The sequence below is a fragment of the Pseudophryne corroboree genome, chromosome 7, assembly GCF_028390025.1.
Source record: "Pseudophryne corroboree isolate aPseCor3 chromosome 7, aPseCor3.hap2, whole genome shotgun sequence".
NCBI lineage: Eukaryota > Metazoa > Chordata > Amphibia > Anura > Myobatrachidae > Pseudophryne > Pseudophryne corroboree.
The window spans coordinates 24,899,696-25,043,874 of record NC_086450.1 but is presented as its reverse complement, the minus strand read 5'-3'; the positions used below and the strand labels follow the sequence as shown (position 1 = coordinate 25,043,874).

The window sequence follows — 144,179 nt, the reverse complement described above, 5'->3', positions numbered from 1 at the left end:
CCTCCAACACAATGCCGCTTGTTAGGGCCGGTAATGATGCCGGTAGCATTTGGGACGGTTTAGAGATTTGCTGGCCAGAGAAGTAAGAGATTTGTGCAATTGTTTGATGGCTATTAGAGGCAGCTGATAACAATGGAAATGTGAAGCTATGGCAGTTATATGCTGAGTATAATCCTTGGATGTTATTACATTGAAGATGCAAAGCTACAAAAGTGTATTCACCGGGTGGTGATAATAACAGTGAAAAAGTTTTACTCTTACGTCCTAGAGGATGCTGGGGACTCCGTAAGGACCATGGGGTATAGACGGGCTCCGCAGGAGACATGGGCACTCTAAAGACTTTAGAATGGGTGTGCACTGGCTCCTCCCTCTATGCCCCTCCTCCAGACCTCTGTTAGATCCTGTGCCCAGAGGAGACTGGGTGCACTACAGGGAGCTCTACTGAGTTTCTCTGAAAAATAATTTTGTTAGGTTTTTTATTTTCAGGGAGCAACTGCTGGCAACAGGCTCCCTGCATCGTGGGACTGAGGAGAGAGAAGCAGACCTACTTAACTGATAGGCTCTGCTTCTTAGGCTACTGGACACCATTAGCTCCAGAGGGATTGGAACGCAGGTCTCCCCTCGCCGTTCGTCCCGGAGCCGCGCCGCCATCCTCCTCGCAGAGCCGGAAGATAGAAGCCGGGTGAGTATAAGACGAAAGAAGACATCAAAGGCGGCAGAAGACTTCAGATCTTCTCTGAGGTACCACACACACACACTGCAGGCACGGATGGGTGCAGGGCGCAGGGGGGGCGCCCTGGGCAGCAATAAAAGACCTCTAGGAGTGGCTAAAAGGCATATATAAGCTGAGGTGGCAACATATATTAAATCCCCCGCCAGTATTAAACAAATTGAGCGGGACCGAAGCCTGCCGCTGAGGGGACGGAGCTTGATCCCACAGCACTAACCAGCGCCATTTTCTCCACAGCACATGCAGAGAAGCTGGCTCCCCGGACTCTTCCCTGCTGAACACGGTGACACAGGGCAAAAAAGAGGGGGGGGGGGACTTGTAAGGCGCAGTGAGTGTATAGATATATACAGCTAGTCATTGATAATGTCGATTATCTTACAGGAAAGAAAGCTATACCTTATACGCACTTAGAATACACTTTCCCATGGAGCCGCTGCGGCCGCTAAACTTAGTACACGGACTTTATACACTGTTTGCATACGGAGTCCCGTATCACTGTACGGACTTAGCGTACAAACGCCGCGCTGGGGGTACAAAGTACACAGAGCGCGCACACACCCAGAGATACACTTTAAACCTTCACAGTAATGCAATACAATGATAAAACACTTTAAACCTTAGCAGGGCAATGAAGACACGACACCAATTGTGATTTAACCGCTGGGTTCCGACACCACAGTGGATTATTGCTGAAAAGGGGTTACAGTACAAATAATACAATACAATATAACAGAGTAAATGGCTACATTCAATGGTACATACTTGAGTAGATTCGCTTGTGCTTCCCGGCCCGGTCCTCGGTCATCAAATAGATAACTTTGTGAGTCTTGTGATTTACCAGGCCAGAAGCAGGCTCTCTTTATACACTTCTTCCAAAAGCAATACAATAGATACTGTAATCCCTTTGTCCATTGGACACAGGGATGCACTTTTACAGTACAGGAGAGGTCATAGGTCGGTTTGAATAGGTAGGCGATGTCTTTCCCAACTGCTCTTGTGGGTGGTCTCCTTTGGATTCCCGCCGCATACATAATGTACAGTAAATACAGTTTATATCTATACAGGTTGAGTATCCCTTATCCAAAATGCTTGGGACCAGACATATTTTGGATATGGGATTTTTACGTATTTTGGAATAATTGCATAACATAATGAGATATCATGGTGATGGGACCTAAATATAAGCACAGAATGCATTTATGTAACATATACACCTTATACACACAGCCTGAAGGTAATTTTAGCCAATATGTTTTATAACTTTGTGCATTAAACAAATTGAGTATACATTCACACAATTCATTTATGTTTCATATACACCTTATACACACAGCCTGAAGGTCATTTAATACGATATTTTTAATAACTTTGTGTATTAAACAAACTTTGTGTACATTGAGTCATAAAAAAACAAAGGTTTCACTATCTCACACTCACTCAAAAAAGTCCGTATTTCGGAATATTCCGTATTTCGGAATATTTGGATATGGGATACTCAACCTGTATTCTGCTTCTGCACATAACTATCCGCAGGAACATGTGATCTTCCTCAAACCAACACCGGAATGTTACTCTTAAAATACCCTACAGCTGGATACCAAACACCACCTTATAACCTTGTTCTGTCCCCTCCTATTCTGTAAAGGTGAATCCCTTTTTTCTGAAACCATTTAAACTGTTGTTTCTTTCATATGTGGTGCAGGGGGATTATGTGTACATTGTGCACTATTTGGATTAAATATGTAATGTGTTTTGATAGCTCTCCATGCGTTCACAAACTCTACCGTAAATACCCATACCACGCGCTGATGCGCAGGACCACGGGAGCAACCATACGCAAATTGCGGATATGTGCACGCACGGCAGAACAAGTACACGCGCAGAGGCCATCTGTGTGTGGTTTGTACGTGATGTGTGTACTGCAATATTTTTCGACTTTGACATCATATAAAAGCGCTGTTATCTGGGACTTTGGTTTCCAGTGTCAGTTGGCGCTGGGTGTGTGCTGGCATACACTCTCTCTCTGGTTTCCAGTGTCAGTTGGCGCTGGGTGTGTGCTGGCATACTCTCTCTCTGTCTCTCCAAAGGGCCTTATTGGGGAACTGTCTCCATATAAATATATCCCTGTGTGTGTGTGGGTGTCGGTTACGCGTGTGTTGGCATGTCTGAAGCGGAAGGCTCATCTAAGGAGGAGGTGGAGCAGATGATTGTGGTGTCTCCGTCGGCAACGCCGACACCTGATTGGTTGGACATGTGGAATGTTTTAAATGCAAATGTGACTTTGTTACATAAGAGATTAGACCACAGGTTCTCAAACTTGGTCCTCAGGACCCCACACGGTGCATGTTTTGCAGGTCTCCTCACAAAATCACAAGTGAAATAATTAGCTCCACCTGTGGACCTTTTAAAATGTGTCAGTGAGTAATTAATACACCTGTCCACCTGCTGGGTTACCTGCAAAACATGCACTGTGTGGGGTCCTGAGGACCGAGTTTGAGAACCACTGGATTAGACAAAGCAGAGTCTAGGGATAATACAGGGAGTCAATCAATGGCTTTGACTGTGTCACAGGGCCCTTCAGGGTCTCAAAAACGTCCCCTATCCCAAATAGCAAACACTGATACCTACATGGATTCTGACTCCAGTGTCGACTACGATGATGCGAGGTTACACCCAAGGATGGCCAAAAGCATTCATTATATGATTATTGCAATAAAAGATGTTTTGCATATCACAAAAGACCCCTCTGTCCCTGACACGAGGGTACACATGTATAAGGAGAAGAAACCTGAGGTAACCTTTCCCCCATCTCATGAGCTGATTGCGTTATTTGAAAAGGCTTGGGAATCTCCAGACAAGAAACTGCAGATTCACAAGAGGATTCTTATGGCGCATCCTTTCCCTGTACAGGACAGGTTACGGTGGGAATCCTCGCCCAGGGTGGACAAGGCTTTAATGCGCTTATCCAAGAAGGTGGCGCTACCGTCTCCAGACACGGCAGCCCTCGAGGATCCTGCTGATCGCAGACAGGAAAAGACTTTAAAATCAATATATACACATACGGGTGCTTTACTCAGACCGGCAATAGCATCAGCTTGGGTTTGTAGCGCTGTAGCAGCTTGGACAGATACCTTGTCAGCTGATATTAATACCCTAGATAGGGATGCCATTTTATTGACCTTAGGTCACATTAAAGAAGCAGTCTTATATATGAGAGATGCTCAGAGAGACGTTGGCCTGCTAGGTTCGAGAGCCAATGCCATGGCCGTTTCTGCTAGGCGAGTACTGTGGACCCGCTAATGGACGGGTGATGCCGACTCAAAAAGGCATATGGAAGTTTTGCCTTACAAGGGTGAAGTTTTATTTGGGGAAGGTCTCACGGACCTGGTTTCCACAGCTACTGCGGGAAAATCTACCTTTTTGCCTTATGTTCCACTACAGCAAAAGGAAACACGACAGTATCAAATGCAGTCCTTTCGGTCGCATAAGTCCAGAAGAGGTCGGGGATCTTCCTTCCTCGCCAGAGGTAAGGGTAGAGGGAAAAGAGCTCCAGCTACGGCTAGTTCCCAGGAGCAGAAGTCCTCACCATCTTCTTCTAAATCCACCGCATGACGCTGGGGCTCCACTAAGGGAGTCCGCGCCAGTGGGGGCACGTCTTCGACTTTTCAGCCACGTCTGGGTTCAGTCGGACGTGGATACTTGGGTGTTGGAAATTGTATCCCAAGGCTACAAGCTGGAATTCGAAGACGTGCCTCCTCGCCGATTCTTCAAATCGGCTTTACCAGCTTCTCCCCCAGAGAGGTAGATAGTTTTAGCTGCAATTCAAAAGCTGTGTCAACAGCAAGTGATTATCAAGGTTCCCCTAATTCAACAGGGAAAAGGGTACTATTCAACCCTGTTTGTGGTCCCGAAACCGGATGGCTCGGTCAGACCCATTCTAAACTTAAAATCCCTAAACCTGTACTTAAGACGGTTCAAATTCAAGATGGAATCGCTCAGGGTGGTTATCTCAAGCCTGGAAGGGGGGGATTTTATGGTGTCACTAGACATAAAGGATGCATACCTTCACGTCCCCATATATCCTCCTCATCAGGCATACCTGAGATTCGCTGTACAGGACTGTCATTACCAGTTTCAGATGTTGCCGTTTGGGCTGTCCACGGCCCCGAGGGTTTTCACCAAGGTGATGGCGGAAATGATGGTGCTCCTGCGCAGGCAAGGAGTCACAATTATCCCGTACTTGGACGATCTCCTGATAAAAGTGAGATCAAAGGAACAGTTGCAGAAAAGTGTGTTGCTCTTCCTGAGAGTGCTACAACAACATGGCTGGATTCTAAATCTACCAAAGTCACAGTTGGTTCCTACGACTCGGCTGTCGTTCTTAGGCATGATTCTGGACACATAACAAAAGAGGGTTTTTCTCCCGATGGAAAAAGCCCAGGAACTCCAGAACATGGTCAGAGACCTGTTAAAACCGACGGTGGCGACTTACGAGGCCATCCCCTTCGGCAGGTTTCATGCGAGGACTTTTCAGTGGGACCTTCTGGACAATTCGTCCGGGTCCCATCTTCAAATACATCAGAAAATAACCTTGTCCCCCAGGGCCAGGGTGTCTCTCCTGTGGTGGCTGCAGAGTGCTCACCTTCTAGAGGGTCGCAGGTTCGGCATTCAAGACTGGGTTATGGTGACCACGGACGCGAGCCTCAGAGGATGGGGAGCAGTCACACAGGGAAGGAATTTTCAGGGACCATGGTCAAGCCAGGAGGCTTGTCTACACATCAACATACTGGAATTAAGGGCCATATACAACGGCCTTCGACAAGCGGAATATCTTCTTCGCGACCTACCGGTTCTGATTCAATCAGACAACGTCACAGCTGTGGCTCATGTAAACCGCCAAGGCGAGACAAGGAGCAGAGTGGCAATGGCGGAAGCCACCAGGATTCTGCGCTGGGCAGAAAATCACATAAGCACTCTGTCAGCGGGATTCATTCCGGGAGTGGACAACTGGGAAGCAGACTTCCTCAGCAGACACGATCTCCATCCAGGAGAGTGGGGACTTCATCAAGAAGTTTTTGCAGAGATAACAAGTCTTTGGGGACTTCCTCAAATAGACATGATGGCGTCACGCCTCAACAAGAAGCTTCGGAGGTATTGTGCCAGGTCAAGGGACCCTCAGGCAGTAGCGGTGGACGCCTTGGTGACACCATGAGTGTTTCAGTTGGTCTATGTGTTCCCTCCTCTTCCTCTCATCTCAAAAATATTGAGAATCATAAGACGAAAAAGAGTGCAGACAATATTCATTGTTCCAGATTGGCCTCGAAGGGCCTGGTATTCAGATCTTCAGGAGATGCTTACAGAAGATCCATGGCCTCTTCCTCTCAGGGAGGACCTGTTGCAGCAGGGGCCCTGCGTGTTCTAAGACTTACCGCGGTTACGTTTGACAGCATGGCAGTTGAACACCGAATCCTAGCTGGGAAAGATATTATGGAGGAAGTCATCCCTACTCTGATAAAGGCTAGGAAGGAGGTGACGGCAAAACATTATCACCGTATTTGGAGGAAGTATGTATCTTGGTGTAAAGCCAAGAATGCTCCTACGGAAGATTTCCACTTGGGCCGTTTTCTCCACTTTCTGCAGACAGGAGTGGATATGGGCCTAAAGTTAGGCTCCATTAAGGTACAGATTTCGGCCCTGTCTATATTCTTCCAGAAGGAATTGGCATCTCTCCCAGAAGTCCAGACTTTTGTAAAGGGAGTGCTGCACATCCAGCCTCCTTTTGTGCCCCCAGTGGCACCATGGGACCTTAACGTAGTGTTACAGTTCCTAAAATGTCACTGGTTTGAGCCTCTTAAAACAGTTGAATTAAAATTTCTCACTTAGAAGGTGGTCATGTTATTGGCCTTGGCATCTGCAAGGCGAGTGTCCGAATTGGCGGCCTTGTCTCAAAGAGGCCCTATCTTATTTTCCATGTGGATAGAGCTGAGTTGAGGACTCGTCCTCATTTTTTTGCCTAAGGTGGTGTCGTCATTTCATATGAACCAACCTATAGTGGTGCCTGTGGCTACGGGAGACTTGGAGGATTGCAAGTCCCTTGATGTGGTCAGGGCCTTAAAAATGTACGTAGCCAGGACGGCTCGGATTAGGAAAACAGAGGCACTGTTTGTCCTGTATGCAGCCAACAAAGTTGGCGTTCCTGCTTCTAAGCAGACTATTGCTCGCTGGATCTGTAACACGATTCAGCAGGCTCATTCTATGGCTGGATTGCCGTTACCAAATTCGGTAAAGGCCCATTCCACTAGGAAGGTGGGCTCTTCTTGGGCGGCTGGCCAAGGGGTCTCTGCATTACAGCTTTGCCGAGCGGCTACTTGGTCGGGTTCAAACACTTTTGCTAAATTCTACAAGTTTGATACCCTGGCTCATGAGGACCTCATGTTTGCTCAATCGGTGCTGCAGAGTCAGCCGCACTCTCCCGCCCGTTTTGGAGCTTTGGTATAATCCCCATGGTCCTTTACGGAGTACCCAGCATCCTCTAGGACAGGGGTTCTCAAACTCGGTCCTCAAGGGCACACACAGTGCATGTTTTGCAGGTCTCCTCACAGAATCACAAGTGAAATAATTTGCTCCACCTGAGGACCTTTTACAATGTATCAGTGAGTAATTAATACACCTGTGCACCTGCTGGGTTACCTGCAAAACATGCATTGTGTGTGCCCTTGAGGACCGAGTTTGAGAACCCCTGCTCTAGGACGTAAGAGAAAATAAGATTTTAAACCTACCGGTAAATCTTTTTCTCCTAGTCCGTAGAGGATGCTGGGTGCCCGTCCCAGTGCAGACATATTTCTGCATGACTTGCATGTAGTTGTTGCTTACATAAGGGTTATGTTACAGTTAAGATCAGTCGTTGACTGATACTGTTTTCTTCATGCTGTTAACTGGTTGCGTATATTCCATGTTGTACGGTGTGGATGGTGTGGGCTGGTATGAATCTTGCCCTTAGCTTAACAAAAATCCTTTCCTCGTACTGTCCGTCTCCTCTGGGCACAGTTCTTTAACTGGGGTCTAGAGGAGGGGCATAGAGGGAGGAGCCAGTGCACACCCATCTAAAGTTCTTTATAGTGCCCATGTCTCCTGCGGAGCCCGTCTATACCCCATGGTCCTTACGGAGTCCCCAGCATCCTCTACGGACTAGGAGAAAAAGATTTACCGGTAGGTTTAAAATCTTATTTTCTGCAATTTGTCAATTTTGTGATATAATATTTAACACTAAAAGTGTGGTTAGTCTTTAATCCTGTGCAGTTAATATTCAGTGTTGTTAATTGCTTTATTATACTGGTCTTTGTTCTTCCTTCCCGGTAGGCCATCCTCTCCCTCGTTATAATGTTTGTGATTCAGTGGATCTACGCATTGGTAAATATCGGTGTAGCCGTAATTCTGTATATCTACATTGGAAGGGTGAGCCCGGGCTTAAACCCAGGTATGTACCCGAGACTTGTAGCCCAGAATGCGTCCGGTGATTACCCGGATTTACATACTTTGTTATCCTCAGGCTGCGTGGTTGTGTCCTGGATAATAAGTATACTATACGGCCAATGGTAAATAATTTGTAGCAAATGTTGTTTAAAGTATCATTTCAATGAAAAACTTATTTTTAGCTAATATTTCCCCAAATTGAAGGAACTCTGGGGCCCCATGTTTAGGGCGATATAACGCCTTACGTTTCTCACATAATCCAGTTTCATCTCCAGCCACTCTGATTGGACAGCTCTGACAGAGCACTGCGACCCCGGGGTCCGGTGACAGATCCGCCCGCTAGGAGTACAGTGAGCATGAAAGATCATGCAAATAGGGAGAATAAGCTTATTTTGCTCTCAATCATTAACCCATCCCTCAGGTGTAGGTGTTCTTCTATTTTCCACTTGGCGAGCCACAAGTTACTAATTAGCAATGAGCAATGGTGTATGGGGTTAATTCAGACCTGATCGCTAGGCTGCGTTTTCGTACAGCGGGCCTAAACTGCGCATGCGTATGCACCGCAATGCGTCGGCGCGTCACATGGGTACAAAGCGGATCGCCGCTCAGTGATGGGGTGTGCGAAGAATCCATTCACACGGGCGTTCGCAAGGAGATTGACAGGAAGAGGGCGTTTGTGATCAGGTCTGAATAACCCCCTATGTGCAATGGGGATCAGTGTGTGTGTGTGTGTGTGTGTGTGTGTGTGTTGGCGGGGGCAGGGGCGGCACAATGTGGCTCCTTTAGCAAACACAAAGACCCTCTAGACCAGTGTTTCCCAACCGCGGTCCTCAAGGCACACTAACAGTCCTTGTTTTAGTGATATCCAGGCTTGAACACAGGTGACTTAATTAGTACCTCAGTTATGTTGATTTAACCGTCTGTGCTGAAGCCTGGATATCACTAAAACCTGCACTGTTGGTGTGCCTTGAGGACCGTGGTTGGGATTGCCTGCTCTAGACACCTTCTTCGGCCGTGAGCAGAAACCCAGCTACAGACGCACATCCCGCGGAGCCATTCTCACAGCTTCTCACTGTTAATTGTATCATCCCTTTGTTTGTATCTCTGTTCCTCCGTTACTGCCCTTGTCTACCATTAATTAATTAGTGGTGGGAGGAGAGCAGCTGTCTGACACATGATGATTAAACTTCATTATTTCTAATTGACACATAGGGGGGTATTCAATTGTTTGAAAAGTCAGTTGGGTGTCTATCTAATAGACAGGAAAAAACAGACACCAAACCGACTTTTCAAACAATTGAATATCCCCCCCATAATAATTTATATAAGCTGCTTTTTACTTCATTTCATTATTACATCCTTTAATGTGTGCCTCAGACTCTCTCCAGGGCTACTGACAGGTGAATTACTGTCTTTACCTGGACTCAGGTGTGTGATCTGTGAGCTATGCATTGGCGCGGCCGCTCCTGGCATTACCTGTCTCCTTGCTGGCCGGTGTCACCCGGATTTGGTGCTTCCTTCTCTGTGGCGTCTCTCTCACAATGTATCACTCTCGCCATTGTAGGGGCTGCTGCCAACTTCAGCTTCTTTGCGTGGATACAGTTATTGGCCACAACAATCTGCAGGTTTGTGTCATTCTTACATCACTGTGTCGCACTGTAGCGAACGTCATCCGTAATCTAGGAATTAAAACCGAACCGTGGTGTTAATCAGATCCACCCAGAATGATATTACCTCGGCATCACTACTTCTGCTGTGTGCGCCACATACAATATAGCGGCCTTATCACACGTTTACCTGACGCCTCTCTCTCCGCAGAAGGAAGCCTTCACACGAGGAGCGGTTTGTGGTGACACCAACCTTTGGTTGCGTTGGGATGGAGACTATGCAGCTAACGGAAGAGAACGCCGACTTTGCATCGCGGGGACGGTTCCACCATTCCTCTGTCATTAGTAAGGGGCACTTTGTTAACCAGTTTCACTAGAACAGGCTTTTCTGGGAGCAGAGCCGCGCTGAGCGAATAGCATGCGCCAAAGGAGGAGCCAGGGCGCTGCACCGGGGTAAGGAAAGTCACGGAAATTGTTGGCGAGAGGGGACAGAGACCGGCCTCCGTATCTGCTGCTTCGGGAATTGATAATGATGGTGAATATTGAGACTGCACATGCTAATTTAGGGTTACCCCCTATAAATGCCCACACGCTGAAGGGGGTGGTGGATATAAACTCTGCTGTAGACTGGACATTAGCCACCCCCTCCGCCCACCAGGAGTGAAATGTCAGATGTGTCGCTGGAGGACTCATTTCCGGAGACACTCAAAAGAAAATCTATTTAACCTGAACAAAGGAACCTGATGTATATGGCAGTGTGCACTGTGTCACTCACATATAAAGTGTTTTCAGGTGTTTTACAGATACAGGAGTATACAGGATTTATCCACATTGGTCGTCTGTTATGTGTCTTCAGACAGTGGCAGCAACTGGGAATTATAATCTCCTGGGTGAATTTGTCAAAATCAACCATCAGTCTGTTCATTAAACACTTCTCGCGTGACGCTGACATAGAATACGTCTCTCTGATACAGTCTCACGTGACGCTGACATAGGCCCTCATTCCGAGTTGTTCGCTCGCAAGCTGCTTTTAGCAGCTTTGCACACGCTAAGCCGCCGCCTACTGGGAGTGAATCTTAGCATAGTAGATTTGCGAACGAAAGATTAGCAGATTTGCAAATAGAAATTTCTTAGCAGTTTCTGAGTAGCTCAAGACTTACTCTGCCACTGCGATCAGTTCAGTCAGTTTAGTTCCTGGTTTGACGTCACAAACACACCCAGCGTTCACCCAGACACTCCCCCGTTTTTCCAGCCACTCCCGCGTTTTTCCCAGAAACGGCAGCGTTTTTTCGCACACACCCATAAAACGGCCAGTTTCCGCCCAGAAACACCCACTTCCTGTCAATCACACTCCGATCACCAGAACGAAGAAAAAACCTCGTAATGCCGTGAGTAAAATACCTAACTTAATAGCAAATTTACTTGGCGCAGTCGCACTGCGGACGTTGCGCATGCGCATTAGCGACTAATCGCTCCATTGCGAATAAAAAATAACGAGCGATCAACTCGGAATGACCACCATAGAATACGTCTCTCTGATACAGTCTCACGTGACGCTGACATAGAATACGTCTCTCTGATACAGTCTCGCGTGACGCTGACATAGAATACGTCTCTCTGATACAGTCTCACGTGACGCTGACATAGAATACGTCTCTCTGATACAGTCTCACGTGACGCTGACATAGAATACGTCTCTCTGATACAGTCTCACGTGACGCTGACATAGAATACGTCTCTCTGATAGTCTCACGTGACGCTGACATAGAATACGTCTCTCTGATAGTCTCACGTGACGCTGACATAGAATACGTCTCTCTGATACAGTATCACGTGATGCTGGCATAGAATACGTCTCTCTCTTGCAGTCACGTGACGCTGGCATAGAATACGTCTCTCTTGCAGTCACGTGACGCTGACATAGAATACATCTCTCTGATACAGTATCACGTGACGCTGACATAGAATACGTCTCTCTGATACAGTATCACGTGATGCTGACATAGAATACGTCTCTGATACAGTCTCACGTGACGCTGACATAGAATACGTCTCTCTCTTGCAGTCACGTGACGCTGACATAGAATACGTCTCTGATACAGTATCACGTGACGCTGACATAGAATACGTCTCTCTGTTGCAGTCACGTGACGCTGGCATAGAATACGTCTCTCTGATACAGTCTCACGTGACGCTGACATAGAATACGTCTCTCTGATAGTCTCACGTGACGCTGACATAGAATACGTCTCTCTGATACAGTCTCACGTGTCGCTGACATAGAATACATCTCTCTGATACAGTCTCACGTGACGCTGACCTAGAATACGTCTCTGATACAGTCTCACGTGACGCTGACATAGAATACGTCTCTCTGATAGTCTCACATGACGCTGACATAGAATACGTCTCTCTGATACAGTCTCACGTGTCGCTGACATAGAATACGTCTCTCTGATACAGTCTCACGTGACGCTGACATAGAATACATCTCTCTGATACAGTCTCACGTGACGCTGACATAGAATACGTCTCTCTGATACAGTCTCACGTGACGCTGACATAGAATACGTCTCTGATACAGTCTCACGTGACGCTGACATAGAATACGTCTCTGATAGTCTCACGTGACGCTGACATAGAATACGTCTCTCTGATACAGTCTCACGTGACGCTGACATAGGATACGTCTCTGATACAGTCTCACGTGACGCTGACATAGAATACATCTCTCTGATACAGTCTCACGTGACGCTGACATAGAATATGTCTCTGATAGTCTCACGTGACGCTGACATAGAATACATCTCTCTGATACAGTCTCACGTGACGCTGACATAGAATACGTCTCTCTGATACAGTCTCACGTGACGCTGGCATAGAATACGTCTCTCTCTTGCAGTCACGTGACGCTGGCATAGAATACGTCTCTCTTGCAGTCACGTGACGCTGACATAGAATACATCTCTCTGATACAGTATCACGTGACGCTGACATAGAATACGTCTCTCTGATACAGTATCACGTGATGCTGACATAGAATACGTCTCTGATACAGTCTCACGTGACGCTGACATAGAATACGTCTCTCTCTTGCAGTCACGTGACGCTGACATAGAATACGTCTCTGATACAGTATCACGTGACGCTGACATAGAATACGTCTCTCTGATACAGTATCGCGTCACGCTGACATAGAATACGTCTCTCTCTTGCAGTCACGTGACGCTGACATTAGTACACTGGTGATTGATGAGATACATCTGCTGCACATAAAATATGTATCTGCTGAAAACAATCAGACTGGCTGATATTTGGTAAATGAATGACGGTTGTTATATACGCATTGGTGCTTTATCACTCGCACTCACTTTCTCACACTCACATTCTCACTCCCTGTCTTGCTCACACTCACTGTCTGGCTCACACTCGCTCTCATTTACAGTCTCACTCTGTATCACTCACAAATCTCTAGCACTCACACTCACTTGGTCACAGTCTAGCTCTTACACACGCTCACTCTCGCTCGTTCCCTCCATCACACTCTCGCTCCTTCTCTTGGTCGCACTCTCCCACGTGATCGCACTATTGCTTGCTGTCTCACCTACACGTCTCGATCACTTTCAAGCTCTCTGTCAATCGCACTCTTGAACACACGGTCACTCAATCTACGCTCACACTCATGTTCTCTCGCTCCAAGCTCGCCGTCTCACACTCACTCTTTCACTCCAGACTTTCCTTCCAGATTTAGCAATGGGTGATATCCTTGTAATCACTCGTTACCAATGGTAAATGGTTCTCCAGCCAATCGGCTGCTGTCATTTTTCAAACACATGACAGGATTTGATTGGCTGGAGCACTATTTAACATTCGTAACGAGTGATAACAAGAATATCTCTGGTTAAATCTGCCCCTTACACCCTTGCTGGCACTCACTCACTCACTCACTCACTCACTCACTCACTCACTCACAGGAGTCTATTCATGAAGCAGTGAAAAGAGTGGAGAAGTTGTCCATGGCAACCAATCAATGTTGAGGTAACATTTATAAATTGCATTCTATAAACTTATACAGAGCAGCTGAGTGGTTGCTATGGGCAACTTCTCCAGACTTTTCACTGCTTCATGAATAGGCCCCACCACAGCCTCACTCTCTCCGTTGCTGGTGAACCATGAGTAAAATTCCTAACTGCATAGCAAATTTACTTGGCGCAGTCGCACTGCGGACATTGCGCATGCGCATTCGTGACTAATCGCTCCGTTGCGAGAAAAAAATAACGAGCGAACAACTCGGAATGACCCCCCATGTGCACTGCAGGGGTGGCAGATGTAACATGTGCAGAGAGAGTTAGATTTGGGTGTGGTGTGTTCAATCTGCAATCTAATTTGCAGTGTAAAAATAAAGCAGCCAGTATTTACCCTGTACAGAAACAAAATAACCCACCCAAATCTAACTCTCTCTGCACATGTTACATCTGCCTCCCCTGCAGTGCACATGGTTTTGCCCAACTGCTATCAAACTTGCTGCTGCGATCAACTCAGAATTACCCCCATACTTAATAAGAAGATAATTGCACAGTGAAGTCGTTAAGGAAAACGTACAGTGCTAAGAACTGCAGTACCATAAGTAACATACGCCGCACATAGGAGTAAATTTACTAAGGTGGGAGATTTTTAGAACTGGTGATGTTGCCCATAGCAACCAATCAGATTATATCTTTTATCTGCTAGAAGCAGCTAGATAAATAAGTAGAATCTGATTGGTTGCCATGGGCAACATCACCAATTCTAAACATCTCCCACCTTAGTAAATTTACCCCATAGAGTCTGATGCTCTGTACCCAGGGCTGAGAATGAGACTTTATTCCGCCCTGTTCTCAGTGCTTTGAGCGCCTGAGAGTCTGATTGTTAATTTGATTGTTTTGTTAATTCCTCCCTTCCTGGGCTACGATTTCCCACCCAGTAGCTGAATGTCAGGAAAAGACCTTTTACACAGTTTCTGTCCCGCGTCTGATGTCTGCTCCGTTACTGTGCGCTGCGCAGACGTTGGGTTATCTTACAGTCCGCAGTTGGCACGCTTTATACAAGTGCCCCAGAACCTTCCAGACATTTCACAGACTATTTGTTTTGTTCTTGTAGACGTCATCAATGTACACGATATGACAATGACTTTATAAATTAGTGTAAACTAACAAACCTTTGTATGGAATTGAACTGTGTTAGAGACCAGCTGAATGCAGAACACTGGTTTACAGATGTGTCCTCCTCTACGTATCCTTATTGCGCCATATTGACGCTCCGCCACGGGTACCGATTCCCCACTATTCTGCTTTTTCCTAAATGTCGCATTGTAGCGGCATACCAAGGGGTCTATTCATGAAGCAGTGATAACAGTGGAGAAGTGAGCCAGTGGAGAAGTTGCCCATGGCAACCAATCAGCATTGAAGTAGCATTTATAATTTGCATACTGTACAATTGTACGGAGCAGCTGATTGGTTGCCATGGGCAATTCTCCACAGGCTCACTTCTCCACACTTTTCACTGCTTCATGAATAGGTCCCTGGTCACTTATGGCATAGTAGGTACAAGGAATAGTATGTTTGTCGCAAAGCCATTGGTACAAAGTCGCAGGTTAAGCACCATGATGTGCGGCGTAAAACGTGGCGCGGCTTTTCCATATCTGTCCTCCATCTTTTCGCCTTATGACTGAGGTTAGCGTCTGAGTCGCACACACGCTGCGCCAGCACCATTGTCACGTGTATTGTAATTATGTCGCATTTGCAATGTGACACATTGTGTGGATAAAGCCTGAGGTGAGATGCATGACGGTAGTCACAGAGGCCGCGGCGCACCAAACCGGGCTGTTTGGTGTGATTTGAAGATAGGTGCATGTGGACTCAACTGCGTATTCACACCACCTACTAGCCAGAGCCAGCAAACGTACTATGGGGCTAATTCAGACCTGATTGCTAGCAAGTGATTTTTGCAGCGCGGTGTAGAGAAGAGTGGAGCGCGGTGTAGAGAAGAGTGGAGCGCGGTGTAGAGAAGAGTGGAGCGCGGTGTAGAGAAGAGTGGAGCGCGGTATGGAGAAGAGCGGAGCGCGGTATGGAGAAGAGCGGAGCGCGGTATAGAGAAGAGCGGAGGACCTAGGACTGTGGTCTCCATCTGATAGAGAAAGCGGAGAGGCATTGGATCCAGAGAACTGAGCACTGGACCAGATGTAGGAGAAGTAGGATTTGAACCAGGATAGGACGGTGGGGGTCATTCTGAGTTCATCGCTAGCGAAAAATGTTCGCTGCACTGCGATTGAGGAAAAAAACGGCACTTCTGTGTATGCGGCGCAGTGCGCACACGCAACGTACTTTCACAATGGCCAATGTAGTTTCACACAGGGTCTAGCGAAGCTTTTCAGTCGCACTGCTGCCCGCAGAGGGATTGACAGGAAGACGGCGTTTCTGGGTGTCAACTGACCGTTTTCAGGGAGTGTTCGAAAAAACGCAGGCGTGCCAGGAAAAACGCAGGCGTGGCTGGGTGAACGCAGGGCGTGTTCGTGACGTCAAATCCGGAACTGAACAGTCTGAAGTGATCGCAAGCGCTGAGTAGGTCTGGAGCTACACAGAAACTGCACAATATTTTTTTTGTAGCCGCTCTGCGATCCTTTCGTTCGCACTTCTGCTAATCTAAAATACACTCCCAGTGGGCGGCGGCATAGCGTTTGCACGGCTGCTAAAAACTGCTAGCGAGCGATCAACTCGGAATCACCCCGGTGTCCTGAGGATCTAGGGCTTGTAGCGTATGTGTAAGAGCTGTGTAGCAGCGCAGTGTCACGTGCAGGAGAGAGCCAGGAGAATTAGAAGTGAGTGATGGTGTCAGTGATAAGGCCAGTGATGATGCCTGTGGGGTGGGCAGTGATGGTGCCGGTAGGGTTGGCAGTGATGGTGGGGTGGGCAATGATGTCGGTAAGTTGGGCACTGATGGTGCCGGTAGGGTTGGCAGTGATGGTGCCGGTAGGGTTGGCAGTGATGGTGAGGTGGGCACTGATGGTGCCGGTAGGGTTGGCAGTGATGGTGGGGTGGGCACTGATGGTGCCGGTAGGGTTGGCAGTGATGGTAGGGTGGGCACTGATGGTGCCGGTAGGGTGGGCACTGATGGTGCCGGTAGGGTTGGCAGTGATGGTGGGGTGGGCCTGATGTCGGTAAGTTGGGCACTGATGGTGCCGGTAGGGTGGGTAGTGATGGTGCCGGTAGGGTTGGCAGTGATGGTGGGGTGGGCAATGATGTCAGTAAGTTGGGCACTGATGGTGCCGGTAGGGTTGGCAGTGATGGTGGGGTGGGCACTGATGTCTGTAAGTTGGGCACAGATGGTGCCGGTAGGGTTGGCAGTGATGGTGAGGTGGGCACTGATGGTGCCGGTAGGGTTGGCAGTGATGGTAGGGTGGGCACTGATGGTGCCGGTAGGGTTGGCAGTGATGGTGCCGGTAGGGTTGGCAGTGATGGTGGGGTGGGCCTGATGTCGGTAAGTTGGGCACTGATGGTGCCGGTAGGGTGGGTAGTGATGGTGCCGGTAGGGTTGGCAGTGATGGTGGGGTGGGCAATGATGTCAGTAAGTTGGGCACTGATGGTGCCGGTAGGGTTGGCAGTGATGGTGGGGTGGGCACTGATGTCGGTAAGTTGGGCACAGATAGTGCCGGTAGGGTTGGCAGTGATGGTGGCGGTAGGGTTGGCAGTGATGGTGGGATGGGCAATGATTGAGCTGTAAAGGCAGAGAGCTACCCTTGTCTTGAATTTGCGATCGCAGCGCTGGCGGCCATTATTATTCTGAGAGGGCCTTGCCCTGTGTTGGGTGGCACCCAGCATGCCATTCTAGTTCGCTACAGTTTTGCTAAGTTAGCGAAACTGCAACTGAAGCTGAATAAGGTCGGCAGCCCGTTACCCGGCGGCCCTGAGCAGACTGCCCCAGATGGAAGACTTTCTATTACCCCCATCCGCCGCTATCGGTAACCACACGTACTGTCACGCCGCGTCCACCATCTGTCAGGAGGTTTACTGCTTCATAAATGACCTCTACAGCGGCCAGCTACGCTGGGCCGGGATCTTTTTGGCTTTGCCTGAGCTCTCAGTGAAGTGGGACCAGTATCACTAGTTATTAGGAATTGCATCAAGTATACACAACATGAGAACAGCGAGTGCTCCAGAAGTGTGACATCTGCTACACAGGACACGAGAGGAAGAGCAGGTGCTGAGAATTGCATCTAATACACACAGTATGAGAAGTGGGACTGTGCTGTAACTACAGCAAGAAATACAGAGAATGATGTCATATACAGAATAAGGGGAGTGGTACTGTGCAGTAACTAGTGACAGATACTGAGAATGAAAAGTAATATACAAACTAAGGGGAGTGAGACTGTGCAGTAACTATAGTGACAGACACTGAGAATGACATGTTATATACAGAATAAGGGAAGTGGGACTGTACGGTAACTATAGTGACAGATACTGAGAATGACATGTAATATACAGAATAAGGGGAGTGGTACTGTGCAGTAACTATAGTGACAGACACTGAGAATGACATGTTATATACAGAATAAGGGGAGTGGGACTGTACGGTAACTATAGTGACAGATACTGAGAATGACATGTAATATACAGAATGAGGGGAGTGGTACTGTGCAGTAACTATAGTGACAGACACTAAGAATGACATGTTATATACAGAATAAGGGAAGTGGGACTGTACAGTAACTATAGTGACAGATACTGGAAGGACATGTTATATATAGAATACGGGAAGTGGGACTGTACGGTAACTATAGTGACAGATACTGAGAATGACATGTAATATACAGAATAAGGGGAGTGGTACTGTGCAGTAACTATAGTGACAGACACTGAGAATGACATGTTATATACAGAATAAGGGGAGTGGGACTGTACGGTAACTATAGTGACAGATACTGAGAATGACATGTAATATACAGAATAAGGGGAGTGGGACTGTGCAGTAACTATAGTGACAGACACTAAGAATGACATGTTATATACAGAATAAGGGAAGTGGGACTGTACAGTAACTATAGTGACAGATACTGGAAGGACATGTTATATATAGAATACGGGAAGTGGGACTGTACGGTAACTATAGTGACAGATACTGAGAATGACATGTAATATACAGAATAAGGGGAGTGGGACTGTGCAGTAACTATAGTGACAGATACTGAGAATGAAAAGTAATATACAAACTAAGGGGAGTGAGACTGTGCAGTAACTATAGTGACAGACACTGAGAATGACATGTTATATACAGAATAAGGGAAGTGGGACTGTACGGTAACTATAGTGACAGATACTGAGAATGACATGTAATATACAGAATAAGGGGAGTGGTACTGTGCAGTAACTATAGTGACAGACACTGAGAATGACATGTTATATACAGAATAAGGGGAGTGGGACTGTACGGTAACTATAGTGACAGATACTGAGAATGACATGTAATATACAGAATAAGGGGAGTGGTACTGTGCAGTAACTATAGTGACAGATACTGAGAATGAAAAGTAATATACAAACTAAGGGGAGTGGGACTGTGCAGTAACTATAGTGACAGACACTAAGAATGACATGTTATATACAGAATAAGGGAAGTGGGACTGTACAGTAACTATAGTGACAGATACTGGAAGGACATGTTATATATAGAATACGGGAAGTGGGACTGTACGGTAACTATAGTGACAGATACTGAGAATGACATGTAATATACAGAATAAGGGGAGTGGGACTGTGCAGTAACTATAGTGACAGATACTGAGAATGAAAAGTAATATACAAACTAAGGGGAGTGGGACTGTGCAGTAACTATAGTGACAGACACTAAGAATGACATGTTATATACAGAATAAGGTAAGTAGGACTGTACGGTAACTATAGTGACAGATACTGGAAGGACATGTTATATATAGAATACGGGAAGTGGGACTGTACGGTAACTATAGTGACAGATACTGAGAATGACATGTAATATACAGAATAAGGGGAGTGGGACTGTACGGTAACTATAGTGACAGATACTGAGAATGATGTAATGTACAGAATAAGGGAAGTGGGACTGTACGGTAACTATAGTGACAGACGCTGAGAATGACATGTTATATACAGAATAAGGGAAGTGGGACTGTACGGTAACTATAGTGACAGACGCTGAGAATGACATGTTATATACAGAATAAGGGAAGTGGGACTGTACGGTAACTATAGTGACAGATACTGAGAATGACATGTAATATACAGAATAAGGGAAGTGGGACTGTACGGTAACTATAGTGACAGATACTGAGAATGATGTAATGTACAGAATAAGGGAAGTGGGACTGTGAAACAGTAACTATAGATACTGAGAATTACAGGTTATGTAAGGGGAGTGGGACTGTGCAGCAGATATTGTGAATGACATGTAATGTACAGAATAAGGGGAGTGCAGCAGTAACTATAGTAGTATGTACTGATAATGACATGTAATATACGCAAAAAGGGGAGTGGGACTGTGCAGCATTAACTATATTGACAGACACCGAGAAGGACATTTAATACAAGGGGAAAGGGACGGTAGATACTGATGATGGCATACTATGTACAGAGTAAGCTACTGAGAATGACATGTAACATAAGGGGAGTGTTACTATGCATCAGATACTGAGAATTACATGTAATATAAGAGGAGTGTTACTGTGCAGCAGATACTGAGAATGACATGTAATATATGGGGAGTGTTACTATGCATCAGATACTGAGAATTACATGTAATAGGAGTGGTACTGTGCAGCAGATGCCGAGAATGACCTGTAATATAAGGAGAGTGGGGCTGTGCAGCGGTAACTATAGATACTGAGAATGACATGTAATATATGGGGAGTGTTACTGTGCAGCAGATACTGAGAATGACATGTAATATATGGGGAGTGTTACTGTGCATCAGATACTGAGAATTACATGTAATATATGGGGAGTGTTACTGTGCAGCAGATACTGAGAATGACATGTAATATATGGGGAGTGTTACTGTGCAGCAGATACTGAGAATGACATGTAATATATGGGGAGTGTTACTGTGCATCAGATACTGAGAATTACATGTAATATATGGGGAGTGTTACTGTGCAGCAGATACTGAGAATGACATGTAATATAAGCGGAGTGTTACTGTGCAGTGAGATACTGGGAGTGATATGGAGTATAAGGGCAGTGTTACTGTGCAGTCAGATACTGGGAATGACATGTAGTATAAGGGCAATGGTACTGTGCAGTCAGATACTGGGAGTGACATGTAGTATAAGGGCAGTGTTACTGTGCAGTGAGATACTGGGAATGACATGCAGTATAAGGGGAGTGTTACTGTGCAGTGAGATACTGGGAGTGACATGGAGTATAAGGGGAGTGGTACTGTGCAGTCAGATACTGGGAGTGACATGGAGTATAAGGGGAGTGGTACTGTGCAGTCAGATACTGGGAATGACATGCAGTATAAGGGGAGTGTTACTGTGCAGTGAGATACTGGGAATGACATGGAGTATAAGGGCAGTGTTACGGTGCAGCAGATACTGAGAATGACATGTAATATAAGGGCAGTGTTACTGTGCAGTGAGATACTGTGAATGACATGTAGTATAAGGGCAGTGTTACTATGCAGTGAGATACTGGGAATTACATGTAATATAAGGGCAGTGTTACTGTGCAGTGCGATACTGGGAAGACATATAATATAAAGGGGAGTGTTACTGTGCACTGAGATACTGGGAATGACATGTAGTGTTACTGTGCAGCAGATACTGGGAATGACGTGTACTATAAGGGGAGTGTTACTGTGCAGCAGATACTGGGAATGACGTAGTATAAGGGCAGTGTTACTGTGCAGTGAGATACTAGGAATGACATGTATAAGGGGAGTGGGACTGTGTGCAGTGACATACTGGAAATGACATGTAGTATAAGGGCAGTGTTACTGTGCAGTGAGATACTAGGAATGACATGTATAAGGGGAGTGGGACTGTGTGCAGTGAGATACTGGGAATGATATGTAGTATAAGGGCAGTGTTACTGTGCAGTTAGATACTGGGAATGATATGTAGTATAAGGGCAGTGTTACTGTGCAGTTAGATACTGGGAATGACATGTAGTATAAGGGGAGTGTTACTGTGCAGCAGATACTGGGAATGACATGTAGTATAAGGGCAGTGTTACTGTGCAGTGAGATACTAGGAATGACATGTATAAGGGGAGTGGGACTGTGTGCAGTGAGATACTGGGAATGACATGTAGTATAAGGGCAGTGTTACTGTGCAGTGGGATACAGGGAATGACATGTAATATAAGGGGAGTGTTACTGTGCAGTGAGATACTGGGAATGACATGTAATATAAGGGGAGTGGGACTGTGTGCAGTGAGTTACTGGGAATGACATGTAGTATAAGGGCAGTGTTACTGTGCAGTGAGATACTAGGAATGACATGTAGTATAAGGGCAGTGTTACTGTGCAGGAAGATACTGGGAATGACATGTAATGTAAAGGGGAGTGTTACTGTGCAGTGAGATACTGGGAATGACATGTAGTATAAGGGGAGTGGTACTGTGCAGTGAGATACTGGGAATGACATGGAGTATAAGGGCAGTGTTACTGTGCAGTGAGATACTGGGAATGACATGGATTATAAGGGCAGTGTTACTGTGCAGTGAGATACTGGGAATGACATGTAGTATAAGGGGAGTGGTACTGTGCAGTGAGATACTGGGAATGAGATGTAGTATAAGGGGAGTGGTACTGTGCAGTGAGATACTGGGAGTGACATGTAGTATAAGGGCAGTGTCACTGTGCAGTGAGATACTGGGAGTGACATGGGAGTATAAGGGCAGTGGTACTGTGCAGTCAGATACTGGAAGTGACATGGAGTATAAGGGGAGTGTTACTGTGCAGTGAGATACTGGGAGTGACATGTATAAGGGGAGTGGTACTGTGCAGTGAGATATTGGGAATGACATGGAGTATAAGGGCAGTGTTACTGTGCAGTGAGATACTGGGAGTGACATGTAGTATAAGGGCAGTGTTACTGTGCAGTGAGATACTGGGAGTGACATGTAGTATAAGGGGACTGGTACTGTGCAGTGAGATACTGGGAATGACCTGTAGTATAAGGGGAGTGGTACTGTGCAGTGAGATACTGGGAATGACATGGAGTATAAGGGCAGTGTTACTGTGCAGTGAGATACTGGGAATGACATGGAGTATAAGGGCAGTGTTGCTGTGCAGTGAGATACTGGGAGTGACATGTAGTATAAGGGGAGTGTTACTGTGCAGTGAGATACTGGGAATGACATGGAGTATAAGGGGAGTGGTACTGTGCAGTGAGATACTGGGAGTGACATGTAGTATAAGGGGAGTGGTACTGTGTAGTGAGATACTGGGAGTGACATGGAGTATAAGGGGAGTGGTACTGTGCAGTGAGATACTGGGAGTGACATGGAGTATAAGGGGAGTGGTACTGTGCAGTGAGATACTGGGAGTGACATGGAGTATAAGGGGACTGGTACTGTGCAGTGAGATACTGGGAGTGACATTGAGTATAAGGGGACTGGTACTGTGCAGTGAGATACTGGGAGTGACATGGAGTATAAGGGCAGTGTTACTGTGCAGTGAAATACTGGGAGTGACATGTAGTATAAGGGGAGTGGTACTGTGCAGTGAGATACTGGGAGTGACATGTAGTATAAGGGGAGTGGTACTGTGCAGTGAGATACTGGGAGTGACATGTAGTATAAGGGGAGTGGTGCTGTGCAGTGAGATACTGGGAGTGACATGTAGTATAAGGGGAGTGGTACTGTGCAGTGAGATACTGGGAGTGACATGTAGTATAAGGGGAGTGGTACTGTGCAGTGAGATGGGAGTGACATGTAGTATAAGGGCAGTGTTACTGTGCAGTGAGATACTGGGAGTGACATGTAGTATAAGGGGAGTGGTACTGTGCAGTGAGATATTGGGAGTGACATGTAGTATAAGGGGAGTGGTACTGTGCAGTGAGATACTGGGAGTGACATGTAGTATAAGGGCAGTGTTACTGTGCAGTGAGATACTGGGAGTGACATGTAGTATAAGGGCAGTGTTACTGTGCAGTGAGATACTGGGAGTGACATGTAGTATAAGGGGAGTGGTACTGTGCAGTGAGATACTGGGAATGACCTGTAGTATAAGGGGAGTGGTACTGTGCAGTGAGATACTGGGAGTGACATGTAGTATAAGGGGAGTGGTACTGTGCAGTGAGATACTGGGAGTGACATGGAGTATAAGGGGAGTGGTACTGTGCAGTGAGATACTGGGAGTGACATGGAGTGTAAGGGGAGTGGTACTGTGCAGTGAGATACTGGGAGTGACATGTAGTATAAGGGCAGTGTTACTGTGCAGTGAGATACTGGGAGTGACATGTAGTATAAGGGCAGTGTTACTGTGCAGTGAGATACTGGGAGTGACATGTAGTATAAGGGCAGTGTTACTGTGCAGTGAGATACTGGGAGTGACATGTAGTATAAGGGGAGTGGTACTGTGCAGTGAGATACTGGGAATGACCTGTAGTATAAGGGGAGTGGTACTGTGCAGTGAGATACTGGGAGTGACATGTAGTATAAGGGGAGTGGTACTGTGCAGTGAGATACTGGGAGTGACATGGAGTGTAAGGGGAGTGGTACTGTGCAGTGAGATACTGGGAGTGACATGGAGTGTAAGGGGAGTGGTACTGTGCAGTGAGATACTGGGAGTGACATGTAGTATAAGGGGAGTGGTACTGTGCAGTGAGATACTGGGAGTGACATGTAGTATAAGGGGAGTGGTACTGTGCAGTGAGATACTGGGAGTGACATGTAGTATAAGGGGAGTGGTACTGTGCAGTGAGATACTGGGAGTGACATGTAGTATAAGGGGAGTGGTACTGTGCAGTGAGATACTGGGAGTGACATGTAGTATAAGGGGAGTGGTACTGTGCAGTGAGATACTGGGAGTGACATGTAGTATAAGGGGAGTGGTACTGTGCAGTGAGATACTGGGAATAAGGCCAGTGCCGGTTTCCTGTCAGGGGGGGAATAGCAGCAGGGACAGCGGCGTGTGAAGGTCGGGACTGTGTGACTGCTGGGGGCTGTCCCTCTGTCTCCTCCCCGTCCTCCCCGGTCTCTCTGTGCTCAGTGACCGCTCCATGCTGCTCCGGGGGCCGCTCCCGCATGATGCTCCCCGGCTTCTGGCTGCTGCTCCGGGCTCTGCTGCTGCTGGCCGCCGCCCTTGGAGCCTCGGCTCTCCCAGACAAGCTCTGGTCCACACCGGGGACCCCATCTCCCAGCTACAGGGCAGCAGGACCTCCGGAGCCCGGGGGGACTGACTCTTCTTCTCCGCCAGGTGCAGGGGGGACTCTCCCGTCTGCTCCATCAGGATCTGGCTCCGAGGTATGGGGCAGGGACAGGTCAGTGCACGGAACCATGACCCGGGCTGGTCCAGCATGGAGAGCTGCCTATTCCTTACCGCACCGGGCAGGGACCGAACCTCCATCTGAACCACACAGGACTAAGACCAATCCAGAACCACACCGGACACAGACCGGCTCACCACCAGAACCACACCGGATACAGACCGGCTCACCACCAGAACCACACCGGACACTGGCCAACCCGCCACCAGAACCACACCGGACACTGGCCAGCCCGCCACCAGAACCACACCGGGCGCTGACCGGTCCGCCACCAGAACCACACCGGGCGCTGACCGGTCCGCCACCAGAACAACACCGTACACTGGCCGGCTCACCACCAGAATCACACCGTACACTGGCCAGCCCGCCACCAGAACCACACCGGGTGCTGACCGGTCCGCCACCAGAACCACACCGGGCGCTGACCGGTTCGCCACCAGAACCACACCGGACCCAGACCGGCTCGCCACCAGAACCACACCGGACACAGACCGGCTCACCACCAGAATCACACCGGATACTGGCCAGCCCGCCACCAGAACCACACCGGGCGCTGACTGGTCCACCACCAGAATCACACCGGACGCTGGTCAGACCGCCACCAGAACCACACCGGACACAGACCGGCTCACCACCAGAACCACACCGGACACAGACCGGCTCACCACCAGAATCACACCGGACGCTGGCCAGCCCGCCACCAGAACCACACCGGACGCTGGCCAGCCCGCCACCAGAACCACACCGGACACTGGCCAGCCCGCCACCAGAACCATTCCAGACCCAGACTGGCCCGCCACTAGAATCACACAGGTCAAAGACCAAGCCACACCGGACAAAGACCGATCCACCACCAGAACCACACCAGACCCAGACCGGCTCACCACCAGAACCACACCGGACCCAGACCAGCCCGCCACTAGAACCACACCGGACACAGACCAACTCACCACCAGAACCACACCGGACACAGACCGACTCACCACCAGAACCACACCGGACACAGACCGACTCGCCACCGGAACCACACCGGACACAGACAGACCTGCCAACAGTGCCCCACAGATCAAAGACAGATTCACCATCAGAACTAAACAGGACCGACACCATTCCATCACTCAGTGCCGACATAGAGAAATACCACACGGTGCCAGGGCACCGGGGAACACAGATTAATTTTAAGTCAGAACCTGGCTGGACAGAGTTGGATGTTACCTGGACAGACAACCAGACAAGTTCAGGTGAGTGACCCAGTATCCTGTATGACAGTGACATGTACACCCAGGGGGGAAGACATTAGGTTACTATCAGAGGAATGGAGACCCAGATAATGCTTCTTCAGTAGTGTGATGTGTCCATGTAGCCAAGTGCTTGTGTAATGAAGGTGTGTGTCCTGGTGTGACCATCATGTCCTGTACTTGTGCATCGGTGCAATCCTGTGTCCTGCAGGTGAGGATGGTGCAGGGGAGTCCTGTGTCCTGCAGGTGAGGATGGTGCAGGGGAGTCCTGTGTCCTGCAGGTGAGGATGGTGGAGGTGAGGCTGGTGCAGGGGAGTCCTGTGTCCTGCAGGTGAGGATGGTGCAGGGGAGTCCTGTGTCCTGCAGGTGAGGATGGTGCAGGGGAGTCCTGTGTCCTGCAGGTGAGGATGGTGCAGGGGAGTCCTGTGTCCTGCAGGTGAGGATGGTGCAGGGGAGTCCTGTGTCCTGCAGGTGAGGATGGTGCAGGGGAGTCCTGTATCCTGCAGGTGAGGATGGTGGAGGTGAGGCTGGTGCAGGGGAGTCCTGTGTCCTGCAGGTGAGGATGGTGCAGAGGAGTCCTGTGTCCTGCAGGTGAGGATGGTGCAGGGGAGTCCTGTGTCCTGCAGGTGAGGATGGTGCAGGGGAGTCCTGTATCCTGCAGGTGAGGATGGTGGAGGTGAGGCTGGTGCAGGGGAGTCCTGTGTCCTGCAGGTGAGGATGGTGCAGGGGAGTCCTGTGTCCTGCAGGTGAGGATGGTGCAGGGGAGTCCTGTATCCTGCAGGTGAGGATGGTGGAGTTGAGGATGGTGCAGAGGAGTCCTGTATACTGCAGGTGAGGATGGTGCAGGGGAGTCCTGTGTCCTGCAGGTGAGGATGGTGGAGGTGAGGCTGGTGCAGGGGAGTCCTGTGTCCTGCAGGTGAGGATGGTGCAGGGGAGTCCTGTGTCCTGCAGGTGAGGATGGTGGAGGTGAGGATGGTGCAGGGGAGTCCTGTGTCCTGCAGGTGAGGATGGTGGAGGTGAGGCTGGTGCAGGGGAGTCCTGTGTCCTGCAGGTGAGGATGGTGCAGAGGAGTCCTGTGTCCTGCAGGTGAGGATGGTGCAGGGGAGTCCTGTGTCCTGCAGGTGAGGATGGTGCAGGGGAGTCCTGTATCCTGCAGGTGAGGCTGGTGCAGGTGAGGCTGGTGCAGGGGAGTCCTGTATCCTGCAGGTGAGGATGGTGCAGGGGAGTCCTGTATCCTGCAGGTGAGGCTGCTGCAGGGGAGTCCTGTATCCTGCAGGTGAGGATGGTGCAGGGGAGTCCTGTGTCCTGCAGGTGAGGCTGGTGCAGGTGAGGCTGGTGCAGGGGAGTCCTGTATCCTGCAGGTGAGGATGGTGCAGGGGAGTTCTGTATGGTGCAGGGGAGTCCTGGATGGTGCAGGTGAGGATGGTGCAGGGGAGTTCTGTATCCTGCAGGTGAGGATAGTGCAGGGGAGTTCTATGTATGGTGCAGGGGAGTCCTGGATGGTGCAGGTGAGGATGGTGCAGGGGAGTCCTGGATGGTGCAGGTGAGGATAGTGCAGGGGAGTTCTATGTATGGTGCAGGGGAGTTCTATGTATGGTGCAGGTGAGGATGGTGCAGGGGAGTCCTGGATGGTGCAGGTGAGGATGGTACAGGGGAGTCCTGGATGGTGCAGGTGAGGATGGTACAGGGGAGTCCTGGATGGTGCAGGTGAGGATGGTGCCAAATATTCATTTACCAGAAATGAGGGCCTGGTGTGTTCTCTATCACACCGATCAGAACGCGCTGTGCAGTCACAGAACAGGAGACACAACGTAGATTGTGAGCAGTGCGCGCTTTTTTATTTACTGCGTGTAAAGTGCCGTGGAGTCTGCAGGCGCTATGTAAAGACACGTTACTAACAATAAGGCTTTGTCACAACAGGCTATAGAACGCTATACACAGTGGGTGGACACAGCACTGGGTATACTGACAGGATGAGGGCTACAGACTATAAATATGTACAATGCACTTTTCACAGCATAGTGCAAATCCTAACGCGGCACACCAGGAAATCTTCCGTCACTATTCACAGAAGATGTGTGGAACGAGCCACAGTGCTACGTAGTGAGGCCATCACCAGTCCCGACACAGTATGGAGTAACTGTCGGAATGCACTCCTACTCCCATGAGCTTACAATCTAAAAGAGGTGTGCCGCGCAGTAATATTGAGCTTTAATGAGAGTTACATAAATCTGCTACAGCCACCTTCTTCATAGTTGTTGATTTTGGGTAGATTTGCAGAGAGAGATAAAGTATCAGCCAATCAGCTCCTAGCTGCCGTGTTTGAAAAATGACAGGAGCTGATTGTCTGGTACCTCTGTCCACGTTATCTCTCTCCAAGCTTTGATACATCTCCCCCTTGTTGGAGTATTATCTTGACAGCTGAGGTAAAATTCCTCTGTTCTCCCCACCTGCTGCTGAACATATGTCTGTCTACAGCAGGGCTAATAAACACGATGCCGCCCCAGCTACTGTTGAACTACACATCCCAGCATGTCCTGCCACAGTTTTAGCATTCCCTGTAAGTCAGGCATGTCCAAACTGCGGCCCTCCAGCTGTTGTGAAACTACATATCCCAGCATGCCCTGACAGTGTTTTTTTGTCAGAGAATGCTAAAGTTGTGTCAGGGCATGCTGGGATGTGTAGTTTCTCAACAGCTGGAGGGCCGCAGTTTGGACATGCCTGCTGTAAGTAAAACGGCGACAGGGCATGCTGACATCTGTAGTTACACAGCAGCTGGAGGGCAGCATGTTCAATACCCATGGTCTATAACAGTGGTTCTCAAACTCGGTCCTCAGGACCCCACACAGTGCATGTTTTGCAGGTAACCCAGCAGGTGCACAGGTGTATTAATTACTCACAGACACATTTTAAAAGGTCTACAGGTGGAGCTAATTATTTCACTTGTGATTCTGTGAGGAGACCTGCAAAACATGCACTGTGTGGGGTCCTGAGGACCGAGTTTGAGAACCTGTGGTCTATAACATAGGTCTGCAAACTTGGTCCTCAGGACCCCACACGGTGCATGTTTTGCAGGTCTCCTCACAGAATCACAAGTGAAATAATTTGCTCCACCTGTGGACCTTTTAAAATGTGTCTGTGAGTAATTAATACACCTGTGCTCCTGCTGGGTTACCTGCAAAACATGCACTGTGTGGGGGTAATGAAGACCGAGTTTGAGAACCACTGGTCTATAGAATAATCATGTCAATAGTTTCCCATTTATGACATTGCTGTAATCAATTTCTATACACAGGAAATGATATCTCCGGACACTAGAAACTCAATATGTACTAATCACCGCCCAGGCATTTCACCTGGTATCCGGTCTCTAGGTCGACCACACTTAAGGGCCCTACTCATTGACCGATCCGCCGTCGAGCTGCCCGACGGCGGATACGGCCGACGGGCGACCCGGCGGCGGGGGGGGGGGGGGGGGGCAGTGACGGGGGGGAGTGAGGTTTCTTCACTCCCCCCTTCACACGGCTCCATAGAAGTGCAGGCAAATATGGATGAGATCGTCCATATTGGCCTGCATGCACAACATACTTGCCTACCTGACCCTCTCCATGAGGGAGAAAATGCTCTGTTCCTGGACTTTCCTGGTAATGTATGATTGCCATCACCTGTGGTGAAACACCTTTCTTATCCATTAACCAGCTCACCACAGGTGATGGCAATCATACATTACCAGGAAAGTCCAGGAACAGAGCATTTTCTCCCTCATGGAGAGGGTCAGGTAGGCAAGTATGATGCACAAGCGACGGGGCACCAGCGATGACCGAGCGCGGGGCCGCACATCGTTCATCGCTGGTGCCTCCACACTGAAAGATAAGAACCGTATCTCATTCATAAATGAACGAGATTGTTCATATCTTTGAGTGATATCACCCAGTGTGTAGGGCCTATAAGGTTAACACTGTCTAGGTTGACCACTATACATGGTTTCTAGGTCGACAGGGACTCTAGATCGACATGTTCTAAGTCGACATGACAAAAGGTCGACATGAGTTTTTCACATTTTTTTTCCTTAATTTTTTTGAACTTTTTTATACTCTACGATCCACGTGGAGTACAGTTGGGAACGGTAACCTGTGCCGAACGCAGCGAAGCACCTTGCCCGAATCATGGCGAGCGAAGTTAGGCGTTAATTGGGAGTCCCGGTTACTGTACGGAGAAAACGACACCAAAAAAGTGCAAAAACTCATGTCGACTTTCTGTCATGTCGACCTAGAGACCATGTCCATCTACTTACTGTCGGCCTTGCATACCACACCCATTTCACCCATATGTTATATTCACTGGGTATGAAATGTGCCAGGGCATCCTGTAATATCACCCATGAGAGTGTAAAAGTGACAATACAGCGTGCAGTATCACACATGACCATGTTAAAGTGACAACACACCATGCAGTATCACCTATGAGCGTGTAAAAGGGACAATACACCATGCAGTATCACACATGACCATGTAAAAGTGACAACACATCGTGCAGTATCACCTATGAGTGTGTAAAAGTGACAATACACCATGCAGTATCACCTATGAGCGTGTAAAAGGGACAATACACCATGCAGTATCACCCATGAGCGTATAAAAGTGACAATACACCATGCAGTATCACCTATGAGCGTGTAAAAGGGACAACACACCATGCAGTATCGCCTATGAGCGTGTAAAAGGGACAACACACCATGCAGTATCACCTATGACCGTGTAAAAGTGACAATACACCATGCAGTATCACCCATGACCATGTAAAAGTGACAACACATCGTGCAGTATCACCTATGAGTGTGTAAAAGTGACAATACACCATGCAGTATCACCTATGAGCGTGTAAAAGGGACAATACACCATGCAGTATCACCCATGAGCGTATAAAAGTGACAATACACCATGCAGTATCACATATGAGCGTGTAAAAGTGCCAGTACACTACAAGTGTGTAAAAGTGAGAATACACCATGCAGTATCACCCATGACCATGTAAAAGTGACAATACACCATGCAGTATCACCTATGAGCGTGTAAAAGTGACAATACACCATGCAGTATCACCTATGAGCGTGTAAAAGGGACAACACACCATGCAGTATCACCTATGAGCGTGTAAAAGGGACAATACACCATGCAGTATCACCTATGAGCGTGTAAAAGGGACAATTCACCGTGCAGTATCACCTATGAGCGTGTAAAAGGGACAATACACCGTGCAGTATCACCTATGAGCGTGTAAAAGGGACAATACACCATGCAGTATCACCTATGAGCGTGTAAAAGGGACAATACACCATGCAGTATCACCCATGACCATGTAAAAGTGACAATACACCATGCAGTATCACCTATGAGCGTGTAAAAGGGACAATACACCATGCAGTATCACCTATGAGCGTGTATAAGGGACAATACAATACACTGCAGTATCACATATGAGCGTGTAAAAGTGCCAGTACACTACGAGTGTGTAAAAGGGACAATACACCATGCAGTATCACCTACGAGCGTGTAGAAGTGACATTACACCATGCAGTATCACCTATGAGCGTGTAAAAGTGACAACACACCATGCAGTATCACACATGACCATGTAAAAGGGACAACACACCGTGCAGTATCACCTATGAGCGTATAAAAGTGACAATACACCATGCAGTATCACCTAGGAGCGTGTAAGAGTAACAGTGCACCATGCAGTATCACCTGTGAGCGTGTAAAAGTTCCAGTACACCCTGCAATATTGGCATGAGTGTGTAAAAGTGCCAGTACACTATGTAATATTGCTCATGAATGTAAGTGTGTATAAGTGGCAATACACCATGTAGTTATTACCTGCAAGTGTGTAAAAGTGACAATACACACTGGAGCACGCAAGTGTGTAAAATTCTATAGTGAGCCATACAACAGAAGTCGCATCACCACTCACCAAATATAAGTAATGACGTCACCACTCGCCAAATATAAGTAATGACGTCACCACTTGCCAAATATAAGTGATGACGTCACCACTCACCAAATATAAGTGATGACGTCACCACTCACTAAATATAAGTAATGACGTCACCACTCACCAAATATAAGTAATGACGTCACCACTCGACAAATATAAGCGATGACGTCACCACTCGACAAATATAAGTGATGACGTCACCACTCGCCAAATATAAGTGATGACGTCACCACTCGCCAAATATAAGTGAAGATGTCTCTTGTTGTCGCTTTAAATTTGACGGCTAAGCTGAAACCTCATCACTTTCAGAATCCCGCACACTATTACATTTGGTTGGTGCTTTCTCTCTCTCCACCCTTTGATACATATGCCCCAGTATGATACATCACTAACTGTTACAGAGTTTAGCCAGACAGAAACAAAGCTATTTCCATGACCGCGTTCCCTGCGCAGGTTCCGTGCACTGCTGCTGCTGCTGGACGGTGAAAGTGCTCTGTGCGTCCGATCACCGTCTCTGCACACACGGCTGTTCCCGAGCTGCAGTGCACGCGTCACATACATGATCCATGAGAACCTGTCACCCCGTTACACAGTCAGTCAGAGGGGGAGATGTACTAAGCAGTGATAAAAGTGGAGAAATGAGCCATGAGAACCTGTCATCCCGTTACACAATCAGTCAGAGGGGGAGATGTACTAAGCAGTGATAAAAGTGGAGAAGTGAGCCATGAGAACCTGTCATCCCATTACACAGTCAGTCAGAGGGGAGATGTACTAAGCAGTGATAAAAGTGGAGAAGTCAGCCATGAGAACCTGTCATCCCGTTACACAATCAGTCAGAGGGGAGATGTACTAAGCAGTGATAAAAGTGGAGAAGTGATCCATGAGAACCTGTCATCCCATTACACAGTCAGTCAGAGGGGATATGTACTAAGCAGTGATAAAAGTGGAGAAGTGATCCATGAGAACCTGTCACCCCGTTACACAGTCAGTCAGAGGGGGAGATGTACTAAGCAGTGATAAAAGTGGAGAAGTGATCCATGAGAACCTGTCATCCCGTTACACAGTCAGTCAGAGGGGAGATGTACTAAGCAGTGATAAAAGTGGAGAAGTGATCCATGAGAACCTGTCATCCTGTTACACAGTCAGTCAGAGGGGAGATGTACTAAGCAGTGATAAAAGTGGAGAAGTGATCCATGAGAACCTGTCACCCCGTTACACAGTCAGTCAGAGGGGGAGATGTACTAAGCAGTGATAAAAGTGGAGAAGTGATCCATGAGAACCTGTCATCCCATTACACAGTCAGTCAGAGGGGGAGATGTACTAAGCAGTGATAAAAGTGGAGAAGTGATCCATGAGAACCTGTCACCCCATTACACAGTCAGTCAGAGGGGGAGATGTACTAAGCAGTGATAAAAGTGGAGAAGTGATCCATGAGAACCTGTCATCCCGTTACACAGTCAGTCAGAGAAGAATGTGGTGGAGACAGAACGATGACACAAATCTGGTAGATTAAACAGACTGATTGGAATTCACTTGTGATAAACACTGGCATCCCGGCGGTCATGTGACCTTTGCCGGAATCCCAACACCCCTCATGTGACCGGCGTGGAACACCGACAGCCAACATCGGGGTTAGGGCCTAGGGTGGGGGGTTCAATTAAGGCACATGGTGGGGGGGGGGGGGGGGGGGGGGGGAGGTTAGTCGTAGCCAACACCCCCGGAGGGTCTGACACTCCCGGAGGGTCTGACACTACCGGAGGGTTAGGGGAGAGTAGAGGGGTAATATACTTACCCCCTCCGGGGATTCTTACTGTCGGTATGCCGCAGTCGGTCATGTGACCGTCGGCATTTCATACCCAGGCCCTATACGGGGGGGGGGGGGGCTTCTACAACCAATGCACCTGCCATGCTGATCATGGCGATGCAGTCAGTAGAAATCCCATGTTAGTAAGGGATCCCTGCGATGGGGAGCAGTGGGGCTGCGTCGTGAGTGAAAATGGGGACCGCAAACAGATGTCTCCGATATCCGCTCTGGTCCCCTGTACATACATTCGGGGGGATATTTAATATTTGGAAGCTCCTGATTAATGAGGAGAGCGTGGTGGCTCTCTGCCTCCCTGGAGACCCCATTTCCTGCTCCCTCCCTTCCTCTGTGTGAGTGTAGGTGGCCGGAGCGCAGAGTCTCCCCCTCACAATGGTCGCCTTCCTGTCATTTGTTCTGCAGCTCATTAAGTGTCTGGTTCCATGTGTGAGGCAGCGCTGTAAAGAGGCCGCCCCGCACCAGCAAAGTGCCGCCATACTATATACAGTGTACACTCTAGGTGTTCATTGTAGGTAAATGAGCCGATCCATATCTCAGGCGTCTGACGGAAACGGCTCTGTGCTTAGAAATCCAGACGCCGGGTCGCTTCTCCTCTAGTCGGGGAGAGGGATTTGGCAGCAGGCAGGGATTCTGCAGATGTTTATTACGGCCGGGCCATGACCTCAGTGGACCTGCACATACAGGGCCTCACATCGGCCGCTGTGGAGCCACTGTCTCAGTCTCACTACGCATGTGTCCCGATTGTGGGGGTCATTCCGAGTTGATCGCTCACTCGCTATTTTTTGCAGCCGTGCAAACGCATAGTCGCCGACCACGGGGGAGTGTATTTTAGCTGTGCAAGTGTGCGATCGCCTGTGCAGCCGAGTGGTACAAAAACAGTTTGTGCAGTTTCTGAGTAGCTCTGGACTTACTCAGCCGCTGCGATCACTTCAGCCTGTCCGGTCCCGGAATTGACGTCAGACACCCGCCCTGCAAACGCCTGGACACGCCTGCGTTTTTCCAACCACTCCAGGAAAACGGTCAGTTGCCACCCACAAACGGCTTCTTCCTGTCAATCTCCTTGCGATCGGCTGTGCGAATGTATTTTTCGTTAAATCCATCGCCCAGCAACGATCCGCTTTGTACCCGTACGACGCGCCTGCGCATTGCGGTGCATACACAGTAGTGACCTGATCGCTGCGCTGCGAAAAACGGCAGCGTGAGATCATGTCGGAATGACCCCCTGTGTCCGTACAGAGTCGCAGCTGCGATTTCAGGCGCACGTGGGGAGAAGTGTGGTGATGCTGCAATGGGTGGTGTCTTAGCGCACGTGCGGCGAAGGTCCGTGTTATGGGGGTGTCGCGGGCACACACAGACGCTCACCGTGTCACATAGGACGCCATACTCAGATGGCGTAACTGCACCTGTCGTAGGTTTTCGGCGGTGCAAAGTTTCAGTGGTGCGACTGATGGTGGCGTATAGGACGCACCAATCGGTAATACTTCATGTACGGACGCTGGCAGTGGGGGTCTCAGCCCTTGCGCAGTCGGGCATACAGATGTACACCAGGGAAGGGCTTCGTAGTAGCCTTTGCACAAAGCCGCAGATGGGCGACCGCCAATAGACGCTGCTGTGGGTGATTTGTGGCGCACTAATTTGGACGCAGCTGTGTGCGTTCAGTGTGTGACTCAGTGTCAAGCCCTGAGAGTCTCGCTCTCTGCGGGGGTCTCTCGTCGGCCAGAAATGAGGATTACAGATTAGATTTAGCGCAGTCTGTCTGAGAAGCTGCTTTATAATTGACTACAAAGAGGTGTCACCTCCCCCCACCATCCTCTAATCCGGGTCCACCTGTCCTCACCCGCTGAGGACCTCTCAACAGCCTCTTCCTGCCGCAGATGCCCACTTAATCCTGTTACATTATCCGGCAGGCGGGATTAACCTCTTTAGTGCTGGAACGGATGCCACGGACAGTCAGCACTTGTTGGTCAGCGTCAGCCACTGATCGCCCTGGCAGGCACCTGTCACAGCAGCAGGGGACGGGGGTAACGTGTGGGAGAGAGGAGTGTGACAATAACCAGGGCTGAGGCCTGTATACTGGGAGAAGCACTGGTCCCCCTCATTGGCCACTGGCCATCATATACACTCCGTCTGAGTACTTCTAGCAATGTCTGTAAATAGAGTTGTGTATAGAAGCAGGAGTGCAGCGGAAGGGAAGATGGAGCCAGCGGCGGGAAATATTTATTTCACCGTATAATATCCATTTGTCACAGATTTAACAGATTTACCACAGAGATACGTGAGCCAGGAAGAGAGTAGAGAGGACGAGACAGGGTACAAGGAGTGTTTCTTCTCCGGTACGTTGGGTACAGTGACCCAGACGCACAGTCTGTCTCATTATAGCACCTGACGCACAGTCTGTCTCATTATAGCACCTGACGCACAGTCTGTCTCATTATAGCAACTGACGCACAGTCTGTCTCATTATAGCACCTGATGCACAGTCTGTCACATTATAGCACTGGACGCACAGTCTGTCTCATTATAACACCTGACGCACAGTCTCTCATTATAGCACCTGACGCACAGTCTGTCTCATTATAACACCTCACGCACAGTCTGTCTCATTATAACACCTGACGCACAGTCTGTCTCATTATAACACCTGACGCACAGTCTGTCTCATTATAGCACCTGACGCACAGTCTGTCTCATTATAGCACCTGACGCACAGTCTGTCACATTATAGCACTTGATGCAGTCTGTCTCATTATAGCACCTGACGCACGGTCTGTCTCATTATAGCACCTGACGCGCAGTCTGTCACATTATAGCACCTGACACACAGGGGTAGATGTATTAACCTGGAGAAGGCATAAGGAAGTGATAAACCAGTGATATGTGCAAGGTGATAAAGGCACCAGCCAATCAGCTCCAATATGTAAATTAACAGTTAGGATCTGATTGGCTGGTGCCTTTATCACCTTGCACATATCACTGGTTTATCACTTCCTTATGCCTTCTAGAGGTTAATACATCTGCCCCTCAGTCTGTCTCATTATAGCACCTGACGCACGGTCTGTCTCATTATAGCACCTGACGCACAGTCTGTCTCATTATCGCACCTGTCTCATTATCGCACCTTATGCAGTGTCTGTTCTCATTATAGCACCTGACGCACAGTCTGTCTCATTATAGCACCTGACGCAGTCTGTCATATTATAGCACCTGACACACAGTCTGTCTCATTATAGCACTTGACGCACAGTCTGTCTCATTATAGCACCTGACGCACAGTCTGTCTCGTTATAGCACCTGACGCACAGTCTGTCTCATTATCTCACCTGATGCACAGTCTGTCTCATTATCTCACCTGACGCACAGTCTGTCTCATTATAGCACCTGACACACAGTCTGTCGCATTATAGCACCTGACGCACAGTCTGTCACATTATAGCACCTGACACACAGTCTGTCACATTATAGCACCTGACACACAGTCTGTCACATTATAGCGCCTGACGCACAGTCTGTCTCATTATAGCGCCTGACGCACAGTCTCTCATTATAGCACCTTACGCACAGTCGGTCTCATTATAGCGCCTGACGCACAGTCTGTCTCATTATAGCGCCTGACGCACAGTCTGTCACATTATAGCACCTGACGCACAGTCTGTCTCATTATAGCACCTAACACACAGTCTGTCTCATTATAGCATCTGACACACAGTCCGTCTCATTATAGCAGCTGTCGCACAATATGTTACAGTGCAGTCTGTCTCATTATAGCACCTGAAGTGCAGTCTGTCTCATTATAGCACCTGACGCACAGTCTGTCTCATTATAGCACCTGACGCACAGTCTGTCTCATTATAGCGCCTGACGCACAGTCTGTCACATTATAGCACCTGACACACAGTCCGTCTCATTATAGCAGCTGTCGCACAATATGTTACAGTTCAGTCTGTCTCATTATAGCACCTGAAGTGCAGTCTGTCTCATTATAGCACCCGGCGGGCAGTCTGTTTTATTATATTGCACCTGGCACACAATCTGTCTTCTCATAGCACCTGATACACAGTCTGTCTCATTCCAGCACCTGGCGTGCAGTCTGTCTCATTATAGCACCTGATGCACGGTCTGTCTCATTATAGCACTTGATGCAGTCTGTCTCATTATAGCACCTGACGCACAGTCTGTCTCATTCCAGCACCTGACGTGCAGTCTGTCTCATTATAGCACCTGACGCACAGCCTGTCTCATTGTAGCACCTGACGCACAGTCTGTCTCATTATAACACCTGACGCACAGTCTGTCTCATTATAGCACCTGACGCACAGTCTGTCTCTTTATAGCACCTGACGCACAGTCTGTCTCATTATAGCACCTGACGCACAGTCTGTCACATTATAGCACCTGACACACAGTCTGTCTCATTATAGCACCTGACGCACGGTCTGTCTCATTATAGCACCTGACGCGCAGTCTGTCACATTATAGCACTTGACACACAGTCTGTCTCATTATAGCACCTGACGCACGGTCTGTCTCATTATAGCACCTGACGCACAGTCTGTCTCATTATCGCACCTGTCTCATTATCGCACCTTATGCAGTGTCTGTTCTCATTATAGCACCTGACGCACAGTCTGTCTCATTATAGCACCTGACGCAGTCTGTCATATTATACCACCTGACACACAGTCTGTCTCATTATAGCACTTGACGCAGTCTGTCTCATTATAGCACCTGACGCACAGTCTGTCTCGTTATAGCACCTGACGCACAGTCTGTCTCATTATCTCACCTGATGCACAGTCTGTCTCATTATCTCACCTGATGCACAGTCTGTCACATTATAGCACCTGACACAGTCTGTCACATTATAGCACCTGACACACAGTCTGTCACATTATAGCACCTGACACACAGTCTGTCACATTATAGCGCCTGACGCACAGTCTGTCTCATTATAGCGCCCTGACGCACAGTCTCTCATTATAGCACCTGACGCACAGTCTGTCTCATTATAGCACCTGACGCACAGTCTGTCTCATTATAGCGCCTGACGCACAGTCTGTCACATTATAGCACCTGACGCACAGTCTGTCTCATTATAGCACCTGACGCACAGTCTGTCTCATTATAGCGCCTGACGCACAGTCTGTCACATTATAGCATCTGACACACAGTCCGTCTCATTATAGCAGCTGTCGCACAATATGCTACAGTGCAGTCTGTCTCATTATAGCACCTGAAGTGCAGTCTGTCTCATTATAGCACCTGACGCACAGTCTGTCTCATTATAGCACCTGACGCACAGTCTGTCTCATTATAGCGCCTGACGCACAGTCTGTCACATTATAGCACCTGACACACAGTCCGTCTCATTATAGCAGCTGTCGCACAATATGTTACAGTTCAGTCTGTCTCATTATAGCACCTGAAGTGCAGTCTGTCTCATTATAGCACCCGGCGGGCAGTCTGTTTTATTATATTGCACCTGGCACACAATCTGTCTTCTCATAGCACCTGATACACAGTGTGTCTCATTCCAGCACCTGGCGTGCAGTCTGTCTCATTATAGCACCTGATGCACGGTCTGTCTCATTATAGCACTTGATGCAGTCTGTCTCATTATAGCACCTGACGCACAGTCTGTCTCATTCCAGCACCTGACGTGCAGTCTGTCTCATTATAGCACCTGACGCACAGCCTGTCTCATTGTAGCACCTGGCGCACAGTCTGTCTCATTATAGCACCTGACGCACCGTCTGTCTCATTATAGCACCTGACGCACAGTCTGTCTCATTATAGCACCTGACGCACAGTCTGTCTCATTATAGCACCTGACGCGCAGTCTGTTGTATTATAGCACCTGACGCACAGTCTGTCTCATTATGCACCTGACGCACAGTCTGTCTCATTATACACCTGACGCGCAGTCTGTTGTATTATAGCACCTGACGCACAGTCTGTCTCATTCCAGCACCTGACGCACAGTCTGTCACATTATAGCACCTGACGCACAGTCTGTCTCATTATAGCGCCTGACTCACAGTCTCTCATTATAGCACCTGACGCACATTTTGTCTCATTATAGCACCTGTCGCACAGTCTGTCTCATTATCTCACCTGATGCACGGTCTGTCTCATTATAGCACCTGTAGCACAGTCTGTCTCATTATAGCACCTGACACACAGTCTGTCTCATTATAGCACCTGACACACAGTCTATCACATTATAGCACCTGACGCACAGTCTGTCTCATTATAGCGCCTGACGCACAGTCTGTCACATTATAGCACCTGACACACAGTCTGTCTCATTATAGCGCCTGACGCACAGTCTGTCACATTATAGCACCTGACACACAGTCCGTCTCATTATAGCAGCTGTCGCACAATATGTTACAGTGCAGTCTGTCTCATTATAGCACCTGACGCACAGTCTGTCTCATTATAGCACCTGACGCACAGTCTGTCACATTAGCGCTATCTTATTCGAATGTTTACTGTCACATTATAGCACCTGACACACAGTCCGTCTCATTATAGCAGCTGTTGTACAATATGTTACAGTGCAGTCTGTCTCATTATAGCACCTGAAGTGCAGTCTGTCTCATTATAGCACCCGTCGGGCAGTCTATTTTATTATATTGCACATGGCACACAATCTGTCTTATCATAGCACCTGATACACAGTCTGTCTCATTCCAGCACCTGACGTGCAGTCTGTCTCATTATAGCACCTGACGCACAGCCTGTCTCATTATAGCACCTGACGCACAGTCTGTCTCATTATAGCACCTGACGCGCAGTCTGTTGTATTATAGCAGCTGACGCACAGTCTGTCTCATTCCAGCACCTGACGCACAGTCTGTCTCATTATACACCTGATGCGCAGTCTGTTGTATTATAGCACCTGACGCACAGTCTGTCTCATTCCAGCACCTTACGCACAGTCTGTCTCATTCCAGCACCTGACGCATAGTCTGTCACATTATAGCACCTGACACACAGTCTGTCGCATTATAGCACCTGACGCACAGTCTGTCTCATTATAGCGCCTGACTCACAGTCTCTCATTATAGCACCTGACGCACATTTTGTCTCATTATAGCACCTGTCGCACAGTCTGTCTCATTATCTCACCTGATGCACGGTCTGTCTCATTATAGCACCTGACACACAGTCTATCACATTATTGCACCTGACGCACAGTCTGTCTCATTATAGCGCCTGACGCACAGTCTGTCACATTATAGCACCTGACACACAGTCTGTCTCATTATAGCGCCTGACGCACAGTCTGTCACATTATAGCACCTGACACACAGTCCGTCTCATTATAGCAGCTGTCGCACAATATGTTACAGTGCAGTCTGTCTCATTATAGCACCTGACGCACAGTCTGTCACATTAGCGCTATCTTATTCGAATGTTTACTGTCACATTATAGCACCTGACACACAGTCCGTCTCATTATTGCAGCTGTCACACAATATGTTACAGTGCAGTCTGTCTCATTATAGCACCTGACGCACAGTCTGTCTCATTATAGCACCTGACGCACAGTCTGTCACATTAGCGCTATCTTATTCGAATGTTTACTGTCGCATTATAGCACCTGACAGTGACACACAGTCCGTCTCATTATAGCAGCTGTCGTACAATATGTTACAGTGCAGTCTGTCTCATTATAGCACCTGAAGTGCAGTCTGTCTCATTATAGCACCCGGCGGGCAGTCTGTTTTATTATATTGCACCTGGCACACAATCTGTCTTATCATAGCACCTGATACACAGTCTGTCTCATTCCAGCACCTGGCATGCAGTCTGTCTCATTATAGCACCTGATACACAGTCTGTCTCATTCCAGCACCTGGCGTGCAGTCTGTCTCATTATAGCACCTGAAGCACAGTCTGTCTCATTATAGCACCTGAAGTGCAGTCTGTCTCATTATAGCACCTGAAGTGCAGTCTGTCTCATTATAGCACCCGGCGGGCAGTCTGTTTTATTATATTGCACCTGGCACACAATCTGTCTTATCATAGCACCTGATACACAGTCTGTCTCATTCCAGCACCTGGCGTGCAGTCTGTCTCATTATAGCACCTGAAGCACAGTCTGTCTCATTATAGCACCTGACGCACAGTCTATCTCATCTCACCTGACGCACAGTCTGTCTCATTCCAGCACCTGACGTGCAGTCTGTCTCATTATAGCACCTGACGCACAGTCTGTCTCATTATAGCACCTGACGCGCAGTCTGTTGTATTATAGCACCTGAAGCACAGTCTGTCTCATTATAGCACCTTACGCACAGTCTGTCTCATTCCAGCACCTAACGCACAGTCTGTCTCATTACAGCACCTGACGCACAGTCTGTCTCATTATAGCACCTGACGCACAGTATGTCTCATTATAGCACCTGACGCAAAGTCTGTCACATTATAGCACCTGACACACAGTCTGTCTCATTATCGCATCTGTCTCATTATCGCACCTTATGCGCAGTCTGTTCTCATTATAGCACCTGACGCACAGTCTGTCTCATTATAGCACCTGTCTCATTATCGCACCTTATGCAGTGTCTGTTCTCATTATAGCACCTGACGCACAGCCTGTCTCATTATAACACCTGACGCACAGTCTGTTCTCATTATAGCACCTGACGCACAGTCTGTCTCATTATAGCACCTGTCTCATTATCGCACCTTATGCACAGTCTGTCTCATTATAGCACCTGACGCACGGTCTGCCTCATTATAGCACCTGTCGCACAATCTGTTACATTATAGCACCTGTCGCACAATCTGTTACATTATAGCACCTGTCGCACAATCTGTTACATTATAGCACCTGTCGCACAATCTGTCTCATTATAGCACCTGACGGGCAGTCTGTTTTATTATATTGCACCTGGCACACAATATCTTATCATAGCACCTGTTGTGCAGCCTCTCTCATTCCAGCACCTGACGCACAGTCTATCTCATTATAGCACCTGACGCACAGTCTGTCTCATTCCAGCACCTGATACACAGTCTCTCATTATAGCACCAGACGAACAGTCTATCTCATTATAACACCTGACGCACAGTCTGTCTCATTATAGCACCTGACGCACAGTCTGTCTCATTATAGCACCTGACGCACAGTCTGTCTCATTATAGCTCCTGACGCACAGTCTGTCTCATTATAGCACCTGACGCACAGTCTGTCTCATTATAGCACCTGACGCACAGTCTGTCTCATTATAGCACCTGACGCACAGTCTGTCTCATTATAGCACCTGATGCACAGTCTGTCTCATTATAGCACCTGATGCACGGTCTGTCTCATTATCTCACCTGATGCAATCTGTCTCATTATAGCACCTGATGCACAGTCTGTCTCATCTCACCTGATGCAGTCTGTCTCATTATAGCACCTGACGCACAGTATGTCTCATTATCGCACCTGTCTCATTATCGCACCTTATGCAGTGTCTGTTCTCATTATAGCACCTGACACACAGTCTGTCTCATTATAGCACCTGACGCAAAGTCTGTCTCATAATCGCACCTGTCTCATTATCGCACCTTATGCAGTGTCTGTTCTCATTATAGCACCTGACGCACAGCCTGTCTCATAGCACCTGACGCATAGTCTGTCTCATTATAGCACCTGACGCACGGTCTGCCTCATTATAGTGCCTGTCGCACAGTCTGTTACATTATAGCACCTGACGCACAGTCTGTTACATTATAGCACCTGAAGTGCAGTCTGTCTCATCATAGCACCTGAAGTGCAGTCTGTTTTATTATATTGCACCTGGCACACAATATCTTATCATAGCACCTGTTGTGCAGTCTCTCTCATTCCAGCACCTGACGCACAGTCTGTCACATTATAGCACCTGACGCACAGTCTGTCACATTCCAGCACCTGACGCACAGTCTGTCACATTATAGCACCTGACGCACAGTCTATCTCATTCCAGCACCTGACGCACAGTCTATCTCATTATAGCACCTGACGCACAGTCTGTCACATTATAGCACCTGACGCACAGTCTGTCACATTCCAGCACCTGACGCACAGTCTGTCACATTATAGCACCTGACGCACAGTCTATCTCATTCCAGCACCTGACGCACAGTCTATCTCATTATAGCACCTGACGCACAGTCTGTCACAGTATAGCACCTGACGCACAGTCTGTCACAATCCAGCACCTGACGCACAGTCTGTCACATTATAGCACCTGACTCACAGTCTATCTCATTCCAGCACCTGACGCACAGTCTATCTCATTATAGCACCTGACGCACAGTCTGTCACATTATAGCACCTGACGCACAGACTGTCACATTCCAGCACCTGACGCACAGTCTGTCACATTATAGCACCTGACGCACAGTCTATCTCATTCCAGCCCCTGACGCACAGTCTATCTCATTATAGCACCTGACGCACAATCTGTCTCATTCCAGCACCTGACGCACAGTCTGTCTCATTATAGCACCTGACGCACAGTCTGTCTCATTATAGCACCTGACGCACAGTCTGTCTCATTATAGCACCTGACGCACAGTATGTCTCATTATAGCACCTGATGCACGGTCTGTCTCATTATCTCACCTGATGCAGTCTGTCTTATTATAGCACCTGATGCACAGTCTGTCTCATCTCACCTGATGCACAGTCTGTCTCATCTCACCTGATGCAGTCAGTCTCATTATAGCACCTGACACACAGTATGTCTCATTATCGCACCTGTCTCATTATCGCACCTTGGCGGTCATTCCGAGTTGTTCGCTCGTTATTTTTTTCTCGCAACGGAGCGATTAGTCGCTAATGCGCATGCGCAATGTCCGCAGTGCGACTGCGCCAAGTAAATTTGCTATGCAGTTAGGTATTTTACTCACGGCATTACACGGTTTTTTCTTCGTTCTGGTGATCGGAGTGTGATTGACAGGAAGTGGGTGTTTCTGGGCGGAAACTAGCCGTTTTATGGGAGTGTGTGAAAAAACGCTACCGTTTCTGGGAAAAACGCGGGAGTGGCTGGAAAAACGGAGGAGTGTCTGCGCGAACGCTGGGTGTGTTTGTGACGTCAAACCAGGAACGACAAGCACTGAACTGATCGCACTGGCAGAGTAAGTCTCGAGCTACTCAGAAACTGCACAGTTTCTTTTCGCAATTTTGCGAATCTTTCGTTCGCAATTTTGATAAGCTAAGATTTACTCCCAGTAGGCGGCGGCTTAGCGTGTGCAATACTGCTAAAAGCAGCTTGCGAGCGAACAACTCGGAATGACCCCCCTTATGCAGTGTCTGTTCTCATTATAGCACCTGACGCACAGTCTGTCTCATTATAGCACCTGACGCACAGTCTGTCTCATTATAGCACCTGACGCACAGTCTGTCTCATTATAGCTCCTGACACACAGTATGTCTCATTATAGCAACTGACGCAAAGTCTGTCTCATTATCGCACCTGTCTCATTATCGCACCTTATGCACAGTCTGTTCTCATTATAGCACCTGACACACAGTCTGTCTCATTATAGCACCTGACGCACAGTCTGTCTCATTATAGCACCTGACGCACTGTCTGTCTCATTATCGCACCTGTCTCATTATCGCACCTTATGCAGTGTCTGTTCTCATTATAGCACCTGACACACAGTCTGTTCTCATTATAGCACCTGACGCACAGTCTGTCTCATTATCGCACAGTCTGTCTCATTATCGCACCTTATGCAGTGTCTGTTCTCATTATAGCACCTGACGCACGGTCTGTCTCATTATAGCACCTGACGCACAGTCTGTTCTCATTATAGCACCTGATGCACAGTCTGTCTCATTATAGCACCTGACGCACAGTCTGTTCTCATTATAGCACCTGACGCACAGTCTGTCTCATTATAGCACCTGACGCACAGTCTGTTCTCATTATAGCACCTGACGCACAGTCTGTCTCATTATAGCACCTGACGCATAGTCTGTCTCATTATAGCAGCTGACGCAAAGTCTGTCTCATTATCGCACCTGTCTCATTATCGCACCTTATGCACAGTCTGTTCTCATTATAGCACCTGACACACAGTCTGTCTCATTATAGCACCTGACGCACAGTCTGTTCTCATTATAGCACCTGACGCGCAGTCTGTCTCATTATAGCACCTGACACACAGTCTGTTCTCATTATAGCACCTGACGCACAGTCTGTCTCATTATAGCACCTGACGCACAGTCTGTCTCATTATCGCACCTGTCTCATTATCGCACCTTATGCAGTGTCTGTTCTCATTATAGCACCTGACACACAGTCTGTTCTCATTATAGCACCTGACGCACAGTCTGTCTCATTATCGCACAGTCTGTCTCATTATCGCACCTTATGCAGTGTCTGTTCTCATTATAGCACCTGACGCACGGTCTGTCTCATTATAGCACCTGACGCACAGTCTGTTCTCATTATAGCACCTGACGCACAGTCTTTCTCATTATAGCACCTGACGCACAGTCTGTCTCATTATAGCACCTGACGCACAGTCTGTTCTCATTATAGCACCTGACGCACAGTCTGTTCTCATTATAGCACCTGACGCGCAGTCTGTCTCATTATAGCACCTGACACACAGTCTGTTCTCATTATAGCACCTGACGCACAGTCTGTCTCATTATAGCACCTGACGCACAGTCTGTCTCATTATCGCACCTGTCTCATTATCGCACCTTATGCAGTGTCTGTTCTCATTATAGCACCTGACACACAGTCTGTTCTCATTATAGCACCTGACGCACAGTCTGTCTCATTATCGCACAGTCTGTCTCATTATCGCACCTTATGCAGTGTCTGTTCTCATTATAGCACCTGACGCACGGTCTGTCTCATTATAGCACCTGACGCACAGTCTGTTCTCATTATAGCACCTGACGCACAGTCTTTCTCATTATAGCACCTGACGCACAGTCTGTCTCATTATAGCACCTGACGCACAGTCTGTTCTCATTATAGCACCTGACGCACAGTCTGTCTCATTTATAGCACCTGACACACAGTCTGTTCTCATTATAGCACCTGACGCACAGTCTGTCTCATTATAGCACCTGACGCACAGTCTGTCTCATTATAGCACCTGACACACAGTCTGTCTCATTATAGCACCTGACGCACAGTCTGTCTCATTATAGCACCTGATGCACAGTATGTCTCATTATCGCACCTGTCTCATTATAGCACCTTATGAACAGTCTGTCTCATTATAGCACCTGACGCACAGTCTGTTCTCATTATAGCACCTGACGCACAGTCTGTCTCATTATAGCACCTGACGCACAGTCTGTCTCATTATAGCACCTGACGCAGTCTGTCACATTATAGCACCTGACACACAGTCTGTCTCATTATAGCACCTGACGCAGTCTGTCACATTATAGCACCTGACACACAGTCTGTCTCATTATCGCACCTTATGCAGTGTCTGTTCTCATTATAGCTCCTGACACACAGTATGTCTCATTATAGCTCCTGTCTCATTATCGCACCTGACGCACAGTCTGTTCTCATTATAGCACCTGACGCGCAGTCTGTCTCATTATAGCACCTGACGCACAGTCTGTCTCATTATAGCACCTGACGCACAGTCTGTCTCATTATAGCACCTGACGCGCAGTCTGTCTCATTATAGCACCTGACGCACAGTCTGTCACATTATAGCACCTGACGCGCAGTCTGTCTCATTATAGCACCTGACGCACAGTCTGTCTCATTATAGCACCTGACGCGCAGTCTGTCTCATTATAGCACCTGATGCAGTGTCTGTCTCATTATAGCACCTGACGCACCTAGTGGAAGTGTGATTCGGCACATACACAGGATTCATATATGTATCTGCAGGTAGATCACACTCCGGTACAGATTTATCAAACTGTGGAGAGTGATAAATTGTACGGTGATTAAGTGGAAAGCCAATCAGCTCCTAGCTGCCATGTTACAGGCTGTGTTTGAAAAATGACAGTTAGGAGCTGATTGGCTGGTACTTTATCACCGTGCTATTTATCACTCTCCGAGCTTTGATAAATCTGGACCTCAGAACCGGACAGTGGATCACACAGGACCCTCGTTCTGCCAGGATCAAGTACAATCCGGACACAGCGGATCCCTCTTCTGCCTTTCAGCAAAATATTGATATCCTATAACTGCATGTCCTGTATATCATAGTATATGTCTACATATCACACCGTCCCGGTCAGTGCTGTACTGTCCCAGGTCCCCCCTCCCCTTGTCTCTGTCAGCTGGTTGCTAGTGACCCCCAGTGTCCGTTACTAATAACATCTGCTACAGAGGGGGGGTTATACATCAGACACCTGTCCTGTAACTGAGCCCTCAGATGGCTCATTATGTGCCCTGTGAGAGGCCGTAGCTGGCCTGGGAGCCCTGAGAATATGGCAGCCTCAGTGTACATGGGACAAAGTGGTCATTGTCCAAGTCAGTGCTTTGTGTGGTGGGAACGCCAGGTAACGTCTGGGAGATGAGAGGATCCTCTTGCTGGTCCTGACAATAGCGCCTCTCAGGGATCTATAACATAGGGACGGCTCTAAAAGCCGCTTTGTGTAACAGAATCGCTACTTTCCTCGTCCCTGAGCTCCAGGTATTGTCCGGAACCAGTTCCCTTACTGGCCCGATGGGTGCACAGCGAAACGGTGCAGGGATCACACAGATCTAAGATCCCATCACAGGGGTACAGTGTTACATCACTCACAGCGCTACTCCACAGGTATACACCGTGACATCACGCAGATACAGCGCTACTCCACAGGTATACACCGTGACATCACTCAGATACAGCGCTACTCCACAGGTATACACCGTGACATCACTCACAGCGCTACTCCACAGGTATACACCGTGACATCACTCACAGCGCTACTCCACAGGTATACACCGTGACATCACTCACAGCGCTACTCCACAGGTATACACCGTGACATCACTCACAGCGCTACTCCACAGGTATACACCGTGACATCACTCACAGCGCTACTCCACAGGTATACACCGTGACATCACTCACAGCGCTACTCCACAGGTATACACCGTGACATCACTCACAGCGCTACTCCACAGGTATACACCGTGACATCACTCAGATACAGCGCTACTCCACAGGTATACACCGTGACATCACTCAGATACAGCGCTACCCCACAGGTATACACCGTGACATCACTCACAGCGCTACTCCACAGGTATACACCGTGACATCACTCACAGCGCTACTCCACAGGTATACACCGTGACATCACTCAGATACAGCGCTACTCCACAGGTATACACCGTGACATCACTCACAGCGCTACTCCACAGGTATACACCGTGACATCACTCAGATACAGCGCTACTCCACAGGTATACACCGTGACATCACTCACAGCGCTACTCCACAGGTATACACCGTGACATCACTCACAGCGCTACTCCACAGGTATACACCGTGACATCACTCAGGTACAGCGCTACTCCACAGGTATACACCGTGACATCACTCAGATACAGCGCTACTCCACAGGTATACACCGTGACATCACACACAGCGCTACTCCACAGGTATACACCGTGACATCACTCAGATACAGCGCTACTCCACAGGTATACACCGTGACATCACTCAGATACAGCGCTACTCCACAGGTATACACCGTGACATCACTAAGATACAGCGCTACTCCACAGGTATACACCGTGACATCACTCAGATACAGCGCTACTCCACAGGTATACACCGTGACATCACTCAGATACAGCGCTACTCCACAGGTATACACCGTGACATCACTCAGATACAGCGCTACTCCACAGGTATACACCGTGACATCACTCAGATACAGCGCTACTCCACAGGTATACACCGTGACATCACTCACAGCGCTACTCCACAGGTATACACCATGACATCACTCAGATACAGCGCTACTCCACAGGTATACACCGTGACATCACTCACAGCGCTACTCCACAGGTATACACCGTGACATCACTCAGATACAGCGCTACCCCACAGGTATACACCGTGACATCGCTAAGATACAGCGCTACTCCACAGGTATACACCGTGACATCACTCAGATACAGCGCTACTCCACAGGTATACACCGTGACATCGCTAAGATACAGCGCTACTCCACAGGTATACACCGTGACATCACTCAGATACAGCGCTACTCCACAGGTATACACCGTGACATCACTAAGATACAGCGCTACTCCACAGGTATACATCGTGACATCACTCACAGCGCTACTCCACAGGTATACACCGTGACATCACTCAGATACAGCGCTACTCCACAGGTATACACTGTGACATCACTCAGATACAGCGCTACTCCACAGGTATACACTGTGACATCACTCAGATACAGCGCTACTCCACAGGTATACACCGTGACATCACTCAGATACAGCGCTACTCCACAGGTATACACCGTGACATCACTCAGATACAGCGCTACTCCACAGGTATACACCGTGACATCACTCACAGCGCTACTCCACAGGTATACACCGTGACATCACTCAGATACAGCGCTACCCCACAGGTATACACCGTGACATCACTCAGATACAGCGCTACTCCACAGGTATACACCGTGACATCACTCACAGCGCTACTCCACAGGTATACACCGTGACATCACACACAGCGCTACTCCACAGGTATACACCATGACATCACTCAGATACAGTGCTACTCCACAGGTATACACCGTGACATCACTCAGATACAGCGCTACTCCACAGGTATACACCGTGACATCACTCACAGCGCTACTCCACAGGTATACACCGTGACATCACTCAGATACAGCGCTACTCCACAGGTATACACCGTGACATCACTCAGATACAGCGCTACTCCACAGGTATACACCGTGACATCACTCAGATACAGCGCTACCCCACAGGTATACATCGTGACATCACTCACAGCGCTACTCCACAGGTATACACCGTGACATCACTCAGATACAGCGCTACCCCACAGGTATACACCGTGACATCACTCAGATACAGCGCTACTCCACAGGTATACACCGTGACATCACTCAGATACAGCGCTACTCCACAGGTATACACCGTGACATCACTCAGATACAGTGCTACTCCACAGGTATACACCGTGACATCACTCAGATACAGCGCTACTCCACAGGTATACACCGTGACATCACTCAGATACAGCGCTACTCCACAGGTATACACCGTGACATCACTCAGATACAGCGCTACTCCACAGGTATACACCGTGACATCACTCAGATACAGCGCTACTCCACAGGTATACACTGTGACATCACTCAGATACAGCGCTACCCCACAGGTATACACCGTGACATCACTCAGATACAGCGCTACTCCACAGGTATACACCGTGACATCACTCACAGCGCTACTCCACAGGTATACACCGTGACATCACTCACAGCGCTACTCCACAGGTATACACCGTGACATCACTCAGATACAGCGCTACCCTACAGGTATACACCGTGACATCACTCAGATACAGCGCTACTCCACAGGTATACACCGTGACATCACTCACAGCGCTACTCCACAGGTATACACCGTGACATCACTCACAGCGCTACTCCACAGGTATACACCGTGACATCACTCACAGCGCTACTCCACAGGTATACACCGTGACATCACTCAGATACAGCGCTACCCCACAGGTATACACCGTGACATCACTCACAGCGCTACTCCACAGGTATACACCGTGACATCACTCACAGCGCTACTCCACAGGTATACACCGTGACATCACTCAGATACAGCGCTACTCCACAGGTATACACCGTGACATCACTCAGATACAGCGCTACTCCACAGGTATACACCGTGACATCACTCAGATACAGCGCTACTCCACAGGTATACACCGTGACATCACTCACAGCGCTACTCCACAGGTATACACCGTGACATCACTCAGATACAGCGCTACTCCACAGGTATACACCGTGACATCACTCAGATACAGCGCTACTCCACAGGTATACACCGTGACATCACTCACAGCGCTACTCCACAGGTATACACCGTGACATCACTCACAGCGCTACTCCACAGGTATACACCGTGACATCACTTACAGCGCTACTCCACAGGTATACACCGTGACATCACTCAGATACAGCGCTACCCCACAGGTATACACCGTGACATCACTCAGATACAGCGCTACCCCACAGGTATACACCGTGACATCACTCAGATACAGCGCTACTCCACAGGTATACACCGTGACATCACTCAGATACAGCGCTACTCCACAGGTATACACTGTGACATCACTCAGATACAGCGCTACCCCACAGGTATACACCGTGACATCACTCAGATACAGCGCTACTCCACAGGTATACACCGTGACATCACTCACAGCGCTACTCCACAGGTATACACCGTGACATCACTCACAGCGCTACTCCACAGGTATACACCGTGACATCACTCAGATACAGCGCTACCCTACAGGTATACACCGTGACATCACTCAGATACAGCGCTACTCCACAGGTATACACCGTGACATCACTCACAGCGCTACTCCACAGGTATACACCGTGACATCACTCACAGCGCTACTCCACAGGTATACACCGTGACATCACTCACAGCGCTACTCCACAGGTATACACCGTGACATCACTCAGATACAGCGCTACCCCACAGGTATACACTGTGACATCACTCAGATACAGCGCTACTCCACAGGTATACACCGTGACATCACTCACAGCGCTACTCCACAGGTATACACCGTGACATCACACACAGCGCTACTCCACAGGTATACACCGTGACATCACTCACAGCGCTACTCCACAGGTATACACCGTGACATCACTCACAGCGCTACTCCACAGGTATACACCGTGACATCACTCACAGCGCTACCCCACAGGTATACACCGTGACATCACTCAGATACAGCGCTACTCCACAGGTATACACCGTGACATCACTCACAGCGCTACTCCACAGGTATACACCGTGACATCACACACAGCGCTACTCCACAGGTATACACCGTGACATCACTCACAGCGCTACTCCACAGGTATACACCGTGACATCACTCACAGCGCTACTCCACAGGTATACACCGTGACATCACTCACAGCGCTACTCCACAGGTATACACCGTGACATCACTCACAGCGCTACTCCACAGGTATACACCGTGACATCACTCACAGCGCTACTCCACAGGTATACACCGTGACATCACTCACAGCGCTACTCCACAGGTATACACTGTGACATCACTCAGATACAGCGCTACCCCACAGGTATACACCGTGACATCACTCAGATACAGCGCTACCCCACAGGTATACACCGTGACATCACTCAGATACAGCGCTACTCCACAGGTATACACCGTGACATCACTCAGATACAGCGCTACCCCACAGGTATACACCGTGACATCACTCACAGCGGTATTATACAGGGACAGTGTTACGTCACTCGCAGAGGTATTATACAGGGACAGTGTTACTTCACTCGCAGAGGTATTATACAGGGACAGTGTTACGTCACTCGCAGAGGTATTATACAGGGACAGTGTTACGTCACTCGCAGAGGTATTATACAGGGACAGTGTTACGTCACTCGCAGAGGTATCATACAGGGACAGTGTTACGTCACTCGCAGAGGTATTATACAGGGACAGTGTTACTTCACTCGCAGAGGTATTATACAGGGACAGTGTTACGTCACTCGCAGAGGTATTATACAGGGACAGTGTTACGTCACTCGCAGAGGTATTATACAGGGACCGTGTTACGTCACTCGCAGAGGTATTATACAGGGACCGTGTTACGTCACTCGCATCGGTATTATACAGGGACCGTGTTACGTCACTCGCAGAGGTATTATACAGGGACAGTGTTACGTCACTCGCAGAGGTATTATACAGGGACAGTGTTACGTCACTCGCAGCGGTATTATACAGGACAGTGTTACGTCACTCGCAGAGGTATTATACAGGACAGTGTTACGTCACTCGCAGAGGTATTATACAGGGACAGTGTTACGTCACTCGCAGAGGTATTATACAGGGACAGTGTTACGTCACTCGCAGAGGTATTATACAGGGACAGTGTTACGTCACTCGCAGAGGTATTATACAGGACAGTGTTACGTCACTCGCAGAGGTATTATACAGGACAGTGTTACGTCACTCGCAGAGGTATTATACAGGGACAGTGTTACGTCACTCGCAGAGGTATTATACAGGGACAGTGTTACGTCACTCGCAGAGGTATTATACAGGGACAGTGTTACGTCACTCGCAGAGGTATTATACAGGGACAGTGTTACGTCACTCGCAGAGGTATTATACAGGGACAGTGTTACGTCACTCGCAGAGGTATTATACAGGGACAGTGTTACGTCACTCGCAGAGGTATTATACAGGGACAGTGTTACGTCACTCGCAGAGGTATTATACAGGGACAGTGTTACGTCACTCGCAGAGGTATTATACAGGGACAGTGTTACGTCACTCGCAGAGGTATTATACAGGACAGTGTTACGTCACTCGCAGAGGTATTATACAGGACAGTGTTACGTCACTCGCAGAGGTATTATACAGGGGCCGTGTTACGTCACTCGCAGAGGTATTATACAGGGACAGTGTTACGTCACTCGCAGAGGTATTATACAGGGACAGTGTTACGTCACTCGCAGAGGTATTATACAGGACAGTGTTACGTCACTCGCAGAGGTATTATACAGGGACAGTGTTACGTCACTCGCAGAGGTATTATACAGGGACAGTGTTACGTCACTCGCAGAGGTATTATACAGGGACAGTGTTACGTCACTCGCAGAGGTATTATACAGGACAGTGTTACGTCACTCGCAGAGGTATTATACAGGACAGTGTTACGTCACTCGCAGAGGTATTATACAGGGACAGTGTTACGTCACTCGCAGAGGTATTATACAGGGACAGTGTTACGTCACTCGCAGAGGTATTATACAGGACAGTGTTACGTCACTCGCAGAGGTATTATACAGGGGCCGTGTTACGTCACTCGCAGAGGTATTATACAGGGACCGTGTTACGTCACTCGCAGAGGTATTATACAGGGGCCGTGTTACTTCACTCGCAGAGGTATTATACAGGGACAGTGTTACATCACTCAGATACAGTGCTACTCCACAGGTATACACCGTGACATCACTCAGGTACAGCGCTACTCCACAGGTATACACCATGACATCACTCAGATACAGTGCTACTCCACAGGTATACACCGTGACATCACTCAGGTACAGCGCTACTCCACAGGTATACACCATGACATCACTCAGATACAGTGCTACTCCACAGGTATACACCGTGACATCACTCAAGTACAGCGCTACTCCACAGGTATACACCGTGACATCACTCAGATACAGCGCTACCCCACAGGTATACACCGTGACATCACTCAGATACAGCGCTACTCCACAGGTATACACCGTGACATCACATGGGTATAGTATCATATCTTATGGAAACATTGTTTCACTGCACAGGTACATCGTCACACCATTCCTATATATTGTTACACTGCATGGGCACATCATCACACCCTCCCTAAACATAGTCAGTCCAAACCTGTACATTGTTGCACTTCATAAATGACATTTCATATTTTCAAGTACATGACGCGTTTCGTGGGTCACAGACATCTTCATCAGATTGTACTTCAAATGGTAGGCTTAGGTATGAGGACACCCTTCGTGGTCATGACATGCTTCTGACAGTCCACAGACACCTGAATCCCACTTCACTTGTAAAATATCCCATTGTATTCGGCGCATTGACAACTCAGGTAGTTCACAACCTACCATCTGATGAAGTGGGCTGCAATCCACGAAACGCGTCATGTACTGGCCAACATGGAATGCCATTTGTGAAGTGTTATGCTTTAGAAAAAAATAAAATAAATGAAAGCATAATTATCCATCACACGGTTGGAAAATATTTATTATCACCACAAAAATAGACATATACTGTACTGAAAAAGAACTTATCCTCTTCCAGGTTTACCTGCGCCCAAAAGTAACCTCGCTCCTGCGTATTTTATTCCCACGGTGATACTGGATTCCCCTTATCTCTTGGAGGCCGCAAACTATACTGGCTTCCTCTACATCGAGGAGTGGTGCGGACCCCACTGTACAGTGACTCAGATACAATGTCCCATCACAGGGATACAATGGCCGTCATTCCGAGTTGTTCGCTCGCTAGCTGCTTTTAGCAGCATTGCACACGCTAGGCCGCCGCCCTCTGGGAGTGTATCTTAGCTTAGCAGAATTGCGAACGAAAGATTAGCAGAATTGCGAATAGAAAATTCTTAGCAGTTTCTGAGTAGCTCCAGACTTACTCCTACACTGCGATCAGCTCAGCCCGTTTCGTTCCTGGTTTGACGTCACAAACACGCCCTGCGTTCGGACAGCCACTCCCCCATTTCTCCAGACACTACCGCGTTTTATCCTGGCACGCCTGCGTTTTTCCGCACACTCCCAGAAAACGGTCAGTTTCCGCCCAGAAACACCCACTTCCTGTCAATCACACTCCGATCACTTCAACAATGAAAATTCTTCGTTCGGACGTGAGTAAATCTACTAAGTTTTGTGCTAAAATACTTAGCGCATGCGCACTGCGTACCATGCGCATGCGCATTTTCGCCTTAATCGCTCCGTTGCGAAAATCGGCAACGAGCGATCAACTCGGAATGACCCCCAATGTCCCATCACAGGGATACAATGCTGGATCAAACGCACACAGTACTGTTACATAGGTATAGTGATACATCAAATGGACGGAGTGCCACATACATACTGTAGTGTCACACTGTACATATGCTATTATCACATCACACATGTGCACGGTCACATCACACGTGTTCCATATTACATGACAGCAGTAAATGTGTCTCACATGTAACGGTCACACAAGGACTGCAATTCCTGACTTCTCTGCCTAATTATAGAAAGGAATTCTCCAATCTGTTACTATGGGAAACCTCTTATTTTCTCATTTAGCAAAACTTAATTTAATTAGTCTGAGTGTTCTAGAAACCACAGTCATCGATGTGTCCCCAGGGACATTATACTGCAAACGTCCTTATCATACTGCAAGTGTCTCTATATAATGGGGTCAATTTACTAAGACAGGAGTTCTATTTAAGATGGGATATTGGCCTTCATTCCGAGTTGATCGCTCGCTAGCAGTTTTTAGCAGCCGTGCAAATGCATAGTCGCCGCCCACAGGGGAGTGTATTTTCGCTTTGCAGGAGTGCGAACGCCTGTGCAGCCGCGCGGCAGCAAACACTTTTTGTGCAGAACAAGACCAGCCCTGTAGTTACTTATCCTGTGCGATGATTGCTGCGACGAGTGACACGGTAATGACGTCAGACACCCGCCCAGCAAACGCCCGGCCACGCCTGCGCTTTTCCAAACACTCTCAGAAAACGGTCAGTTGCCACCCAGAAACTCCCACTTCCTGTCAATCTCCTTGCGTTCAGCTGTGCGATTGGGATCGTCGCTAGAACCAGTGCAAAACCACAAAGGACTTCGTACCCGTACGACGCGCGTGTGCATTGCGGTGCATACGCAGATTAGCCGTTTTTTTCACTGAACGCTACGCAGCGACCAACGGCAGCTAGCGATCAACTCGGAATGAGGGCCATTGCCCATAGCAACCAATCAAATTCCAGGTATTATCTTCTAGAAGGTGCTAGATAAATGAGAAGTACAATCTGATTGGTTGCTATGGGTAACATCCCATCTTAAATAGAACTCCCATCTTAGTAAATTTACACCCAGGTGTTTATAACAGAGATAACGACTGGGGGATATTCTATAACAAGGAGCGATGTATTCCATGTTCTATAACGTTATATCGCCTTCAGTTTCCCAGTGCCACTGATTCTTATTCAGAGGAGCAACCTGTGGCTGCCGTATTCCCATCACATTGGAACATGGAGTTATCCTGTCTGTATTTACCAATAAAAAAGGACATTTGTCTTACTAGGGCTATAGCTTCAGTGTAAGCTCTCGGGAATATGCTGTAGATATATATATATATATATATATATATATATATATATATATATAATATATATTGTAATAAAGTTTGCAATAAAAGTACAAGTGCCGTAAGGACCTGTGTGACCCTCTCTCCCACACACAGGTGGTCATTCCGAGTTGTTCGCTCGTTATTTTTTTCTCGCAACAGAGCGATTAGTCGCTAATGCGCATGTGCAATGTCCGCAGTGCGACTGCGCCAAGTAAATTTGCTATGCAGTTAGGTATTTTACTCACGGCATTACGAGGTTTTTTCTTCGTTCTGGTGATCGTAATGTGATTGACAGGAAGTGGGTGTTTCTGGGCGGAAACTGGCCGTTTTATGGGTGTGTGCGAAAAAACGCTGCCGTTCCTGGGAAAAACGCGGGAGTGGCTGGAGAAACGGGGGAGTGTCTGGGCGAACGCTGGGTGTGTTTGTGACGTCAAACCAGGAACGACAAGCACTGAACTGATCGCACTGGCAGAGTAAGTCTCGAGCTACTCAGAAACTGCACAGAGAAGTCTTTTCGCAATATTGCGAATCTTTCGTTCGCTATTTTGATAAGCTAAGATTCACTCCCAGTAGGCGGCGGCTTAGCGTGTGCAAAGCTGCTAAAAGCAGCTTGCGAGCGAACAACTCGGAATGAGGGCCACAGTCACTCACACCAGTGTCATCCCAGTGACTACACCAGAGTAACATGTTATTGGGATCGCCACACTGCACGACCGAAAAACTTCTCTGGACACTTCCAACTAAATATGTTCATTTGTTTAGGGGTAATGTATCATTAATATGAGCTGTATTTTTATTATCATATTTTATATGTCACCACCATATTCCACAGCGCTGTACAGAGACTTGAATCGATCACATCAGTTCCTGCACCACTGTAGCTTACAATCTAAGGGGGTAATTCAGACCTGATCGTAGCAGCAAATTTGTTAGCAGATGGGCAAAACCATGTGCACTGCAGGGGGGGGGGGGGCAGATGTAACATGTGCAGAGAGTCAGATTTGGGTGGGTTATATTGTTTCTGTGCAGGGTAAATTTAATGCTGACCGCTGTGCCCGCTCAATATGGAGACAAGGGACCTACCTCCCAGCTGTCCTTGTGTCAAGGCAAGCGTGCCTGTAAGTGTTTGTGTGTTTGAGAAAGAGGCTCCAGATGGCAGAAAGGGAACCTACAGTATGTCGCTGCAGAGAGCCGGGACTGGGAGCTGATCAGTACCCCCGGACAGACCGTCATTGACCTGTCCTGTTTGTAAATGAGCTCTCGGGAGAGACATCCCTGAGCTCTGAGACAGCACTATCTCATGTGACGAGTGCAGCTGAGAGAATGAATTATGTGACTGACTGGTCTGTGGCAGAGGTGTGAGAGTTTTACAGTCCTACAACGTACGAATGTCAGCTCTTGTGGCAAGCACTTCGTAAAAGTCACTAAGTGAATTGCGCTGGAGTGGAAATAAAATCCTCCGTTATTTTTATTGAGGCCTGGAGGTGAATGTAACAGTGCGAGGTTCTGGCGATGCCCATACACCACAGCAGGGACAGCACTGTTCCTGGCTGTGGCGGGTGCCCGGCACTGGATTGCGCAGGGGATCTCGCGTGAGTAGCGAGAACCCGCGCATGCGCAGGGGATCCGGCCGGGCAGGGAGACACAGCGTGTCAGCACTGAGCTGATGCGCTGTGAGCTTAGGGGGACATCGACGGAGGGAGGAGCTATTACTCCCCCGCTCCGGCTGACAAGATGTTTATACATCTTGTCGATGTCACTTCCTGCTCTGGCTCGGTAATGAGGGGAAGCAGGAAGTGTTATAGCAGCATCCTGCTATAATACATTTACCTCTATGTACTAAGCAGTGATAAAACTGGAGAAGTGAGCCAGTGGAGAAGTTGGCCATGGCAACCAATCAGCTGCTCTGTATACTTTTATAGTATGCAAATTATAAATGTTACGTCAATGCTGACTGGTTGCCATGGGCAACTTCTCCACTGGCTCACTTCTCCACTGTTATCACTGCTTAGTACATCTCCCTAAGAGACTTTTGTTTCATAAAACTATGTAGAAACTGCAGTCCTCATTAGTATCAGTGGGGACTGTGGTCACTGTTGGCCCCGTTGGTGACACAATCCTCAGATGGCGAGAGATCATACACCTCCGGCCGCAGCGGTAGCGGTCACTGCATGCATGCGCCATGCAACACGCAGGGACAGCGGTTATTGTGAGTTACAGTTAGTACATAGTGGCAATACTTTAAACATGAAAGAGTTTGTCACCACTTGGACTGTAAATCATTGTGGCACTGACGCGATTATAGGCCCCTAGATCTCTGCAGCTGCTTGCAACTCGCAGGCTATTGTAATTACCCCCTATCTGGCGTTGTTATTACCCCTGCATCTACAGCGCCACCTGGCTACTGAACCCTGGATAAAGTGTCATAGCTTCAGGGCAGACCTGGTCTTTCTTCTGCTATGATTTTATGAATTTATAATATTGATATTTCATTATTCTATATTATGTTGACCAACACATCCGTCTGCATTGATAGGGATGGCCTTGTCCTGTTTTTGGGGTGCTGTGCAGCCACGTCACCAGGAGGGGGCGCTGTAACGTTGCATCTGAGAGGTCCTGCACTGGACGTTATCAGACATTCAGTGCTGGAAGCAGAGACAGGAGATATGCTGTGGTATTTCCTGGTAACACCCAGTATGTGAGGAATCTAATGTATTAATAGAGGGTGACAGCAGCAGCAGCAGAAATTAACCCCTTCACTAACACCCCCCCTAGTTAGCAGTCACAGTGCAGTCCTGCTCCACAGACTGAGAGGGTTAATGCACTTCCAGTGATTACCGATAAATGCCGTTATGTCTGATGTGATTCCCATGCTTAGATATTGCTGCTTATCTACCATGTGCCTGTAGCGGCCTCTCTGTACATTTATGGCATGGGGTAGCAGGTAACTGTCCCAGGGGGATATATATCAAACCATGAAGAGAGGTAATGTGCTAGCCAATCAACTTCTGTCATTTTACAGGCTGTGTTTAAAAAATGACAGAAGCTGATTGGTTGGTACTTTATCTCTCCCCAAGGTTTGAGGTTTGATATCTCCCCTCTTACCCCGCTGATATTTTTTTGGGGGGGGTCTGCAGAAGTGGATTGGCGTGGTCAGGTTTGTGAACAATTGAGTTAGCGTTCTTTTGCGCAGTTTGTCCCCAAGAGGTTATTCCTGGAATGGCAAACGGTTAAACAGGTTACTGTATTACTTACATGACCTTTTAATGTGTCATTAGATAAAAATAACTATATAGGGGTAGTATCTGGGATTTGGGCTCAGTTAATTAACAGACTTAAATGCTGGTTTCTCGTGTTTGGTGATTAGACCGTTCCACGCGCGTGTTTCATAATACTGCAATTTCTAATCCGTAAATTACAAAGTGAAGATTTGCCCCTTAGCGCATCATTCAGGTGAATGGGGACCACTCTTCCCCAGCCGCGCCAAAGTCATTCCACTGATGAAACGCCACGTGCAGCACCTTCACCGTGGCCTGGCTGTGGTGCGAAAGAGACAGGGATCCATATACATCTGTATAATACGCTTTGGCACAACGCTGTTTGATACAGCCACGCATTTAGCAGCAGACAAATCCTTTGGGTGAAATGCGTCGGACCCATGTCTCACCTTCAGCCTGTAATGACGGAATTCATGAAGGTTACCTGTGAGTATTGTACCAGAGATGATAGTAAAGGCTACGAGAATCCCCGCGTCTCAGCCAAGCGCGTCAGAATCCCGACTGGGATTTCTGTTTAAGCTTTTATTTCCTGCACAATGCAGCTGACCTGGAATGCTTTTACCATCATGGCTGCCGTACGGATTGTGATTATGCCATAGATAGGATTTTGTGCACCCCACTCACCCATGAGTCTGTATACACAATGAAACCTGTGGCGGTGTCCACAGGGAAAACACTTCTCACCACTGATCTAGGAGTATACCGCTCACCCTGATCCAGGATAAAATGCTGCGCTTTCAATTTTCCAACTTCTTTTCTATCCAGTAACCTGGTCTGAATTAGTTAATTGATAACAGCCCAAAACACTTTTCCACCCAATTTGACACCAGAAGGCGCCTTAGATAGATGCTAAATTGCTGGGATATGTACTAAGAATTTCGGATTTTCTGTTTTCCACACTCTGGTGCACTGATCATGTTATTGATCATTGGTAATGTTGGCCCTCATTCCGAGTTGATCGCTCGGTATTTTTCATCGCATCGCAGTGAAATTCCGCTTAGTACGCATGCGCAATATTCGCACTGCGACTGCGCCAAGTAATTTTACAATGGAGATAGTATTTTTACTCACGGCTTTTTCATCGCTCCGGCGATCGTAATGTGATTGACAGGAAATGGGTGTTACTGGGCGGAAACAGGCCGTTTTATGGGCGTGCGGGAAAAAACGCTACCGTTTCCGGAAAAAACGCAGGAGTGGCCGGGGAAACGGGGGAGTGTCTGGGCGAACGCTGGGTGTGTTTGTGACGTCAAACCAGGAACGACAAGCACTGAACTGATCGCACAGGCAGAGTAAGTCTGGAGCTACTCTGAAACTGCTAAGTAGTTAGTAATCGCAATATTGCGAATACATCGGTCGCAATTTTAAGAAGCTAAGATTCACTCCCAGTAGGCGGCGGCTTAGCGTGTGTAACTCTGCTAAATTCGCCTTGCGACCGATCAACTCGGAATGAGGGCCGTTATTACCACCAGGCCTACCCACAGGACCACTTTCCCTTGCCAGACAAGGTACTGCTTCTGATTTTCCTACTTCTATGTAATCAGCCGGAATTATTAGTAATAAGTGGAAAGCAGGTGGGTAAGTGGCTAAATCCCACCTGTCCCAGATTTCACGCTGCTCCTGATCCGAGATTCCGTGTGTCCGGCGTGTTTCTGGAGCCGTCTGTGGCTCTGGAGACGAGATCATAGACCAGGAACTCAGACACATATGAATTCTGCATGCTGCAGGCTGAAATGGAATGAAATCGGATAAACCCCACCAAAAATCTTGGTTCTGATCCAGCAGATATAAAGCAGGGGGTATTTTCTGCCGCTGGAGTGGGTCATAGGCTGGCTGACAACAAGTAGGGTTGTCGATCGATGCCCCTCCCACCTAAGTTCCCAGGTCATTACAAGTTCACGAGGGTTTCCATGCATGCCCCCACAAGGTGTGTCCATGGGATTATGATTGGACCTCCCTCCCAAATTAGCCAGGACAGCAAAGGGTTAAACAATAGATCTGCTTTCTGCATTTAACTCTTGAATCTTGACTTTTGGTAGCAAATAGAGAAGGATAATATGAGATGACCTGCAACACCCAGGAGTTAAAGTGGCCTGCGTCTGTGCGCGAGGTCTGACCGCCATAGGTGATGGGGATCTGGGTCGCGTTGTTCCCTGTAATCAGAATTTAGGATGTTTATGAGAGCTGTCTAGACAATGGGCGGCCCGTGATAAAGCTGGTTCCTGGGGCTGGATCTGCCACTAGGAAGGAAACCTAAGGACACTCCACAAACTGTCCTCCGCCTTTGTGAACCACAAATTCCTCTGGACGCCAAATCTCCTCCACCCAAACCATGACATCCGCAGCTCAGGCTTCACAACACCCACATGATAGGGGGGGGCTCTAAATATAGGCAGAATAGTGGAGATCCATATTCCACAGAGGGGTCAGCTACCCCGATCTTCAGAAAGACAATCAGAGATCTCTCACTCTCTCCCTCCTACCCCCCCCTCTTTTTCACTCCCCCCCCCCCCCTCTCTCCTTGAATTTAGATGGCATACAGGAGAGATAAAGATGATGTACAGATAAGATATAGATGAATTACAGGTTAGCTGTACTGTAGGTGAAGTACAGGTGACGTATAGATGAATTGCTGGTCAATCCAAGTGAGATATAAGTAAAGTACATATAAGATGTACGGGCGAGACGTAGGTGGGTGAAGTACGGGCGAGACGTAGGTGGGTGAAGTACGGGCGAGACGTAGCTGGGTGAAGTACGGGCGAGACGTAGCTGGGTGAAGTACGGGCGAGACGTAGCTGGGTGAAGTACGGGCGAGATGTAGGTTGGTGAAGTACAGGTGAGATGTAGGTGAAGTACGGGTGAGACGTAGGTAGGTGAAGTACGGGTGAGACGTAGGTAGGTGAAGTACGGGTGAGACGTAGGTAGGTGAAGTACGGGTGAGACGTAGGTAGGTGAAGTACGGGTGAGACGTAGGAGAGGTAGATTGGTGAAGTACGGGTGAGATGTAGGTAGGTGAAGTACGGGTGAGATGTAGGTAGGTGAAGTACGGGTGAGATGTAGGTAGGTGAAGTACAGGTGAGATGTAGGGAGTTGAAGTACAGGTGAGATGTAGGTAGGTGAAGTACAGGTGAGATGTAGGTAGGTGAAGTACAAGTGAGATGTAGGTAGGTGAAGTACAGGTGAGATGTAGGTGAAGTACAGGTGAGATGTAGGTAGGTGAAGTACAGGTGAGATGTAGGTGAAGTACAGGTGAGATGTAGGTGAAGTACAGGTGAGATGTAGGGAGTTGAAGTACAGGTGAGATGTAGGTTGGTGAAGTACGGGTGGGATGTAGGTAGGTGAAGTACGGGTGAGATGTAGATAGGTGAAGTACGAGTGAGATGTAGGTAGGTGAAGTACAGGTGAGATGTAGGGAGTTGAAGTACAGGTGAGATGTAGGTAGGTGAAGTACAGGTGAGATGTAGGTAGGTGAAGTACAGGTGAGATGTAGGTGAAGTACAGGTGAGATGTAGGTAGGTGAAGTACAGGTGAGACGTAGGTGAAGTACAGGTGAGATGTAGGTAGGTGAAGTACAGGTGAGATGTAGGTGATGTACAGGTGAGATGTAGGTGAAGTACAGGTGAGATGTAGGTAGGTAAAGTACAGGTGAGATGTAGGTGAAGTACAGGTGAGATGTAGGTAGGTAAAGTACAGGTGAGATGTAGGTAGGTGAAGTACAGGTTAAGTAAAAGGGAGACATAGGTGTGAAAGGATGTAATACACGGGACATTTAGATGAGGAATAGATGCAGGGGAATCATAGGTAACATATAGATGAATTACGTGTGATATATACATTAATTATAGATGAGATGTAGGTGAAATGCAGTTGACATAGATTAATTACTGGTGAAATGCAGGTGAGCTATAGATGAAATACAGGTGCTATATAGATGAAGTACAGGTGAGCTAGAGGTGAAATACAGGAGAAATAGATAAATTACATGTAAGCTCATGCTACCTCCCTGACTAGGGCCCTTCTCCCCCGATTGCTCAGTTTAGACGGCCGGCCAGCTCTAGGAAGAGTCCTGGTGGTTCCAAACTTCTTCCATTTACGGATGATGGAGGCCACTGTGCTCATTGGGACCTTCAAAGCAGCAGATATTTTTCTATACCCTTCCCCAGATTTGTGCCTCGAGACAATCCTCTCTTGGAGGTCTACAGACAATTATTTTGACTTCATGCTTGGTTTGTGCTCAGACATGCACTGTCAAGTGTGGGACCTTATATAGACAGGTGTGTGCCTTTCCAAATCATGTCCAATTAACTGACTTTACCACAGGTGGACTCCAATTAAGCTGTAGGAACATCTCAAGGATGATCAGTGGAAACAGGATGCACCTGAGCTCAATTTTGAGCTTCATGGCAAAGGCTGTGAATAATTATGTACATGTGATTTCTTATTTTTTTTATTTCTAATAAATTTGCAAAAATCTCAAAAACTGTTTTTTCATGTTGTCATTATGGGGTATTGTGTGTAGAATTTTGAAGGAAAAAATTAATTTATTCCATTCTGGAATAAGGCTGTAACGTAACAAAATGTGGAAAAAGTGAAGCGCTGTGAATACTTTCTGGATGTACTGTAGGAGAAGCACATGTAAGATAGTTGAATTAAAGGTGAGATAGATGAATTACAGGTGAGATATACATGAAGAACAGATAAGATGTAGGTGAAATACAGGCGAGATAAAGATGAAGTAGAAATGTGACATTGGTTTCAGGGGGACATAGTACACGTGATATATGGATGAAGTACTGTACATGTGACAGATGAAAAACAAGCGATATGTAGGTGAAATATGGATTAACTACAAGGTTTGAATATATCTAATACATGTGATATAAAGCGATGTAGGGGAAGTACACGTGACATAGATGAGGTACAGGTGAGACATAGGTTTGATTGTATGTAGTACATGTGACATATGGATGAGGTAAAGGTGACATACTGTATGGATGAGATACAGGTGACATATGGATGAGGTACAGGTGACATGGATGAGGTACAGGTGAGATGTAGGTTTTAGTGGTTGTAGTACAATTAACATGGGGTGGTATTCATGTGACCGCCGGCCAGCTGACCGACAGTCACATGACCTCCTCCACCAGCCCGACGGGTCACTGTCCCGATGGTCGGCATGCCGACCAACAGGGACTATTTCCGCTCGTGGGTGTCCACGACACCCATAGAGTGGGAATAGAACCCGTGGCGACCGCAGGTCGCCACCGAGCCCGCAGCGTGGCGAGCGCAGCGAGCCCGCAAGGGGCTTGCTGCACTCGCCCCTCCCCGCCGGGATCCCGGCGTCGGTAAGCTGACCGCCGGTCAGCCGTACTACACCCTTAACATGGATGAGGTACAGGTGACATATGGATGAAGTACAGGTGACATATGGATGAGGTGCATGTGACATATGGATGAGGTACAGGTTACATATGGATGAGGTATAGGTGACATATGTATGAGGTGCAGGTGACATATGGATGAGGTGCAGGTGACATATAGAAGAGGTACAGGTGACATATGGAAGAGGTACAGGTGACATGGATGAGGTACAGGTGACATGGATGAGGTACAGGTTACATATGGATGAGGTATAGGTGACATGTATGAGGTGCAGGTGACTTATGGATGAGGTGCAGGTGACATATAGAAGAGGTACAGGTGACATATGGATGAGGTACAGGTGACATGGATGAGGTACAGGTGACATATGGATGAGGTACAGGTGACGTATTGATGAGGTACAGGTGAGATATAGGTTTGAATGGATAATTTACATGCCTGGAGGAATGTAATGAAATATCTAATTCCTTTTTCCCGTCTTATTTCAGGAACCGGCATCACCCAGAAATCAGCAACACGCAGACATGTCAATAAAAGGACCCCACATATGGACACAACATTTATTTCTACCACCTTCACAAGGACCCTGTTATCTGTGACTAATGACAGCAACTTGCCAGACATTACGGAGATTCCTGCCGCTTACACCTCCGCTTCGGACTCGGGATCCACAGATACCGGGAGCCAGAAAACCGGTTCTACAACAAAGGATCTGGGGAACACAACACAGGAGTTATTGACCACAGCACAAAATGCTGGGAACTCTACAGAACACACAGTCTCTGATTCTGGATCGTCCGTGCCCAGCACATTCCCTCTACAGACCCCTTCTTACTTGGTGGCTACCTACCCATCCTCCACGTCTCACCATCTGTCAGACTCCACTGTCCCGTTCACCAGTGTCCCGGATCCTGCTACTAACACAGCAAACAATTCCATGGGGACGGATTACCCAGCTAACAATTCAGCACTTTTCTTGTCTTCATCATCAGACCCTTCCTCATCTTCCAACTCTTTGTTGTCCACTGTTGAATCCTCATTCTATACATCAACATTCCCAGCTTCTTCTAGCTCGTATTTTTCTTCTCCTCCTGGACATTCCAACCAGTCTTCATCCTCTCCCATTCCCTCCACGTTAGTCTTTTCACCTCACTCCTCTGCTACCCAAACACCATTTAAGATATCCCCATGGTCTTCCACAAAGCCTCCAGTCCCCCTGACCACCCAATCAATCACCCCTCCGCTGTCACCTTCCCCTTCGTTGCCACCTTCTTTTCAGACAGCATCATCTTCAGCTAGGAGCACTGAAACAGGCACCACATATCTTTCTTCTGTATCTCAGACCGGTGAGCCATCTAGAGCCTACAACAGTTCTGTACCTGGCGTGGTTGAGTCTTACCACACAGCCACCGTGCCTGGAAGTAGAACTTCCACTGTCATGGTATCAGCAACGACTTTGCAGACTGAGGTTGAAACGCGTATGACGATCTCACCCTACGACGACAAGAGAACGCAAAGTGTCATCACTGTAACGGATCTAGATGGACCTCCAGCACAGCCTACCGGTAATGTGCCATCTACCACATCTGCCAACAATCTTTTGATCCCATCATCAAATGATAGCACCCAAAGAACCACTCATGAGCCTGTAAAGGCAACGGCATCCGAAAGCCCATCATTGTCCACTGGTGATGCCAACAGGCAGGTCATGACTGACAGGACAACCAGAATGGACCTTAAAACTGAAAAACCAAGACTGGACACCACAACCCGTGCTAAAGACAAGAAGTTACCTGCTTACACCACCTCTCCTCCGGACATAGTCATTGCACAGTACCCATCTACCAGAGCAACGATCTCTCCAGGAGGTTCCAGACCTACTGTAACAGGTGCAACATTTACTGTATTGTTGTTTGCGTAGTATGGGCAACAGATTGTCACATCTAGTTGTCTCACCCTGTTTCCTTGTTCCCCCAGCTAGCCTCTGCTCCCCCAGCCCTTGTCACAATGGAGGCCTTTGTGTGGAAGATAGTAAAAGCTATAGGTGTGGTTGCCCATCAGCCTGGCACGGAGACCACTGTGACAGAGGTAAGTTCCCAGAGGTTTGTACAAAGCACTTGCTATTCCATATTTAGGAAACAATGATACGGCACCAAATGTACAAGTTCCAGGAGATCATCCGAAGTGATATTGTCATGTAGGGGGAGATATTTCCCTACACACTGCAGACTTCCTGACCAGTAATTCCATGGAGATAGACTCTTTCCAGCCTGAGGTGTCTGATAACAGAGAACAATAGCAACACGTCAATGTGAAATATCTCACGTTCTGCCAAGGAATGGAAACTTTTACTTATATTTTTGCAAATGTTTATAGTACTTCTTTATTTAAGACATCTTGTGTTTTAATTGTAGTGGTTCTGTAAGCAAGATATTAAATTCAGAGGATGTTAAGGACACTTGTTTCTCTACATATAAAGGGTTTGCCTTGTGTTTGGACAGTAGATAAACAGACGGTAATATATAATAACTCCTCTGCCCCCAGATGTGGATGAATGTCTCTCGGACCCTTGTCCAGCACAGACCGTCTGTGTTAATTCCCAAGGGTCCTTCAGCTGCCGCTGTCCCCTGGGGTATATTCTGGAGAAAGGAGCTGGCTGCGTTCTGGGTAAGTGCAATATCGGAATCGAATAGTTAATGTCACCGAACTGAATAAAGGGAGAAACACAAATAGACAGATAGATTGATAGATAGATAGATAGATAGATAGATAGATAGATAGATAGATAGATAGATGAAATATATGCAGATAGTATTTATTATTTATTTTATAACCAGTTATTTATATAGAGCACACATATTCCACAGCGCTTTACAGCGAATATTTGGCCATATGTCATCATACATCTTTGCTGCAGTTGCGCCAAAAGGCCCCTCTTGGAACGCCAGGTCGCGTGAGAATCTTCAAGCGTTCGTCTTTTTTTTTTTTGCCAAAAATGTGTCTTAGTTGCAACACCATGCCACTAGGACACACGAGGAGGCTGCGCTGATTCATTTGATGTATGACGCTTGCACATTATGTGTGTGACACGGACATCTTTTACATAGTGGGACGCAGGAATGTCCTGGGTGCATTTTGTCCCTGCAGTACCGCATGGCACCAGGGACAACGTAACTCCCACGTAGGACCTGCCATTGACCACTGATCAGGGGATCACTGTCTCCCTACGCTCTCATTTGCCGTCCAGTCCAGTGTATAACGGCAGACAGCAGAAGTGGAGAGACGCTATAGTGCCCCTCTGTACCACACGTGATGCAATAGTGCTGCATACGTAGGTTTCATGTCCATAACACTGAATGTGGCCTTATTGCAGTACATGATCTGTACACAGTGCATGACCTGAGGTATAAGTTATTCCCATACTTTGTGCCTATCGTTACCAGTGGTAAGACACACATGGAGATCTGCATACAGTGCATGACCTGAGGTATAAGTTATTCCCATGCTTTGTGCCCATCGTTACCAGTGGTCAGACACACATGGAGATCTGCTTTGATGATTATGATGGCCAATCCCGGGATCGATTCGGGATTCGGAAACCACTTTGTTCTTTCAATGCCAGGCTGTGTACATCGGCAGGCGGTGTGCGGCTGTCTGCGCAGGGTGACCTCTGACTTCACGTCACACTGCCAGGACCTCAGAACCTTCACGCCAACGCTACAGTAGGCGGGCCCACTCTCCCTCCCGGTGAGTTGGGGGATGTTTTTTATGTGGTCTGAGCAAGGCGGGACAGCTGCGGATATTGCTAGGGAACCAATCCTGGGTGTCCAGGGATTGAATAAATGGCCCGGGATTGGCCTCCCTATTGATGATATAATTTCAACAGAATTGTGGGGCCCACAGCGCACGGTCTGCGCCGCACAGAGGGCTGTCATTACAGCACATAGAGCCGTGCATTTATGGTGCACAGTCAATGATCAATGTAGTAAATGGGCTTTTTTGCATCTGTGTGACGAGTGACTGCAATCTGATAAGACATGTAGTGTCAGGAGCACCCCATAAACATTGAACGCCATTTTGCATGTGAAATTGGATTGCAGCGCATGATTTGCGTATAGCTGGTTGTCAAACAGAACATGACCTATGTTTTCTGTGTGACCTTTCATATTGGGATAAGAGTGTGCGGTATCGTCGACATGTGAAAATGTTCCACACAATGCAAAGGTTGACATGGAAACGGTCGACACATGAAAAGATCGACAAGAGTTTTTCATGGTTTTTTGTTTTTTTTTGTGTGTGCAAATTTTAGCTTTCAGCACATGGGCCCTCATTCCGAGTTGTTCGCTCGGTAAAAATCTTCGCATCGCAGCGATTTTCCGCTTAATGCGCATGCGCAATGTCCGCACTGCGACTGCGCCAAGTAAATTTGCTATGCACTTAGTAATTTTACTCACGGCTTTTTCATCGTTCTGGCGATCGTAATGTGATTGACAGGAAATGGGTGTTACTGGGCGGAAACAGGCCGTTTTATGGGCGTGTGGGAAAAAACGCTACCGTTTCCGGAAAAAACGCAGGAGTGGCCGGAGAAACGGAGGAGTGTCTGGGCGAACGCTGGGAGTGTTTGTGACGTCAAACCAGGAAGGACAAGCACTGAACTGATCGCAGATGCCGAGTAAGTCTGGAGCTACTCAGAAACTGCTACGAGGTGTGTAATCGCAATATTGCGAATACTTCGTTCGCAATTTTAAGATGCTAAGATTCACTCCCAGTAGGCGGCGGCTTAGCATGAGCAACTCTGCTAAAATCGCCTTGCGAGCGAACAACTCGGAATGACCTCCATGGTACTCCAGTTAGTGTACCGCGTCCCCTCACAAGGTGAGCTGCGGGCGAGGTCACAAGTCAGTATTCACATAGATTTGTTTAATATTTGAGCAGTAATTCAATCAGTTACTTTCTAATATATACAGTAAATATAAGGAGTGTCCCCCTTTGTGTGTCTCTGCTCTGGGGTGGTCAGTCCGAGTTGATCGCTCGCTAGCAGTTTTTAGCAGTCGTGAAAACGCTATGCCGCCTCCCACTGGGAGTGTATTTTAGCCTAGCAGAAGTGCGAACGAAAGGATCGCAGAGCAGCTACAAAGTTTTTTTGTGCAGTTTCTGAACAGCTCTAAACCTACTCAGCGCTTGCGATCTCTTCAGACTGTTCAGTTCCTGTTTTGACGTCACACACCCGCCCTGCGTTCGCCCAGCCACGCCTACGTTTTTTCTGGCACGCCTGCGTTTTTTTCTAACACTCCCTGAAAACGGTCAGTTGACACCCAGAAACGCCCACTTCATGTCAATCACTCTGCGGCCAGCAGTGCGACTGAAAAGCTTCGCTAGACCCTGTATGAAACTACATCGTTCGTTGTGAAAGTACGTCGCGCACACGCATTGCGCTGCCTACACATGCGCAGAAGTGTCGTTTTTTTGCCTGATCGCTGCACAACGAACGAATGCAGCTAGCGAACAACTCGGAATGACCACCTGAGCCCACTACTGTGTGACAATGCTGAACCTTGTGGCGCCATGTAAAATAAGATTTTACTTACCGATAAATCTATTTCTCGTAGTCCGTAGTGGATGCTGGGGACTCCGTCAGGACCATGGGGATTAGCGGCTCCGCAGGAGACAGGGCACAAAACTAAAGCTTTAGGATCAGGTGGCGTGTACTGGCTCCTCCCCCTATGACCCTCCTCCAAGCCTCAGTTAGGATACTGTGCCCGGACGAGCGTACACAATAAGGAAGGATATTGAATCCCGGGTAAGACTCATACCAGCCACACCAATCACACCGTATAACTTGTGATCTAAACCCAGTTAACAGTATGACAAACGTAGGAGCCTCTGAACAGACGGCTCACCACAATAACAACCCGATTTTTTTGTAACAATAACTATGTACAAGTATTGCAGACAATCCGCACTTGGGATGGGCGCCCAGCATCCACTACGGACTACGAGAAATAGATTTATCGGTAAGTAAAATCTTATTTTCTCTGACGTCCTAAGTGGATGCTGGGGACTCCGTCAGGACCATGGGGATTATACCAAAGCTCCCAAACGGGCGGGAGAGTGCGGATGACTCTGCAGCACCGAGTGAGAGAACTCCAGGTCCTCCTCAGCCAGGGTGTGCCCCTGACCAAGTAGCAGCTCGGCAAAGTTGTAAAGCCGAGACCCCTCGGGCAGTCGCCCAAGATGAGCCCACCTTCCTTGTGGAATGGGCATTTATATATTTTGGCTGTGGCAGTCCTGCCACAGAATGTGCAAGCTGAATTGTACTACACATTCAACTAGCAATCGTCTGCTTAGAAGCAAGAGCACCCAGTTTTTTGGGTGCATACAGGATAACAGCAAGTCAGTTTTCCTGACTCCAGCCGTCCTGGAAATCTATATTTTCAGGGCCCTGACAACATCTAGCAACTTGGAGTCCTCCAAGTCTCTAGTAGCCGCAGGTACCACAATAAGCTGGTTCAGATGAAACGCTGACACCACCTTAGGGAGAAACTGGGGACGAGTCCGCAGCTCTGCCCTGTCCGAATGGACAGTCAGATATGGGCTTTTGTGAGACAAAGCCGCCAATTCTGACACTCGCCTGGGCGAGGCCAGGGCCAACATCATGGTCACTTTCCATGTGAGATATTTCAAATCCACAGATTTGAGCGGTTTAAACCAACGTGATTTGAGGAATCCCAGGACTACGTTGAGATCCCACAGTGCCACTGGAGGCACAAAAGGGGGTTGTATATGCAGTACTCCCTTGTCAAATTTCTGGACTTCAGGAACTGAAGCCAATTCTTTCTGGAAGAAAATCGACAGGGCCGAAATTTGAACCTTAATGGACCCCAATTTGAGGCCCATAGACACTCCTGTTTGCAGGAAATGCAGGAATCGACCGAGTTGAAATTTCTTCGTGGGGCCTTCCTGGCCTCACACCACGCAACATATTTTCGCCACATGTGGTGATAATGTTGTGCGGTCACCTCCTTCCTGGCTTTGACCAGGGTAGGAATGACCTCTTCCGGAATGCCTTTTTTCCCTTAGGATCCGGCGTTCAACCGCCATGCCGTCAAACGCAGCTGCGGTAAGTCTTGGAACAGACATGGTACTTGCTGAAGCAAGTCCCTTCTTATCGGCAGAGGCCCTGAGTCCTCTGTGAGCATCTTATGAAGTTCCGGGTACCAAGTCCTTCTTGGCCCATCCGGAGCCACGAGTATAGTTCTTACTCCTCTACGTCTTATAATTCTCAGTACCTTTGGTATGAGAAGCAGAGGAGGGAACACATACACCGACTGGTACACCCATGGTGTTACCAGAACGTCCACAGCTATTTCCTGAGGGTCTCTTGACCTGGCGCAATACCTGTCCGTTTTTTTTTTGTTTGTTTTTTTTTTGTTCAGGCGGGACGCCATCATGTCCACCTTTGGTCTTTCCCAACGGTGCACAATCATGTGGAAACAACTTCTCGATGAAGTCCCCACTCTCCCGGGTGGAGGTCGTGCTGAGGAAGTCTGCTTCCCAGTTGTCCACTCCCGGAATGAAAACTGCTGACAGTGCTATCACATGATTTTCCGCCCAGCGAAGAATCCTTGCAGTTTCTGCCATTGTCCTCCTGCTTCTTGTGCCGCCCTGTCTGTTTACGTGGGCGACTGCCGTGATGTTGTCCCACTGGATCAATACCGGCTGACCTTGAAGCAGAGGTCTTGCTAAGCTTAGAGCATTGTAAATTGCTCTTAGCTCCAGTATATTTATGCGGAGAGAAGTCCCCAGACTTGATCACACTCCCTGGAAATTTTTTCCCTGTGTGACTGCTCCCCAGCCTTTCAAGCTGGAATCCGTGGTCACCAGGACCCAGTCCTGAATGCATAACTGTGGCACTTTAGTAGATGAGCACTCTGCAGCCACCACAGAAGAGACACCCTTGTCCTTGGAGACAGGGTTATCCGCTGATGCATCTGAAGATGCGATCCGGACCATTTGTCCAGCAGATCCCACTGAAAAGTTCTTGCGTGAAATCTGCCGAATGGAATCGCTTCGTAAGAAGCCACCATTTTTCCCAGGACCCTTGTGCAATGATGCACTGACACTTTTCCTGGTTTTTGGAGGTTCCTGACTAGCTCGGATAACTCCCTGGCTTTCTCCTCCGGGAGAAACACCTTTTTCTGGACTGTGTCCAGAATCATCCCTAGGGACAGCAGACGTGTCGTCGGAGACAGCTGCGATTTTGGAATATTTAGAATCCACCCGTGCTGTCGTAGAACTACTTGAGATAGTGCTACTCAGACCTCCAACTGTTCTCTGGACCTTGCCCTTATCAGGAGATCGTCCAAGTAAGGGATAATTAAGACGCCTTTTCTTTGAAGAAGAATCATCATTTCGGCCATTACCTTGGTAAAGACCCGGGGTGCCGTGGACAATCCAAACGGCAGCGTCTGAAACTGATAGTGACAGTTTTGTACCACGAACCTGAGGTACCCTTTGTGAGAAGGGCAAATTTGGACATGGAGGTAAGCATCCTTGATGTCCAGGGACACCATATAGTCCCCTTCTTCCTGGTTCGCTATCACTGCTCTGAGTGACTCCATTTAGAATAGGTCTCACCGAGCCGTCTGGCTTCAGTACCACAATATAGTGTGGAATAATACCCCTTTACTTGTTGTAGGAGGGGTACTTTGATTATCACCTGCTGGGAATACAGCTTGTGAATTGTTTCCAATACTGCCTCCCTGTCGGAGGTAGACGTTGGTAAAGCAAACTTCAGGAACCTGCGAGGGGGAGACGTCTCGAATTTCCAATCTGTACCCCTGGGATACTACTTGTAGGATCCAGGGGTCCACTTGCGAGTGAGCCCACTGCGTGCTGAAACTCTTGAGACGACCCCCCACCGCACCAGTTTGTACGGCCCCAGCGTCATGCTGAGGACTTGGCAGAAGCGGTGGAAGGCTTCTGTTCCTGGGAATGGGCTGCCTGCTGCAGTCTTCTTCCCTTACCTCTATCCCTGGGCAGATATTATGGGGACGAAAGGACTGAGGCTGAAAAGACTATGTCTTTTTCTGCTGAGATGTGACTTGGGGTAAAAAAGGTGGATTTTCTAGCTGTTGCCGTGGCCACCAGGTCCGATGGACCGACCCCAAATAACTCCTCCCCTTTATACGGCAATACTTCCATGTGCCGTTTGGAATCTGCATCACCTGACCACTGTCGTGTCCATAAACATCGTCTGGCAGATATGGACATCGCACTTACTCTTGATGCCAGAGTTTCGCATATATAGAAATGCATCTTTTAAATGCTCTATAGTCAATAAAATACTGTCCCTGTCAAGGGTATCAATATTTCCAGTCAGGGAATCCGACCAAGCCACCCCAGCGCTGCCCATCCAGGCTGAGGCGATCGCTGGTCGCAGTATAACACCAGTATGTGTGTATATACTTTTTAGGATATTTTCCAACCTCCTATCAGTTGGCTCCTTGAGGGCGTCCGTATCTGGAGACGGTAACGCCACTTGTTTTTATAAGCGTGTGAGCGCCTTATCCACCCTAAGGTGTGTTTCCCAACGCGCCATAACTTCTGGCGGGAAAGGGTATACCGCCAATAATTTTCTATCGGGGGAAACCCACGCATCATCACACATTTCATTTAATTTATCTGATTCAGGAAAAACCACATGTAGTTTTTTCACACTCCACATAATACCCTTTTTTGTGGTACTTGTAGTATCAGAAATATGTAACATCTCCTTCATTGCCCTTAACAAGTAACGTGTGGCCCTAAAGGAAAATACGTTTGTTTCTTCACCGTCGACACTGGAGTCAGTGTCCGTGTCTGTGTCTGTGTCGACCGACTGAGGTAAAAGGACGTTTTAACGCCCCTGACGGTGTTTTAGACGCCTGGACAGGTACTAATTGGTTTGCCGGCCGTCTCATGTCGTCAACCGACCTTGCAGCGTGTTGACATTATCACGTAATTCCTTAAATAAGCCATCCATTCCGGTGTCGACTCCCTAGAGAGTGACATCACCATTACCGGCAATTGCTCCGCCTCCTCACCAACATCGTCCTCATACATGTCGACACACAAGTACCGACACACAGCACACACACAGGGAATGCTCTGATAGAGGACAGGACCCCACTAGCCCTTTGGGGAGACAGAGGGAGAGTTTGCCAGCACACACCAAAAACGCTATATTATACAGGGACAACCTTTATATAAGTGTTTTTCCCTTATAGCATTTTAATATATATATACATATCGCCAAATAAGTGCCCCCCCTCTCTGTTTTAACTTTGTTTCTGTAGTGCAGTGCAGGGGAGAGCCTGGGAGCCTTCCCACCAGCCTTTCTGTGAGGGAAAATGGCGCTGTGTGCTGAGGAGAATAGGCCCCGCCCCCTTTTCGGCGGGCTTCTTCTCCCGTTTTTCTGAGACCTGGCAGGGGTTAAATACATCCATATAGCCTCCAGGGGCTATATGTGATGTATTTTTAGCCAGAATAAGGTATTATACATTGCTGCCCAGGGCGCCCCCAGCAACGCCCTGCACCCTCCGTGACCGTTGGTGTGAAGTGTGTGACAACAATGGCGCACAGCTGCAGTGCTGTGCGCTACCTTCATGAAGACTGAAAAGCCTTCTGCCGCCGGTTTCTGGACCTTCAATCTTCAGCATCTGCAAGGGGGGTCGGCGGCGCGGCTCCGGGACGAACCCCAGGGTGAGACCTGTGTTCCGACTCCCTCTGGAGCTAATGGTGTCCAGTAGCCTAAGAAGCCAATCCATCCTGCACGCAGGTGAGTTGAACTTCTCTCCCCTAAGTCCCTCGATGCAGTGAGCCTGTTGCCAGCAGGACTCACTGAAAATAAGAAACCTAAAAACTTTTTCTAAGCAGCTCCTTAAGAGAGCCACCTAGATTGCACCCTGCTCGGACGGGCACAAAAACCTAACTGAGGCTTGGAGGAGGGTCATAGGGGGAGGAGCCAGTACACACCACCTGATCCTAAAGCTTTAGTTTTGTGCCCTGTCTCCTGCGGAGCCGCTAATCCCCATGGTCCTGACGGAGTCCCCAGCATCCACTTAGGACGTCAGAGAAATAAAGGATAATAATAATAGAATTGTATATGAAACGTTCTTGTCTTGCAGTGAGGACGTTCTTAGGACACATTGAGGTACCGAGAAGCTTTCTGAATGGCAGTAATGAGAAATACAGCCGCCTACACGTGATCCAGGAGCAAATTATTCAGATCGTGAGTGTGGGCACAGGCGCCGTGGGTGGGTGGGGTTATGCAAATAGCAAGGGAGCCATTGCGCCAGATTCAGAGGCGGGTGCAGAAGCGCCAGCAGCTGCATCTATTGGCGGGCGCCCGTCTGCGACGTTATGCAAATGCCGCTACAGAGCCCTTCCCTGGTGTGCAGCCGTACGTCCCAGTGTCCAGGGCCTGAGACGCCCGCTGTCAGCGTCCGTACACGCAGTAATAGCGATCGGTGCGTCCTATATGCCACCATCAGTCGCACCATCGACACTTACACCAGACCTACAGGGAGCGCAGTTTCTCCATCCGCATAGGTCTGTTATGTGAGCGTCTGTGTACACAACCGCTATCGCCAACACGCCCATAATACAGACCATATCCGCACATGCGCAGAGCACCTCCCTGTCACCGCCCTCTACACTTCTCCCCGCCTGCGCCTTGCACGTACACCATCGGACACATGCGCAGTAAGTCTGACATCGGCAGTGCATACACCTCTGTTTGGGATGTGGCGGCGTTTCAGGGATCCCCCCTCAATAACTGTCTGCTCAGAAGTGTATGAATTGGGTCCAGATGTCACGTTATGGCAGCATTGTAGTAATGGCGTTACTTACCGCTTCTGTCGCTCCGTCACAATCACCACAGACTGAGTAACGTCCTCTGTCACTGGCTGGCAGTCACCATATTGGGCTGTCTGGGGTGTAACAATGCATTTAATGAGGTTCCATATAACTGTTTGACAGTCCCTTGCATTGATAGCAGTCCCCATATAGTGATTGACAGTCTATTGCATTGATAGCAGTCCCCACATAGTGATTGACAGTCCCTTACATTGATAGCAGTCCTCACACAGTGATTAACAGTCCCTTACATTGATAGCAGTCCCCACATAGTGATTGACAGTCCCTTACATTGATAGCAGTCCCCACATAGTGATTGACAGTCCCTTACATTGATAGCAGTCCCCGGACAGTGATTGACAGTCCTTACATTGGTAGCAGTCCTCACACATTGATTGACAGTCCCTTACATTGATAGCAGTCCCCACACAGTGATTGACAGTCCCTTACATTGATAGCAGTCCCCACACAGTGATTGACAGTCCCTTACATTGATAGCAGTCCTCACACAGTGATTGACAGTCCCTTACATTGGTAGCAGTCCTCACACATTGATAGACAGTCCCTTACATTGATAGCAGTCCCCACATAGTGATTGACAGTCCCTTACATTGATAGCAGTCCCCGCATAGTGATTGACAGTCCCTTACATTGATAGCAGTCCTTACACAGTGATTAACAGTCCCTTACATTGATAGCAGTCCCCATATAATGATTGACAGTCCCTTACATTGTTAGCAGTCCCCACATAGTGATTGACAGTCCCCTACATTGATAGCAGTCCTCACACATTGATTGACAGTCCCTTACATTGATAGCAGTCCCCACACAGTGATTGACAGTCCCTTACACTGATAGTGGTCCCTAGACTTTGATTGACAGTCACTAATGTTTGATTGACATTGATGACAGTCCCCACACCCGCACATTGAGTGACAGTTCCTACATATTAGTTGGTAGTCCCATACACTGATAAATTCTTAGGCCAGGATTCTTGGGCTCTAATCTATTGTAATTATTTCCCATTACTTTCAGTCTCCGTTCCCTTTTATGTTTTATGTACCAGGGAGTAACACATTTCTACAGGATCTAAAATGACCTATTGTGACTGTTAGAACCTAAAAAGATCTAATTCTGTTAAGTTGAAACGATATAACTGTGCTGTGGAAATGTGCGGAATGTGTAGTTTTCATGTGTAATTCATATATACAGATGTGGCCTATTACAGCCGCGGCTGCGTAGTGTACGCAGTGCAACTGCCGGCGCCCGAGATATACGGGTGCGAGCGTCCGCACTCACCCGCCATCCATTCTCTTCTATGGGAAAGCCGCGGCTGCGGATGGATCGTAGCCTCCCACGGCATAGGGCATCGCGGGAGCAAACGCTGCAAGGAAGTAGCAGGACACATCTGTAATAAAGGCGCACCGTTCCCCACTTAATAATACGTTACGTTGGTTTTGTTTTATTTTCATACAACGTGTAAATTCCTAAACTAACATTCTTTAGATCTATAAAATCCTAAAACATGGATTGAAAAAAAAATTTTTTTCGTTTTTTAGATCCTAAAAATCTGGGGGCCTAATCATAACAGTCCACACAAGTTTATGGACAGTCCTTTACACTGACAGCAGTCTTCAGCCATTGATTGACAGTCCCTTACACTGACAGCAGTCCTCAGCCAATTAATTGACAGTCCCTTACACTGACAGCAATCCTCGGCCATTGGTTGACAGTCCCTTACTCTGACAGCAGTCCTCAGCCAATTAATTGACAGTCCCTTACACTGACAGCAGTCTTCAGCCATTGATTGACAGTCCCTTACACTGACAGCAGTCTTCAGCCATTGATTGACAGTCCCTTACACTGACAGCAGTCCTCAGCCAATTAATTGACAGTCCCTTACACTGACAGCAATCCTCGGCCATTGGTTGACAGTCCCTTACTCTGACAGCAGTCCTCAGCCAATTAATTGACAGTCCCTTACACTGGCAGCAGTCTTCAGCCATTGGTTGACAGTCCCTTACACTGACAGCAATCCTCGGCCATTGGTTGATAGTCCCTTTTCACTGACAGCAGTCTTCAGCCATTGATTGACAGTCCCTTACTCTGACAGCAGTCCTCAGCCAATTAATTGACAGTCCCTTACACTGATAGCAGTCCACGCCCATTGATTGACAGTCCCTTACACTGACAGCAGTCCTCAGCCAATTAATAGACAGTCCCTTACACTGACAGCAATCCTCGGCCATTGGTTGACAGTCCCTTACACTGACAGCAATCCTCGGCCATTGGTTGACAGTCCCTTACACTGACAGCAGTCCTCTCCCATTGATTGACAGTCCCTTACACTGACAGTAGTCCCCGTCCATTGATTGACAGTCCCTAACACTGACAGCAGTCCTTGGCCATTGGTTGACAGCCCCTCACACTGACAGCAATCCCCGCCCATTGATTGACAGTCCCTTACACTGACAGCAATCCTCGGCCATTGATTGACAGTCCCTTACAGTGACAGCAATCCTCACCCATTGATTGACAGTCCCTTACACTGACAGCAGCCCTCGTCCATTGATTGACAGTCCCTTCAACTGACAGCAATCCTCGGCCATTGATTGACAGTCCCTTACACTGACAGCAATCCTCGGCCATTGATTGACAGTCCCTTACACTGACAGCTGTCCTCGCCCATTGATTGACAGTCCCTTACACTGACAGCAATCCTCAGCCATTGGTTGACAGTCCCTTACACCGACAGCAGTCCTCTCCCATTGATTGACAGTCCCTTACACTGACAGTAGTCCCCGTCCATTGATTGACAGTCCCTAATACTGACAGCAGTCCTCGGCCATTGGTTGACAGCCCCTCACACTGACAGCAATCCCCGCCCATTGATTGACAGTCCCTTACACTGACAGCAATCCTCAGCCATTGGTTGACAGTCCCTTACACTGACAGTAGTCCCCGTCCATTGATTGACAGTCCCTTACACTGACAGCAGTCCTTGGCCATTGGTTGACAGTCCCTTACACTGACAGCAGTCCTCGCCCATTGATTGACAGTCCCTCACACTGACAGCAGTCCTCGGCCGTTGGTTGACAGCCCTACACACTGACAGCAGTCCTTGGCCGTTGGTTGACAGTACCTCACACTGACAGCAGTCCCCGCCCATTGGTTGACAGTCCCTCACACTGACAGCAGTCCCCGCCCATTGGCTGACAGTCCCTCACACTGATGAACAGCTGCAGGTACAGTATCAGTTATATATATATAATAGTGTTAAGTGCTTGATGTCGTACACTTCCAGGGACTACAGCAGAAAGCAGCCTTATGTTGGCTGACAGACAGTAGCTTTGAAGGACTGTCAGACAAATGAGAGAGCAGTCTCTGTATGTTAGAAAGCGGTCTCATTTGGGGAAAGACGCTGGAGATAACGGATGTCTTTCTTCCTGCAGCTGAATTCTTCCTTCTCCACCATCAGTGGATATTACCAGTCAACAGTCACCAATACCAGGTAAGAGGCTCCCCCAGCACTATGGGCCCCTGTCCACCTCCTTCTCCGGTTTATTTACACAAAACAATCTTGTAGGCCGGGCCGCAGAGATATACGACCGATTAATTTATAGCACACACCTTCTTACATCACTCATCCCCAGCGCTAGCGAACTGCCTGTGATTGGCTGATTGTGCGTGCATCACCGAGATTGGTACTTTCATCATTGCTGAACTGTAGAAAGTATAAGAGAGATGAGATCTGAAAGTGGCAGAGTATTCACTAATCACGTGTTCTCTCCCCGTGTAGTTACAGCAATAGTATTGTGCTCAGCGTGCAGAATATTTTCTCTCTGGCTTCCAACGTGACCATGACCGATCTAAAGCACAATATCCAGAGTTACATAACAGTGTGTCAGTCCTCGCTGGAGAGCTCGCTGGACTGCCGACTGGTTCTGCACCCTCAGCTGTCGTACCGGGGTAAGGTTATATGTCCTATAGGTTACCCAGGTAATGTTATATGTCCTATAGGTTACCCAGGTAATGTTATATGTCCTACAGGTTACCCAGGTAATGTTATATGCCCTATAGGTTACCCAGGTAGTGTTATATGTCCTATAGGTTACCCAGGTAATGTTATATGCCCTATAGGTTACCCAGGTAGTGTTATATGTCCTATAGGTTACCCAGGTAATGTTATATGTCCTATAGGTTACCCAGGTAAGGTAATATGTCCTATAGGTTACCCAGGTAATGTTATATGTCCTATAGGTTACCCAGGTAATGTTATATGTCCTATAGGTTACCCAGGTAAGGGTATAGGTTACCCAGGTAAGGTTATATGTCCTATAGGTTACCCAGGTAATCTTATATGCCCTATAGGTTACCCAGGTAATGTTATATGTCCTATAGGTTACCCAGGTATTGTTATATATCCTATAGGTTACCCAGGTATTGTTATATGTCCTATAGGTTACCCAGGTAATGTTATATGTCCTATAGGTTACCCAGTTAATGTTATATGCCTTATAGGTTACCCAGGTAATGTTATATGTCCTATAGGTTACCCAGGTATTGTTATATGTCCTATAGGTTACCCAGGTAATGTTATATGTCCTATAGGTTACCCAGGTAATGTTATATGTCCTATAGGTTACCCAGGTAATGTTATATGTCCTATAGGTTACCCAGGTAATGTTATATGCCCTATAGGTTACCCAGGTAATGTTATATGTCCTATAGGTTACCCAGGTAATGTTATATGCCCTATAGGTTACCCAGGTAATGTTATATGCCCTATAGGTTACCCAGGTAATGTTATATGTCCTATAGGTTACCCAGGTAATGTTATATGTCCTATAGGTTACCCAGGTAATGTTATATGTCCTATAGGTTACCCAGGTATTGTTATAGGTCCTATAGGTTACCCAGGTAATGTTATATGTCCTATAGGTTACCCAGGTAATGTTATATGTCCTATAGGTTACCCAGGTAATGTTATATGTCCTATAGGTTACCCAGGTATTGTTATATGTCCTATAGGTTACCCAGGTAATGTTATATGTCCTATAGGTTACCCAGGTAATGTTATATGTCCTATAGGTTACCCAGGTAATGTTATATGTCCTATAGGTTACCCAGGTATTGTTATATGTCCTATAGGTTACCCAGGTAATGTTATATGTCCTATAGGTTACCCAGGTAATGTTATATGCCCTATAGGTTACCCAGGTAATGTTATATGTCCTATAGGTTACCCAGGTAATGTTATATGTCCTATAGGTTACCCAGGTAATGTTATATGCCCTATAGGTTACCCAGGTAATGTTATATGTCCTATAGGTTACCCAGGTATTGTTATATATCCTATAGGTTACCCAGGTAATGTTATATGTCCTATAGGTTACCCAGGTAATGTTATATGTCCTATAGGTTACCCAGGTATTGTTATATGTCCTATAGGTTACCCAGGTAATGTTATAGGTCCTATACACAGCTAATGGCCTCACCTGTATTACCCAGGTAATGTTATATGCCCTATAGGTTACCCAGGTAATGTTATATGCCCTATAGGTTACCCAGGTAATGTTATATGCCCTATAGGTTACCCAGGTAATGTTATATGCCCTATAGGTTACCCAGGTAATGTTATATGCCCTATAGGTTACCCAGGTAATGTTATATGTCCCATAGGTTATCCAGGTAATGTTATATGTCCTATAGGTTAACCAGGTAACAAACTGTTAATAAATTATATATCCGGTACACAGCCTGTACCCTCACCTGTATTACCCAGGTAATGTTATATGTCCTGTACGCAGCTAATGGCGTCACCTTGGTAACGTTATAATTTCTGTACACTATATGCGCCCTCACCTGTATTGTAACTGAGTAGTACACATGTATACATATTCTGTCTTGCAGCTATCAGTCTGTGCAATGTGAAAAACCCAGGATGTGACAATGAGACGGCTGAGTGTGCAGACCCCAGCGGTGTCGCTTTCTGCCAGTGTAAGCAGGGGTACTTCAAATACAGCAAGATGGATCACTCATGCCGTGGTGAGAAGCTGTCATTGTAAATATGTACCTAGTATTATTGTGACTGTGTGCGGACAGGTGGGTGTGACTGTATGCGGGCAGGTGGGTGTGACTGTATGCGGACAGGTGGGTGTGACTGTATGCGGGCAGGTGGGTGTGACTGTATGCGGGCAGGTGAATGTGACTGTATGCGGGCAGGTGAATGTGACTGTATGCGGACAGGTGGGTGTGACTGTATGCGGGCAGGTGAATGTGACTGTATGCGGGCAGGTGAACGTGACTGTATGCGGGCAGGTGAATGTGACTGTATGCGGACAGGTGGACGTGACTGTATGCGGACAGGTGGACGTGACTTTATGCGGACAGGTGGACGTGACTGAATGCGGACAGGGGCTGATGTGACTGTATGCAGACAGGTGGATGTAGACAGGTGGATGTGACAGTATACGGACAGGTGGATGTGACTGTATACGGACAGGTGGATGTGACTGTATGCGGACAGGTGGATGTGACTGTATGCGGACAGGTGGACGTGACTGTATGCGGACAGGTGGACGTGACTGTGGGGGTCATTCCGAGTTGTTCGCTCGCAAGCGGATTTTAGTAGATTTGCTCACGCTAAGCCGCCGCCTACTGGGAGTGAATCTTAGCATGTTAAAATTGCGAACGATGTATTCGCAATATTGCGATTACACACCTCGTAGCAGTTTCTGAGTAGCTCCAGACTTACTCGGCATCTGCGATCATTTCAGTGCTTGTCGTTCCTGGTTTGACGTCACAAACACACCCAGCGTTCGCCCAGACACTCCCCCGTTTCTCCAGCCACTCCTGCGTTTTTTCCGGAAACGGTAGCGTTTTTTCCCACACGCCCATAAAACGGCCTGTTTCCGCCCAGGAACACCCATTTCCTGTCAATCACATTACGATCGCCAGAACGATGAAAAAGCCGTGAGTAAAATTCCTAAGTGCATAGCAAATTTACTTGGCGCAGTCGCAGTGCGGACATTGCGCATGCGCATTAAGCGGAAAATCGCTGCGATGCGAAGATTTTTACCGAGCGAACAACTCGGAATGACCCCCCGTATGCGGACAGGTGGACGTGACTGAATGCGGACAGGTGGATGTGACTGTATACGGACAGGTGGATGTGACTGTATACGGACAGGTGGATGTGACTGTATGCGGACAGGTGGATGTGACTGTATACGGACAGGTGGATGTGACAGTATACGGACAGGTGGATGTGACAGTATACGGACAGGTGGATGTGACAGTATACGGACAGGTGGATGTGACAGTATACGGACAGGTGGATGTGACTTTATGCGAACAGGGGAGGATGCGGACAGGTGGACATGTGGTCTTGACTTTATGCGGACAGGTTAACGTGACTGTATGTGGACAGGTGGATGTGACTGTATGCGGACAGGTGTGGATGTGACTGTATGCGGACAGGTGGATGTGACTGTATGTGGACAGGTGGATGTGACTGTATGTGGACAGGTGGATGTGACTGTATGTGGACAGGTGGATGTGACTGTATGTGGACAGGTGGATGTGACTGTATGTGGACAGGTGAATGTGACTGTATATGGACAGGTGGATGTGACTGTATGTGGACAGGTGGATGTGACTGTATGTGGACAGGTGGATGTGACTGTATGTGGACAGGTGGATGTGACTGTATGTGGACAGGTGAATGTGACTGTATATGGACAGGTGGATGTGACTGTATGTGGACAGGTGTGGATGTGACTGTATGCGGACAGGTGGATGTGACAGTATGCGGACAGGTGAATGTGACTGTATACGGACAGGTGGATGTGACTGTATACGGACAGGTGGATGTGACTGTATACGGACAGGTGGATGTGACTGTATACGGACAGGTGGATGTGACTGTATACGGACAGGTGGATGTGACTGTATACGGACAGGTGGATGTGACAGTATACGGACAGGTGAATGTGACTGTATGCGGACGGGTGGAGGTGACAGTATACAGGCAGGTGAATGTGACTGTATGCGGACAGGTGGACGTGACTGTATGTGGACAGGTGAATGTGACTGTATGTGGACAGGTGAATGTGACTGTATGCGGACAGGTGAATGTGACTGTATGCGGACAGGTGGATGTGACTGTATGTGGACAGGTGGATGTGACTGTATGTGGACAGGTGGATGTCACTGTATGCGGACAGGTGAATGTGACTGTATATGGACAGGTGGACGTGACTGTATGTGGACAGGTGAATGTGACTGTATGCGGACAGGTGGATGTGACTGTATGCGGACAGATGGATGTGACTGTATGCGGACAGGTGGATGTGACTGTATGCGGACAGATGGATGTGACTGTATGCGGACAGGTGTGAATGTGACTGTATGCGGACAGGTGTGAATGTGACTGTATGTGGACAGGTGAATGTGACTGTATGCGGACAGGTGCGGATGTGACTGTATGTGGACAGGTGAATGTGACTGCATGCGGACGGGTGGAGGTGACTGTATGCGGACAGGTGGATGTGACTGTATGCGGACAGGTGAATGTGACTGTATGCGGACAGGTGGATGTGACTGTATACGGACAGGTGGATGTGACTGTATACGGACAGGTGGATGTGACTGTATACGGACAGGTGGATGTGACTGTATACGGACAGGTGGATGTGACTGTATACGGACAGGTGGATGTGACAGTATACGGACAGGTGAATGTGACTGTATGCGGACGGGTGGAGGTGACAGTATACAGACAGGTGGATGTGACTGTATGTGGACAGGTGGACGTGACTGTATGCGGACAGGTGAATGTGACAGTATGTGGACAGGTGGACGTGACTGTATGCGGACGGGTGGAGGTGACAGTATACAGGCAGGTGAATGTGACTGTATGCGGACAGGTGGACGTGACTGTATGTGGACAGGTGAATGTGACTGTATGCGGACAGGTGAATGTGACTGTATGCGGACAGGTGGATGTGACTGTATGTGGACAGGTGGATGTGACTGTATGTGGACAGGTGGATGTCACTGTATGCGGACAGGTGAATGTGACTGTATATGGACAGGTGGACGTGACTGTATGCGGACAGGTGAATGTGACTGTATGCGGACAGGTGGATGTGACTGTATGCGGACAGATGGATGTGACTGTATGCGGACAGGTGGATGTGACTGTATGCGGACAGATGGATGTGACTGTATGCGGACAGGTGTGAATGTGACTGTATGCGGACAGGTGTGAATGTGACTGTATGTGGACAGGTGAATGTGACTGTATGCGGACAGGTGCGGATGTGACTGTATGTGGACAGGTGAATGTGACTGCATGCGGACGGGTGGAGGTGACTGTATGCGGACAGGTGGAGGTGACAGTATACAGACAGGTGGATGTGACTGTATGCGGACAGGTGGACGTGACTGTATGCGGACAGGTGAATGTGACTGTATGCGGACAGGTGCGGATGTGACTGTATGTGGACAGGTGAATGTGACTGTATGCGGACAGGTGGACGTGACTGTATGCGGACAGGTGGATGTGACTGTATGCGGACAGGTGGACGTGACTGTATGCGGACAGGTGGATGTGACTGTATGTGGACAGGTGGAGGTGACAGTATACAGACAGGTGGAGGTGACAGTATACGGACAGGTGGACGTGACTGTATGCGGACAGGTGGATGTGACTGTATGCGGACAGGTGGATGTGACTGTATGTGGACAGGTGGATGTCACTGTATGCGGACAGGTGTGGATGTGACTGTATACGGACAGGTGTGGATGTGACTGTATGCGGACAGGTGAATGTGACTGTATACGGACAGGTGGATGTGACTGTATGCGGACAGGTGTGGATGTGACTGTATGCGGACAGGTGAATGTGACTGTATACGGACAGGTGGATGTGACTGTATGCGGACAGGTGAAAGTGGCTGTATGTGGACAGGTGGATGTAACTGTATGCGGACAGGTGGATGTGACTGTATATGGACAGGTGGATGTGACTGTATGTGGACAGGTGGATGTGACTGTATGTGGACAGGTGGATGTGACTGTATGTGGACAGGTGGATGTGACTGTATGTGGACAGGTGGATGTGACTGTATGTGGACAGGTGGATGTGACTGTATATGGACAGGTGGATGTGACTGTATGTGGACAGGTGAATGTGACTGTATGTGGACAGGTGGATGTGACTGTATGTGGACAGGTGGATGTGACTGTATGTGGACAGGTGGATGTGACTGTATGTGGACAGGTGAATGTGACTGTATATGGACAGGTGGATGTGACTGTATGTGGACAGGTGGATGTGACTGTATGTGGACAGGTGGATGTGACTGTATGTGGACAGGTGGATGTGACTGTATGTGGACATGTGGATGTGACTGTATGTGGACAGGTGGATGTGACTGTATGTGGACAGGTGGATGTGACTGTATGTGGACAGGTGAATGTGACTGTATATGGACAGGTGGATGTGACTGTATGTGGACAGGTGGATGTGACTGTATGTGGACAGGTGAATGTGACTGTATATGGACAGGTGGATGTGACTGTATGTGGACAGGTGGATGTGACTGTATGTGGACAGGTGGATGTGACTGTATGTGGACAGGTGAATGTGACTGTATATGGACAGGTGGATGTGACTGTATGTGGACAGGTGGATGTGACTGTATGTGGACAGGTGGATGTGACTGTATGTGGACAGGTGGATGTGACTGTATGTGGACAGGTGGATGTGACTGTATGTGGACAGGTGGATGTGACTGTATGTGGACAGGTGGATGTGACTGTATGTGGACAGGTGAATGTGACTGTATATGGACAGGTGGATGTGACTGTATGTGGACAGGTGGATGTGACTGTATGTGGACAGGTGGATGTGACTGTATGTGGACAGGTGAATGTGACTGTATATGGACAGGTGGATGTGACTGTATGCGGACAGGTGAATGTGACTGTATATGGACAGGTGGATGTGACTGTATGCGGACAGGTGGATGTGACTGTATATGGACAGGTGGATGTGACTGTATGCGGACAGGTGGATGTGACTGTATACGGACAGGTGGATGTGACTGTATGTGGACAGGTGGACGTGACTGTATGCGGACAGGTGGACGTGACTGTATGCGGACAGGTGGATGTGACTGTATGCGGACAGGTGGATGTGACTGTATGTGGACAGGTGGATGTGACTGTATGTGGACAGGTGGATGTGACTGTATGCGGACAGGTGGATGTGACTGTATATGGACAGGTGAATGTGACTGTATGCGGACAGGTGGATGTGACTGTATGCGGACAGGTGGATGTGACTGTATGTGGACAGGTGGATGTGACTGTATGTGGACAGGTGGATGTGACTGTATGCGGACAGGTGGATGTGACTGTATATGGACAGGTGGATGTGACTGTATGCGGACAGGTGGATGTGACTTTATGCGGACAGGTGGATGTGACTTTATGCGGACAGGTGGATGTGACTGTATGCGGACAGGTGAATGTGACTGTATGTGGACAGGTGGATGTGACTGTATGTGGACAGGTGGATGTGACTGTATATGGACAGGTGAATGTGACTGTATGCGGACAGGTGGATGTGACTGTATGCGGACAGGTGGATGTGACTGTATATGGACAGGTGGATGTGACTGTATGTGGACAGGTGGATGTGACTGTATGCGGACAGGTGGATGTGACTGTATGTGGACAGGTGGATGTGACTGTATGTGGACAGGTGGATGTGACTGTATGCGGACAGGTGAATGTGACTGTATATGGACAGGTGGATGTGACTGTATGTGGACAGGTGGATGTGACTGTATGCGGACAGGTGGATGTGACTGTATGTGGACAGGTGGATGTGACTGTATGTGGACAGGTGGATGTGACTGTATGCGGACAGGTGAATGTGACTGTATATGGACAGGTGGATGTGACTGTATGCGGACAGGTGAATGTGACTGTATATGGACAGGTGGATGTGACTGTATGCGGACAGGTGGATGTGACTGTATATGGACAGGTGAATGTGACTGTATGCGGACAGGTGGATGTGACTGTATATGGACAGGTGAATGTGACTGTATGCGGACAGGTGGATGTGACTGTATGTGGACAGGTGAATGTGACTGTATGCGGACAGGTGGATGTGACTGTATATGGACAGGTGGATGTGACTGTATGTGGACAGGTGAATGTGACTGTATGCGGACAGGTGGATGTGACTGTATGCGGACAGGTGGATGTGACTGTATATGGACAGGTGAATGTGACTGTATGCGGACAGGTGAATGTGACTGTATGTGGACAGGTGAATGTGACTGTATGCGGACAGGTGGATGTGACTGTATATGGACAGGTGGATGTGACTGTATGTGGACAGGTGAATGTGACTGTATGCGGACAGGTGGATGTGACTGTATGCGGACAGGTGGATGTGACTGTATGCGGACAGGTGGATGTGACTGTATATGGACAGGTGGATGTGACTGTATATGGACAGGTGAATGTGACTGTATGCGGACAGGTGGATGTGACTGTATGCGGACAGGTGGATGTGACTGTATGCGGACAGGTGGATGTGACTGTATGTGGACAGGTGGATGTGACTGTATGTGGACAGGTGGATGTGACTGTATGCGGACAGGTGGATGTGACTGTATATGGACAGGTGGATGTGACTGTATATGGACAGGTGAATGTGACTGTATATGGACAGGTGAATGTGACTGTATGCGGACAGGTGGATGTGACTGTATATGGACAGGTGGATGTGACTGTATGTGGACAGGTGAATGTGACTGTATGCGGACAGGTGGATGTGACTGTATGCGGACAGGTGGATGTGACTGTATGCGGACAGGTGGATGTGACTGTATGCAGACAGGTGGATGTGACTGTATATGGACAGGTGGATGTGACTTTATGCGGACATGTGGATGTGACTGTATGTGGACAGGTGTCGATATGTCTGTTCGTGGACATGTGTGGATGGCCAGTGATAATGTAGGTACAGTTTCACTCTGAGTATTACCTATCATTAACTCTTATTCTCTTTACTTTTATGCTTTCTCAGCCTGTGACGATGGCTACAAACTTGAAAATGGAGCTTGTGTGAGGTGAGAAGGGGATCGTGCGTATTTAACGGGTTCTGAGGCATGTTAGAATTATATCATATGAACATGTTACTGCTCTGTCACTTCTCAGTCACCGCTGTCATTTCTCTATCGTCCTAGTGGATGCTGGGGTTCCTGAAAGGACCATGGGGAATAGCGGCTCCGCAGGAGACAGGGCACAAAAAGTAAAGCTTTAGGATCAGGTGGTGTGCACTGGCTCCTCCCCCTATGACCCTCCTCCAAGCCAGTTAGATTTTTGTGCCCGGCCGAGAAGGGTGCAATCTAGGTGGCTCTCCTAAAGAGCTGCTTAGAAAAGTTTAGCTTAGGTTTTTTATTTTACAGTGAGTCCTGCTGGCAACAGGATCACTGCAACGAGGGACTTAGGGTAGAAGAAGTGAACTCACCTGCGTGCAGGATGGATTGGCTTCTTTGGCTACTGGACATTAGCTCCAGAGGGACGATCACAGGTACAGCCTGGATGGTCACCGGAGCCTCGCCGCCGGCCCCCTTGCAGATGCTGAAAAGAGAAGAAGGTCCAGAATCGGCGGCAGAAGACTCCTCAGTCTTCTTAAGGTAGCGCACAGCACTGCAGCTGTGCGCCATTGCTCTCAGCACACTTCACACGGCAGTCACTGAGGGTGCAGGGCGCTGGGAGGGGGGCGCCCTGGGAGGCAATGTAAACCTATTTTTTGGCAAAAAATACCTCACATATAGCCTCCGGGGGCTATATGGAGATATTTAACCCCTGCCAGAATCCGTTGAAGAGCGGGAGACGAGCCCGCCGAAAAAGGGGCGGGGCCTATCTCCTCAGCACACAGCGCCATTTTCCCTCACAGAAAGGCTGGAGGGAAGGCTCCCAGGCTCTCCCCTGCACTGCACTACAGAAACAGGGTTAAAACAGAGAGGGGGGGCACTAATTTGGCGTTAGAAATATATAAAAAGATGCTATAAGGGAAAACACTTATATAAGGTTGTCCCTATATAATTATAGCGTTTTTTGGTGTGTGCTGGCAAACTCTCCCTCTGTCTCTCCAAAGGGCTAGTGGGTCCTGTCCTCTATCAGAGCATTCCCTGTGTGTGTGCTGTGTGTCGGTACGTGTGTGTCGACATGTATGAGGACGATGTTGGTGAGGAGGCGGAGCAATTGCCTGTAATGGTGATGTCACTCTCTAGGGAGTCGACACCGGAATGGATGGCTTATTTAGGGAATTACGTGATAATGTCAACACGCTGCAAGGTCGGTTGACGACATGAGACGGCCGACAAACAATTAGTACCGGTCCAGACGTCTCAAAAACACCGTCAGGGGTTTTAAAACGCCCGTTTACCTTAGTCGGTCGACACAGACACAGACACGGACACTGAATCCAGTGTCGACGGTGAATAAACAAACGTATTCCTTATTAGGGCCACACGTTAAGGGCAATGAAGGAGGTGTTACATATTTCTGATACTACAAGTACCACAAAAGAGGGTATTATGTGGGATGTGAAAAAACTACCTGTAGTTTTTCCTGAATCAGATAAATTAAATGAAGTGTGTGATGATGCGTGGGTTCCCCCCGATAGAAAATTATTGGCGGTATACCCTTTCCCGCCAGAAGTTAGGGCGCGTTGGGAAACACCCCTTAGGGTGGATAAAGCGCTCACACGCTTATCAAAACAAGTGGCGGTACCGTCTATAGATAGGGCCGTCCTCAAGGAGCCAGCTGACAGGAGGCTGGAAAATATCATATAAAAGTATATACACACATACTGGTGTTATACTGCGACCAGCGATCGCCTCAGCCTGGATGTGCAGAGCTGGGGTGGCTTGGTCGGATTCCCTGACTAAAAATATTGATACCCTTGACAGGGACAGTATTTTATTGACTATAGAGCATTTAAAGGATGCATTTCCATATATGCGAGATGCACAGAGGGATATTTGCACTCTGGCATCAAGAGTAAGTGCGATGTCCATATCTGCCAGAAGATGTTTATGGACACGACAGTGGTCAGGTGATGCAGATTCCAAACGGCACAAAGGTGTATTGCCGTATAAAGGAAGAGGAGTTATTTGGGGTCGGTCCATCGGACCTGGTGGCCACGGCAACTGCTGGAAAATCCACCGTTTTTACCCTAAGTCACATCTCTGCAGAAAAAGACACCGTCTTTTCAGCCTCAGTCCTTTCGTCCCTATAAGAGTCATATTTGCCCAGGGATAGAGGAAAGGGAAGAAGACTGCAGCAGGCAGCCCATTCCCAGGAACAGAAGCCTTCCACCGCTTCTGCCAAGCTCTCAGCATGACGCTGGGACCGTACAGGACCCCTGGATCCTACAAGTAGTATCCCAGGGGTACAGATTGGAATGTCGAAACGTTTCCCCCTCGCAGGCTCCTGAAGTCTGCTTTACCAAGGTATCCCTCCGACAAGGAGGCAGTATGGGAAAAAATTCACAAGCTGTATTCCCAGCAGGTGATAATCAAATTACCCCTCCTACAACAAGGAAAGGGGTATTATTCCACACTATATTGTGGTACTGAAGCCAGAAGGCTAGGTGAGACCTATTCTAAATCTAAAAAAATTTGAACACTTACAAAGGTTCAAATCAAGATGGAGTCACTCAGAGCAGTGATAACGAACAGGAAGAAGGGGACTATATAGTGTCCCGGGACATCAGGGATGCTTACCTCCATGTCCCAAATTTGCCCTTCTCACTAAGGGTACCTCAGGTTCGTGGTATAGAACTGTCACTGTCAGTTTCAGACGCTGACGTTTGGATTGTCCACGGCACCCCGGGTCTTTACCAAGGTAATGGCCGAAATGATGATTCTTCTTCGAAGAAAAGGCGTCTTAATTACCCCTTACTTGGACGATCTCCTGATAAGGGCAAAGTCCAGGGAACAGTTGGAGGTCGGAGTAGCACTATCTCGGATACTGCTACAACAGCACGGATGGATTCTAAATATTCCAAAATCGCAGCTGATCCTGACGACACGTCTGCTGTGCCTAGGGATGATTCTGGACACAGTCCAGAAAAAGGTGTTTCTCCCGGAAGAGAAAGCCAGGGAGTTATCCGAGCTAGTCAAGAACCTCCTAAAACCAGGAAAAGTGTCAGTGCATCATTGCACAAGGGTCCTGGTAAAAATGGTGGCTTCCTACGAAGCAATTCCATTCGGCAGATTTCACGCAAGAACTTTTCAGTGGGATCTGCTGGACAAATGGTCCGGATCGCATCTTCAGATGCATCAGCGGATAACCCTATATCCAAGGACAAGGGTGTCTCTCCTGTGGTGGTTACAGATTCGGCATTCAGGATTGGATGCTGGTGACCACGGAGGCCAGCCCGAGAGGCTGGGGAGCAGTCACACAAGGAAAAAATTTCCAGGGAGTGTGATCAAGTCTGGAGACTTTTCTCCACATAAATATACTGGAGCTAAGGGTAAATTTATAATGCTCTAAGCTTAGCAAGACCTCTGCTTCAAGGTCAGCCGGTATTGATCCAGTGGGAAAAACATCACGGCAGTCGCCCACGTAAACAGACAGGGCGGCACAAGAAGCAGGAGGGCAATGGCAAAAACTGCAAGGACTTTTCGCTGGGCGGAAAATCATGTGATATCACTGTCAGCAGTGTTTCATTCCGGGAGTGGAAACTGGGAAGCAGACTTTCTCAGCAGGCACGACCTCCACCCGGGAGAGTGGAAACTTCATCGGGAAGTTTTTCCACATGATGGTGAACCGTTGGGAAATACCAAAGGTGGACATGATGGCGTCCCGTCTGAACAAAAAACGGGACAGGTATTGCGCCAGGTCAAGAGACCCTCAGGCAATAGCTGTGGACGTTCTGGTAACACCGTGGGTGTACCAGTCGGTGTATGTGTTCCCTCCTCTGCTTCTCATACCTAAGGTACTGAGAATTATAAGACGTAAAGGAGTAAGAACTATACTCATGGCTCCGGATTGGCCAAGAAGGACTTGGTACCCGGAACTTCAAGAGATGCTCACAGAGGACTTATGGCCTCTGCCGCTAAGAAGGGACTTGCTTCAGCAAGTACCATGTCTGTTCCAAGACTTACCGCAGCTGCGTTTGACGGCATGGCGGTGGAACGCCGGATCCTAAGGGAAAAAGGCATTCCGGAAGAGGTCATTCCTACCCTGGTCAAAGCCAGGAAGGAGGTGACCGCACAACATTATCACCACATGTGGCGAAAATATGTTGCGTGGTGTGAGGCCAGGAAGGCCCCACGAAGAAATTTCAACTCGGTCGATTCCTGCATTTCCTGCAAACAGGAGTGTCTATGGGCCTCAAATTGGGGCCCATTAAGGTTCAAATTTCGGCCCTGTCGATTTTCTTCCAGAAAGAATTGGCTTCAGTTCCTGAAGTCCAGAAGTTTGTCAAGGGAGTATTGCATATACAACCCCCTTTTGTGCCTCCAGTGGCACTGTGGGATCTCAACGTAGTTCTGGGATTCCTCAAATCACATTGGTTTAAAACCAGTCAAATCTGTGGATTTGAAGCATCTCACATGAAAAGTGACCATGCTCTTGGCCCTGGCCTGGGCCAGGCGAGTGTCAAATTGGTGGGGTTTTTCTCAAAAAAGCCCATATCTGTTTGTCCATTCGGACAGGGCAGAGCTGCGGACTCGTCCCCAGTTCTCTCCCTAAGGTGGTGTCAGTGTTTCACCTGAACCAGCTTATTGTGGTGCCTTGCGCCTACTAGGGACTTGGAGGACTCCAAGTTGCTGGATGTTGTCAGGGCCCTGAAAGTATAGGTTCCAGGACGGCTGGAGTCAGGAAAACTGACTTGCTGTTATCCTGTATGCACCCAACAAACTGGGTGCTCTTGCTTCTAAGCAGACTATTGCTAGTTGGATGTGTAATACAATTCAGCTTGCACATTCTGTGGCAGGCCTGCCACAGCCAAAATATGTAAATGCCCATTCCACAAGGAAGGTGGGCTCATCTTGGGCGGCTGCCCGAGGGGTCTCGGCTTTACAACTTTGCCGAGCGGCTATTTAGTCAGGGGCAAACACGTTTGTAAAATCCTACAAATTTGATACCCTGGCTAAGGAGGACCTGGAGTTCTCTCATTCGGTGCTGCAGAGTCATCCGCACTCTCCCGCCCGTTTGGGAGCTTTGGTATAATCCCCATGGTCCTTTCAGGAACCCCAGCATCCACTAGGACGATAGAGAAAATAAGAATTTACTTACCGATAATTCTATTTCTCGGAGTCCGTAGTGGATGCTGGGCGCCCATCCCAAGTGCGGATTATCTGCATTACTTGTACATAGTTACAAAAATCGGGTTATTATTGTTGTGAGCCATCTTTTCAGAGGCTCCGCTGTTATCATACTGTTAACTGGGTTCAGATCACAGGTTGTACAGTGTGATTGGTGTGGCTGGTATGAGTCTTACCCGGGATTCAAACTCCTTCCTTATTGTGTACGCTCGTCCGGGCACAGTATCCTAACTGAGGCTTGGAGGAGGGTCATAGGGGGAGGAGCCAGTGCACACCACCTGATCCTAAAGCTTTACTTTTTGTGCCCTGTCTCCTGCGGAGCCGCTATTCCCCATGGTCCTTTCAGGAACCCCAGCATCCACTACGGACTCCGAGAAATAGAATTATCGGTAAGTAAATTCTTATTTTCTCCGTCACCGCTCTATCATTTCTCCGTCACTTCTCAGTCATCGCTCTGTCATTTCTTCATCACTTCTCAGTCACCGCTCTTTCACTTCTCCATCACTTCTAAGTCATCGCTCTGTCATTTCTCCATCACTTTTCAGTCATCGCTCTGTCATTTCTCCATCACTTCTCAGTCACCGCTCTGTCATTTCTCCGTCACTTCTCAGTCATCGCTCTGTCATTTCTTCATCACTTCTCAGTCACCGCTCTTTCACTTCTCCATCACTTCTCAGTCATCGCTCTGTCATTTCTCCATCACTTTTCAGTCATCGCTCTGTCATTTCTCCATCACTTTTCAGTCATCGCTCTGTCATTTCTCCATCACTTCTCAGTCACCGCTCTGTCATTTCTCCATCACTACTCAGTCACCGCTCTGTCATTTCTCCATCACTACTCAGTCACCGCTCTGTCATTTCTCCATCACTACTCAGTCACCGCTCTGTCATTTCTCCATCACTTCTCAGTCACCGCTCTGTCATTTCTCCATCACTTCTCAGTCACCGCTCTGTCATTTCTCAGTCACTTCTCAGTCGCCGCTCTGTCATTTCTCCATCACTTCTCAGTCACCGCTGTCATTTCTCCATCACTTCTCAGTCACCGCTCTGTCATTTCTCCATCACTTCTCAGTCAACACTGTCATTTCTTCATCACTTCTCAGTCACCGCTCTGTCATTTCTTCCTCACGTCTCAGTCACCGCTCTGTCATTTCTTCATCACTTCTCAGTCACCGCTCTGTCATTTCTTCATCACTTCTCAGTCACCGCTCTGTCATTTCTTCATCACTTCTCAGTCACCGCTCTGTCATTTTTTTCATCACTTCTCAGTCACCGCTCTGTCATTTCTTCATCACTTCTCAGTCACCGCTCTGTCATTTCTTCATCACTTCTCAGTCACCGCTCTGTCATTTCTTCATCACTTCTCAGTCACCGCTCTGTCATTTCTCCATCACGTCTCAGTCACCGCTCTGTCATTTCTCCATCACTTCTCAGTCACCGCTCTGTCATTTCTTCATCACTTCTCAGTCACCGCTCTGTCATTTCTCCATCACTTCTCAGTCGCCGTTCTGTCATTTCTCCATCACTTCTCAGTCACCGCTGTCATTTCTCCATCATTTCTCAGTCACCACTGAGTCATTTCTCCATCACTTCTCAGTCACCGCTGTCATATGTCCATGACGTCTCAGTCACCACTGAGTCATTTCTCCATCACTTCTCAGTCACCTCTCTGTCATTTCTCCATGACGTCTCAATCACCGCTCTGTCATTTCTCCATCACTTCTCAGTCACCGCTCTGTCATTTCTCCACCACTTCTCAGTCACCGCTCTGTCATTTCTCCATCACGTCTCAGTCACCGCTCTGTCATTTCTCCATCACTTCTCAGTCACCGCTCTGTCATTTCTCCACCACTTCTCAGTCACCGCTCTGTCATTTCTCCATCATGTCTCAGTCACCGCTCTGTCATTTCTCCACCACTTCTCAGTCACCGCTCTGTCATTTCTCCATCACGTCTCAGTCACCGCTCTGTCATTTCTCCATCACTTCTCAGTCACCGCTCTGTCATTTCTCCACCACTTCTCAGTCACCGCTCTGTCATTTCTCCATCACGTCTCAGTCACCGCTCTGTCATTTCTCCATCACTTCTCAGTCACCGCTCAGTCATTTCTCAGTCTTACTATGTTCCAGGTATATCTTCCCTGTTTCTTTTGCACCTTCCCCATAGACCTAGAACTTCCATTGTATGTTCCGGATTGTTGTCTGGTTATGTACTGAATGCAGAATCCAAACACATCACGTTTATTACGCTAACAAGATCCAGTTTGAAACATACAGTCTCAGAAAATCTAATTGTGACCTCTGATTATTATCATTAAACCCTCCTCCCCACCCCAGCCAGTCCTCTGGGCGGATTTATGCCTACAGATGAATTACTTAGAATTATGTTGAGCTCCGTTCACATAACGTTGTCATTGTTACTGATATGTGACGTGTGCGCTGGCCGTCCTAACATGCCAAGCACCCGGAATAGAGCAGACTGTTCACCAGTGACGTTCCTGGTGACAGGTTACCCCACCTGCCCTCCTAATAATTCCCCAGCTTATGCCTGGCTTGCACTCGGTGATTGCCCCACCATCACCTCTCAGTTACCTATTAATCCTCTCACCAGCTTATCTTCAGTGTTTGACACTTGGCGTCACATCTCGATCACGTCCAATAAATGAGGCTCTTTCTCTTATTCCTGTATTTCTCTTATTATTTTAGGTGCCCCTTTGGTCTGGGAGGATTCAACTGCTCAAACCGTAAGTGTGATGCTCTCTGCAGGGCAGACGTCTCAGGATTCTGCTCCCTCTCTATTACAGCGCTATAGTAAGCGGCACAGGGCCTGGTACAGGAATGTAGCTGTGTATGCAGCAGCTGCGTGATAATAGGGTTACGCTGCAGGAGGCTTCTTATGTAAATAGACGCCTCCTGACGGCTTCTGTGATTCGCTGCTGCATCTGAGGATACAGCATCGGATCATCTGCATGAACATCGGACATACAAGTAACCTTCAGGTTCACACTGCTGAAGCCAGGGGAGCAGCATCCAAGGACGCAACCACCTGCTTCAGCATGGCGAGAAAATGGGGCTAACATGTCCCTGTTTTATGGGACGCTGCCCCTCTCCTTCCCCCAGTGGCTGCAGACTGTCACTCAGGCTGCGGCACCCAGAGCACTGCAAGCGATCCCGCAGAACGAGAACTGCACATATATACGGCGGGATGTCATGGAGTCCGAGATCGCAAGAAGTGCGGGAGTGTTATTACTGTATATAGTATTGTGTTATATGGGAGTGTTATTATATAGTGTGTTATATGGGAGTGTTATTATATAGTGTGTTATATGGGAGTGTTATTATATAGTGTGTTATATGGGAGTGTTATTATATAGTGTGTTATAGGGAAGTGTTATTATATAGTGTGTTATATGGGAGTGTTATTACTGTATATAGTATTGTGTTATATGGGAGTGTTATTATATAGTGTGTTATATGGGAGTGTTATTATATAGTGTGTTATATGGGAGTGTTATTATATAGTGTGTTATATGGGAGTGTTATTATATAGTGTGTTATATGGGAGTGTTATTACTGTATATAGTATTGTGTTATATGGGAGTGTTATTATAGAGTGTGTTATATGGGAGTGTTATTATATAGTATTGTGTTATATGGGAGTGTTATTATATAGTGTGTTATATGGGAGTGTTATTATATAGTGTGTTATATGGGAGTGTTATTATATAGTGTGTTATAGGGGAGTGTTATTATATAGTGTGTTATAGGAGAGTGTTATTATATAGTGTGTTATATGGGAGTGTTATTACTGTATATAGTATTGTGTTATATGGGAGTGTTATTATATAGTGTGTTATATGGGAGTGTTATTATATAGTGTGTTATATGGGAGTGTTATTATATAGTGTGTTATAGGGGAGTGTTATTATATAGTGTGTTATATGAGAGTGTTATTATATAGTGTGTTATAGGGAAGTGTTATTATATAGTGTGTTATATGGGAGTGTTATTATATAGTGTGTTATAGGGAAGTGTTATTATATCGTGTGTTATATGGGAGTGTTATTACTGTATATAGTATTGTGTTATATGGGAGTGTTATTATATAGTGTGTTATATGGGAGTGTTATTATATAGTATTGTGTTATATGGGAGTGTTATTATATAGTGTGTTATATGGGAGTGTTATTATATAGTGTGTTATATGGGAGTGTTATTATATAGTGTGTTATATGGGAGTGTTATTATATAGTGTGTTATATGGAAGTGTTATTATATAGTGTGTTATATGGGAGTGTTATTATATAGTGTGTTATATTGGAGTGTTATTACTGTATATAGTATTGTGTTATATGGGAGTGTTATTATATAGTGTGTTATATGGGAGTGTTATTATATAGTGTGTTATAGGGAAGTGTTATTATATAGTGTGTTATATGGGAGTGTTATTATATAGTGTGTTATAGGGAAGTGTTATTATATAGTGTGTTATATGGGAGTGTTATTACTGTATATAGTATTGTGTTATATGGGAGTGTTATTATATAGTGTGTTATATGGGAGTGTTATTATATAGTATTGTGTTATATGGGAGTGTTATTATATAGTGTGTTATATGGGAGTGTTATTATATAGTGTGTTATATGGGAGTGTTATTATATAGTGTGTTATATGGGAGTGTTATTATATAGTGTGTTATAGGGGAGTGTTATTATATAGTGTGTTATAGGAGAGTGTTATTATATAGTGTGTTATATGGGAGTGTTATTACTGTATATAGTATTGTGTTATATGGGAGTGTTATTATATAGTGTGTTATATGGGAGTGTTATTATATAGTGTGTTATATGGGAGTGTTATTATATAGTGTGTTATAGGGGAGTGTTATTATATAGTGTGTTATATGAGAGTGTTATTATATAGTGTGTTATAGGGAAGTGTTATTATATAGTGTGTTATATGGGAGTGTTATTATATAGTGTGTTATAGGGAAGTGTTATTATATCGTGTGTTATATGGGAGTGTTATTACTGTATATAGTATTGTGTTATATGGGAGTGTTATTATATAGTGTGTTATATGGGAGTGTTATTATATAGTGTGTTATATGGGAGTGTTATTATATAGTGTGTTATATGGGAGTGTTATTATATAGTGTGTTATATGGGAGTGTTATTATATAGTGTGTTATATGGGAGTGTTATTACTGTATATAGTATTGTGTTATATGGGAGTGTTATTATATAGTGTGTTATATGGGAGTGTTATTATATAGTGTGTTATAGGGAAGTGTTATTATATAGTGTGTTATATGGGAGTGTTATTATATAGTGTGTTATAGGGAAGTGTTATTATATAGTGTGTTATATGGGAGTGTTATTACTGTATATAGTATTGTGTTATATGGGAGTGTTATTATATAGTGTGTTATATGGGAGTGTTATTATATAGTGTGTTATATGGGAGTGTTATTATATAGTGTGTTATATGGGAGTGTTATTATATAGTGTGTTATATGGGAGTGTTATTACTGTATATAGTATTGTGTTATATGGGAGTGTTATTATATAGTGTGTTATATGGGAGTGTTATTATATAGTGTGTTATAGGGAAGTGTTATTATATAGTGTGTTATATGGGAGTGTTATTACATAGTGTGTTATATGGGAGTGTTATTATATAGTGTGTTATATGGGAGTGTTATTATATAGTGTGTTATATGGGAGTGTTATTATATAGTGTGTTATATGGGAGTGTTCTTACTGTATATAGTATTGTGTTATATGGGAGTGTTATTATATAGTGTGTTATATGGGAGTGTTATTATATAGTGTGTTATATGGGAGTGTTATTATATAGTGTGTTATATGGGAGTGTTATTATATAGTATTGTGTTATATGGGAGTGTTATTATATAGTGTGTTATATGGGAGTGTTATTATATAGTGTGTTATATGGGAGTGTTAGTATATAGTGTGTTATATGGGAGTGTTATTATATAGTGTGTTATATGGGAGTGTTATTATATAGTGTGTTATATGGGAGTGTTATTATATAGTGTGTTATAGGGAAGTGTTATTATATAGTGTGTTATATGGGAGTGTTATTATATAGTGTGTTATATGGGAGTGTTATTATATAGTGTGTTATAGGGAAGTGTTATTATATAGTGTGTTATATTTCGAGAGTTATTATATAGTGTGCTATATGAGAGTGTTATTATATAGTGTGTTATATGGGATTGTTATATAGTGTGTTATATGGGAGTGTTATTATATAGTGTGTTATATGGGAGTGTTATTATATAAGCCCTCATTCCGAGTTGTTCGCTCGCTAGCTGCTTTTAGCAGCTTTGCACACGCTTAGCCGCCGCCTACTGGGAGTGAATCTTAGCTTTGCAGATTAGCGAACGAAAGATTAGCATAATTGCGAATAGAATAGCGATCAGAAATTTCTTTGCAGTTTCTGAGTAGCTCGATACTTACTCTGCCACTGCAATCAGTTTTGTCAGTTTCGTTCCTGGTTTGACGTCACAAACACACCCAGCGTTCGCCCAGACACTCCCCCGTTTCTCCAGCCACTCCCGCGTTTTTCCCAGAAACGCAAGCGTTTTTCCGCACACACCCATAAAACGGCCAGTTTCCGCCCAGAAACACCCACTTCCTGTCAATCACACTCCGATCTCCAGAACGAAGAAATTTCTTCGTTAAGCCATGAGTAAAATACCAAACTTCTTTGCAAATTTACTTGGCGCAGGCGCGGTGCGAACATTGCGCATGCGCAGTTTGCGGAAAATCGCTGCGATGCGAAGAAAAATAACGAGCGAACAACTCGGAATGAGGGCCCTAGTGTGTTATATGGGAGTGTTATTATATAGTGTGTTATATGGGAGTGTTATTATATAGTGTGTTATAGGGAAGTGTTATTATGTAGTGTGTTATATGGGAGTGTTATTATATAGTGTGTTATATGGGAGTGTTATTATATAGTGTGTTATATTTCGAGAGTTATTATATAGTGTGCTATATGAGAGTGTTATTATATAGTGTGTTATATGGGATTGTTATTATATAGTGTGTTATATGAGAGTGTTTTTATATAGTGTGTTATAGGGAAGTGTTATTATATAGTGTGTTATATGGGAGTGTTATTATATAGTGTGTTATATGGGAGTGTTATTATATAGTGTGTAATATGGCAGAGTTATTATATAGTGTGTTATATGAGAGTGTTATTATATAGTGTGTTATATGGGAGTGTTATTATATAGTGTGTTATATGGGAGTGTTATTACATAGTATTGTGTTATATGGGAGTGTTATTATATAGTGTTTTATATGGAAGTGTTATTATATAGTGTGTTATATGGGAGTGTTATTATATAGTGTGTTATATGAGAGTGTTATTATATAGTGTGTTATATGGAAGTGTTATTATATAGTGTGTTATATGGAAGTGTTATTATATAGTGTGTTATATGGGAGAGTTATTATATAGTGTGTTATATGGGAGTGTTATTATATAGTGTGTTATATGGGAGTGTTATTATATAGTGTGCTATATGAGAGTGTTATTATATAGTGTGTTATAGGGAAGTGTTATTATATAGTGTGTTATATGGGAGTGTTATTATATGGGAGTGTTATTATATAGTGTGTTATATGGGAGTGTTATTATATAGCGTTGTGTTTTATGGAAGTGTTAGTATATAGTGTGTTATATGGGAGTGTTGTTATTATATAGTGTTGTGTTACATTGGAATGTTATTATATAGTGTGTTATATGGAAGTGATATTATATAGTGTGTTATATAGGAGTGTTATATAGTGTTGTGTTATATAGGAGTGTTACTATATAGTGTTGTGTTATATAGGAGTGTTATTATATAGTGTGTTATATGGAAGTGTAGTGTGTTATATGGGAGTGTTATTATATAGTGTTGTGTTATATAGGAGTGTTATTATATAGTGTGTTAAATGGAAGTGTAGTGTGTTATGTGGTAGTGTTATTATATAGTGTTGCGTTATTATATAGTGTGTTATATGGAAGTTTAGTGTGTTATATGGGAGTGTTATTATATAGTGTTGTGTTATATAGGAGTGTTATTATATAGTGTGTTATATGGAAGTGTAGTGTGTTATATGGGAGTGTTATTATATAGTGTTGTGTTATATAGGAGTGTTATTATATAGTCACTATATAATAACACTCCCATATAACACACTATATTTTAGTGTGTTATATGGGAGTGTTATTATATAGTGTTGTGTTATATAGGAGTGTTATTATATAGTGTGTTATATGGAAATGTAGTGTGTTATATAGGAGTGTTATTATATAGTGTGTTATATGGAAATGTAGTGTGTTATATGGGAGTGTTATTATATAGTGTGTTATATGGAAGTGTAGTGTGTTATATGGGAGTGTTATATAGTGTTGTGTTATTATATAGTGTGTTATATGGAAGTGTAGTGTGTTATATGGGAGTGTTATATAGTGTTGTGTTATTATATAGTGTGTTATATGGAAGTGTAGTGTGTTATATGGGAGTGTTATATAGTGTTGTGTTATATAGGAGTGTTATTATATAGTGTGTTATATGTAAGTGTAGTGTGTTATATGGGAGTGTTATATAGTGTTGTGTTATTATATAGTGTGTTATATAAGGAGGTGTAGTGTGTTATATGGGAGTGTTATATAGTGTTGTGTTATTATATAGTGTGTTATATGGAAGTGTAGTGTGTTATATGGGAGTGTTATATAGTGTTGTGTTATATAGTGTTGTGTTATATAGGAGTGTTATTATATAGTGTGTTATATGTAAGTGTAGTGTGTTATATGGGAGTGTTATATAGTGTTGTGTTATATAGGAGTGATAGCATAAAGCCTTCTATGGCTCAGTTACAGTATAATAGAGCATGGGAGTGCTATTACATAATGTTATAATAGCGTGTTACATGCAGGGCTGTAACAGAGTGCTTTATGGGCCTGTACAGTTGGATATTACATACATGTCTCTGGAGTCCTCTGACTGCGCTCAGTAATAAGCTCTGCCAGGAGTGAGAGAGGCGGTGAGAGGTCAGATTGGACGCGGGCTCTCTGGAGAGTAGGTGGATAGCGCAGCTGACAGGAAGAAAATATTTACTATGAGAATGAGGAAGGCGCGGAATCCTGTGCTGTTATCCTAGATCAGAGAGGGACACAGATAATGTGTAATATGCTGGGCCTGGGGGTAACTTATTGTATAAAGTGCAGCAGCAGGACCCTCACATTGCAGACATAAGGGTGTAGTTTGGAATTGTAATGTGGCCACACTGGAGGTTTAGGCCAAAATGAAATGTTCTCTTTCTTTTCCGAGAGCGACCCCTAGTGGCCACGCTGTGTAATGGCACAGGACAGGAATCGTGCAGTGAATGGATCTTACTTCCGACTCTAACCAAGGGATGAATTAATGCAAATATCCAGGGAGACCAGGAAATAAATAACACGCCTGTAATAGAATAATAGGGCCCGCTGTCACTTCGGTCACTTATTAATAAATTCCTGAGATAAAGTAAGATAAGAAAACTGCCTGGGGCACAATTATCCACTGTTTACTGCACTGGATTTTATAGATATGAATAATGAAGAAGTATTTCTGTAGTAGGCTGTCACTACACGCTGCTACAATATGCACGCGTCGCAAACAAATTGCGAAACGCGTTAAATAGGCAATAACAGCACGCCTACAGTACGTAACATACACAGCGGTGGTCTCAGTGCAGATGGGGTACTTTATCCATTTCTCAAGACCCTGTTATTGTCTCGTCTTTCATTTTCCAATACATTTTATCTTGTACGAATAACGCGTCGACAGTAATGCTTTGTCAGCTGTGTATTTTGTTATACAGCGGTCAGTAAAATGTAGCTATAACTGTTACAGTGTTATTTCTTCCATTTTGCCGTCCTGTATTTACTGTCTGCACCTCCCCCGCTTATTATTGCGCACCTGTCGTTTTATCCCGCAGCCTACCAGCTGATCACCGTGATAATCGCGGCTGCCGGTGGCGGGATCCTTCTTATACTGGTCGTCGCTCTGGCTGTCACCTGTTTCAGGTTTGTAGAGACTTACTCTTATTTTGCAAGAAAGGGATGTCAACACAAAGTCGAATGTTGACAGTGATGGTGTCGGCATGGCTAAAATGTCGACTTCACAAATGTCGACACCTGGCAAATGACTACATTGATAGGATGTCGACATTTGCCTTAAGCTTAGAGTTGGGGTTGCGTTAGAGTTAAGGTTGGCGATAGGGTAAGATAGCGTTAGAGATAGGGAGAGATTGATATGACACAGACAGTGTGGTCATTACAATCATGTCAACATTACATCAGTGCCGACATGCTGAATGTCAAAATGGTCAATGTCAATATTATGAGCATGTCGGTATGTTCAGTGTTGACATAAAAACCCTGTCCATATTTTCATATCGATGCTATGGAGACAATATATTGAACACGGCAAAGAAACCTCTGTATTCTATTATAACCTGTACTAACCGAGAGCATAGCGCAATAAGTGTATAATAAATTATGTCATCTTCCGTCACCCTCTGTTTATTAGGGCAGATGTGCGACAAGCAGATAATACTGGCTGTATAAGTCAGATGATATATGGGCAATGAACCAAGTCATAAACTTGCTCCACTCACAAGAAAAAATAAGAATTTACTTACCGATAATTCTATTTCTCGTAGTCCGTAGTGGATGCTGGGAACTCCGTAAGGACCATGGGGAATAGCGGCTCCGCAGGAGACTGGGCACAAAAAAGAAAGCTTTAGGACTACCTGGTGTGCACTGGCTCCTCCCCCTATGACCCTCCTCCAAGCCTCAGTTAGGATACTGTGCCCGGACGAGCGTACACAATAAGGAAGGATTTTGAATCCCGGGTAAGACTCATACCAGCCACACCAATCACACCGTACAACTTGTGATATGAAACCCAGTTAACAGCATGATAACAGAGGAGCCTCTGAATAGATGGCTCACAACAAGAACCCGATTAGTTAACAATAACTATGTACAAGTATTGCAGACAATCCGCACTTGGGATGGGCGCCCAGCATCCACTACGGACTACGAGAAATAGAATTATCGGTAAGTAAATTCTTATTTTCTCTGACGTCCTAGTGGATGCTGGGAACTCCGTAAGGACCATGGGGATTATACCAAAGCTCCCAAACGGGCGGGAGAGTGCGGATGACTCTGCAGCACCGAATGAGAGAACTCCAGGTCCTCCTCAGCCAGGGAATCAAATTCATAGAATTTTGCAAACGTGTTTGCCCCTGACCAAGTAGCTGCTCGGCAAAGTTGTAAAGCCGAGACCCCTCGGGCAGCCGCCCAAGATGAGCCCACCGTCCTTGTGGAATGGGCTTTTATTGATTTAGGCTGCGGTAATCCTACCGCAGAATGCGCCAGCTGAATAGTGCTACAAATCCAGCGCGCAATAGACTGCTTAGAAGCAGGAGCACCCAGCTTGTTGGGTGCCATCAGGATAAACAGCGAGTCAGTTTTCCTGACTCCAGCCGTCCTGGAAAAATAAAATTTTCAGGGCCCTGACTACGTCCAGCAACTTGGAATCCTCCAAGTCCCCAGTAGCCGCAGGCACCACAATAGGTTGGTTCAAGTGAAAACCTGAGACCACCTTCGGGAGAAACTGAGGACGAGTCCTCAACTCTGCCCTATCCATATAGAAAATCAGATAAGGCCTTTTACATGACAAAGCCGCCAATTCTGACACACGCCTGGCCAAGGCCAAGGCCAACAGCATGACCACTTTCCACGGGAGATACTTTAGCTCCATGGTTTTAAGTGGCTCTACCCATGCGACTTTAGGAAATCCAACACCACGTTGAGATCCAAAAAGTGCCACAGGAGGCACAAAAAGGAGGCTGAATATGTAGTACTCCTTTAACCAAAGTCTGAACTTCAGGCAGTGAAGCCAGTTCTTTCTGGAAGAAATTCGACAGAGCCCAAATCTGGACCTTGATGGACCCCAATTTGAGGCCCAAACGTCACCCCTGCTTGCAGGAAGTGCAGGAATCGACATAGTTGAAATTCCTCCGTCGGGGCCTTCATGGCCTCCCACCAAGCAACAAATCTTCGCCAAACGCGGCGATAATGTCTTGTGGTGACATCCTCCCTGGCTATGATCAGGGTAGGGATGACTTCCTTCGGAATACCCTTTTCCTTTAGGATCCGGTGTTCTACCGCCATGCCGTCAAACGCAGCCGCGGTAAGTCTTGGAACAGACAGGGTCCCTGCTGCAGCAGGTCTTGTCTGAGCGGCAGAGGCCAAGGGTCCTCTGCCAGCATCTCTTGAAGTTCCGGGTACCAAGCTCTTCATGGCCAATCCGGAACCCCGAGTATGGTTTTCACTCCTCGCCTTCTTATAATTCTCAGTACCTTGGGTATGAGAGGTAGAGGAGGAGACACATAAACCGACTGGTACACCCATGGTGTCACTAGAGCGTCCCCAGCGATCGCCTGAGGGTCCCTTGACCTGGCGCCATATCTTTTCAACTTCTTGTTGAGGCGGGACGCCATCATGTCCACCCGTGGTCATTCCCAACGGTTTACCCGCATTTGGAAAACTTCTGGATGAAGTCCCCATTCTCCTGGGTGTAGGTCGCCCATCGGAGAATCCTTGTGGCTTCTGCCATCGCCATCCTGCTTCTTGTGCCGCCCTGTCTGTTTACATGGGCGACCGCCGTGATGTCGTCTGATTGGATCAGTACCGGCTGGTTCTGAAGCAGGGGCCTTGCTTGTCTTAGGGCATTGTAAATGGCCCTTAGCTGCAGAATATTTATGTGAAGCGAAATCTCCTTGGAAATCTCTTCCCTGTGTGACTGCACCCCAGCCCCGAAGGCTGGCATCCGTGGTCACCAGGACCCAGTCCTGTATTCCGAATCTGCGGCCCTCTAGTAGATGAGCCCTCTGCAGCCACCACAGCAGCTACACCCTGTTTCTTGCTGACAGGGTTATCCGCTGTTGTATCTGTACATGGGACCCGGACCATTAGTCCCACAGGTCCCACTGGAACGTCCTTGCGTGGAGTCTTCCGAATGGAATTATGCTTCGTACGAAGCTACCATTTTTCCCAGGACTCGTGTGCATTGATGTACCGACACCTGTCCTGGTTTTAGGATGTCTCTGACTAGAGATGACAACTCCTCGGCTTTTTCCACTGGAAGAAACACTCTTTTCTGGTCTGCGTTCAGAAACATTCCCAGGAACAGAAGACGTGTTGTCGGGACCAGCTGTGACTTTGGAATATTGAGAATCCAGTCGTGCTGTTGTAGCACTTCCCGAGAGAGTGCTACCCCCACTACCAACTGTTCTTTGGACCTCGCCTTTATCAGGAGATCGTCCAAGTACGGGAAAATAAAAACTTTCTTCTTGCGAAGGAGTATCGTCACTTCGGCCATTACCTAGGTAAAGACCTTCGGTGCCGTGGACAACTCCAACGGCCGCGTCTGGAACTGATAGTGACAGTCCTGTACATCATATCTGAGGTACTCCTGGTGAGGAGGGTAAATGGGGACATGCAGGTACGCATCCTTGATGTCCAGGGAGACCCTGTAATCCCCCTCGTCCAGGCTCGTAATAACCGCCCTGAGCGATTCCATCTTGAACTTGAATCTTCTGATATAAAAGTTTAAGTATTTTAATTTCAAGATTGGTCTCACCGAACCGTTTCGGTACCACAACCACTGTGGAATAGTAACCCCTTCCTTGCTGAAGGAGGGGTACCTTGACAATCACTTGTTGTGATTATAGTGTTGAATATCCACCAACACCGTCTCCCTGGCAGAGGGAAGTGCCGGTAAGGCAGATTTTAGAAAAACGGCGGGGGGAAGAACGTCTCGAACTCCAGCCTGTACCCCTGAGATCCTGCTTGAAGGACCCAGGGATCCATGTGAGAGAGCCCACTGTCCGCTGAAATATCTGAGACGGGCCCCCACCGTACCCGGGTCCGCCTGAGCAGCCCCAGCACCATGCTGTGGACCTACCGGACGCAGGGAGGACTTCTGCTCTTGGGAACTAGCTGTGTGTTGCAGCTTTTTTCCTCTACCTTTGCCTCTCGGCAGAAAGGATGAGCCTCTAGCCCTCTTGCTTTTCTGGGGCCGAAAGGACTGTACTTGATGATACGGTGCTTTCTTTTGTTGTGGGGTAGCCTGTGGCAAAAAAATCGATTTCCCAGCAGTAGCTGTGGAAACGAGGTCTGAAAAACTATCCCCAAACAGTTTTACCCCCTTATAGGGCAACTTCCATGTGCCGATTCGAGTCGGCATCGCCTGACCATTGTCAAGTCCATAACCCCCGTCTGGCGGCAATGGACCTAGCGCTTATTTTTGATGCCAGCCGGCAAATATCCCTCTGAGCATCACGCATGTATAAGACCACGTCTTTTATATGCTCTATTTTCAGCAAAATATTGTCCCTATCCATAGTTATTTTCCGACAGGGAATCTGACCACGCAGCGGGAGCACTGAACATCCATGCCGAAGCAACGGCTGGTCGCAATATAATGCCCTAGTGTGTGACCATATCTTATAGGGTAACCTCCTGCTTTCTATCAGCAGGTTCCTTCAGGGCGGCCGTATCCGGAGACGGTAGTGCCACCTTTTCTGATAAGCGTGTAAGCGCTGTATCTACCCTATGGGGTGTTTCCCCGCGTGACCTATCCTCTGGCAGGAAAGGGTACGCTGCCAATAACCGTTGTAGAAATTATCAATTTCTTACCGGGGGAAGACCACTCTTCCTCACACACCTCATTTCATTTCTCAGATGCAGGAAAAACTACTAATAGTTTTCTCTCACCAAACACAATACCCTTTTATGTGGTACCTGGGGTATAATCATAAATGTGTAATACATTTTTCATTGCCTCAATCCTGTAACGGGTGGACCTATTTGGAGGGTACACCAGTCTCATCGATGTCGACACTGGAGTCAGTATCCGTGTCGACATCCGTGTCTGTTATTTGAGGTAGCGGGCGATTTCAAAGCCCCCCATGACATTTGAGACGCTGGAACAGGCACAAGCTGAGTAGCCGGCTGTTCCGTGTCGTCGACCTTTTATGTAAGGAGTTGACACTTTCACATAATCCTTCCATAAGTTCAACAACCCCGGTGTCGACCCCGCAGGGGGTGACAACATATTTACAGGCATTCGCTCCGCCTCCTCCTCATTATCCTCCACATACCTGTCGACACAGCCGTACCGACACACAGCACACACACAGGGAATGCTCTGATAGAGGACAGGACCCCACAAAGCCCTTTGGGGAGACAGAGGGGAGAGTATGCCAGCACACACCAGGGCGCTATATATCACAGGGATAGCACCTATAAAAAAGTGTTTTCCCTTATAGCTGCATATATTTGTATACTGCGCCTAAATTGTGCCCCCCCTCTCTTTTTAACCCTTTCTGTAGTGTATTAACTGCAGGGGAGAGCCAGGAAGCTTCCCTCCAACGGAACTGTGAGGGAAAATGGCGCCAGTGTGCTGAGGAGATAGGCTCCGCCCCCTTCTCGGCGGACTTTTCTCCCGCTTTTTTCTGGAATCTGGCAGGGGTTAATATACATCCATATAGCCCTGGGGGTTATATGTGATGTATTTTTGCCAGCCAAGGTGTTTATATTGCTGCTCAGGGCGCCCCCCCCCCCAGCGCCCTGCACCCATCAGTGACCGGAGTGTGTGGTGTGCATGAGGAGCAATGGCGCACAGCTGCAGTGCTGTGCGCTACCTTGGTGAAGACTGATGTCTTCTGCCGCCGATTTTCCGGACCTCTTCTTGCTTCTGGCTCTGTAAGGGGGCCGGCGGCGCGGCTCTGGGACCGGACTCCGAGGCTGGGCCTGTGTTCGGTCCCTCTGGAGCTAATGGTGTCCAGTTGCCTAAGAAGCCCAGGCTGGCTGCAAGCAGGCAGGTTCGCTTCTTCTCCCCTTAGTCCCTCGATGCAGTGAGCCTGTTGCCAGCAGGTCTCACTGAAAATAAAAAACCTAAAACTAACTTTTTCTAAGAAGCTCAGGAGAGCCCCCTAGATTGCACCCAGCTCGGTCGGGCACAAAAATCTAACTGAGGCTTGGAGGAGGGTCATAGGGGGAGGAGCCAGTGCACACCAGGTAGTCCTAAAGCTTTCTTTTTTGTGCCCAGTCTCCTGCGGAGCCGCTATTCCCCATGGTCCTTACGGAGTTCCCAGCATCCACTAGGACGTCAGAGAAAATAAATTGTGCATCTGTAGGAAACCTTGATGTTACTTCACTACACTCCCCCCTGGCTGGTACGCTCGGCCTATCCCCTCCGGCTGGTACGCTCGGCCTGTCCCCTCTGGCTGGTACGCTCGGCCTGTCCTCTCTGGCCGGTACGCTCGGCCTGTCCCCTCCAGACGGTACGCTCGGCCTGTCCCCTCCGGCTGGTACGCTCGGCCTGTCTCCTCCGGCTGGTACACTCGGCCTGTCCCCTCTGGCTGGTACGCTCGGCCTGTCCTCTCTGGCTGGCTGGTACGCTCGGCCTGTCCTCTCTGGCTGGCTGGTACGCTCGGCCTGTCCTCTCTGGCCGTTATGCTCGGCTTGTCCCCTCCAGACGGTACACTCGGCCTGTCCCCTCCGGCCGGTACGCTCGGCCTGTCCCCTCCGGCAGGTACGCTCGGCCTGTCCCCTCCGGCAGGTACGCTCGGCCTGTCCCCTCCGGCAGGTACGCTCGGCCTGTCCCTTCCGGCAGGTACGCTCGGCCTGTCCCCTCCGGCAGGTACGCTCGGCCTGTCCCCTCCGGCAGGTACGCTCGGCCTGTCCCCTCCGGAAGGTACGCTCGGCCTGTCCCCTCTGGCGGGTACGCTAAGCCTGTCCTCTCCAGCTGGTACGCTCCCCTCTGGCGAGTACGCTCGGCCTGTCCCCTCCAGACGGAACGCTCGGCCTGTCCCCTCTGGCTGGTACGCTCGGCCTGTCCTCTCCAGCCGGTATGCTCGGCCTGTCCCCTCTGGCTGGTACGCTCGGCCTGTCCCCTCTGGCTGGTACGCTCGGCCTGTCCTCTCCAGCCGGTACGCTCGGCCTGTCCCCTCTGGCTGGTACGCTCGGCCTGTCCTCTCCAGCCGGTATGCTCGGCCTGTCCCCTTCAGCTGGTACGCTCGGCCTGTCCTCTCCAGCCGGTATGCTCGGCCTGTCCCCTTCAGCTGGTACGCTCGGCCTGTCCCCTCCGGCTGGTACGCTCGGCCTGTCCCCTCCGGCTGGTACGCTCGGCCTGTCCCCTCCGGCTGGTACGCTCGGCCTGTCCCCTCCAGACGGTACGCACGGCCTGTCCCCTCCGGCTGGAAAGCTCGGCCTGTCCTCTCCGGCTGGTACGCTTGGCCTATCCCCTCTAGACGGTACGCTCGGCTTGTCCCCTCCAGAAGGTACGCTTGGCCTCTCCCCCCCCAGACGATATGCTCGTCCTGTCCCCTCCGGCTGGTATGCTCGGCCTGTCCCCTCTGGCCGGTACGCTCGGCCTGTCCCCTCTGGCCGGTACGCTCGGCCTGTCCCCTCTGGCCGGTACGCTCGGCCTGTCCCCTCTGGCCGGTACGCTCGGCCTGTCCCCTCTGGCCGGTACGCTCGGCCTGTCCCCTCTGGCCGGTACGCTCGGCCTGTCCCCTCTGGCCGGTACGCTCGGCCTGTCCCCTCTGGCCGGTACGCTCGGCCTGTCCCCTCTGGCCGGTACGCTCGGCCTGTCCCCTCCGGCTGGTACGCTCGGCCTGTCCCCTCCAGACGGTACGCTCGGCCTGTCCCCTCCGACTGGAAAGCTCGGCCTGTCCTCTCCGGCTGGTACGCTTGGCCTATCCCCTCTAGACGGTACGCTTGGCCTATCCCCTCTAGACGGTACGCTTGGCCTCTCCTTCCCCCAGACGATACGCTCGTCCTGTCCCCTCCGGCTGGTACGCTCGGCCTGTTCAGGCAGAAGATGGATGAGCTGACGCAATAGTAATTCCGCTTCTCCAAACTTTTCAGGAAGAACAAACACGACATCAGCAAACTTATCTTCAAGAGTGGAGATTTCCAAATGTCTCCTTACGCCGAGTACCCAAAAACCCAAAGGTCCTCAGAGTGGGGTCGAGAGACAATCGAGATGCAAGAGAACGGGAGCACCAAGAACCTGCTGCAGATGACGGACATTTACTACTCTGTGAGTGCTGACGTGCGCCAGGGATTACACGGGGGAGTAGTGGGAAATAATGAGCCTGGTATTAGTGAGGTGGAGATAACAGTCACAGATACAGATATCTTAGGTAAAGTTAGGAGACTTCCGTAGGAACACGTGGCAGTGAGCCTCTCAGAGCCTGACATGGCTGATTACAGAGAACAATAGCTTGTACACAGGGTCCCACTAATCTGGCAACCAAAGGGGGCACAATACACCAAAGTATTTAAAAGAATTTGTTTCTCTTAAACACAGATCTGATCTTTTACTAGGAATTGAAGGATTACTTATTCTGCTTAAAGGTGCAAATCTGCAGTAAATCCTCATCAGCCAACAAGGAATTTGCTCTCATCATCTAACTTGCACCTGACGGATAAAAATAAGAATTTACTCACCGGTAATTCTATTTCTCTTAGTCCGTAGTGGATGCTGGGTACTCCGTAAGGACCATGGGGTATAGACGGGCTCCGCAGGAGACTGGGCACTCTTAAAAGAAAGATTAGGTACTATATCTGGTGTGCACTGGCTCCTCCCTCTATGCCCCTCCTCCAGACCTCAGTTAGGGAAACTGTGCCCGGAAGAGCTGACATTACTAGGAAAGGATTTGGAATCCATGGTAAGACTCATACCAGCCACACCAATCACACCGTACAACTCGTGATAACCATACCCAGTTAACAGTATGAACAATAACTGAGCCTCTCTCAACAGATGGCTCATACAATAACCCTTTAGTTAAGCAATAACTATATACATGTATTGCAGAGAGTCCGCACTTGGGACGGGCTCCCAGCATCCACTACGGACTACGAGAAATAGAATTACCGGTGAGTAAATTCTTATTTTCTCTGACGTCCTAGTGGATGCTGGGTACTCCGTAAGGACCATGGGGATTATACCAAAGCTCCCAAACGGGCGGGAGAGTGCGGATGACTCTGCAGCACCGAATGAGCAAACTCAAGGTCCTCCTCAGCCAGGGTATCAAACTTGTAGAATTTTGCAAAAGTGTTTGAACCCGACCAAGTAGCAGCTCGGCAAAGTTGTAAAGCCGAGACCCCTCGAGCAGCCGCCCCAGAAGAGCCCACCTTCCTCGTGGAATGGGCTTTTACTAATTTAGGATGCGGCAGTCCAGCCGCAGAATGTGCAAGCTGAATCGTGCTACAGATCCAGCGAGCAATAGTCTGCTTTTAAGCAGGAGCACCCAGCTTGTTGGGTGCATGCAGGATAAATAGCGAGTCAGTTTTTCTGACTCTAGCCGTCCTGGAAACATAAAGTTTCAGGGCCCGGACTACGTCCAGCAACTTGGAATCCTCCAAGTCCTTAGTAGCCGCAGGCACCACAATAGGTTGGTTCAAATGAACGATGATACCACCTTAGGGAGAAATTGGGGACGAGTCCTCCATTCTGCCCTTTCCATATGGAAGATCAGATATGGGCTTTTACATGACAAAGCCGCCAATTCTGACACACGCCTAGTCCAAGCTAAGGCCAAAAGCATGACCACTTTCCACGTGAGATATTTTAGCTCCACGGTCTTAAGTGGCTTAAACCAGTGGGATTTTAGGAATCCAACACACGTTAAGATCCCAAGGTGCCACTGGAGGCACAAAAGGGGCTGAATATGCAGCACCCCTGTAACAACGTCCGAACTTCAGGCAGTGAAGCCAGTTCTTTTTGAGAGAAAAAAGGGATAGGGCCGAAATCTTGGCCTTTATGGATCCTAATTGTAGGCCCATAGTCACTCCTGACTGTAGGAAGTGCAGGAATCGACCCCCCTGGAATTCCTCTGTAGGGTCTTCCCGGCCTCACACCAAGCAACATATTTTCGCCATATACAGTGAAAAAGTCTTGCTGTCACGTCTTTCCTAGCCTTTATCAGCGTAGGCATAACTGCATCCGGAATGCCCTTTTCCGCTAGGATCCGGCGTTCAGCCGCCATGCCGTCCAACGCAGCCGCGGTAAGTCTTGGATCAGACAGGGTCCCTGTTGCAACATGTCCTGACTGAGAGGCAGAGGCCATGGGTCCTCTGAGAGCATTTCTTGCAGTTCCGGGTACCGAGTCCTTCTTGGCCAATCCGGAGCAAAGAATATTGGGGGTCATTCCGAGTTGTTCGCTCGGTAAAAATCTTCGCATCGCAGCGATTTTCCGCTGAATGCGCATGCGCAATGTCCGCACTGCGACTGCGCCAAGTAAATTTGCTATGCAGTTAGGAATTTTACTCACGGCTTTTTCATCGTTCTGGCGATCGTAATGTGATTGACAGGAAATGGGTGTTACTGGGCGGAAACAGGCCGTTTTATGGGCGTGTGGGAAAAAACGCTACAGTTTCCGGAAAAAACGCAGGAGTGGCTGGAGAAATGGGGGAGTTACTGGGCGAACGCTGGGTGTGTTTGTGACGTCAAACCAGGAACGACAAGCACTGAACTGATCGCAGATGCCGAGTAAGTCTGGAGCTACTCAGAAACTGCTACGAGGTGTGTAATCGCAATATTGCGAATACATCGTTCGCAATTTTAAGATGCTAAGATTCACTCCCAGTAGGCGGCGGCTTAGCATGAGCAAATCTGCTAAAATTCACTTGCGAGCGAACAACTCGGAATGACCCCCATTGTTCACACTCCTCCGTTTATTACAATTCTCAGCCCTTGGGTCTGAGAGGAAGAGGAGGGAATATATAGACCGACTGGAACACCCACGGTGTTACTAGTGCGACCACAGCTATCGCCTGAGAGTCCCTTGACCCAGCGTAAAACCTTTTTTATCTTTTTATTGAGGTGGGACGCCATGTAGTCCACCTGAGGCAGTTTCCATCAATTTGCAAAACTGCGTGAAGACTTCCTGATGAAGTCACCACTTTCCCGGGTGGAGGTCGTGTCCACTCCCGGAATGAACACTGCTGACAGTGCGCTTACTTGATTCTCCGCCCAGCAAAGAATTCTGGTGGCTTCTACCCTCGCCACCCTGCTCCTTGTGCCGCCCTCGCGGGTTACATGAGCCCCTGCGGTCTGACTGGATCAGAACCGGTTGGTCGCGAAGCAGGAACTCCGCTTGACTTAGGGCGTTGTATATGGCCCTTAGTTCCAGGATATTGATGTGAAGGCAAGTCTGTTGGCTTGACCACAAACCTTGGAATTTACTTCCCTGTGTAACTGCCCCCCACCCTCGGAGGCTTGCATCCGTGGTCACCAGGACCCAGTCCTGAATGCCGAATCTGCGGCCCTCGAGAAGGTGAGCACTCCGCAGCCACCACAGGAGAGACACCCTGGCCCTGGGGGATAGGGTGATTAACCGATGCATCTGAAGATGTGATCCGGACCACTTGTCCAGTAAGTTCCATTGTCCTTGCATGGAACCAGCCGAAGGGGATGGCCTCGTATGATGCCATCATCCTTCCCAGGACTCGAGTGCAGTGATGCACTGACACCTGTTTTGGTTTTCAATGGATTCCTGACCAGTGTCATGAGCTCCTGAGCTCTCTCTATCGGGAGATAAACCCTCTTCTGGTCTGTGTCTAGGATCATGCCTAGGCGAGGCAGATGAGCTGTAGGAACCAACTGCGACATCGGAATATATAGAATCCAGTCGTGTTGCCGTTTCACTTCCAGAGAAGGTGATACGCTGTCCAGCAACTGCTCTCTTGATCTCGCTTTTATGAGGAGATCATCCAAGTATGTGATAATAGTGACACCTTGCTTCCGCAGGAGCACCATCATATCCGCCATTACCTTGGTGAAATTGGTAATGACAATCCCGTACCGCAATTCTGAGGTACGCCTGATGAGGTGGATAAATCGGGACACGAAGGTATGCATCCCTTATGTCCCGATTCATTTCAGGTTTGCAATGACCGCTCTTAGCGATTCCATCTTGAACCTGAACCTTTTCAGGTATATGTTCAGGGATTTTAATACAATATGGGTTTAACCGAACCGTCTGGTTTCGGGATTATAACATGGTCGAATAATAACACCCTCTTGTTGAAGGAGGGGACCCTTGACCACCACCTGTTGAAGATACAATTTACGAATTGCAGTTAACACTGGCTCCCTCTCTTGGGGAGAAGCCCGCCGGGTCCTCGGTGAGGGGGCATCTTCTCACAGTCCAGCCTGTATCCCTGCGATACAATTTCTATTGCCCAGGGATCTAACAGGGAGTGAACCCACTTGTGGCTGAACTTACGAAGGCGTGTCCCCACCGGGCCTAGCTCCGCCTGTGGAGCCCCAGCGACATGCGGTGGATTTTTGTAGAGGCCGGGGAGGACTTCTGTTCCTGGGGACTAGCTGCGTTGTACAGCTTCTTTCCTCTGCCCCCGGCTCTGACAAGAAAGGACGCACCTCAGACTTTCTTGTTTCTTTATTCGAAAAGCTGCATTTAATAATGTCGTGCTTTCCTAGGCTGTGCAGGAATATAAGGCAAAATATCAGAATTACCAGCTATAGCTGTGGAGACCAGGTCCGAGAACCCTTCTCCACACAATCCTCAGCCTTCCATATGCCTCTTAAGTCGGCATCATCTGTCCAATGTATATTCTACAGGACACGTCAAGCAGAAATCGACATAGCTTTTGTCTCTAGGACCCAGTATACTCATGTCCCTTTAGGCATGCTTTATAATTATATATCTATCACTTAAGACAGCATCTTAAAATATTTATATGCATACTAGGGTCTCAATCTCTGCTGATAAGGTACCTGTCCACGCTGCCACAGCGCTATAAACCCATGCCGACACAATCGCCGGTCTGGGTAGTATACTAGAATGTGCACACTATCTGCAGGATCCCTGAGAATAGCTAGTGCAAACAGGACACCCAAGGGGAAGATTCTCAACACATCCTGGCCCTAGTGTGGAAAGGATACAGCCTGAGAATTCTCTTGTGGGAAGCTGCCGTCTCTTGTCTGGAGATTCCCGCTCTTTTTCCTCATGAGAGGAGGGAAATTTACCTCAGCATTCTTCCCCTTAACATGTGTACTCTCGTGTCAGGGACAGATGAGTCATCAGTGATATGCAAATCATCTTTTATTCCAATAATCATATATTGAATATCTTTTAGCCCTCTTGGCTGTAACTTTGCATTATCGTAGTCGACAGTGGAGTTAAACTCCGTGTCGATACTTTGTTATTTTGGATAGTGAACATAGAGAGACTCTGAAGGACTCTGTGACATAGGGACAGACCAGGGTAGATTTCCTTTCTGTTCCCTAACCTTTTGTGCAATAATTTTACCTCAGCACTTACACATATCCAAACAGGTGTCGGCGTTGTCGACGGAGACACCCTCCCACACACATATCCGCTCTATCACCTCCTTAGAGGAGCCTTTTACCTCAGACATGTCGACACATGCGTACCGACACACCACACACACAGGGGATGCTCTATTTGAAGACAGTTCCCCCACAAGGCCCTTTGGAGAGACAGAGAGAGAGTATGCCAGCACACACCACAGCGCTATATAATACAGGGATGTACACTATACTGAGTGATTTTTCCCCTATAGCAGCTTATATACACAGTTTTGCGCCTAAATTTATGTGCCCCCCCTCTCTTTTTTACCCTTTGTGTACCAGGATACTGCAGGGGAGAGCCTGGGGAGCTTCCTTCCAGCTGAGCTGTGAAGAGAAAATGGCGCCGGTGTGCTGAGGAAGAAGGCCCGGCCCCCTCAGCGGCGGGCTTCTGTCCTTTTATGTACTTTAATGGCGGGGGTTAATGCACATATACAGTTTATCAGACTGTATTATGTGCTTTTCGCCAAGTAAGGTAATCTAATTGCTGCCCAGGGCGCCCCCCCAGCGCCCTGCACCCATCAGTGACCAGAGTGTGTGGTGTGCTAAGGGAGCAATGGCGCACAGCTGCAGTGCTGTGCGCTACCTTAATGAAGACCGGAGTCTTCAGCCGCCGATTTTCAACTTCTCTTCGTTCTTCTGGCTCTGCAAGGGGGACGGCGGCGCGGCTCCGGGACCGGACGACCGAGGACTGGGCCTGTGTTCGATCCCTCTGGAGCTAATGGTGTCCAGTAGCCTTAGAAGCCCAAGCTAGCTGCAAGCAGGTAGGTTCGCTTCTCTCCCCTCAGTCCCACGTAGCAGTGAGTCTGTTGCCAGCAGATCTCACTGAAAATAAAAAACCTAACAAATACTTTCTTTTCTAGGAAGCTCAGGAGAGCCCCTAGGGTGCATCCAGCTCTGGCCGGGCACAGATACTAACTGAGGTCTGGAGGAGGGGCATAGAGGGAGGAGCCAGTGCACACCAGATATAGTACCTAATCTTTCTTTTAAGAGTGCCCAGTCTCCTGCGGAGCCTGTCTATACCCCATGGTCCTTACGGAGTACCCAGCATCCACTAGGACGTCAGAGAAAGCTAATTTCTGATTGGTTGCTGCTGATTAACACTTACAATACGCCCGATTTCTAGACCCACAATCTACATGCAAAGCCGCACCTCTGCAGGACACCTGGGACTTATTCCAGGTCGGTAGAGACTGGTCCCCTTTGGGGGTACAGCTAATCCGCTATCCCATGTCAGGCATTACTAGCAGATACCTTCCAAAATCCCATTCCAGGCATTACTAGCCAATACCTTCCGCTATCCCATGTCAGTCATATCTATTAATAGTAGATACCTACCACTATACCATGTAAGGCATTCCTAGCCTATACCTGCCGCTATCCCATGTCAGGCATTACTAGTAGATACCTACCACTACCCATGTCAGGCATTACAAGCAGATACCTGCCGCTATCCCATGTCAGGGATTACTAGCAGATACCTGCCACTATCCCATATCAGGGATTACTAGCACTTAGTTGCCACTATCCCATGTCAGGCATTACTAGCAGATACCTGCCTCTATGGTTGGTTCTAAATCGGAGTGGGAGAAGGGACCTTCTGACTTCACTAGGGGAGGAGACACGTCACCAGGGGGAGGAGCTACGGCCGAACAGGGTACCCGAAAAGTACCCTCGCGGGCTCGCTCCGCTTCGCTCGCCACCTAATTACTACAGGTAATAGTTGTTGGTGTTGATAGTAGAGGACCTATCCCGCTGGCCTAGCTCCTCCCCCTTGTGACGTGCCTCCTCCCCCTGACGTAAAAGGTCCCTTAGGCCACTTGAATCTAGCATCAACCCTGCCTCTATCCCAGGTCAGGCATTACTAGCAGATACCAGCTAGTGCCACTATCCCAGGTCAGGCATTACTAGACAATACTTGCTGCTATCCCAGGTCAGGCATTACTAGACAATACTTGCTGCTATCCCAGGTCAGGTATTACTAGCAGATAAACTAGGCCTGTAATAGTAATTGCAGCTTTACTCATTGTATTAGTAATAAGAACAACAGAGCTTCCGATGACTTCTGAAAGTCTGATCTATGAAAACAAATTGTTTACAAAAATAAGAATTTACTTACCGATAATTCTATTTCTCGTAGTCCGTAGTGGATGCTGGGAACTCCGTAAGGACCATGGGGAATAGCGGCTCCGCAGGAGACTGGGCACAAAAGTAAAGCTTTAGGACTACCTGGTGTGCACTGGCTCCTCCCCCTATGACCCTCCTCCAAGCCTCAGTTAGGATACTGTGCCCGGACGAGCGTACACAATAAGGAAGGATTTTGAATCCCGGGTAAGACTCATACCAGCCACACCAATCACACCGTACAACCTGTGATCTGAACCCAGTTAACAGCATGATAACAGAGGAGCCTCTGAAAAGATGGCTCACAACAATAATAACCCGATTTTTGTAACAATAACTATGTACAAGTATTGCAGACAATCCGCACTTGGGATGGGCGCCCAGCATCCACTACGGACTACGAGAAATAGAATTATCGGTAAGTAAATTCTTATTTTCTCTGACGTCCTAGTGGATGCTGGGAACTCCGTAAGGACCATGGGGATTATACCAAAGCTCCCAAACGGGCGGGAGAGTGCGGATGACTCTGCAGCACCGAATGAGAGAACTCCAGGTCCTCCTCAGCCAGGGTATCAAATTTGTAGAATTTAGCAAACGTGTTTGCCCCTGACCAAGTAGCTGCTCGGCAAAGTTGTAAAGCCGAGACCCCTCGGGCAGCCGCCCAAGATGAGCCCACCTTCCTTGTGGAATGGGCTTTTACAGATTTTGGCTGTGGCAGGCCTGCCACAGAATGTGCAAGCTGAATTGTACTACAAATCCAACGAGCAATAGTCTGCTTAGAAGCAGGAGCACCCAGCTTGTTGGGTGCATACAGGATAAACAGCGAGTCAGATTTTCTGACTCCAGCCGTCCTGGAAACATATATTTTCAGGGCCCTGACTACGTCCAGCAACTTGGAGTCCTCCAAGTCCCTAGTAGCCGCAGGTACCACAATAGGCTGGTTCAAGTGAAACGCTGAAACCACCTTAGGGAGAAATTGAGGACGAGTCCTCAATTCTGTCCTGTCCGTATGAAAAATTAGGTAAGGGCTTTTATAGGATAAAGCCGCCAATTCTGAGACACGCCTGGCTGAAGCCAGGGCCAACAGCATTACCACTTTCCATGTGAGATATTTTAAGTCCACAGTGGTGAGTGGTTCAAACCAATGTGATTTTAGGAACCCCAAAACTACATTGAGATCCCAAGGTGCCACTGGAGGCACAAAAGGAGGCTGTATATGCAGTACCCCCTTGACAAACGTCTGAACTTCAGGAACTGAAGCCAGTTCTTTCTGGAAGAAAATCGACAGGGACGAAATTTGAACCTCAATGGACCCTAATTTTAGGCCCATAGACAGTCCTGTTTGCAGGAAATGCAGGAAACGACCCTCTCTTGAAGTTCCGGGTACCAAGTCCTTCTTGGCCAATCCGGAGCCACGAGTATAGTCCTTACTCCTCTCCTTCTTATGATTCTCAGTACCTTGGGAATGAGAGGCAGAGGAGGGAACACATACACTGACTGGTACACCCACGGTGTTACCAGAGCGTCCACAGCTATTGCCTGAGGGTCCCTTGACCTGGCGCAATACCTGTCTAGTTTTTTGTTGAGGCGGGACGCCATCATGTCCACCTTTGGTTTTTCCCAACGGTTCACAATCATGTGGAAGACTTCTGGGTGAAGTCCCCACTCTCCCGGGTGGAGGTCGTGTCTGCTGAGGAAGTCTGCTTCCCAGTTGTCCACTCCCGGAATGAACACTGCTGACAGTGCTATCACATGAGTTTCCGCCCAGCGAAGAATCCTTGCAACTTCTGCCATTGCCCTCCTGCTTCTTGTGCCGCCCTGTCTGTTTACGTGGGCGACTGCCGTGATGTTGTCTGACTGGATCAGCACCGGCTGACCTTGAAGCAGAGGTCTTGCTAGGCTTAGAGCATTATAGATGGCCCTTAGCTCCAGGATATTTATGTGAAGTGATGTCTCCAGGCTTGACCACAAGCCCTGGAAATTTCTTCCCTGTGTGACTGCTCCCCAGCCTCTCAGGCTGGCATCCGTGGTCACCAGGACCCAGTCCTGAATGCCGAATCTGCGGCCCTCTAGAAGATGAGCACTCTGCAACCACCACAGGAGAGACACCCTTGTCCTTGGTGACAAGATTATCCGCTGATGCATCTGAAGATGCGACCCGGACCATTTGTCTAGCAGATCCCACTGGAAGGTTCTTGCGTGGAATCTGACGAATGGGATTGCTTCGTAAGAAGCCACCATCTTTCCCAGGACCCTTGTGCATTGATGCACTGAGACTTGGCCTGGTTTTAGGAGATTTCTGACTAGTTCGGATAACTCCCTGGCTTTCTCCTCCGGGAGAAACACCTTTTTCTGGACTGTGTCCAGGATCATCCCTAGGAATAGAAGTCGTGTCGTCGGGATCAGCTGCGATTTTGGAATGTTGAGAATCCAACCGTGCTGGCGCAGCACTATCTGAGATAGTGCTACTCCGACTTCCAACTGTTCCCTGGATCTTGCCCTTATCAGGAGATCGTCCAAGTAAGGGATAACTAAAACTCCCTTCCTTCGAAGGAGTATCATCATTTCGGCCATTACCTTGGTAAAGACCCGGGGTGCCGTGGACAATCCAAACGGCAGCGTCTGAAACTGATAGTGACAGTTCTGTACCACAAACCTGAGGTACCCTTGGTGAGAAGGGTAAATTGGGACATGTAGGTAAGCATCTTTGATGTCCAGAGACACCATATAGTCCCCTTCTTCCAGGTTTGCAATCACTGCCCTGAGTGACTCCATCTTGAATTTGAACCTTTGTATGTAAGTGTTCAAGGATTTTAGGTTTAAAATTGGTCTCACCGAGCCGTCCGGCTTCGGTACCACAAATAGTGTGGAATAGTACCCCTTTCCCTGTTGTAGGAGGGGTACCTTGATTATCACCTGCTGGGAATATAGATTGTGAATGGCTTCCAATACTGCCTCCCTGTCTGAGGGAGACGTCGGTAAAGCAGACTTTAGAAAACGGCGAGGGGGAGACGTCTCGAATTCCAATTTGTACCCCTGAGATACCACCTGAAGGATCCAGGGGTCCACTTGCGAGTGGGCCCACTGCGCACTGAACTTCTTGAGACGGGCCCCCACCGTGCCTGAGTCCGCTTGTAAAGCCCCAGCGTCATGCTGAGGACTTTGCGGAGGCGGGAGAGGGCTTTTGTTCCTGGGAACTGGCTGTTTGTTGCAGCCTTTTTCCTCTCCCTCTGCCACGGGGCAGAAATTAGGCGCCTTTTGCCCGCTTGCCCTTATGGGGTCGAAAGGACTGCGCCTGATAATACGGCGTCTTCTTAGGTTGAGAAGCTACCTGGGGTAAAAATGTGGATTTTCCAGCAGTTGCCGTGGCTACCAGGTCTGATAGACCTACCCCAAATAACTCCTCCCCCTTATAAGGCAATACTTCCATGTGCCTTTTGGAATCCGCATCACCTGACCACTGCCGCGTCCATAAACCTCTTCTTGCAGAAATGGACAGCGCGCTAACTCTTGATGCCAGTCGGCAAATATCCCTCTGTGCATCACGCATATATAGAAATGCATCCTTCAAATGCTCTATAGTCAGTAATATACTGTCCCTATCTAGGGTATCAATATTTTCAGTCAGGGAATCCGACCACGCCAGGCCCGCACTGCACATCCAGGCTGAGGCGATTGCTGGTCGCAGTATAACACCCGTGTGAGTGTATATACATTTTAGGATATTCTCCAGCTTTCTATCGGCAGGTTCCTTTAGGGCGGCCGTATCAGGAGAGGGTAGTGCTACCTGTTTAGACAAGCGTGTGAGCGCTTTATCCACCCTAGGGGGTGTTTCCCAACGTGCCCTATCCTCTGGCGGGAAAGGGTACGATGCCAATAACCTTTTAGGAACTATCAGTTTTTTATCGGGGGAAACCCACGCCTCATCACACACTTCATTTAATTCCTCGGATACAGGAAAAACTACAGGCAGTTTTTTCTCACCAAACATAATACCCTTTTTAGTGGTACTTGTATTATCAGAGATATGCAATACATTTTTCATTGCTTCAATCATGTAACGTGTGGCCCTAGTGGAAGTCACGTTTGTCTCCTCATCATCGACACTGGAGTCAGTATCCGTGTCTGTGTCTACCATTTGAGGTAACGGGCGTTTTAAAGCCCCTGATGGCGTTTGAGACCCCTGGACAGGCACAAGCTGAGTAGTCGGCTGTCTCATGTCGTCAACTGTCTGTCGTAAAGAGCTGACACTGTCACGCAATTCCTTCCATAAGCTCATCCACTCAGGTGTCGACTCCCTAGGGGGTGACAACTCTATAATAGGCAATTGCTCCGCCTCCATCTCATTTTCCTCCTCAAACATGTCGACACAATCGTACCGACACACCGCACACACACAGGGAATGCTCTGATAGAGGACAGGACCCCACTAGCCCTTTGGGGAGACAGAGGGAGAGTATGCCAGCACACACCAGAGCGCTATATATAGACAGGAATACCACTATAAAATGTGCTTTTCCCTTTATAGCTGCTGTTAGTATTAAAACTGCGCCAAATTAGTGCCCCCCTCTCTTTTTTACCCTTTTCTGTAGTGCAGGACTGCAGGGGAGAGTCAGGGAGACGTCCTTCCAGCGGAGCTGTGATGGAAAATGGCGCCCGTGTGCTGAGGAGATAGGTTCCGCCCCCTTCTCGGCAGCCTTTTCTCCCGCTTTTTGGTGAGTTCTGGCAGGGGTTAAAATACATCCATATAGCCCTGGGGGTTATATGTGGTGTATTTATGCCAGCCAAGGTGTTTACATTGCTGCTCAGGGCGCCCCCCCCTAGCGCCCTGCACCCTCAGTGACCGAAGTGTGAAGTGTGCCTGAGTAACAATGGCGCACAGCTGCAGTGCTGTGCGCTACCTTGTTGAAGACTGATGTCTTCTGCCGCTGATTTTTCCGGACCTCTTCTTGCTTCTGGCTCTGTAAGGGGGCCGGCGACGCGGCTCTGGGACCGAGCTCCGAGGCTGGGCCTGTGTTCGGTCCCTCTGGAGCTAATGGTGTCCAGTAGCCTAAGAAGTCCAAGCTGGCTGCAAGCAGGCAGGTTCGCTTCTTCTCCCCTTAGTCCCTCGATGCAGTGAGCCTGTTGCCAGCAGGTCTCACTGAAAATAAAAAACCTAAAACTAAACTTTCACTAAGAAGCTCAGGAGAGCCCCTAGTGTGCACCCTTCTCGGCCGGGCACAAAAATCTAACTGAGGCTTGGAGGAGGGTCATAGGGGGAGGAGCCAGTGCACACCAGGTAGTCCTAAAGCTTTACTTTTGTGCCCAGTCTCCTGCGGAGCCGCTATTCCCCATGGTCCTTACGGAGTTCCCAGCATCCACTAGGACGTCAGAGAAATATATTTTAAAATATATATATATACCCATTAAAAGATAGCACTCAGGGACAAATGTGCCAGCAGCTACTATATAACCTTCCCCCTATAATAATACGCGATAGATGCACATGGCCTGGGACGCAGGCAGCACTGTCTGTTGGCGGCCAGCCATCTGCGAGTTTATGCAAATGATGTTACAAAGTCCTTCCCTGGTGCACATCCGTGAGTCCCGGTGTGTCAGGGCTGGGTGTGGTACAATACAGCTACAGTGTCTAGGAAGACAGTCAATAGGGTGACGACATAAGGTCAACATGCAGCAGGCTGAAAGATAAAAACGTTGACAGCTATAAAAGGTCGACATCTGTCGGCCTTGCGTACCTGTCGACCTCTTGCGGAATCGGCCCCACAGCCGTAACCTGAGCACCGGGTGTCTGTAGGTACTGTAACTAGAACAGGGCGTGTCTAGGAAAACCTACCCTGACCCCTCCAGAGGTCACGGTGTCTGCTGCCGGGCGACTCCTAATCTCTGATTATGATTTCATTGTTTTACCTCTTACAGCCCGGATTGCGGAACTCGGAGATTGAGAGGAACGGACTCTATCCTTACACGGGCCTGCCAGGATCCCGTCACTCCTGCATTTATCCCGGACAGTACAACCCCTCATTTATTAACGAGGAGAACAGAAGAAGGGACTATTTTTAGCACACAACCTAGACTAGAGCGCAAGCTGCACCGGAGTCGCCCCAATAACGGCAGTCACCCCCGAAACCTAAGAACCTTCACCTGATACGTGAGAAGTACTCAGCAGCGATGCAACGTTTCCCTACCGCAAAGATGGATCCCCAGAACCGTGTGTTGTCTGGTTATTATCCCATCTGCTAGGCCTGGGGCAGCGGGGGGGTGTAAATAACAGGCTGGGCGGCTGTCGCAGTAATCGCCCCGGATAGTGCCGGACGCTCCAGTTGGTTTTTAGTAACGTTATTTTTCATGTGTGTTTCCTGTTAAGTGGGACAGTTTAGCATGTGTCATGTAGCTAGCGTGTGTTATCATGGAGCAGGCCTTGCCTCAGCTTTCAGTGATAGCACGGACTTGTCACATGCCGTGATCGGTTATTTACAGCAATCATTGATTAGCCTGCGGGGGAAGGATGCGAGCCAGGCTGCCGGGACTCAGCCGTGGACGCTCGGAGAGAAGTGGTGCGGCCCGTGGTAGCTGGCACAGCTCGCGCTCTTATTCTCTAACGTGTCAGAAGAAAACTAGTAATGGCCGCTGTGCGTTACAGCCTGGTTCCTGTGTCCACCGTTCCACAGGCGACCACTAGTGTTTGTATCACACTCAGATGACGCATTATTAAGGTGCAATTATTTGTCCACGGATGCAGCCACGCAAAGTTCTGGGTCCTGGTGGACTGTATATGGGAGGAGCCCAGATTCATTGGGTGCTCCCCTCCTCTGTGTTCATCCACGCCGGGATAACGGTATCTGGAACTATGGGTCGACACCCATTAGTCGACAGTGGATAGGTCGGCACTAGAAATAGCTCGACACGGCCATTAGGTCATACATTAGATCATACTTTACGATCCACGTGGACTACGATTGGGAACGGTAAACTGTGCCGAGAGCAGCGGTAACGGAGTCATGCAAGGGGACGCGGCGCACTATTTGGGGTTCCCGGTCACTTGACGGAAAAAACGACACCAAAAAAACATTAAAAACTCACGTAAACCTTTTTTCATGTCGACCTAATGGTCGTGTCGACCTATTTCTAGTGTCGACCTAGCCACTGTAGACAAATGGGTGTCGTCCCTGAGTCCCATAGCCCAGGATAACACATGTGAGCCCATTGTTACTGCAAAATGTATTATTTATTAGGTGCCACTAAGTGTATGCAGCACTGTACGTGGGCCGGTCATAAAGTACAACATTCCATTATATTTGGGGTAAAGGGCAAACTGAACCCTGAAAGAGGTGGATAAGTAGCAATGAAACATAAAACACAGACTCAGAGGCGGGGAGGAGATATCCAATAATTGTGTACAGTGATCATATGGCTTTCCGGGGGATTATAATATACTCTGCGCTATAATAGGACATCATTCATTTTTGTGCGCAAATGCAAGTGCGATTCTCTAGGCTATGGAGCTGATAGTGTCAGCAAGTGAAAAAAGACGGCCACCGGCACTTTCACAAACTCATTCACAATTGCGCACACATTTGCACATTATTCGCAAAAAAATAGGAACATCGAGGTTAAGGGCTGGCCTATGGCTATGCAGGCTGGACACCGCAGTAGCGACGCAGGCGCAATGTTTTGCCCATACGAGCTCGCAGCTGGCGGCAGATACAGCCCCCGAAAACGGCCACGCTTGCGTTTTCCCAACCACTCCCCATTATCTCCAAACAGTCACTTCCTGTCAATCACTTCTCCATGAAATCCTCATTGTCGCATGCGCATTGCGATCACATTACATGTGCAGTCTGCCGATAATCGCCCCCCCACCCCTCCCGGAGTCTGTGTAACCGATGTTACAATGTCCCTTCTCTTGCAGACACAGACTGTAAACTAGATGCTTATTCGGCAGAAGCTCTCACCCACAGAATCGCCGCCACTGATTACATTCCACGTATTTATACCGTATATATTTATCTTATTGTCACAGCAACGTAGCATCTCTGCACTTTCTCTCTGCTTCCAGTTTTCCTGCGCCAATTGTAAAATGACGGGGCAGTGTGGCGATCCTGCGCTGTCGGGACACGGTCGGACGACCTCCGTATCCGCATCTGTGATCAGTTAGTAACACTGTATTAGCCCCATCCAGCGCCGCCGGCCGCGGTGGGGGGCCACAATCTGTATGAAGTGTCAGTTTTTAGAAATTGGATTATTTTTATACTGTGTCGTGTAATTAATCCTGACGTTCTAGTCAGTGTCATAATTAATATTAATAAAGACGGATGTGATTATTTCCTGCTTCTGGTCTGTTCATTGAAAATAGAACTTTGCTGCTTATTATTCATACTCTTGCTACCGTGTTAGTAAATCTGCCCCAGTCTGCATGTGGCTTCATTCCTCACGTACGCGCTACTGCCAGTGGGCAGAATTTAGTTTTCCTTCGGCCTTATAGTCTGTCATCCAAATTATTACTGTCAATTAATTCTCAGAAAAATATGTACAGCGGAGCGAAGGGTAGTGCAAGCAACATTCATTGGGGGCAATTCAATAAGCCACCCAGAGCTATTCAATTAGCCGCACTGCGTACAGCTCATAAGTCAGGAGATGCTGTTTAGACGCGCTGAACAACATTCTCAAACTTAAGTGCTGGACACAAAACTGACTGCGCGGGGGCGACAAGATGACAACTGACATCGCGGCACTAGTTTTTTCGGATTTCTGGTCGCACCTCAGGAGTGTCCAAGTAGATATCCACGGCTAGTGCGTTTCATTGAATTGGGATGAGGCTGGGATGAGCACAGGAGACAGAGATTTACTAATTTGCAAGGGTATAAGATCAAGAGGAGAGGTAGTAGAGTAGCAGGATGAGAAGAGTGCAGATCATTTGTGGGATCAAATGAAGAGAAAGTGTCAGAGGAAGGGAATTGAGTTGGTCACTGGCTGTGGAAGAAAAAAGACAAAATGTCCAACGCGTTCAACCTGTATTATAAAATTTCTCATACGTCCTAGAGGATGCTGGGGATGCTTCAAGAACCATGGGGTATAGACGGGATCCGCAGGAGACATGGGCACACTATAAGACTTTGAATGGGTGTGAACTGGCTCCTCCCTCTATGCCCCTCCTCCAGACCCCAGTTAGATTCTGTGCCCAGTGAGACTGGATGCACACTGAGGAGCTCTCCAGAGTTTCTCAGGAAAAGACTTTATTAGGTTTTTTATTTTCAGGGAGACCTGCTGGCTACAGGCTCCCTGCATCGTGGGAGTGAGGGGAGAGAAGCAGACCTACTTCTTCTGAGTTCAAGGGCCCTGCTTCTTAGGCTACAGGACACCATTAGCTCCAGAGGGTTCGATCACTTGGTGCGCCTAGCTGCTTGTTCCCGGATTCGCGCCGTCAACCCCCTCACAGAAGCCAGAAGATTGAAGGCGGGTGAGTATGAGAAGATCAGAAGACTTCAGTGACGGCAGAAGACAGCGTTTGAGGTACCACACAGATCACGGCACTGCAGGGCGCAGGGGGGGCGCCCTGAGCAGCATGTGGGACCTCAAACAGCACTGGCATAGGATATAACAGTGCCCAGGCACTAGTTAAGGGACCCCCGCCAGTATAAAGATTTTTTGAGCGGGACTGAAGCGCGCCATGTAGTAGGCGGAGCTTAGCCCACACAGCTCTGACCAGCGCCATTTATCTCTTCACAGAAGGTTGCAGAGACGCTGGCCCTGACCTCCACACTGCTGTGCAAGTAACAGGGTGCAAAACGGGGGGGGGGCACTAGTGATTGGTGATTTATTATATATGTAAAAAGCGCTAGCAGGTCTGGGCAGTCTTGTTACTGGCTTCAGTACCGGGATAGGCGCTAGGTGTGAGCTGGCAGAACTCTCTCTGTGTCTCTCTGGCAGGCTTTATTGTGGGTCTGTCTCCTATAGCCCCAGTGTGGTTGTGGCTGTCGGTACGTGTGTGTGTCGACATGTCTGAGGCTGAATGCTCTTCCCAGGAGGAGGCTGGAGTGGGGACAGACAGTTCTGTGAGAGTGGCAGTGTCGGCACCGCCGACGGATGATTGGGTGAATATGTTGAGTGTTTTAAACGCAAATGTGACTAAGTTGGCTAAGAGGTTTGATAAATCTGAGTCTAAGAACCAGACATAGAGGAAATCCATGGAAGATGCTTTGTCACAGGCCCAGACTCCTTCGGGGTCACAGAAACGTGCATTTACCCAGATAGCTGATACAGATACCGACATGGACTCTGATTCCAGTGTCGACTATAGTTATGACAGATTACATCCAAAACTGGCTAAGACTATTCAGTACATGATTATGGCGATAAAGGAAGTATTACATATCACTGAGGACCCTGCTGTTCCTGATACTAGGGTCTGTATGTATAAAGGAAAGAAACCTGAGGTAAATGTTTCCTCCCTCTCATGAGCTGAACGGACTTTTTGAAAAAGCTTGGGAAAATCCTGACAAAAGGATACATGTTCCCAAAAGAATTCCAGTGGCATATCCGTTCCCTTCTGGGGACAGGAAAAGGTGGGAGTCAATCCCGACGGTAGACAAAGCTTTATCGCGTCTATCCAAGAAGGTGGCGCTTCCGTCCCCTGACACGGCAGCCCTGAAGGATCCAGCGGATTGTAAGCAGGAAAATACACTAAAATCCATTTATGTCACTACGGGGTCGCTGCTCAGGTCTGCCGTTGCTGCGGCATGGGTGAGTAGCGCTATTGAAAAGTGGGCAGATAACTTGTCATCTGAGATAGATACCCTGGACAGGGATAACGTGCTTTTGACTCTGGGTCATATCAGGGACGCTGCAGCATATTTAAAAGAAGCTGTAAGGAATATTGGCCTTTTGGGATCAAGGGCCAATGCCATGGCAGTCTCAGCTAGGAGAGCATTGTGGATTCATCAATGGAATGCTGACGCTTACTCTAAGAAGACTATGGAGTCTCTACCGTTTAACGGTAGGGTCTTGTTTGGCGACGGCCTCACTGATCTGGTGTCTACGGCTACCGCGGGTAAGTCGTCATTTTTACCTTATGTTCCGGCACAACAGAAGAAAACGCCCGACTATCAGATGCAGTCCTTTCGGCCCAATAAATTCAAAAAAGGACGAGGGTCCTCCTTCCTTGCTGCGAGAGGAAGAGGAAGGGGAAAAAGGTCACAGGCTGTGGCAAGTTCCCAAGAGCAGAAGTCCTCTCCGGCTTCTACCAAATCCACCGCATGACGCTGGGGCTCCTCTGCGGGAGTCCGCACCGGTGGGGGCACGTCTCTAACTCTTCAGTCAGGTCTGGGTGCACTCGGACCTGGATCCTTGGATAGTAGACATAGTAACCCAAGGGTACAAGTTAGAGTTTCAAGACGTGCCCCCTCACCGATTTTTCAAATCGGCCTTGCCAGCTTCTCTTCCGGAAAGGGAGATAGTATGCGCTGCGATTCTAAAGTTGTGTCAAAATCAAGTGATTGTCACGGTACCCCCGTCTCAACAGGGGGAAGGTTTTTATTCGAGCCTGTTCGTGGTCCCGAAGCCGGATGGCTCTGTCAGACCGATTCTAAACCTAAAATCCCTCAATTTCTTTCTAAAAATATTCAAGTTCAAGATAGAATCTCTCCGAGCAGTGATCTCCAGTCTGGAGGAGGGGGATTTTATGGTGTCGGTCGACATAAAAGATGCCTACTTACATGTCCCCATATATCCTCCACATCAGGCTTACCTGAGATTCGCTGTGCAGGATTGTCATTACCAATTTCAGATGTTGCCGTTTGGTCTGTCCACGGCTCCGAGGATTTTCACCAAAGTAATGGCGGAAATGATGGTTCTCCTGCGCAAGCAGGAAATCACAATTATCCCGTACTTGGACGATCTCCTCATAAAGGCGAGGTCCAAGGAGCAATTGAAGAATGTTGCCCTTTCACTGACGATTCTGCAACAACATGGTTGGCTCCTTAATTTGCCAAAATCACAGTTGGATCCAACAACACGACTGTCTTTCCTGGGTATGATTCTGGATACAGAACTACAGAGAGTTTTTCTTCCAGTGGATAAAGCTCTGGAAATACAGAACATGGTAAAACAGATTCTGAAACCAGCAAAGGTGTCAATTCTTCAATGCACTCGGTTGCTGGGGAAGATGGTGGCGGCCTACGAGGCCATTCCGTATGGCAGGTTCCATGCCAGGGTTTTTCAGTGGAACCTGTTGGACCAGTGGTCCGGGTCTCACCTGGAAGTGCACCGGAAAATATTTCTATCTCCCAGGACCAGAATTTCCCTTCTATGGTGGCTGCTTAGTTCTCACCTCCTGGAGGGACGCAGGTTCGGGATTCAGGATTGGATCCTGGTGACCACGGATACAAGCCTCCGAGGATGGGGAGCTGTCACACAGGGGAGAAATTTTCAGAGAAAGTGGTCAAGCCAGGAAGCTTGTCTGCACATAAACATTCTAGAATTAAGAGCCATATACAACGGCATACTGCAAGCAGAACATCTTCTTCGAGGTCTGCCAGTCTTGATTCAGTCAGACAACGTGACAGCTGTGGCGATCATAAACCGCCAAGGCGGAACAAAGAGCAGAGCGGCAATGGCCGAGGCCACGAAGATTCTTTGCTGGGCGGAAAGACATGCCAGCGCTCTGTCAGCAGTCTTCATTCCGGGAGTGGACAACTGGGAAGCAGACTTCCTCAGCAGACACGATCTCCATCCAGCAGAGTGGGGTCTTCATCAAGAGGTCTTTGCAGAAGTGACAAGTCGTTGGGGAGTTCCTCAAGTAGACATGATGGTGTCCCGCCTCAACAAGAAACTTCAGAGATATTGTTCCAGGTCAAGGGACCCTCAAGCGATAGCGGTGGACGCCCTAGTGACACCGTGGGTGTTTCAGTCGGTCTATGTGTTCCCTCCACTTCCACTCATTCCAAAGGTGATAAAAATTATACGAAGAACAAGGGTTCAGGCGATCCTCATTGTTCCGGATTGGCCAAAAAGGGCCTGGTATCCAGATCTTCAGGAGTTGCTCATAGAAGATCCCTGGCCTCTTCCTCTTCGGGAGGACCTGTTACAACAGGGGCCGTGCATGTATCAGGACTTACCGCGGCTGCGTTTGACGGCGTGGCGGTTGAGCGCCAAATCCTAGCCCGAAAGGGTATTCCCAGTGAAGTCATTCCCACACTTCTTTAGGCTAGAAAATAAGTAACGACAAAGCATTACCACCGTATTTGGAGAAAATATGTGTCTTGGTGTGAATCCAAGAAGGCTCCTACGGAAGACTTTCATCTGGGGCGTTTGCTCCATTTCCTACAAGCAGGTGTGGATGCGGGCCTAAAGTTAGGCCATATTAAAGTACAGATTTCGGCCTTGTCCATCTTTTTTCAAAAGGAATTGGCTTCTCTTCCAGAAGTTCAGACCTTTGTAAAAGGCGTACTGCACATCCAACCTCCGTTTGTGCCTCCTGTGGCACCGTGGGATCTTAATGTGGTATTGCAATTTTTGCAATCACATTGGTTTGTACCTTTACGGAAGGTTGAGTTCAAATTCCTTACTTGGAAAGTGTTCATGTTGTTGGCCTTGGCGTCAGCAAGGCGAGTGTCTGAATTGGCGGCTTTGTCTCACAAAAGCCCCTATTTGACTTTCCATGCGGATAGAGCAGAGTTGAGAACTCGTCAACAATTTCTGCCAAAAGTGGTTTCCTCTTTTCACGTAAACCAGCCTATTGTGGTGCCAGTGGCTTCTGAGGCCTTGGCGGAGTCAGAGTCTCTCGATGTGGTCAGAGCTTTGAAGATCTATGTCACCAGAACGGCGCAGATTAGGAAAACAGAGGCTCTGTTTGTCCTGTGGGCTCCCAACAAGACTGGGGCTCCTGCTTCCAAGCAGACTATTGCACGCTGGATCTGTAATACGATTCAGCAAGCTCATTCTACGGCAGGATTGCCGTTACCGAAATCAGTGAAGGCCCATTCTACCAGGAAGGTGGGCTCATCCTGGGCGGCTGCCCGGGGCGTCTCGGCGTTACAACTCTGCCAAGCAGCTACTTGGTCGGGTTCAAACACTTTTGCGAAGTTTTGCAAGTTTGATACCCTGGCTGAGGAGGACCTCTTGTTTGGTCAATCGGTGCTGCAGAGTCATCCGCACTCTCCCACCCGTTCTAGAGCTTTGGTATAAACCCCATGGTTCTTGAAGCATCCCCAGCATCCTCTAGGACGTATGAGAAAATAGGATTTTAATACCTACCGGTAAATCCTTTTCTCTTAGTCCGTAGAGGATGCTGGGCGCCCGTCCCAGTGCGGGCTGTATCTGCAGTTGGTTATAGTTACGCTCATGTTGCGTTGAGTTCAGTCAAATCTGTGACTGTTGTTGGTCATGCCGTTGCATGCGTTGTTGTTGAATACCATGTTGTACGGCGTGTTAGTGGTGTGAGCTGGTATGTATCAGCCCTTAGTTTAAAATATTAAATAAATCCTTTTCCTCGAAATGTCCGTCTCCCTGGGCACAGTTCCTATAACTGGAGTCTGGAGGAGGGGCATAGAGGGAGGAGCCAGTTCACACCCATTCAAAGTCTTATAGTGTGCCCATGTCTCCTGCGGATCCTGTCTATACCCCATGGTTCTTGAAGCATCCCCAGCATCCTCTACGGACTAAGAGAAAAGGATTTACCGGTAGGTATTAAAATCCTATTTTTACTTCATTTAAATGCTGTATCCTTGGATATTTCTTTCAGTTAGGAATTTATCTAATCTATTTTTAAACTTATTGACTGAGTCCACCATTACTACCTTCTCTGGCAGATAATTCCAAATCCTTACTGCTTTTACTGTGAAGAATCCATTTTCTCCATTGTGTTTGCAATTTTTTCTCTTCTTACCTCAGGAGGTGTCCACATGTCCTGTGTAGATAGTATTATCAGCACTATAATGGAAGGGATCTAGGAGTCACTATTTCAGGGTACTTAGAGGAGGCAGGTAAGCAATGTAACAAGGCAATGAGGAAGGCTAGTCAGATGCTTGGCTGCATTGGGAGAGGAATCAGCAGCAGAAAGAAAGAAGTAATAATGTCACTGTATAGGTCATTGGTACGGCCTCATCTAGAATACTGTGTTCAGTTCTGGAGGCCATATCTCCAGAAGGATATTAATACATTAGAGACTGTACAAAGAAGGGCAACTAAAATGGTGCATGGCCTACATCACAAAACTTACCCAGAAAGACTAAGAAATCTTAATATGTATAGTGTGGAGGAGAGAAGGGAAAGGGGGGACATGATAGAGACTGCCACATATATCAAGGGCTTTAACAAAGTCCAGGAGGGAAACATTCTTCACAAGCAGTACAGCAGCTCTCCTGCTGCGTATCTGCTAGGCAGAAAATAGGATTTTGATACCTATGGCTAAATCCTTTTCTCGTAGTCCATAAGGGATATTGGGGACACATTAGTACAATGGGTGTAGACGGGGTCCAAAGGAGCCAGTGCACTTTAAATTTCTTCAACTGGGTGTGCTGGCTCCTCCCCTCTATGCCCCCTCCTATAGCTCAGTTATAGGTAAACAGTGCCCAAAGGAGAATGACATACTTGAGAGAAGGAACTTAACAACAAGCGTGGTGAGATTTATACACCAGCACACCATAACACAACCTGGCCAGCAACAGCTGAACAGGTAACACAGAAGCAGCGCAGTGTAATTGGTAGCGGCGCTACATGCAGCTGTCCCTCTCCTTCCGCATTGGCTGGCTGCCGCCGCTGTGAATGCTGGGATGAGGGAAGCGCATTCCAGCATTCACAGCGGCGTCGGCCAACCTATGTGGAAGGAGAGGGACAGCTGCAGCGGCGCCGCCACCAATTACACTGCGCTGCAGCGGCACCCTCCTCCCCCTCCCTTCTCTTCCTTCTCCGCTGCCTCCGGAGCTGCTCCTCTCCTCCTCCGGCGCACACAGTCGGCTTGTAATGAGTCAACGCGGTATACGTTAAAAAAAAAAACGCCCGTCGGGATCCCGGCTGTCTCAGTACCGACACTGGGATCCCAACAGGGGTACTATACCACCACCGGAAACCGAAGTAAGTGATTCCCCCTCGGTGGGTGTCCATGACACCCATAGAGGGAGAATAGAACCTGTGGCGAGCGAGACTCGCCACCGAGCCCGCAGCGTGGTGAGTGCAGGGATCCCGCAAGAGGCTTCATTGCATTCGCCCCCTGCCGGCATTCTGGCGTACAGGATGCAGAGGTCGGTATACTGACATTCGGCATCCTGTGCAACGGGATCCCATACCGATCCCACACAAAGGTGTATTCAGCAAGGAGGGGGGGTCTGTGTGTCATCTCCATCCAGGCCCTCTTCTCTCTAGCCGGCACCACAAGTGAGTAGACTCTAGTGCTGCCCTGGAGTCTACTCACCAGCTTTTCCCAAAAGTCACTTGTGTGGGTTTTTGAGGGAGAATGGGTGGTAGGCTAAAATGTAGCCTAGGGCGCAGTGCCACCGTGCACCGGCCCTGCTCCCAGCCACACCTGGAGCCCTGATAACAGAGCAGTAACCCCTGTAGCCTGCGGCCCTGTACAGGTGGAGCTAGGAAGTGCTGAAGGACGAGCAGCCCTGCCACAGGGAGCAGGTTTGTTGTTTCCTCACTCTGTTACCGGTTGCAGCGGGGGCTGGCTGGGATTTGCAGGGGTTGAGTGGCGGGTACTTAACTTTGACATGGGCTAAGCTCACCGGGGACAAGGCTGTACGCTTATGTTCTATGCTATACTGCCAACAGAGTGGCCCTCTCCCTGCATCACCCTCTTCCTGTCACCACCCTCTTTCTGTCACCCTCTCTCTGGCATCACCCTCTTCCTGTCACCAGCTCCCTGGTATCACCCTTTCCCTGTCACCTACTGCTGTCACCCTTTCACTGGCGTCACCCTCTTCCTGTCACCAGCTCCCAGGTATCACCCTTTCCCTGTCACCTACTGCTGTCACCCTTTCACTGGCGTCACCCTCTTCCTGTCACCAGCTCCCAAGTATCACCCTCTCCCTCTCACCCACTGCTGTCAAACTCTTCCTGGTGTTACCCTCTCCCAGGTGTCACCCTCTCCCTGTCGCCCACTGCCTCTCTCTGTCACCCTTTATCTGTCTCCCTCTCCCTGTCACCCTCTTTCCTTCATCCTCTCCCTGTCACCCACTGCATCTCCCCTGCATCACTGTCTCCCCATCACCATCGCTCTCCTGTCACAGTAGTGGCCGTACATTAAGGGCATATTTATAAATCTTATTTTGACTAAAATAATGTGAAAACGGCTGCCCTTAATGTACGGCCACCACTGTGAACAATTAAGCGTCTGCATTTTTAAGCAATTCCATGACATGCCCACTTCACTCCTATAAAACGGCCATACAACAGACCACCCTTGTGTGCCTGCATAGTCATCTCCCAGTCACCACCCACGAATGTCCGCCACATTTCCAATACATTTCTGAGATAGTGCGCCTCAATCACAACCGCGCTTCTGTGCGTACGCACAGTACAGTACCAAAAAACTCACCTCTGTGATCATCAGCATTGCGTGCCAGACACAGACAAGGCGTTATTTGCTTTTACCGTGGCTATATTACAGCAGTCTTATTGCTTCCCTGCAGAGGGCCGAGCGTCATTTGATTGATGAGATCACCAGGAAATAGAGTTCTTTACTTCTATCTGTACTTCGGTGTTTTATTTTATATATATATATTTCCCTCTAGACTTATTCTTATCTGCTTTTCCTGCTTCTTATTTTTTCAGGATGGGTAGATCTATATCAAATTTGCAATGGACATTCAGAGAATGAGAACTCCTATATCTGTCATTAAGTCAGGAAAATTAGCAATTCATTAAATATATAATGAGAATTCCCCATTTTTTCATATGTATTGTCATTTTAATTTTTAATCATACATTGTGGGTGCTGCCAAAGACAATAAAGTAGAAGGTAACAAGGAGATAGAGAAAGATTGTCTCTTGGTTGGCGCACTATAGAGAGAAATTAAATTTATGTTAAAATGTAACCTTTAATATTAGTCAATTAAAAGGGGATGTGAAAAATATATATACATTTTTTTTAAACAAATAAAGATATCATATCTATAATATATCTTTATTTGTTTAAAATGTTTGTATATATAATTTTCACATCACCTTTCAATTGACTAATATTAAAGGTCACATTTTAATATAAATTTAATTTCTCTCTATAGTGCGCAAACCAAGAGACAATCTTTCTCGAACTCCTAGATCTGCCTGCCAGCTTTTCTTCCTTCACCTATTCCCCGTCCCCATATCCCCAGTACTACACATTACTACTACATATCCCCAATACTTCACATTACTACTACATATCCCCAATACTTCACATTACTACTACATATACCCAATACTACACATTACTACTACATATCCCCAATACTTCACATTACTACTACATATACCCAATACTACACATTACTACTACATATACCCAATACTACTCATTAATACTACATATCCTCAATACTACACATTACTACTACATATACCCAATACTGCACATTACTACTACATATACCCAATACTACACATTAATACTACATGTTATTATTATTATTATCCTTTATTTATATGGCGCCACAAGGGTTCCGCAGCGCCCAATTACAGAGTACATAAACAAATAATCAAACAGGAAAACAGCAACTTACAGTTGACGACAATATAGGACAAGTACAGGGTAAATAAACATAACTACATCAGCAGATGACACTGGAATAAGTATCAGGTGGCAGAAGACTGCAGGATTTGGTGCAGCTGAAGATTATTAAAGTAAGACAAAGGATAAGCACATGAGGGAAGAGGGCCCTGCTCGTGAGAGCTTACATTCTAAAGGGGAGGGGTAGACAGACAGGGGTGAGACAGATGGGGTACATAGAGAGCGTGGAACAGAGGTTTAGGATGAGATTTGGCTGGGTTTGGTGAAGAAGTGGGTCTTGAGAGCCCGTTTGAAGTTTTGTAGAGAGGTGGAGAGTCTGAGGGGGAGAGGAAGGGAATTCCAGAGAAGTGGTGCAGCACGTGAAAAATCTTGGAGGTAGGAGTGGGAGGAAGTAATCCGTAGGCAGGAGAGTCGGCGAGCATTAGCAGAGCGAAGAGGACGGGTGGGAGTGTAAAGCGAGATAAGATCAGAGATGTAGATGGGAGAGGAGTGGGTGAGGGCTTTGTAAGCGAGTGTGAGAAGCTTGAAATGGATTCTGAAAGGGAAGGGGAGCCAGTGAAGGTCTAGTAAGAGAGGAGAGGTAGACATAGTGCGTTTGGAGAGGAAAATCAGCCGGGCAGCAGCATTGAGGATAGATTGGAGTGGAGAGAGGTGTTTGTCAGGAATGCCAGTCAGGAGGAGATTACAGTAATCCAGTCTGGAGATGACCAGTGAGTGGATAAGAGTCTTAGTAGCGTCCTGGGTCAGAAAGGGTCTGATCCTGGAAATATTTTTTAGATGAAAACGGCAGGTTTGTGAGAGGTGCTGAATGTGTGGTTTGAAGGAGAGGGAGAAGTCAAGGATTACTCCAAGACAGTGCACTTGGGGGGTAGAGGAGATAGTAGTGCCATCAATAGATAATGAGATTGTAGGAGGTGAGGTTATGCGGGAGGGAGGGAAGATGATCAGCTCGGTCTTAGACATGTTAAGTTTAAGAAAGCGCTGGGACATCCAGGAAGATATAGCAGAGAGACAGTTGGAGATATGAGTGAGGAGAGTAGGGGAGAGGTCTGGAGAGGAAAGATAGATTTGAGTGTCATCAGCATAGAGATGATATTGGAAACCAAAAGAACTAATGAGCTTACCTAGTGAGGATGTATAGAGAGAGAAGAGAAGAGGACCAAGGACAGAACCTTGGGGTACCCCTACAGTTAGTGGAAGTGAGGGGGAGGTGGAGTCATGAGAGGAGACAGAGAATGAACGGTCAGAAAGGTAGGACGACAACCAAGAGAGGGCAGTGTCACGCAGACCAGTGGAGTGAAGGATTTGCAGTAGGAGAGGATGGTCCACAGTGTCAAAAGCAGCAGAGAGATCAAGTAGAATAAGTAGAGAGTAGTGTCCCTTAGATTTAGCAGCATGGAGGTCATTGCATACTTTTGTAAGGGCAGTTTCAGTGGAGTGGAGAGGACGGAAGCCAGACCGGAATGGGTCAAGCAGTGAGTGTGAGGAAAGAAAGGAAGTAAGGCGGTTGTAGACAATACGCTCAAGGAATTTGGAGGCAAAAGGGAGGAGAGAGATGGGTGGGTAGTTGGGGAGAGTGTTTGGATCAAGGGTAGGTTTTTTAAGAATAGGAGAGATGAGTGCGTGCTTGAAGGCAGAGGGGACAGTGCCTGATGAGAGGGAGAGATTGAGAAGGTGGGAAAGATGGGAACAAGCAGAAGAAGATAGGTAGCAGAGGAGGTGGGAGGGGATAGGGTCAAGTGGGGAGGTGGTGAGGGGACAGGAACGAATGAGGGCCATGACTTCCTCTCCAGATGCATGGGAGAAAGATGACAGAGTTGGTGCGAGGGATGGGGAGGGTTGGTAAGGGATGGGAGAAGGCTGGTTACTGATGGTCTGGTGTGATGTGATGTCCTGACGTATGGAGTCAATTTTGGATGTGAAGTAAGTGGCAAAGTCAAGAGCAGAGAGTGAGGAAGGGAGACGAGGTGGAGGTGGGCAGAGGAGTGAGTTGAGAGTGGCAAAGAGGCGCCGGGGGTTGGAAGACTGGGAGGAGATGAGGTTCTTGAAGTATGACTGTTTAGCAAGAGAAAGGGCAGCACTGAAGGATGAGAGCATAAGTTTGAAATGGAGGAAGTCTGCCTTAGAGCGTGATTTCCTCCAGTGTCGCTCAGCAGTACGTGAGCATTTTTGCAGATATCTGGTGCATTTGGTGTGCCAGGGTTGAGGTGTTAATTTGCGAGGGTGAATAGTGGTTGGTGGAGCAACAGAGTCAAGAGCAGAAGTAAGGGAAGCATTGTATGTGGAAGTGGCTTGTTCAGGGCATGAGAGAGAGAGAATAGGAGAGAGAAGTGAGTCAAACAGGGAGGAAAGGAATGTGGTGTCAATAGCCTCAATGTTACGCTTAGTGATGGTAGCCTTAGGAGGTAGAGATGGGGAAGTTGAGAGAGAT

The 144,179-nt window shown here is 47.9% G+C and overlaps 2 protein-coding genes across 5 annotated transcripts in view; both read left to right on the top strand.

The window, feature by feature from the left end:
• Positions 1-10,766, top strand: part of SLC12A8 (solute carrier family 12 member 8) — a 106,640-nt gene extending 95,874 nt beyond the window's left edge. For both annotated transcript variants that reach the window (XM_063932776.1, XM_063932775.1), the window contains exons 13-15: positions 8,090-8,207; positions 9,768-9,828; positions 10,022-10,766. In XM_063932776.1, the coding sequence (XP_063788846.1) occupies positions 8,090-8,207; positions 9,768-9,828; positions 10,022-10,187 (345 nt within the window). In that variant the 3' untranslated portion in view covers positions 10,188-10,766. The remainder of the gene's footprint in view (positions 1-8,089; positions 8,208-9,767; positions 9,829-10,021) is intronic.
• Positions 10,767-24,927: 14,161 nt separating this feature from the next.
• HEG1 (heart development protein with EGF like domains 1) lies at positions 24,928-131,368 on the top strand. 3 transcript variants are annotated; one of them, XM_063932768.1, is made up of 13 exons: positions 24,928-26,556; positions 67,644-69,044; positions 69,133-69,243; positions 69,700-69,822; positions 78,324-78,427; positions 82,506-82,564; positions 82,853-83,022; positions 84,967-85,101; positions 92,171-92,213; positions 100,134-100,171; positions 107,435-107,522; positions 115,446-115,620; positions 128,962-129,199. In XM_063932768.1, exons 1-13 carry the CDS (start codon positions 25,074-25,076, stop codon positions 129,103-129,105), a joined length of 4,074 nt encoding a protein of 1,357 aa, XP_063788838.1. In that variant the 5' UTR covers positions 24,928-25,073; the 3' UTR covers positions 129,106-129,199. The 3 variants fall into 3 exon arrangements, with proteins under 3 accessions (XP_063788838.1, XP_063788840.1, XP_063788839.1); XM_063932770.1 differs by lacking the exon at positions 128,962-129,199 and adding an exon at positions 127,638-127,744; XM_063932769.1 differs by lacking the exon at positions 115,446-115,620 and having other exon boundaries at positions 128,962-131,368.
• Positions 131,369-144,179: the final 12,811 nt, after the last annotated feature.

What these genes read in the sequence shown, in the direction of transcription:
- HEG1 (XM_063932768.1), top strand. Translation starts at nt 25,074, where the DNA reads ATGATGCTCCCCGGCTTCTGGCTGCTGCTCCGGGCTCTGCTGCTGCTG. An exon ending in AGGAGCTGGCTGCGTTCTGG is followed by an intron (nt 69,823 to 78,323) that starts GTAAGTGCAATA and finishes CTTGTCTTGCAG; the next exon opens with TGAGGACGTTCTTAGGACAC. An exon ending in CTGGCTGTCACCTGTTTCAG is followed by an intron (nt 107,523 to 115,445) that starts GTTTGTAGAGAC and finishes CAAACTTTTCAG; the next exon opens with GAAGAACAAACACGACATCA.